Raw genomic sequence first — 118,101 nt, 5'->3', positions numbered from 1 at the left:
CAAATGTATTTTATCGTGATTAAGCCATATAAATTGTAAAGCATTGACGTTCCAAAATTTAAACGGAAGTATAACTGATACAGGAGGTACCAAATAAATGATATATGGTTAATTTTAAAGACAAACTCATAATATATGTTATTTTGGTTTTGGAGTGATATATGTGGATATATTACCTGTTAAGATTTTATATCACCTGAGCCATTAGGCGAGGGTGATATTTTATCTTGGCAGGTAATATATCCACATATATCACTCCAAAACCAAAATAATAATTTTATTACCCTTCCCCTGCCGAGTTTAGACGATTTTTAAAAAATCATTGCTGTTTCAAATGAAACGTCGACATAAGACCTCTTCGTCACAACATGACGTCACATAAATACATGACGTATTTTTCCCGTACCTTCTTACGAAAGTAAACAAGAGAAAAGGAGTAGTCTATTGAACGCACTTTTTTTGTTATTAATATCAAGCTTTCACAAGGTCATATTTGTTTTCGATACTGATGGTAATGTATCATTACTCTACTTTGGTAAATATTGATCATTTGACAGTTAAAAAAGTGCTTTTAAATCGGAATTTACACCGCGTAAAATCGAACCGTACGCGCATCACCTCAGCGCATGTTGTTTACAACGTTGGGTACCAAACGGGGAAATTTAGAGTGTATATTACCCGTCTGGCTCGGTTATATCAATTTCTTTCGGGTGATCAATAGCCAATCAAAAAAGCGGAAAAAATCTGGAAGGGTAATAATATCGTATATTTCGTTTCAAGTTGAAATATTGACAGCCCTATACATTTGTATGAAGTGTGAACTTATATAATTATAATATATAGTTTTAAAATACTTGTATACATTTTCGGGGTTTTGTCAAACTAATATACAAGTATCTTTTCACGTGTTTAATAACCTGGTAATGTAATAGGCGAACCTAGTTTGTAAATAAGTAGTTTCTTTTTCCTCGCCGTAGAAAACCTCTAATTCAAATTGTTCCAGCTGTATAATGTAAATTGATTTCAAAAACAGACGAGTTTGTTTTCAACCGATTGAATATAGGAAAAGAGTGTTTCTTCAAACAACACATTCTCATTTCCCTGTGTTCTAACTTTTCAAAGTTGTTTTACAGCTTTCGAACATGTTAAAATGCTCAGTCACACTCAATTTATTTTTCAATTACTCCGAAACAGCAGACAATATAACACTGATAAAATGTGAAAGCAATCATAACTTACTTCATTTGATTTTATTACTGCAAAAGTGTACATCATTTCATAATATAATACCCTAACATATTGCATTCATTTTCCTGTAGATGATGGGTGTTATTACATGCTATTTGTACTTACTCTTCACCTTTATCTGTCTCATTCAGTGCTTTCAACATAGTCTTTGAATGTACTTCGTGCTTGTGAAATATTGTTTGATGAATTACTCTTTTCTTACATTTGACAGGTCCTCAATACTTTTCGATATACCCTTATGGAACATCAAATAATGTTATTGGATTACGTCTGATTTATGGTATTTACTAAGATAGAAGTCAACAAAAGGCGACAATTTAGTCGTGTTAGTTATGTAATAGAACGAGACAACAATGACGAAAAGATATTACCAACACATTTCTCAGAAGATTGTCTGACAATTGAGGTGTATTTCGCTAGTCAATACATACCAAAAATGAAGGAAGTGTTAATGGGTAAGGTTACATTAAGATTAAGATTCGTTCCCAATTTGAACCATTTGATGAAGGTCTCAACCAATAAGCCGTATTAACATTTCAGATGATTCGCTCACTTCATTTTCAAGAGTAATAACTTGCTCTCTTTGTTTCTAAATTCAGGCTTACAATATAAAAAAAAAACGATTAAACAAAATATTTCTGAGTATATTTGTTTATCTATCATTCTGTTTAAAGTACTTCATATTATCATTGTAAGATTTTGAAATTTAATGTTCTTTGGCTTTTCGACCGTTTATATGTCATATTTACCAAGGTAAAAATCACGTCAGCATTTTGCTTTATATTCAAAATTTGCAATCAAATAAGTCCACTAACATTTATGCTTTTATCACTAAGATAATTGATTATTACTGTCATGGTTTGTCAGAAAACCTGGTTAAATGTTATCCTTATCATCGCTTGATCGTTTGATACTCACCGGTACAAATATTTTTAGAGGATATGATAAACATCTTCGAGGAAATGTATCCAAATTAATCTTTTCATTGTAAACATGGACACAAGCAAAACAAGGGGGCACACAAAATGACGCACTTTATCACTTAGCTTAAGAACAGACCCAAACAAATCGAGTTTGCAATATTCATATTATATTGTTGTATCATTTTTGCTTAGTGATCAACCTTTTTCTATATTTTAAGAAAGACAGTATTGAAAATTCGTGTTCAGATGTGTATTATCCCCTATCCAAACATTGACATGATCATTAGTTTCCAATGTAATTTTTGGTGTTGTTGTCTTTTATTTGTATTCTTTTAGTTCCTTATCAGTTACTAATTAGTTATAATTTTAGTGGTTAGCCTGCCCAATTATGGTTAGCCTCCCATGCTCTGCCTCGTGCCCTGTCCTGTTTTTGTTGGGGGTCCTTGCCTCTGGTTCCTGTTACTGGGTCGGGTGGGGGCTACGTTCATTGAACGCCGCCTTTCCTTGTTGATCTTGTTTATCATATTTTATTAGATTCGATCAATTTTTAAGCAGTTAAATTTATACCTCAACAATGACACATATTATAAAACGTTTACTTTTCTTTTACTGTATTAAGTTGATTCATTGAGAAAGGCATTTTAAAGTTCAATAAATGGCGGTATCCAAAAAAGAATACTAAGAAATGCCATTATTCCTTATCATGCCGTAGATTTGATGAAACCAGTGCTTTAAATTAAATAAAATCATATGCAAAACATTTTCAGTATTGAAAATAACGTATTTTTGGGCATGTATTGTATTTTTATATATCTGATAGAAATTAATAGTACTTAAAATAAATATTTTTATAATTGAGACATTAAAAAAGAACTGTTTACAAAACACATTAAGATGTATGCATATTTACATATAAAGTAATTTATATTAAAGATAAGAAGGCAAATCTATTTTTAGAAGTTGTTTCCTTTTACTTAAGTAATGTCTAATAAAAAAAATGTCTGTTGGTTACCCGCGGTATGTATTCTTCGAAGATACATTTATTAAATTACTCCACATTTATCATTTCAATTCACAGCTTACGGGTAGTATGGAGTGTCACGCTGTAGTTTTTTTTATAACGATGAAAAATCAACTCGAAATGTAATTCTGAAACATTTATAAAGAAATCTCCAGACTAACAAGTATAATTGAACACGCATTAAATTTGTTAAACGTGACATCTTATATTTCACGTTGAATAAGATAATGACACATTCTTAACTTGTTGGTGCGTGTGTACGTGCGCGTTACTAAATATTATCTTATTCAATTTAGATATATAAAATCACCATATCCCATTGGCGCTTTTATATAATCACAAATTTGAAAAATAATTCCAGAGGATCAAGTTGTGCTTTCGGTTGGTTATTCACAATTTGAATTTTGAATTCTAGTTGATTTGGAGGTGTTGAACGTCTATACTGCTGGACGAAATCAGTTTTGTATTTCTAGAAATTTGACTGTTATATTGGACTATCAGTGTAGGTTTGGGCAGACATGACAAAAATGCAGGAAAATTACAGAAATATTAAAACGTTCTTATATTTTGCACGATTAAATTATAACAGTGTTTGAATCTGAGCATAATGTGAATATTCACTTAATAATTAACGTAATTAAAGGGCTCTTAAAATAATCACATGAATCTTTGGTATCAGGGATGACATTTTGAACTGTTACACTCGGCTTTCGGCCTTTGACAGCAGTTCCAAATGTCATCTCTGATATCTCGGGTTAACAGTTTTGACAGTTCCACAAACACCCATGAAATAATTGTATAATAATTCATTCATGATTTGTTATCATGTTTGATTCTACTATCTTAATCAACATATCGAATGGTATTTTAGTCAAATGCACTTTAAATTGAGAGTCTAAATGTTAACTTTCCATTATAGACCAATGCACTTTAAAGAAGCCAAATGTTCCCTGTCAGGCATACTTGTCGTGTTATGTTACTCTAAAATTTATCCAACTTCTTACAATTTCAATGACTGAAATGTCTACATTTAGGTAAAGTGACGTATATGCATGTATTTTTAATGTTTTCTCTCTAATGCTATGCATATGCCTATGTTAACGATAAACTAATTAGCTCGAAAACATTTCCGGGACGCTGTTTATAAAATCCTTAACTAATCATTTAATCAGATATTTGTATTGGGGAGTATCAAACGATCATGTGATGATAAGGATAAGATATTAGCAGATTTACCAGATTTTCTGACTAACAAGCGCAGTAAAACACTCAATCATCTACAAGATAAAAGTATACAATTTAGTGGATTTCTCTTATTTGTAAATTCGTCAATTTGTCCAAATTTAAGTGAAAAAAAGCAACAAGAATTCATTGCACTGATAGAATGATTGATATAATGAAATAAATGATACACTGATATATTTTGAAGAAAATTATTTATGATCATTTTAGACATTTGACGTGATAAAAATAAAGATATTAATTATATAATTGATCAAAGACAGTGTTTGGAAAGTAACTTTACCTGCGAATTTACTTTACCAAATAGTTTGTGAACGGATATTTTACATTACAAATATAAACGGAATTTACAGCGTCAGGTACATATTTTTCAATAGTTTTAAAATGTTTCAATATGTATATAAAACAATAAGCAGTTTAAATCTAAAAGTAAATACATTTATTTAACATAATTATTTTGACACTATCCCCGTTACACTTAAAAATCATGATACAATTTTTCACTCAAATAACCTCACCACTTCCAGACAAATTTATTGAAAATTTCTTGATTACGAACGTCATATTTGTTTTTTCCTGAAATCAAATTATTTGGTATCATTTTATTTACTATTTTCTCTATTCTGCATTCGACTTATATTCTTAAGACTATACTAAAGCCTACCTAAATTAGCAGCAAATATTGTGTTCTAAAACATTCAATTATGTTTATGCAAATTGTTAATGTGTGTAAAATAACAGAAACATGCTATGTTACAAATCTTATGAGTTTTGACCATGGGGGTTGGTAACAACCTAATTAAACAGTTGTTAAATTTAGGATACTATTTTATTGGATAAGTTTTATGCCCTTTAAAATAATCTGCTTTTGTATAAAAGTGTATAGAATGACTATAGTAAATTGCATTGCTTAAGATCAAACAAAGCAAAAAGCACATAATATTATGTTATATCTGATTATGTTCATTAAAAACTTGTACAAAGATAAAATATATTGATTCTGACAATTCATTTCAACTTTTCCCCGGCTTCAAGAGTCGACATGGCGGATAAATCCCTAAAGAACAATGTCATTAAGTTATGTTCACTCCTGGCAATATACATATATATCTTTTACTGAAATCCAATAGACTCGGAAATATTGAACATCTAAAATACTTGAAGTAATCAAATAGTTGTATCTGCTTTACCAGACGAACAAAACAGATAACCACCAGAGATGTAAGCAGACGACAAAATTATTCTTCGATTAAATGTAGATAATCGCAGAAGAATAAATTATATTTTCTTCATATTCCATACAGCTGGACAGAATTTCGTCTTATACAAGGTCATAGTCCCGTTATTTGTGTAAACAGACACAAACAAACATAAATCACTTCAATCTCATGGCATCAGACAATGAAAGAAATATACGTGTTTTAAGCGAATTTGATTTATCGTAAGGTGGACATAAAAATTCGCCAGAACAAGTAATGGCATATCTGTAGCATACACATGCATATTTTTGGTTATACCATTAGTATTGAAAACAAACTATCGTGAATGAAAAAATCATTTTCATCTATATATTTTCTTTTCTTATCAATTCAATGGCTATTTGGTTTTCTGAACTCATATTTGTAACTCAAATCGGGCTAACAATCGATAAAAGAGCGATTCTCAATTTGATTCGGTGTATTTTTTTTTCTATTGCATTTTTTGTGCATTTGAAATGCCCCATTTGATCTATGTAATAACTTTTAGGCATTTGGACTTCAGTGGTGCTCATTTAACAGAGCAAACGTTTTTAAAGCATTTACATTTTCTTTCTTATTTCACGTGAACTGTCTTAGAATATAACATGACTATACAACTTACAATTTATAAGGATTAATCATTATCGGAAAAACAACATTATTGGCAAGCGAAAAGCAACCCAAGAGATTTATTTTATATCAACTTTGTCTGAAATCAAGATCTATTGTTTTGCATTTATATCGACCCAACGTCTTTTATATCAAATTTTCTCCTGTAAAAGAAGTAAAAACTGACTGTGAGCTAATTTAAAAAATAATGTTAAAAAGGAGCGTTATTTTTCCGATGAATATCATTTTCAAATAAATATGTTCTTTACTAGATTTATATTTTCTCCGATTTTATATTAATGCCAGTTATATACAACGAAATAAGGTAAATGGTACATATTTCATGGTTAGCAAAATGATTTGTTGGTCTGTCACCGTATATAAATAAATATTATGTTTCAACCCGTACAATGCTAAATTTCTTCAATAGTTTTGTCCGTCTATCAATCTGCACAAAATCATTAATCATTTTAGGGTAAATTTCAAAATATGTACTATCTGAATAGTGAAAAGTGAAGACTTGTGGATAGGTTAATCTTGTTCTGTACTGACATACACTAGTATTATTCAGTTGCCAACAGCAGGGTAAAAGTAAAGGAAAAAGTAACAGATCGTAACTTGATTTCAATCACGTGATTTTTGCAGAATGTCATTGTGAACTCCGAAGTTGAAAATAAGCTTATATAAGTGTTATAGAATTATTTATGTACGGTCTAAATCATATGCCTGTACATTATTGTTTTTATTTTATGCGAATATCCGTCGGTCTGTTTTTATGACAAACAAATCGTTTTTCTTTCCGATTTTGACAAGGAATTACCAACAGTTTAACAATTAACATCTATTTCGATGATTTCTCAGATATAAGAAATAACAATCAAACAAACAGAAAATTGGAACTGAAGAATAAAAAATATAGGTTATGATTCCATCTGTAACATGTTATTTATAATATAAACCTAAAAACGGCAAAGTCACCATTTAATGAAACATTTACACTTTAATCAGGAATAGGATAATAAATATCAAATAATTATAAAACATTTAAAACATAAGGCGTTATGTTATCAGTCATGTTATGCTAATTTTTATTAGTGATATAATATCTAACTGTAAAATACGGGCAAATAAATAAATATTGCTTTTACATTTTGCGTTTACATAGTACGAAAGTGATCATCACGACGTGTGAGATACATGATGTAACTACGATAACTAATTATTGAAAATCAAATAAAGCACAACATGTTTCCAACGAAATATTTATCACAGCAATAGTTGTATTTGGGTGAACGAAGACTGAGGTATATGTGTCTAATTATACATAGATTACCTGTGTAATATTAGTGTTAATTTCTTGACTAAAATATCTTAAAACTTAAGGAAAAACAAAATAGCAAAGAATATCTTGTAATTCTCAGATATGCAAATTATATTTAGCGCGACTTGTCACTATTAAAGTATTTTCCAATTTCTAAGCCAAGTATCTGACATTTTCTCTGAAAGAAAACAGGAACGTCTTTGACCTTTTAAAAATAGAAACAGTCTCAGACATGACATGGGTTCATGCCATTTCAATTTATATTAAATGTGTTGTGTAAAATCATTATCAGATTGTGTTTGTAATTTACTTTCTCCAACGTGAAAAGTTATATATTTAGGATGGTGAAGAAATGTTTGCACTGTTTCAATAAAAACTATCAAAATGTTGTCTTAAAAAAGATCAGAACAGCATGTATCGAAAATAAGACAACATATTATCTACAACAAAACAAAACTTATTACCAATACTACCACATATTGTGTCCGAGACAATACGGTTGGTAAAATTCACTATAATCTCTGCATAAATATGTCATGGCTTGGTAATAAAAGGATAGATAAAACATTTTCAAATCTTAAACTCTTGTGATGAAATAAAATTTATGTATCTTATTTTAACTTTGTTTATTAACTGCCAGTTTTTTAATGACACTATAATTATATTCATATTGTGACAACCTCAAGTGTGTAGAATTTTAAACATAACATAATTACTTTGTTTGATGTCAAAACATGTTTATTTTATATTTACAAAGAGACTATGAAGCAATTAACAATATTCTCTAATATCAAATTTCAACATAGTATATCTTTGAAACACCAAGTCAACTGCGTAAATGACTTAAGACGTTTAAACAACTGATGGGCGGCTGGCCAGTTAGATATATCTTAGCAAAATTATCGTGCTAAAAACAGAATACCACTCTAGTGTCTAATTTTACAAAATTTATCAGGCAAATCTGATGAAAAAAGATGGGCGAGGCTTTATCAACATAAATCAATGAAATGATATGATTCAGCAAACCTATGGACAGCAAAATGTTACTTAAATCTTGAATAAATATATGCAATGTCAAGAGATAATGAGATTACGTTACAAACATTATGTCAAACTTAGATCTTGTATGAATCATTATTGTTACAATAACCGTCTATAAAATGAAAGATATGTTTTGGTACGTGAGTTTTTTTATAAACCTTGTAGAAATCTCAAATTTTACAAATTTTATTTTAGGCCACTATTAAAAAGAAGGACATATATTCAAGCAATTCGTAACATAAATAATATCAAGATGTTTGAACTATTTCACACGGATAAAATATGCAATAATATATCTGAATAGTTAAGCTAATGAAATAAAACTACTTTCTGTACAATTGAGTTGTTTTATCTTTGTATATAGACAAACATTTTTTTTCTTTTTGCAAAAACCCCCATAGGAGGGGAACCAATTTCCAACATAGCGAAATTAATCTGCCACTTGTCTTTTCCCTTTTCTAACTGCCCTGACATTGAACGAAAAAAAATGTCTAAAACGTGCTTCTTTTCCAAAAATAATTCCCAAAATTTTTTTTTCCAAAAATCTTTTTTTGGAACCTATTTATAGGTTCAGTTTTGTTTCTACAAAAAAAAAATTTCACAAAGAACGTTCCCCGTGTAAAAGGCCCCAAAGAAAATTTAAATGTCAATTTTCAAAAAAACTTAAAACGGGTTCATTGTTACTTGGCATCTGGGAAACATGCCAGTATACTTAACTCTAAGAGAGACTTAAATTACTTATTTTAGTCACTGAATAACAAACATGTCAAAATGCACACGATGTTGAATACGCGAAAATTAAACTAAATAGTATAAAATACCTCTTAAAATGTATTTCTGATTGAGCGAAATATCTTTCATTAAATTACTCAGCTTTACAATATTTGTGGTTTATATAGGGGTCTGTATTACATTATTCAATAAACAAATATTAGTTTATATAATATATCGATCTTTAAGAAAATTTTAAAGGCAATTATTACCGCTGTTTAAAACATATCTTTGGAACATAACATTGACATGTATTTCTGATGACCCTTATACTGCTTAAGACTACAGAATCTATCATTGCGACCAGTGCATACCAAGTTAAAGTCCCATATAATCGTGTCTGCACTGTTATATACAATGTCTCCACTGTCAGTACATTTTCTATTAAATTTTACCATTAAATGGTGATGTTTTGTTTGTCCAGTTTGATAGATGTAAAGACTATTTAAGATATTTAGTAAGGTAATGAAAAACTAGAAAAAAACAATGATTTTCCAATAAATCAATATTATTATTTTTAAACATTATTGTTATTTTTCATTAAAATCTTATGTTAAACTCCCTACTGATTCCCTGTACGAATAATGTCTATCGTTAGGTGCAAAAAACATTAACAGCTGTAACAGACATTTGGTGTAAATGAGAATACTTCACACGAGTTATTGCAATGTCAAACCTTCAATTGTAGAAAACTAATATATTGTGTACAGGCATGACACTGTATGGCATTACAGACAGATACAAACAGACATTTAAATTTTCTTATGTCTCATTGCATTAAACTGTTACTCTCATAACGGCGTGCTGAGGTGCATTTGATGATGTGTTAGGTGTAAGTATATTATTGACAAATCACCTACACATGCGGCGTGTACAAATGTATTTTAGGTACCTAAAGTTAATATGAGATATGATGCAGTCTTAATAATGTTCGTTGTCGTTGGCTATGTACATGCCTGTTTTTGTAAATAAATCATTGTAATTATTAACATTATAGTGCTACTGTAGTAAAGTCGTTTGGGTCTTTATCAAAAAGGAATATATCCATCAAATTCTCAATACAGGGGTAAACAAGAATAATAATGAAATTTAGACATAGACCTATGTAGTTATATAAATGCACTGGTAGCTTAAGATATTGCTGTTTTTATATCTATTCTGAATATAATATGAAATATGTTCACTTGAACTAGGAGAACAAAAGAAATACATAGATCTATATGACTGAAGGTTGAGATTATCAGGTGAGGAAATAAGTACATAAGCGAAAATTAAGCAAAATGGTGACAAGTCAAGAACCGATGAGTAAGGAAAAGTATTGCCATGCAAGTGGCAATTTGGTACAGCGAATAATGTATGCAAATATGTTATATTGTAAGTTACAAAACAAATGAGGGTTAGAAGTTGATCAAAGCATCACCTTTCTATTATTTTACAAATTGACAATACAGTTTCTTCAATTAATTTAAAAGGAAAATAAAATCTAAGACATAGTATTAAAATAAATTGAAATGTATCAAAAAATAAAGAAAAAATGGCAAAAAGTGATTTTGCATATGCTGTTAAAGAGCAGGAATGTTTGAAATTTATAAATGTTTGATATCACAGTATACGAATTCGGTTATCTTGTTTTTGTTACTGCATTATTATCAATTTGTTTTACAGAAAGACCCTTTGGCGATATCATTTTTCATCTCAGCAAAAGTCATATCATAAATTAACGTAATTTAATCGATGATTTCAGAATAAAGCAATAAATTGACAGACACAGACAGATCCTGTAAAACATATTTTTCGACATGCCTTTTTGTATTCATTGGCATTATTGTTATGTCTTTATTTTATATTCTCTTTGTGTGGTTGCTTAATGACCATAATGCAACAGCTAATACAATTATTAAGTCAGACAGCTATTGTAATTTAACATACATTTCATGTAATTACGCGTTGTGTTTGATCTGTTTACATCCTTGTTTGGCTAATGAGACATTTTTCAAGCGTGTTGATTTATGACATTGTCGAAAGTATGATGGGTAAGTACCATTTCTTTAAGAAATCAATATTAATTCCACTGTAAAGAAACCCATTTCAGCCGTATTAATTTCTATCTTATCTAAATGTATTTCAAACTCACATAAGGATAAGGCATCCGGACTATTAACAAGTTTACTTGTGTTTAAATAAAAAAGTTTGAAAGATTTAAACTGCCATAATAAAAGTATTTTGGAACATTTAGAAAGTTATTAACCCGTCATTGTAATTAATGCCATTAATTTCAAGATACTTATGCTGTCAAATTAGGATCGTCTTTATTTCTAAATTTACTAGAAGCAGCATATTTTGTAAATTTATCACAATTTTTTACACATCTTTGATAGACTTTAAAGTTCTTCACCTGTTATGATATACATGATATATACACGTCCATGAAAGAGAAAACAATCCAGTACAAGGTATATGTTTCTTGACATTAAATACAAGAAGAAAATCTAAGTTACATTTAAGTTTACTTAACTTCTTACATTCAACACAATTCTTAAGATGTTCCTGAAATTGAGTTAAATGAGAAGACGTTTAAATTTTTGCCTGCAAGGAAATAACGTTTCTTAAGATATAACCCACAGACATTATTGTCTTAATTATGTGAGGAAGGACGCATGAAGAACATTTGTTTTATTTTCAAGTGTCATTTGCAGTAATATCAAAATAACTAAGGGTTTGTTTAATTTGCTTGAAACAATTGGCACGGTCAGACTTAACCCTGATTGGGATGGCTTTATCATCGTTTGATCGCAGTAAGAAAAAAGGGAATACAGAATAATGATACAACTGAGCACTCTGCTTTGGTTTAGAGGGAGCTTCAACTTGGTCGGTTTTTGTCGTTTTTACTCAGAATTTTTATTCAAATCAACGAATTGAATTTCAAAAGCCAAAGATTGTTATGTGTTTCAGTATCTTAAGTCTTCAATTTGAATGTCTTAGTCACTGACGAGAGACTCGTTGCAATTATCAACTAATATATCGTATATTTGTTTGTTAAAGACACGTAAAACTGGCAAAAAATATCACAATAATTAGAAGATAGGATTAAAAAAACAATGCGCAATCAAGAATTAACTAGAGAAAAAGTAGTACTTGAAACCCTTAATAATTAAATATTTACCATGTCTTGCGATAACAAGCACTTTCTCCTTGTGATAACTGTGTGATATATAACCAAAAATAACAAAAAAAATATAGACCTAGTCTGATGTTCTGCATAAGTCAGTGACATAGGGCGTAAACGGTAGCTTTTCATATCAATCAAATCGAGCCTGGAATAAATGGATTTTAAATTTTGCTGCGTTGGGCGCTTTTAAAGATTTCTATAATGAAACGTACAAAACAAAAACCTGTTGTTATCCTTTTATATAAACATGCTCAAAAATAAGTGTGGCATCAAATATACACATCAATGATATTTATTATATTCTATTTTAACACTTGTGTTTTACATACTTTTACCCTGTATAAACACAACCCATTGAACACTTTCTCATTTCCAAATTTTGCAACAGATAATTGTTATTCGGTGAAAATTGACAGTGACATTAAAACATCACAATATGTTAATGGTGATATTAGTTTAAACTTTATTTATTCAATAAATTGTACATAAATGACATTTACAAACATTGCACAACAATGTAATTCAGACTGGATTGGAAAACAAGTAAAACAATACTTATATCAATTCCTCTCCAGTAAAAGTAATTTTCAAGATAAAGATACAAAAATGTTGCGGTTAGATGTAAGCTCTTTGAATGTACAACAAAGAATAAGAGAATAATATATTGTTGAATTATCACTATAGAAAATCTAAAGTAAATTATGGTGAAATGCTAAAAGAAAGGAAGAATGTAAGGAAAGGTATGATTGAATATATATATCGGAGTTTAATAATTAAGATTAACATGTAAGGAAATATGAGCGTACGGAAAGACCAAGTTTATTCACACTGATAGTAATTCTTACAAAAAGCGCTTCGATTGTGTAATAAATTTTTGGACATTCTGAAAGAGGGTTTTGTTTTCATCAGAAGAGAGATGTTCGTTGCCGTAAAGAAGATTATTTACTGTAGCCGGACAATTTAAATTAGTGAGAAATCTTTCGCGTATATTTCTGTATTTGGTACATTGCAATAAGAAGTGAGATACAGTTTCTCTCATTCCACATGTGCATGTTGGACTTTCCACAATAGACCTTCTGAACAGATCCTCATTCAATGAACTACATCCTAATCTTAATCTTGTGTGAAGGATTTGATCTTTACGTGTGCCTGTATTATAGTAAGACGGTGGTCTTTTGATGTTCGGGGTTATTTTGGACTTGAATATGTTTAAAGTTGGACTAGATCGTAGAGTTTCAGGAAGAGAATTCCAGGTGCGAATAGTAGAAGGTAGAAAAGATTTTGAGTATAAAAGTGTTCTGGTTGGAACTGGAGTTAAATCGTCAATATGTCTAAGGTTATATGTACTTTGTTGGGTGGGAGTTAGAAGATTTGAAAGATAAGAAGGTGATATATGGTTTTTCATTTTATACAATAAGATTAATTTATGTTTATTTCTTCTATTTTCTAATGATTCCCACCCAAGTTCACTGATAAGCTTGTTAATATTACACATTTTGGTAGCGCCTGCGACTATTCTTGCTGCTTCATTTTGAACGGATTCTATTTCCTTATTTAGTTCGTCAGTTAAGTTATCCCAGACTACATCAGCATATTCAAGGAGTGGGCGGACGAATGAATAATACATGCGTTCTAAACTTATTCGTGATAAAAGAAATTTAAAACTTCTGAGTAGTCCGATTCTTTTCCAGGCCTTATCAAGTAATAGATGAATATGGGTTTTCCAACGGGCATCATGAGATAAAGTAACACCAAGATGTTTATGTGATGTGACCTGAGATATTGGAATAGAGTTATAACTAAGTGAAGGATGAGACGGTTTAGATAATTTCCTTGAAAAAGTAATTGTTTTTTGTTTTTTCTGGATTAAAAGAAACAAGCCAAGTATTGGCCAAGAATGTATCCGATCTAAGTCTGAGTTAAGACTGGTTGCTGCAGTAAGTGGGTTATCTACGACTATATACAAACTCGTGTCATCCGCAAAAAGTTTTATGTTAGAAGATATGTCATTTACGATATCATTGATGTAAACAAGAAACAAAAGGGGGCTAAGAATTGAACCTTGAGGGACACCTGCGGAGATAGAAACCCATGCTGAGGATACATTTCTGTACTGGACTCTTTGTCGCCTGCAAGACAAATAAGAGGAGAACCATTGGAGAAAGCGATCCATTTAAACCCAATGAAGATAGTTTGTAGAGAAGACCTTGATGCAATACTCGATCAAAGGCCTTGGAGATGTCACAAAATACAGCCCTAACCTCTTTACCCTGATCGAGAGCTTGACAAATATCATTGTAGAGATAAACTAATTGATTAACTGTTGAGTCACCTCTTATAAAACCTGATTGGTGAGGAGTAAGCAAATTATTAGTGACAAGATGATTATACAGATACTTATGAACACATCTTTCCATCAATTTTCCGATACAGCTTAACAATGAGATAGGGCGGTAATTTTCGGGACGTGTTGGATCAGATTTTTTAAAAATAGGAGTTAGCAAGTTTCCAGGGTGTAGGAAAGGAAGAAGGACGAATAAGCTTGTTAAAAAAGGCTGCGAGTGGACTGGCTAAAACAGGTGCGGCTTCTCTGGTGATATTGTGTTGATAACGATCGTTAAATACAAATTAAGCACATACAATTTGATGTTATAGTAATTATAAAGTCTGCAGTCAATACTCCCGTATCTAGCAGACACAGTTCAGATAAATTCGTTCTTTAACATGTATAGAGTAACATTTTGCTGTAGTAGTGATTTATTGATTCTTACAAAATGTGTTTGATCTACTTCGTTAACAGCACCAAACAAAATGGCTTAGAGTTCTGTTATGTAGGTGAGTTTAGTGTTGCTTGCAGAATGCTGTAATCATTCTGTGTATAGACAAATAGGTATCAAATATTAGGCACAGAAGAAACCAAGACTCGGCGATAAATAATGAACTGTTACAATGTAATCTTAATCTGATTTCTCATTCTGCTGCTGTAGGTGAATATTGAATAGCAGACAGTTAATATTAAATTAATACAATAAGTTAATAAGAAGAAAACGTTTTCTGTTTACCGCTGTTTGGACTGTTTTCTCTGTATTACATTTTATATGTCCAAAAAAGTAAGTTTTAAGATTGACTGATTTAAAAAAGTAGTAGTAAGAAGAGAGTAAATTAAAAAACCAAGAACACAACAAAAGCACACATAGAATAGAAATATAAAGAAAGAACTCATTGCTTACAAGAATAATCCATGACAAAACATTTTTAATCGATACGATGCTTCCTTTAAAAAGTTAACTTAAGTAGTAGATAAATTCATAAAGCTGATTGTTGTCTGACAGTTTCATAACATATAATTTGTGTAACTTTACTTAGGTCGTTCACCTAGGCGCCGTATCGTGACTGAAGTAATGTACAAATGGGCTTCTGATATCTCCAGTAAAGCTGGATAGTCTCTTCTGTATTAATGCGACGCAAAACGGCAAAATCTAATAAAAAGAATATTAATGCATTTTTATCATTTTGTCAAGAAGTTGTTGACTGTTTAGGGATAAAAATATCCATTTGCACGTACCTTAGAATTACGACAAGACAAATAAACATTGTAAGAGGAAGAACTTAGAAAATATATAAGGAAATGTTGTACATGTATTTGTACTTAGTAGACTTGATTATTCGCTTTAAAAGCAATTTCACTGCGACACTTTCATTGAATGAAATCAATTTACTTGCAAGTAAAGTCTTTAAGGCAATTACATTACCTAGATTAAACTCGCAGAACAAAGCTAGGGGCTCTTCGTGAAAAAGACTTTTTAAAAGAAAGACACATTATTTTTGGAACTACATTTGGTTCTTTCCTGAGGATAAATTAAAAGTTGCATGTAAGTCTGGGGATTAATATTCATTCAAATATTCTTATTTTTCTATTATTGCCAATTTCTTTTGTTATATGGTTCAAACGAGAGAGATATGTGGATATATTGAATTTCAATCAAGATACACACATTTTTTTGTTTCGCATTTCCGCACTGATATAACAGGATTTGTAAATAATTGGTCGAATATGCTAATAATTATGCTATGTTTCTAGGATTCGTTTTATTTCCTGTGATCTAGAAAAACGTTTAATTTGTCAAAAGAATAAAAAATACAAGCTAAAATGTTGTTCTGCGGCTTTTTGCATAATAATTTTATATCAACATTTACATTATAATTATTATCATCCATGTGACTTCATCATAATTATACATATGACATCAGTTCGATATCATAAGCTGCCTTCATATTGTTAAAAATGCCGTACATGTTAACGGTGGTGGTGGATTCTAATAAAAATTAACATTATTGTCATTTTTTAAAAAGAAGGAAAGTATTAATGTTGATTTGTATACGATGAAAATTATATTGATTTCTTATTTTCACCTTAGTAGATTATGCTCACTTTTTCAATAAATATGCTGTAATTTAAAATTACAAAATATTATACTTGTATATACTTATATATCAATAAGTAGAATTTTTAGGCGTATCATTTTGAACAGTATAAAATAGTATGCCCTAATAATGTGTATTTAAATACAATCATAGTTTAATTGTTTAACACGTAATGATGATTTAAGGGTTTCGTTTCATTTCAATAAGTATTAAACCTAAACACGAACCTGAAACCGAAAGAAGAATATAAACAAAATAAATAGCCCAGTTGGGGGCTTTATATCATGTGCCAAGATTCTTTGATTCCCAGCGGTTGTTTATACCAGGAAACAGACGCTATACGTCATTTACGTCTGTCATCAATTCAACAAGTTAAGTGATATTTATGTTTTTTGTTTTACAATTCGCAGATGAGTGATAACAAAATGTTGTATAAAAATATCATAATCAATACGTTATACAAGTGACATAAGGCCTTTGTTGAAATGAATTGGAATCTTTTACCTAAATTGCTTGCACAGTGGTCATAATATTTTCGAGTAAATTCGTTGCGGTGAATTTCACCCTTACCACTTACAACAATTTAATTTAATTGTATGGAATTGTTTATTTTAATAATACCTTCTTTCAATCCTTACTACGCGAAAACGTATGGACAAACCCTTGGAGAATAATTCTAAACGTATAATGGCTATACCGGTTGATCTTGGTCTGACTTTATGGCATGGGAAGATTCAGTCACTGTCAGTGGGTTAAGAGTAAATGTAATAAGACAAGAATGAATATGCAATCTAATGAATTGTTCATTTATTTTTACAGATTCAATGGAAATACCGTTTGTCATGTCACACTTTATCATTTTTATCTAATATCATCCTTTCTCCCTGTTCCAGACTCCGAATGTTGGTGCTGGTTTTAATTATCAGAGACCGGTTTAAAATGTTTAGATAATTGTTTTGATTTCAATAAATCATGCCAACTGTCCAGCGCAGTGTTATTTTAGTGCGCTCTGGTCCCTGCCAAGACTAAGCGTTCCCTAGTAATTAATGATCCCCATATTTAGAAAATCAAATTTTACTTTTATGTTCTTAGAGGGCGCTTCCTGCATTTTGGTTGGTCAAAACTGTCCCTAGAAATAATAATTATATGCAAATGCAAGATTTGCCGCCTTTCCAAGGCGCAGTTGAAAATAAGATTTCGGAATGTGAAGTACGAATCTTGTGTATTTTTATTTATTAAGTTTCGGGCACAGATACCATTGTTCAGTAAGTTTATTTTTGTTTTTTATTTGCCTTCGTTCGGGAAAATTATTGTTTACATAATTTTTGTTCTAAAATAATTACATTTATTATTGTTAAGGTAAATACATTAACAATTTTATGTTAAGATAGATAAGACTGTATCCTAGTTAAAATTTTGATGTAAAGTAAATAATCTGTAATTCTATCAATTAATAAATTATGTGACTTGTTTATTTGTAAGTATGTATGCATTCTTTGTATGTTGTTTTAATTGTTATTAATGGAAGTATAACTGTTTAACTTTCAGATAACCGCTGTATACGCTATCTACGCTATCTACGCTATATACGCTATATACGTTAGATACACTATATACTCCTTAGACTATGTGTTGTTTCTGGAATAAAAGTGGAAAATATAGCGCGTGAATTGCATCTTTTTGTTGCCCAAACTTAGTGAAGCTGCCCATTACGACTGTGTCGTAGTGTCTTTGTAATTTGGTGAACAGTTGAAGTGAACACCCGTATTAACGTGTTCTCTCTCAGCCTCCCACGTAATCTACACTGTGTTCTTACAGTTATTGAACAGTATAGTTCCTACAGTTGTTGAACACCGTGTTATCCTACAGTTATTGAACATAATCTATTAACGAAAAGGTGAAAGTTAATTGGATTAAACAGTATTTATTTGGATTATATTTGTAAACATATTTTCCGTATCATCAAAAGATGGCAAGTGACGTAACCAGTAACGAAGCTGAAGTCAATATGAAGAAGCATGTGTCAAGCTTCCAACGAGTATCAAAGGCAATTAAAATTAAGATGGCGGCAGGCGAGTCCGACTTCCAGCAGTTGCAGAAAGACCTATGTAACTGCTGGGGGGAAATTGTTTGTGTACGTGAGAGTCATGCGACGTCAATAAATGACAAACGGTACGAGGAAATGCACAAGCAGTACCGGGATATAATATCTCAAATCAGTGATTTGAATCAAGAATACACGAGTTGTGCAAATTCCGTTGTAACGTGTAGCTCTACAGCCTCACGCAAGCGGAGGGCAGAACTGCGCCTCCGCCAGCTGAAAGAAAAACAAGAAACAGAGCGCAGAAGCGAAGAGGCTCGCCGGGAGCTCGAACTGCAGTCGGCCGCGGCACGAGCTAGAACTTGCTGAGATTGAAGAAGAAGATTCCGATGACAGAGGAGTGCTATCCTTACCCGACGAGCCAGCAACCGATGTTCGAGTTGAAAATTACGTGAAGGACTTACCTGACAATGCAATTAATGAAAATCTTTGTGATAATATACCATCAAGACAAATTTATTCTCAAAACGTTTATGGTTTACCTAAACCGGAGTTGATTAAATTTAGTGGGAATCCTGCTGATTATTGTAAATTCATCAGCAATTTCGAAACCAATATCGAGGCAAGGGTAAGTGACAATAGATTAAAATTAAATTATTTAATTCAATTGTGTCAGGGTGAAGCAAAATATTGTATCGAAGATTGTGTAATTTTGTCTCCGGACGAAGGCTATTTAAGGGCTAAGGAAATCCTTAAATCTAGGTACGGTAAACCACATTTAGTGGCCCGGGTCCATGTAGATAGTTTAGTAAATGGCAGTGCCATAAAAAGTAATGACGTAAAGGACTAATGAACCTGTCACTCCATATGGAGAAATGTCATATGACCTTGACACAGCTAGGTTTTTATGTCCGATGTGAATAATACGGAAAACCTACGCAAAATAGTTAGGAGACTTCCACTTCACATTCGGTCCCAGTGGGTCGAACGTGCAAGTAGCCTGATAGAGCAGGGGCTCGAACCAAGTTTTAACCATCTTCTAACCTTTGTGAGGGAACGGTCAATTGTAGCCAATACAATGTATGGTTATGACCTTGCGAATGAGTCAAAAACAAACAGTGAATTCGCATAGAAATTCCCACATAAACCCTCCTCAGCGTAATAAAGTAGTTACACTGTCCACTGGCTCTGATAAGAGAAATTCAGGTAAATCTCCCTTAGAGAAATCCGCTAGGGGACGATTATCATGTATTTATTGTAAAAGGGCCCATAAATTAAGGGCATGCGCAGAGTTTCGCTCCACTGATATTGATTCAAAGCTGAGAGTTATCAGAGAGCATGAAATGTGTGAAAACTGTTTGTATTTCAAACATGTTGCCGAAAATTGTAGGCAAAATAGTTTTTGTGAGGTTTCAGGTTGTACCGGGAAACATAATACAATGTTTCACCGAGTTGCTAGTAAAATCAACAAATTTACAAATGTTGAGGATAAATATGTTGCGGCTTCCGAATCGAGGTGTAAACAAAACAAGGTAAGTTTACGCATAGTTCCTGTCGTCGTCGGAACGAAAACTATGCAAGTAGAAACGTATGCTCTCCTTGATGAAGGGAGCGATGTAACGCTTTGTAGCGAAAGCCTTGTAAAAAGGCTTGGGGTTGAAAGTAAACCATGTAAGTTCACATTAACTACAGTGAACAAGTCTGGTCAAAATATAAATGGCAAAGAAGTTAAACTACAGGTAAGTGCATTAAATGGGGGTCAGGTCATTGACCTTCAAAAGGTATGGACTGTAAAACCCCTGCCTATATCCTTGCAGTCGTTGCCAGACCAGTCAGTGACAGGTAAGTGGAAACACCTTAATGGTATCAATTTACCGAAAATTGATGTAAACAAAGTTGAGTTGCTTGTGGGAAGCGACACCCAGACGCATTCTGGGTAGAAGAGCAGCGAAGGGGGAATAAAGGTGAGCCCTATGCAATTAGGTCAATTTTAGGCTGGAGTATTATAGGACCCACATGTAATGGATCGTCAAATGATCAAGGTAGTATCAATTTTCAGTTTGCTTCTAGTACACAGTTGCAAATCGATAAGTTATGGGCAACCGACTTCCCAGATGTCAAGAGCTGTGGCACAGGGATGTCACAGGAAGACCGTCGTGCACTTTCAGTAATGAAAGGTACAGTCAGTAAAGGAAAACGGTCATTACATATTGGGACTCCCGTGGAGAAACCCAGACGTAAGTCTTCCAAATAACGTGAAGATGGCTACGGTAAGACTATCTCATTTGAAGCGAAAACTTCAAAGAGATAATAAGTTATTTGATATGTATAAAGAAACTAAAAAAAAGAAAAAAAAAAAAAAAAAAAAAAAAAAAAAAAAAAAAAAAGGTGAATGGGTATATTGATAAGGGTTATGCTTCCTTATTAGATACCAGAACGGGATTCGAACCCGGACGTATTTGGTATCTACCTCATCATCCAGTTGTGAACCCAAAGAAGCCGGGTAAAGGTAAGAGTTGTCTTTGACTGTGCTGCTAAGTATCGAGGCACATCATTGAATTGACAATCTGTTACAAGGTCCCGACCTAACTAACAGTATTACTGGCGTACTTATGCGATCCGGCAGGCCCCAGTAGCATTGGTTGCGGACATAGAAGCCATGTTCCACCAGGTAAGAGTATGTGAGCATGATAGGGATTCTTTAAGATTCCTTTGGTGGCCTCAAGGTAACTTGAACGAGGAACCAAAGGAGTATCGTATGAACGTCCACTTGTTTGGTGCAACTTCGTCACCAAAGTTGTGCGGCTTTCTGTTTAAAGCGCACGGCAAATGAAAATACTGATAAATTCAGTCAAGAAGCGGTAAGTACGGTTGAACGTAATTTCTACGTTGATGACCTTCTTAAGTCAGTATTAGACTCAAGTTCGGAATTAGACTTGCCGCAGAAATGAAAGAACTTCTTTCTTTAGGGGGCTTCAGACTGACAAAGTGGCTCTCTAATTGTGAACATGTCATGAATTCGATCCCGGAAGCGGATCGAGCTCAGTCAAAGGAAAAAATAGACCTTGACAACGAATCGTCATGTGAGCGAACACTTGGGTTACAGTGGCATGTTAAGTATGATCATTTTGTGTTTGATGTAAATCTCCGTGACAAAGGTACGACAAGACGTAATATCTTGTCGGTTGCCAGTTCACTGTAATGATCCGCTTGGGCTTGTTGCACCAGTGACATTTAACACCAAAATTGATTCTACAACGTGCTTGTAGAACAAACCTAGGCTGGGACGAACAAATTCCAGATGCGGATGCTGAAAAAATGGTTGCAGTGGCTAGCCAGCCTACCAGCACTATCGAAGGTAAGTATAGATAGATGTATAATACCAGGTGAGCTCGACAGGTCGACCTTGAAAGCTGAACTACATATGTTTAGTGATTCATCTGAGTATGCCTATGGATCGAGCGTGTACTTAAAAGTTGTATGACGCGAAGGGGCACAGTAAGTGCAGTCTAGTTATAGGTAAGTCTAGGTTAGCACCTATAAAGGCTATGTCGATACCAAGACTCGAACTTGCAGCAGCTGTAGTTGCTGTAAAACTGTATCAGATTGTCATAGAGGAGCTTGATGTCAAAATTACTGAAAGGTATTTTTGGACGGACTCTATGATTGTGTTAGGTTACATAAGAAATGAAACGAAAAGGTTTAAGACTTTCGTTGCAAATAGACTATCAATAATTCATGAGGTGACGTCACCGCATGACTGGAGGTATGTACCCTCAAAGAGTAACCCTGCTGACATTGCGTCAAGGGGAGTTTCATCCGCAGAAAAAACTGAAAAGCTTGACATATGGTTGAATGGCCCCGAATTCCTTTAAAAGGAATGAATCAGGGTGGCCAGCGCAGGTAAGTAATGCAACCGTAAATGAGGATGACATAGAGCTCAAACCTCAGGCTTAGTGTACTTAACACTCATGGTAAGTATAATTTGAGTATGAATACGTTACTTAGTAAGTTCTCCGACTGGCATAAATTCAAAATGCAGTCGCTTGGCTACTACGTTTTAAGTGTTTCTTAATTGAGAAATACTTACCCCAAAGACCGACGTCTTTACAGTAAGGTAAGTAGTAAACCCTTAGTGTGGGGGAAATTAAAATGCACAAACAGCCATCTTCAATTAGTTCAAACGGGGGCGTTTGAAAAATGAAATAAGTGAATTAAAGCTCAGAGGCAGTTCCGTGTTCGAGCCCTCTGAAAAGGCTATGTCCTATATTGAAGGATAATGTAATTTCGAGTCGGCGTTACGACTAGCAATGTCCGACCTACACGTAGATGCTAAGCATCAAATTATCTTTGCCGAGTAGCCATCACGTGACAAGAATCCTGATACAAAACTGTCATGAACAGAATGCGCACATGGGCCCAGTACATATTCTGGCCTGTTTGCGACAAAAGTATTGGATAATCCACGGTCTGCAAACAGTTAAGTCTGTTATCGGTTAGGTGCATACGTGCAAAACGACAGCTACAACGACCGCGAATTGCAACAGATTGTGCGATCTTCCAGAAGAAAGCTCACGCCGATAAGGCCGTTTACGTATGTCGGTGTCGATTATTTTGGCCCGATGACTGTGAGTCTGGAAGACGACATCTGAAAGATAGCCGCTGTATATTTACGTGCTTGACCACAGAGCAGTGCACATTGAAATTGCTCATAGCTTAGATACGGACTCTTTTCATCTGTGCCCTGCAAAGGTTTTGTAAGTCGTAGAGCCGTCCCGAAAAAATATTCAGTGCACAATGTAAAATTTTGTATCAGGAGATAGAGTTTTGCGTGATAGCATCGGCAATTTAATCAAAAAGTCGACTCGCAAAATTATGTCAACAGCAAGAAATAAAATGGCATTTTAATCCTCCATATGCAAGTCATATGGGCGGATTTGGAACGGTTTAGTACGGTCCACGAAAAGGGCTATAAGATCAGTTATTGGGAGAACAACTTCTCAACGATGAGGCTCTGTTAACTTTTAGTTACAGAGATAGAAAGATTCTCAATGATAGACCGATTACCCAGGTAAGTAGTGATCAAAGGGATCCAGAAAACCCCTTTTCCCCCAAAAAAACTTTTTATTATGAGACCCAAATGCTTCTTCCCCCCAGGTTTTTAAAAAACGGGGATTGTAAAACCTGTGGGGGGGAACAACCAAAAAGGGGCGAGAATATTTTGCCGACCAATAAACAAAAATGGAAACAAAAAATTTTCCCTAAAAATTTTTTACAGTTTTCGGGGGAAAAGGCCATTAGGGCCCCGTTTGGGAAATAAACAAAGTAGAGACGGGCTTTAAATTTAGTAAAGGGCAAGGAAATGGGTCCGGAAAATACGGCGATTACGATGTTATGTGTATTGGGGAAAAGGAAACCTTTTCAACTGATAAAAATAGTCAGCAAAGAAAACGTTTAATGAGGTTTTTTGCACGCTATTTAAACGTTACGATATTTAAAAATTAATATTGTAACATAATCTTTAGATTAGTGAAAAATTCTAAACTTGTGAATGTTTTTGATTATTACAAAACGAGTATTAAATTCTTCGTCTTCCCTTAATATATAGAATGAACTTATGTAAAAAAGTTCATTGAGGGCCGGTGTTCCAGACTCCGAATGTGGTGCTGGTTTTAATTATCAGAGACCGGTTTAAAAATGTTTAGATATTGTTTTGATTTCAATAAATCATGCCAACTGTCCAGCGCAGTGTTATTTTAGTGCGCTCTGGTCCCTGCCAAGACTAAGCGTTCCCTAGTAATTAATGATCCCCATATTTAGAAAATCAAATTTTACTTTTATGTTCTTAGAGGCGGCTTCCTGCATTTTGGTTGGTCAAAACTGTCCCTAGAAATAATAATTATTATATGCAAATGCAAGATTTGCCGCCTTTCCAAGGCGCAGTTGAAAATAAGATTTCGGAATGTGAAGTACGAATCTTGTGTATTTTTATTTATTAAGTTTCGGGCACAGATACCATTGTTCAGTAAGTTTATTTTGTTTTTTATTTGCCTTCGTTCGGAAAATTATTGTTTACAAATTTTTTGTTCTAAAAATAATTACATTTATTATTGTTAAGGTAAATACATTAACAATTTTTATGTTAAGGGATAGATAAGACTGTATCCTAGTTAAAATTTTGATGTAAAGTAAAATAATCTGTAATTCTTATCAATTAATAAAATTTGTTAACATTACTAGCAGCAGGATTCCCACAGTATTTGTTAAGGATGAATTATTAATAATTATGTTGACTTGGTTTATTTGTAAGTATGTATGCATTCTTTGTATGTTGTTTAATTGTTATTAATGGAAGTATAACTGTTTTAACTTTCAGATAACCGCTGTATACGCTATCTACGCTATCTACGCTATATACGTTAGATACACTATATACTCCTTAGACTATGTGTTGTTTCTGGAATAAAAGTAGAAAATATAGCGCGTGAATTGCATCTTTTTGTTGCCCAAACTTAGTGAAGCTGCCCATTACGACTGTGTCGTAGTGTCTTTGTAATTTGGTGAACAGTTGAAGTGAACACCCGTATTAACGTGTTCTCTCTCAGCCTCCCACGTAATCTACACTGTGTTCTTACAGTTATTGAACAGTATAGTTCCTACAGTTGTTGAACACCGTGTTATCCTACACTCCCTTTCTCCAAATCTACGAGCAGTCAATTCTTTATTGGCTTTTCTCTTATTACCAGTCTTGGCATGCTATTATAGAAATGATTTAACCCGGGCTACTCTGTTAATAACATCTTTATCTTATACCAAATACGTGTTATTGGTGGCGATATCGACAGAAATAATCCCAGGACATAATATACGACCTGCTGGTTGAAGATTAATATTTATATCTTTTACCATAATATCCTGATAGTTGCCAAAACAAACACTTTTGGCCGTATTTATGATTGTTATCAATGTTTCTAGTAATAATAAAACACAATACACTTATTTATATGATTCCCTCAAAACAATAACCTATAATCTAAATTAACTCGTGTTATAATTCACCATATATCTTCCCTTTTACTTACAGAGTATCCCATAGTCCCATATAGCAAACTCTGATTCATTCACGGTAAATTATATTGGTTGAAAACATCTTTTACAAACTTGATTCATTTTTAAATTATATGCATCATGAATACCTATCGTTTTACAAGTGTCAACAGTGTCTCAATATTTCACGAAGTATGTGCTATTTAAAATGCTTTATTATGTTATTATCTAAAAGAATGCAAACTAAAATTGTTGAAAAATCTCTTTTTCCTTAACTGTTCTTCTTCTGGCATCAAGTAAGGAAATACACATTCAGCATCAAGAAATCTCTTTGTTAAAAGTTAACATTAACTGAAACAGATAATGGAAATTAAAATAATTTTCCAGTTTCATATTTTTACACATTGTCTACTTTGATTGTGCTAATACATTTTTAAATTTTAATTTTTAATTTGATCATGATATGTAAGACTCTTAAAAACAAGAAGTCATGCTATATGCCGCCAATGATCAGGCGCAATCAAACAGAACTCGCAATGCAATGCCGTTTTGACCGACCCATATTGATTCACAGTTTGAACTCAATTTATCATAATCATGCTTTAGAATCATACATATCGTTTGATGCATGGTTGCGAGAAAGTATTATATATTAATCCTTGTCATTCCCCTTTTTTATTTGTTGAGAAGAGTTTTGAGTTATTCTGTATAACTCTATTGGTATCGTCATCTGACATGAAATTATTAGATTTTTTTAGATATGATTTCAATGATTTTTTTTTTCACATGGCAGCATTGATATTTTTCTCTTGTATTTTAACGGATTTTCTTGCCTTTTTCCCAAATATCAAGCTTTATATTTTCATTTTACTATTTTGAAATTTTCTTGCTAAAATAATTTAAAAAAAGTGTTATTTTCATATTTTATTTTACTAATTGCAAAACATTTTTTCAACCAAGTTATCAGTTTCACCTTCTAAAATATTTCTATTTAAGTGACATCTAATTAAAGTAGGATCATAAAAAAGTTTTGATTGATGTTATATAAAATATTAATTACATTATCAACATAAAAAAGTAATCAATATTAAGAAGCTTATATAAATGATTTGTTTTGTTTTTAATTTTGGTAGCTGCGATGACTGTTTATCAATTATTTTGACAACAAATGAACTGCACTATTGCGATGGAAATAAACAAGAAAATCACTCGGGACCTATTTGCTATACAGAGTAAGTAAACAGGCCAATTCATGGCTTAACAGCAGGTGTCAAGTGCTGTGTGGCAGCTGTAAAAAGTTGCCCCGTACTTCACTTCAGTGTTGTTATATTTTTCTGGTCCTTTGGGATCATTGATGCCAGCACTATTGAAGTTGTTGAGAATTGGAGTAGCCGCTCAAGCCGGTGCGCTAGGGGCGGGAGGGATGTTGCCAGGCTTTTCATTATTCCTAATTTACAGACTCAATTCAAACCGAGTCTGCAATTCTCTTGTAATTTTGTTGTGATTAATGCTTCCGAGGGATCACTTTGTTTCCAGATTTTTTTAACACGACCTTTCGTATTTTCTTTCGTATCGATGCATATTTGATAAACGTTTTAGCTAGCAAATACAATCACGAATGTAGAGGTTTTCTATAAAGTTAAAATTATTTTACATCAAATCCATTGTTTATACAAAGCATAGATATTGGGATTGGGAATTGGGTTTAGGGTTTTTTTTAAACTTTAAGGGGGAATTTTACGACCCCAAAATTTTAATTTTAAATGGGAAATGTATGAAACTGCAAGTTTTTACCAAAAAGATCACCATTTCCTTTTTTAATTTTTGCAGGGAAAAGATTTCCCCTTGGATGGAAAAAAGGAATGACGTATTGCTTTCCCCTGTTTTTTTAAAAATTTCCATTTCAGAGTTAATTAACCCGGGAAATTGGGCAAAAAATTCAAAAATAACCACTTCTTGTGGGCCTTTTAAAAACCCCTTTACAATTTTAAATCATTTCACATTTTACACCCCTGAGTTAACGAAACTTTTTTTCCTAAAAATTTAAAACATTGTTTTTTTTTCTTTCTTTTTTTTAGCCAGTCATTTAAAAAATAATGGTGTTCGCGAAACGGATAGCGTTTTCTCAAATTTTAAAATACTACTACATTTTTAATTTTTTAAAATTTTTTGTTTTTGAAAAATTTGATGGGGCCCATTTTTAACCCCATTTTCCCAAGGGGAAAAAAAAAAAAGGGTTTTTTTAAAAAATTTTTTCCTATATAATTCTTTAATTTAAAAAACCTATATTTAAGGTTTGAAAATTTATTTCGTTTTTTAATTTTTTTATATGTGGAAGCTTTTTTATTATATTGCTTTTTACGGTTGGGCCCAAAAATATCTGCATATTCAATTTTTTAAAGGTTTTAAGGGATCCCTTTTCAAAAAATCCCAAAGTATATGTATTTTACTTTCAATGATCTTTTGACACTTGGCAGTGTATCACTACCCCGCACAAACACTTGATTTAAGCGAAACTATTAAAAGCAAATGTATAAATATGACAATTTATGAAAGTGCTCCATGCTCAAATAGTTTTGCAATTTACTTGATTATTTTAATGTTCTGTCAAAAATTGATATCTTATAATGCCATTCATGTTAAAATGTATATCAAATCTTTAAAATACATATGATAGCTGGCTTTTTAGCGATACAATTAGGAATTTATCAATTCCTGTAGATCATTTATTTGTCTTATCCGAATAACATAGTTACATAACTACATAAAAGTGTTGAAGAAATAGCTAATTTGGCTTACTTTTTTGTGTATATTTTTACAATGAATGGCATAGTACTCTATTACAAGCTGTATTTGTCACTTGATATTTAGTAACGTATTCTATATGATAAAGATAAGTTCCCAATATTTGGGTTTTAAAAACATTTAAATTAGCCTGTTGGGCGGAAAGGAAATTTTGATTAAAGCGTAATATGAAAATTCAGCGTTAATGGGGACGCCATTTGATTTCCCGAATGGTCATCGGACGGCGAGTTATAATCCACTGGAAATGCCCCAAAAAAAAATAGCAATTGTAACCTGTAACCTAACATTAGTTTAAACCAAATTTATGGCTTACCAATTTCTCTATGTTATTAAATAGAGTTCAAGACGAATTTATATTATCAACCTATTTTCAGTGGCTTTTTAACAAAACAAACTATATCATAAAGCTGGCTCGCCAATTTAACAAGAAAATCGATCGTTGGTGGCCGGTTTTTGTATGGATTTAGCCACCATTAAAATTACAACCCCTTAAGTAAACGGACCCTTCATATGTAAATTACAGGACCATGTGCTCTTCCTGTTCAAAAAATAAAGGTATAATAGAAAGGCGGTTTTGCTGTGCTTTACATTATATTGCTTCAGAAAGGGATCGAATGGGGGAAAAACAACTCCGTTCTTTTCGTACTCTTTAAAGGAAAAAAGAAATCGGGCAAGTTTGTAAGATCATGAAACACAATTTTTTTATGGTTTTAAATCATAAATAGTGTGCTCAAATTAAGATTTATCCATATTGTAGGTTCCAAAAGCATTATTTATTAAGATATTACCGAGTTTAACATTTCATGTAAAAAAGGGATGTAATTAGAAATTTATTTTCTAGAAAGTTTAAGTCAAATTTTACAATAAGAAATGAATGCATGTATTTTAATGATTACATATAATATGTACAAATATTTGAAGTACATATTTTACATATTCTTTGATGTTTGAAAATTGTTTTATTTGCATAATTATTTACATATATATAATTTCGCTTAGTGTGGTTCCCAACAAACAGGATCTTTAAAGAATTTTATTCTAGTTATATAATATAAACAGTAACTATATGAAGACTTTGTTGAATGTCCACGATAACTATTTACCTGGATATTAACCTCACCAACATACAAAAATATATAATATATCATTCTTTCAATAGACATTACCTGATAAAGGTATCTATAAATGAATTTTATTCTCTTCCCTTAAGTAAGTTAAGGCATGTATAATCCAAGTCTAACAAAGATTCTGGTGTAATGCATGTAAGAGCAATTCAGAAAGTAAGCTATGCTGGATTAAGTATTACAACAGAGAGTTATACAATGCAAAAGAGAAGATTTTCTAGTGCATTATATTTTTTACAGAAATTATAATTAATTATTATACAAATCGGAAAAAACAGACTATAGTTAAACAAGGTTTTTAATGTAAGACACATGTATATGAATTAGTCCGTAAAAATCAAAGCACAAATATTTTATTTTGCAAAACATTGGTTTTCATTTTATCATTACATTTAGTAAAAAGGTTCCGTCGTTTTAGTAATGAAATGATTAATTTGGATCCAAATCTTCAAAAAAAAAAATAATGAAAAAAAGAAATATAAATATAGATAAGTAAATACATATTGTAAACAAATAGATAGATAGATAAATAAATAAATAAATAAATAAAAACGATCTGTAGGTATCTGTTAATCTGTTATTCTTTATCATCATGCTCGTATTCTCATTAAGCGAAACCAAGCATTCTAAAGTACCTGACTACTATGTTAAAACTATCCCGAGTTTATCATGTTTTAATGTATGTGTTTTCTTATCAAATTTACAGATCCCTATAGAGCGGCGGGCAGTACTGCAAGGTCATGACCCTATTAATCACTGGAACAGATACAAACAGACAATAAACCCGACGGCCTCGTGGCAGCAGATTGCTTCATAGATAAATTAACGCTTTAGTACATCCGCATAAATGTCAATATTATGATGTTGCAAATTACAAGACCTGACAAATCGCCTACTCATGCAGCAAAACATGTACCATGGGATACAAGGAAGAAGAAATAGAATATCTGACGTATCTATAGATATATACAAGAATTAATTATATATATATCTTTGGCTATGCACGTGCCCATGTTTATGGAAAACTAATTATATTTATTTTTCTGTGTTTTCAAGTCTAAGAGTTTTGTTTAGCAACGCAGTTCTTATCTGATATTGAAACTGGGAGTATCAACGATTCTGGATTTAGGAATTATTTCGTTGCAAGTGTGTTTACCGATCTGTCATTGAAAGATGTGATAACAGACGATCGAGTTAAGAAACGAATTGGATATGAAAGTAGAATTTGCGTTTTGTATTCTGAAAAAGGAAAACTTTATTTAAATTCAAACCGAGGTGTCGAACGAGGTTTTAAAAAATTACATTGTGTTTTATGTATTGTGCGAAACAAAAGAAATAATATATTAAGGAATTAGAAAAGCAGATTAAAAACGTTTCGGAGGAATGGGAAAGGCGAAACTTTTCGAAATAACACTCTCAAAGCAAGTGGCCATATATTTCACCAAAGAATGTGTTCAAGGAGTTCTCACGTTAGAAACAGAAAATGACATCAAACTATCAGGTATTTTCTCTTGCATTTTCTTGATGACCATTTTACAATTTTGATACTAGTAAATGAAGTATTTCTCCCTGTGTTTATTTTCACATAATAGAAATAATTTTGATACATAATGAAGTTAATTTAATTTAATTGTTGATGTAGTTACAATGATTTCAAATTATTGTTAAGAGATGTCTTTTTGAAACCGTGTTTTTATGAAAACATTTTTGGTTTATTCTTTCACATAAAGTAAATGATACATTAAACATGACATACGATTTAGCACTGTTTAAAGAAGAAATGTAACTCTACTCTGTCTTTTTCTTTATCAAAACTTGGTCTTAAAAACGAAAACATGACGAAATATTTTCGGCACTGGTTTATTAAAAACACCACTGTTATAGTTAAAGTTTTGGTTTACCTTTGATTGTAATGCCATTTCTTATTTCAAACAAACTCGTCGATTGTCGGGTTGTTTTGAAAATTAGAAATGTCTAAATGTATCAAGATGGAAATTAGCAACAAAGTAATAATAGCTTCCATTTCAAATCATGATTTACATTGAATTTAGAAATCATAGCACTGCTAACAAATTACAGTATACATTTTAAAGTAATAATAAGTAAACAGTAATTTCAAATGATATTTCAAAACAGAGACAAAATTAATGAAAAATATATGTATCAAAATGAAAAAAGAAGGAAAAACAAATCTCAACCAATTTGTTGAATAGTATAAAAGGACACTGTATTTCTTTCCACGTTCTTTACAAATTTATATTTTAATGAAAGGACATCATTTTATGCAATATCTTATCCGATAACTTAAAAAGGTATTAAACATGTAAAAAGACAAAGTTTTGGTCTTAATCAGTTATGATGGATATACGTTTTCGTGGATTTTTATTTCTTAAAAAGAGAAATTTTAAATGAAAAATATGCGTGTCAAATATAAAGAAAAAATCTCAACCCTCTGTGCAAAAGGACATTGTATTTCTTCCCACGTTCTTGCTTTACAAATTTATGGTTTATTGAAAGGACTTTCTTTTATGAAATGTCTTATCCGATGACTTAAGTAGCCATTAGAAGGCGATGTTTTGGTCTTTATCAGTAATAATGGAAATACATTTTCGTGACTTCGAAAGCCATCTTCCATTTTATGACTTAACAGAGACAAATTGTTATATTACTAGGTCGTTTCCTTTTACATCAGAAGAAATTGTTTTATCACAAGACCTTTTTATAGTACACCAACTCTTTTCTATTTGTGACATGAAAAGAAATAGCAAATTATTTTCCGGCCCAGTCTCATAAAATTCATATTCTCAATATTAATTTATATAATTTGTCTACAGGCACAGTTTGAGAACCATGTGTGAAAAAAATGCTGTCTTAGACACTTCTTAAACCTCTTTAATTAGCACAATATGAAAATTAAAGTTTGTCTGTGCAGCAACAGCTAAAATATATACATGTATTTCAATTGTTGAGAAATATATATGAATCTATTATCATTAACATTTTAGTAAACAACTGGAATACGAGTATCACTGCCTTTATTGATATATCTTACTGAGTTACTAATTAAAATATTAATAGTATGCAATTATTTTAGAAATATCTGACTTAATCAGTTTTTTTTAACTTTATTCAAGTTCGAAATAATGACTGGTTAAATACTAGTAGGCTCCAGGTAAGATGATCGAAGATAGTGGATTTTGTTTTAGTATTGGGTCGTACCAGTAATTGTTTGTTCTATATGACGTAGAAAAAACTTCATTTATCATCATCATCATCATTATTATTATTGTTATATTTGTTTATTTAAAATACTACTTTTTCTTACAGAATCAGTATTTTAATCTTACTTTCCGGCGCGAACGACGTAACTATAATAGCACTATAATAAAAGCTACGCTGTTTACAAACATGACTTAAATTCCCGCAATAAAAATGTACGGCGTCCATTCTATTATATTCATATTGTTTCATGAATACATTATTTACTTTTTCCACAGGTGATAGATAGAGTGTTATGTGCTGTTTATTACATAAACGAGGCGGTCCTTTTTCAAGTTTCCCTTTTATTTATACACAGTTGAAATATCAAATCTTTCAAACATTAAGTGTCAGAATCATGCTAACGACTAAGTTAACAATGAACTGAATGATTCAATGTCAATATTTTCAAGTTTATGCACAATTCTAGACAACCAGGCTTGATTAGTGATATATAAAATGCTATTTTATATATGCATGCAATGGGAATAATAAATTTCTAGCTATTGCGTGAAATTTACTCACATTCAAATGCAAATCCGTAGAAATTTGCAATTCCTTTGCATCACTAAAACGAGTATTTAAAGCAGAATTTATATTTGCATATCAAAAAAGCCTTTTCAATCTGCCGTTATACAATTTTCAAGACAGCATTGTCATTCAGTTAAATCAACAGACTATGTATTGTAGTATTCTAAAGAGATGATTATATTGCTTATATCACATACTAGTTGATCTGAGTGCATCTTTTTCTACGAGAGTGATTTTTTCCTATCTGTCGCTAAACAATTTTCACGACATCACTGTCATTGAGTTAATCAGTAGACTATATACAGTCATTTGAATGTCGTCTGTATTTCTTGAATTACACTGTTGGTCTAAGTGTATCTTCTTCAATACGGTTGACTTTCTCTATTTACTTCCAAACAATATTTACGATGGCTGCTGTCATTGAGTTACAGCAGCAGACTATGCAATTGCAGTATCAAAGGAAGAAACTGTCATTTGATATAAAATGATGATATTAAATCGGTGGTCTGAAGTTATGTACTACTATGTAATACTAAGAGGTTGACGGGAAGATTTACTAGTTTCAATTGAAATATGTCCTTTTTATGTTAAAGTATTTGGGTTAAAACATTTTTCTAAGTTTTTTTATACTTAACCTTTCTACAATGTTCTAGATAAACCGGCGTATAAGCAAAATTAAAATAAAATATGTTTATTAAAACTTTTAAAAGCAGAACCCGAAATAACCTGCATGTTAAATCATTTACACGTACTTAAATTAGGTTACTTTATTCAACGTACGTTCATTCTCAACAACATCAAATGTGCGGGGTTTTTTTGTTTTGTTTTTGTTTTTAGGTTTTTTTTCTTGTGTGGCTTTTAGTTGTTATTTTTTTCTCAACACAATACTGGTGTACAGTGTATGTAACTTTCGATAATACACATTCAACACGCCACTGACAATACTCCTAAATGTATACAAAACATACTCCAAATGTTAACGAAGCGCTGCGGACTGACTGACTTAGAAACGTTAACGATGAATGACGGACATAATGCCGTAACCCTTCCTGTTGATCAATATTTCACAACCCTCAAAAACGCTAATTTGCGTGTTTTAGAAAGAAATTTTTCATGACAAGTGAAACGTTTTGAAAATCAGAAATCCGTGTATTAGGTATATCTCTTGGCCTGCAATAATTAACAATTTTTGTGTGATTTAATGTAATGCTTTAGAGAATAGATGAGACATCAAAAGACAACATAATTAAAGAATTCATCATACGCAATTTGTCATAGCAAGTGTTAATGCTGAAACTTTTATTATGCATACAACAAGTGTTAGAAATATCACCTTGACATAGTTAAAGCAAATGTAGAATATCACGGTTTTGTTGCATTTAACATTTTTATATGACTTATAATTGTCGAAGTAGTGATATGTTTGAATTGTACATAACAAATTACATTTGATTCTTTGAGAAATTATGCTCAAAATGAGATTACAAGAGCACCGCATTTTGGTGTTTTAATGCTCCTCTGTAACGGACAATGGCTACTAATAACCATTTTTAACAAAAATTCAAAGGTAAAAAGGGACATTACTAAAAATGAAGCTTGAATAATACCACTTGTTTCACTGCGCCTAGTCATGTTAAGCAAGTACTATGTTAAGTTTCGTGTTGATTCTTTTTAGAACACTTAAATAATGGGCTACTATAAAGATTTTTCTCGACAACGACGACAACGACGACACAGCAATCATAATAACTCAACATATTCTTCGAAACAGATGAGCTAAAATGATGTTGGTTTGACCGTTGATGTTCGTAGTTTATGTGAAGTTATGAAAAAAGGAAAGGAAAATGCAAATTAATTTTTTTTATCGCAACGTTGTACGAGCACCAGGCACAAACATTTTATTCAATATAAATATTTTGCAAGAAAGATAAAAAAAATGACTTAAACTCAAAAAAAGTTCTTCTACAGTCAGTAATGATGGTTAAAATTTGTTTTAATTCACAAATTAAAAATTTAACCTTTCACCATCTTTTCGAAACATTGTCATATTTCATCGTACCGTCATACTGTTACTGTTATATAGAAATGTAAATTATTGTTACAGACCTGTTTTTGTGATTTTTGACAAGAGACGTAACCTAAATTAAATTTAACCATAATATATTTCTGGTACTTTTAATAGTTCTGTCTGGAAAAATTTCTATATCGGGCCGAGTTCGACATTATTTAAATGTGCATTTTAAAAGTAATTGTCTGGGTATAGGAAAGCTGTAGGGAATGTTTCTTTTAACATATCGCCACGAATGACACATGAACACACCTACAAAACGTTGTTAATAAGTCGGGCAAAAAAAGCAAACATATAAGAGAAACTGTGAATGTGGTTTACAGTACGTTTTTCGTCTAAATCACGATTGGCTAATTTTCATTTCATTGTGGACCAAGAGCAAATCATTTAAATACTTTGGCTCAAGGCATATAAGCATATTATATAGCATGTAAACTGATATACATTTTGATCAAAAGTAAATTCAACTACATGTACAGACAACATTAACTTTGTTTTCATAGGTATCGTTTGGTCTAATGACACAAATGCCAGTAGAGAATCTGATGACACTCTTATAAAATTACATGCATCTGACATGGACGTCAGTATTGTTAGTTATTGATTTTTTTTACAAATATACTGTTCAGTTCTTATACGGGTACCAATATAAAATGAAAAAGTTTAACCTATGTACAGTAAGATTAATATACATAAACTGTCGATAATTAATTGTTATCATACTAAACGAAAAAGAAATAAATAATAATTTCTGTATCGAGGTATCGATATTCAGTTTCCTTGTTCTTGATGAAATAATGACTGCATATCTTTTTGCTTGTTTGTGTTAAAAGGAACTGGTCCTTATTGAAAGGGCGCAATACCAAACATAAATATGTTAATAGTATTATTGTATCAAACGCCACAGCAACCCATATTAGAATTAAAACGGATGCTGTCTGTGTAGCGAACGAAAAGAAGATGAAGAAAAGGCAGTATGTAAATGTAAAATGATCTGATATTACGTATCTAAATAAAGCAAACCATAACATATTCTGGAACAAATAGAGTTATTCATCATATTAATGCTCATACTGGGTCACTTGGACGACTGGACTGCGTTTCTTAGAAAGTCCTAAGTGTATCCTAAATTCTTCAACATAAGACTAACTTAAGGAATAACTTTGCACGCAACCCATATAAACATTCTATTCCAAAACAAATTATAAAAATATCCAAATGATACATAACTATTGTTCTATCAATATTTGGAATCCTTATGGAAAACTTTGCCAATCCACCTTAAAACCTGAAGAATAAAATGGTAAATTGTGAAAAATCGTAGACAAATATATCTATTTTTGTTTCAGTGGCTTTAAATCTTTATTGAAAAAAACTTTACATAAGGCTTGCCTGTATGTACTTTACATACATGCAAACCTTATGTAAATCGGAATCCTATTAATTCAATTTACTTATCTATTTACTTCCAAAGAACAGTGGCGAAGACACCGTTATTGAATTTGCTAAATTGTCAGCCGACTTTAGAATAATTGTCTAAAAGAAAATTAAATTACTCAAATATCCCGTAGGTTAATCATAGGGGTTCTTTAATATCAGATTCAGTGAACGGCAATATAACAATAAGACATACAAACAAATACAATGCAGACAATGGCATCTGCCGGGAATTTCTTCCTATTTCTCAGTGTTTTATCAAACACAATATTAGATTTTAAATATAAAATAGATTAGGTACGTTTCATTTACATTCAAAGGCTGGGTTGAAATCAATATAAAACTAAAGAATACCAATTCACATAAAATTGAAACAAATAAATCTCATTAATGAACATAAATACTTTACAATCATTTTTGATGATGGTTTCGTTGCGTAAATTCAAAACTTAATAAATAGTTTATTTTTCGGAGAAGTAAACTTGCATTTGATAATGAATGACGTAAACTTTATCGTAAACTTATCTTTTGCTACAGATAAAATTAAGAAATGGAATCCAATAAGAAAGTCCAAAACGGTAAAATTATAAGTTTTGCAGACTTGGCTGAAATGTGCCTGTTCGTGGACGGTAGTTGTAACTGCAAGTTAATATCTGCTCCCTTTAGCATCGGCTTAAGCAATCACAAAACAGAAAAGTAATATAGCTTTAAAAAGAAAAAATATAGAGACAGGGTAAAAAGGTCTTTGTAAAATACTTTTGATCCATGTGAATATCTTGCGTAATAAATACACAAATGAATAACATTCCTGATAATGACAAATTGTGGGAAACATATAAAGTTGTCAAATGTCGAAAATACTCAAACATGTAAAAGTTAGATGATTTGATATGAAACTATACTTAAACTTACAAGCGTTACAATCACATTTTAGACGGCGTAAAATATACTAATATGAAAGGCAGTCAGATATGGTTCTCTTAAAGGGGCAACATTCGCTGCCGCGGCAGCGAGTATTTGTGGGTGTGACTAATAAGTGATGTAAAACTGTCTGTTATAAACCCTGAGCTAAAAATAGCATGCAGTGTTAACCTGCAGAGAGAATGTAAACAAAAACAGCTGATTTTACACAGGAGAGGTTTAATGGATGTTTTATATAACTCACAGATTAATCAGATTAATTAAAAGACATTATCAAGCCATCTTGTCCAGATATTATTTTTGAAGTCAGTTGTTTTTTCTTTTTTTTCACTGGAATGCTGTATGTTCTTGAAGGATCTCTTTTATATGGAATCTGCCTTTCTGATGTTTGAGGGCGATTCACATTTTCATTCCAGTCAAGGACAGCCAAGTTAATCCTGATTTTGTAGGCATCTAATCCAAAACATATTCTTTTGTCTCCATACTGTAATAATGCATTATTAAATGATTCTACGTAGTGAGTGTCCATACAGTATCTATATTTTTCTGCATCTTTGTATACTGGCATTGATCTTAAAAAAATTTGTAAGAATAGAAACAGCTTTTTCATCTTTGATGGTGTATTTGGAAACATTCATAATGTGGATCTGTTTTGCATCGAGAAGTTGGTAGACAATTGTCGTGACTGCCCTTGTAGTGGTCAACAAAGTTAAGTATGTTTTTTCGTAGAATTTCAGGATTATTTTGGCAGTTTTTCATTGAATGGAATGTGTGAGTTTTTAATGCAGCAGCTTTGTCAGACAGTTCCTCATGCCACACAACTCCATGTGTTGATTTGAAGCCTGTTGTTATTTTTTCTTGCAGCTTTAGCTATGCCCTTGGTCATATGCCAAGTATCACTTGCATTCGTTGTTGGGCTTCTTTCTTCTCTGACATATTTAGTTATTTGGTTGTTGTTGTCATGTGCATGGATGTTTACTGGGCAGTCCTTCTGGTCAAGATAATCATATAAGCGTCGTACTCCTACAAGTTCATGCCGTTGAGAGCTGGGATCATCAGACTTGGTGACTGTCTCAACTTGAATGCACTTGTTTGTTGCTTTACCAAGACAGACAACATCAGTGAACTTTGCATTCTTGCGCCAACAATGGCGGGCATCAGTTACAATATTTATTCCTGTCAGTATTTCATCATCAGGCAAAAGTGCAGCGGTCATGGCAATTTCATCTTGAAGAGCATTGTTTTTAGATTCTAAGACTTCATTCTCTACAGCTCCTTTGTGAGTCTCCATCATTTCAGAAATATATTTTTCCCCAAAATCTGCAATATCTGAAGCTTCACACAGTTTTTGAAATTGGTTAGGTAGTATGCCGCTGGAAAAATAACCATGACAAAATTTGTAACTTGCTAAAAACTTTCCGTTTCCCATGTGTGGCGAGGACGTCCAGCTCAAGGCATGGGACTCCTTACATTTGATATTGGCAGTCATTACCCCATGCATTTTTTTGTTGTTTGATTTATCAAGACTTAATCTTTCCTTGCATTTTATATCATGGGCTTGTACTTGTGTTATAAGTTTTTGAACTGATGATAAACATCCTATAAAAATGTCTTCCGTTTTTGCATCTTCCAAGGTGCAATATTGATATTCTGGCTCAAAGTCTAAACTTTCGTTTGTCACATTATCTTCAACGGGTAGATTCAGAGAAGTAGAAAAATCACAAAGCCTGTGGAGTAGCTCAAACGTCGATATTTTATTAAACTGTCCTCCACCAAGAAACAATTTTATTTTGTCAATTTTATTAAACAATTCAGTTTTTTCTGACTCATCATTGTAATAGTACTCCAATTTGCCTCTTGATTTTCTATTTATTTGTCTATTTTCTTTATTTCTTGCACGTCTTTTTTCACCAGAATTTGATGGATAGGCTTTTGGCTCCTTACGTAATTCCAAGCGTATTCTTTTTATTCCATTATTATGATCTTCAATTTGTTGATTGTGGTTATCATCCATGTTTATCACTATATTGTATACCTGACTTTACTAATGAATTCACACAAATGAAAATGATATCAGCTTCACATTGTTTTAACTGTAAACTCTGCTGGGAAACATTTTAATCTGCCAACACCTAATTAAGATGCTGTCACAATGAAGTATAATTGTTCATTGTATGGCCTGCCATGTAGAATTAAAATTCACATAGGATGCTTGTTTTGGAGGGAAATAGTGCAAATCTTTAAGCTGTTATAATCTGATTTTATATATTTCGTAAAAATTTGAATTCTAAAAAATGGCACAGGATAATAAGAAAAAGAGATATGTGATTTATATGACAGAAGAACAGAAAGAAATTACTTGTGGAATATTCAATTTTCATGGGTGGGATATTGAAATATCAAGTGATGACGATACTGAAGCAACAAGTACCCAGTATCAAAATTTGAGCAGAACATCCACTGAGACTAAGTCAGTAAACTCAGATGTTTGCGAAAAAGAAATTTCTGAAGAGAATGCAAACATGTCAACAGATCAACAAAATAGATCATCTGAACTTGCTACCGGTAATACAGATGTTTGTCACCACTGTCTTAGTTCCCCCTGTGTGACTGCAAGTCCTCAGGCCTGGTTAGGAGATGGTCGCTTAGCAAGACCAGGAAATAACTTAATAAGAAAAAACTTTATAGAAAATACTGGACTATGCTCGACAGAAGGGGACTTTGGAGCAATAGTGTATATTTAGAAAGAAAGGAGAGACTTATGCTTGCAGCCATGTTGAACTGACTGTAAGGGAAATTATGCCTGACTGTGTCCTGCATCAAGTCAGACAACTATATCCAAATCCAAAGGATGTGCCTTACATGGGACATTTCTTTTAAGAAAACCTGCTAAAAATGATCTTGACAGGAATTTAAAATATTTTTAAACTATTGATATATAAAAATTTTATACAAATGCAACATTTAGTTTGATAAACATTTGTGAAATGTAATTTTGACTTCAAGATATTTACAACAAAATATAGTGTAAATGAAATATACCTGGAAGTTACTTTTACTGTTTTCATGAAGTTTAAACCATTTAAATACAAGTTGAATCAGTACTTTGAAATTAAAAAAAAATCATAGATTAATGGATTATTGTAAATTTGTTGGAGATAAATACTTTTTGATAAAGTAACATCAGTAAAAGGTATTGTGTTTTTTCTTATCATGTATTCAGCATTCCAATGTGTCGTCTGCTGAAAATCTCCCTCCCTGAAATATATATCGTCTGCTACAACTCTCTCTCACTGAAATAAACACTGCCACGTGTTTCTGTTTACTACTGAAGGTTCATGACCTGTAATGATCAGTTGGCTCCTCCCAGGGAAATTCAAATTTCAAATTTGACAGCCAGTATTTTTTTTACAGAAACACACTTAAAGTTTTATTTTGAATAATTTTGGTCAATCTATATCAAGAATATCTATGCCTACATACATGCCAAGTGTTGTTTAAATGCATTTGGTAATTAATCTTAAATCTTTGAAAAAGGGTCCCTGAAGTGAAGCATGCATAAAATTAATAAGAAACCTGCCCTAGCGCCATCTGCTGGCTTTTATAGTGCAGTTGGGCCTTTAAAGTGAATTTGTCTTTAATGGAAGGTCTGTTATACAATAAATAAGTATGTTGATAGTGCTGAGCCTCATGTTTGACAACAAACAACGACACCATTATAAATGTATGTTGTTGGCAAGTGTGAGATACATGATCTGATGTAGCAAATATTCATAGAATAGACAATATTTTTTTTTTTCATCGTTCTTGTTCACGCTTAAATACATAGAACTTTAGCAACATGTTTTGCAAGCAATGTGTTAAAAGAATATCCAAATGGATGACTTTTCCATTTTTTTTTTAATCAATATTTCAAATACTTATGGAAAATGTGACCATTGTAGACCAATCCACTTTTAAATAGAAAACAATTCTGACAGAACAGGGACGCGAAACCACAAAAATAGGTCTTCTTTGTCGGCAGCTATTTGTTAGAATTCTCTTTATTTATTTCTTTCATACCATTTTACTTTACGTACAAGTGTCGTGGAAAATAACTCTCCTTTAATGAAACCCACAGACGTTAGTATCGATTGAAGTTAAAGACGTTGACAATGAATGTTCTTGAAGCATTCGTCTATTATTAATCTGTTGGTGTTTTCTGCTGAACAACTTTTAAGAAATATGAAAAGTTGCGTTAAGTAACTGAAGACAAATGAAATCAGCGAGAGACTTTTTACCAATGCCAAGAAAAACAGGTATATCACAGAATGTTTATTTATTCAAAAAAGAAAAAGAAAACTTTTACAGCTTGTAAAAGCGTTTCAAAACCGCTGAACATTTCAGACGAAGCAATATCTAACCAAGTGAATTTATGACATAGTCATAATTGTTATTAGCAAACCAATATGATTTCCTGTATTTTTCCATAGGAAGCAATATACTGTTTGACTGAATTAGGAAAACCACCACGTTCACACACGCGTAAAAGATCGTGAAAGAGTTGCAAGCGAATTTTAATGTCTTAGGCCGTTTTCGCACTGAAGTTTTAACACTTGCTAACTTAAATGGTATCACATGGTTTTCAGTTCATTTATTAGCAGTTCATACGATATTCAATAAGTAAAAATAGGAAAGAATAAGTTGATTCGGCATTTAGTTTTTACACTGCCTTCTTCGTGTTTAGAAAATGACAATCATGTTTTCAAATACTTATTTAGAGATTATCATAAAAATCAGAATGCATGAAGTAATAATAATAATAATAACAACAAAATAATAATAATAATAAGAAGAAGAAAACAACAACTAAAAACAAAACACATTGCTGTCAGTTGTATTCAATTTGCCAGAATGTTTTTGTCACTGTCGTATCACTACGGCTAGTTATTGACTTATTCAAGAAATAAAACACAGGGCGTTACACTCATGTGTTCTCTGAAAATAACTGAACATTCATTAAATAAATTATTTGTCTTATTTACTTGAATGGTCAGTAGCCTGTTTTAAATAAATAAAAAAGGGTTGATTAGCATTGAATATCTTCTCATTTCTGAGAGCATTATCAGATGTTTTAAAGTAAAAATAGAGTATAAAAAGAGAGAAAACTCCATTTAAAACGTAGATTTCCGAGACGAAATAAAAGAACTGTTATTATGTATCAGACTTTATTAGAAAATTTTACTGTAAAGATTTTGTTCACAACTTTGCAAAAAAAAATTGTCATGAACAGACTCATTTAAACCAAGACTGCAATACCCATGTTATTTGTTGTTTTTAATGCTTCCGAGGACTGACACTTTTGCTTATATCCATCCTGAGATAACAAATCATCAAACTAAGTTACCTCCCAAACAAAGATAAAAAAACAGATACTATTGAACAAAACAACAATATATTGCATTATTCGTTACTTTCTTTTATAATGTTAATTGCGTTTACCCTAGCCATACAGCCTTGACAAGTTATAAAGTCCTGCTGAACTTTTGACTCATCTCGTAAATTTCGAAATAAATCATTGTTATTCTGCGATATTGACAACAATATACTGACGTCACGGCTGTATAATAGTAAGATTCTGTCTGGAATGATCACTAAATACAAATTAAGCAGACAATAAATGCTACAATAATTATAAAGTTAGCGTTCTCTTCCCCCTATCTCCAGCAGAAGCATTTCCGATAAAGCCTTGTTGTATGTAAGGTGAGAATCTGCCGATGTTATAATTTATTGATTCTGACAAATTTGCTCGACCTACCGCGCTAAGTGCACCAAATTGGTGGATTATCCGAAACTTGTACAGATATGCCTAAATGAATTTGAAAATGTGTTTCATTAATATTTTTTAACGAATAGATACTGTAGTAGATGGTACGGGAAATTAACTAATGTGTAAAACAATTAGCGAAATATTTGGAATGGTTTATGCAGACGTGTAACAGACAGATTGTTGTTGGGATAATATGTTTTGTTTCATTGCGGCTGTGTAATGCATTTATGTGTGATTAACGGTTTGATGTTATTTAAAGAACTACTGATATTAATTCAATGACATTTCATACATGGTTTGCAACGGAATGTTTTATAAAATCTCGCACACATAGAGGTGTATATAATACAAGTTTATAACATATTTTTTTAAATATTTTTAACAAGACTGCTATATCATAAATAACATAACGTAGCAAGAAAGAAATCAATTTAAACTTAAACTCAAAATAAAGACCTTTATAAACAAACATTAATACACAAGAAACTATGGGAAAAATAACTCTATGTGAAATATCATTGTCAAAGAAAGTTGACCTTTATTTCACAAAGGAACAAATGATTGGCGTTCTTAATGTGGAAACAGATAAGGATCTTAAGTTGTCAGGTAAGTTTTCTACTCTAAGAGTTGTATTTGGGTTTGACTAACTAGCATTATCATTCTTTGAGCTTGTCAAGTAACGCAAAACAAACAGTTGCAGACCATAATAGGTACAACATTTCATCAGTTATGTTTTTACATGTTAAGACTTTTATTTCATGATTTATATTAATAAATATATTTTGATAAAGTTTTAGTTTCATGGTCAAATTAGAAATATGATTCTCCAAATAAAAATCACAGACACGTTCAACTTGATTGATTTCATTTCAAATGCATTAGGCTAGTTTTTTGGATTATCAAAAAACTTCGTAGCTATCCGTAAAATAAATGTGTAATTCATAAGAATGTGACACTTATTATAATATGTCTTAGTATAACAAGTCAAAATGTAAAGTTTTAATATAATATTCATATTTGTGCTTGTCATAACTTTTCTTATGTCGATAATATAAAGTCACATGTAGCATTTGTTTGATATCAAAATAGTTTTTTTCCTGAACAAAATTTCAGAAGCTTTAGTTTTTACCAAAGATACAATTCAATATTAAAAAAGAAAACATTTGTGTTTGGAGTAATCTCTTTAAATAATCAAGGCACAACGAGAGTAGGAGACAAATGATTTGTATCATTTTTGTTGATCCAAATCTTGAAAGAAACAAGTTTCAGGAGCTTTTTTATATGATTTCTCTGTGTAATCCCCAGTCGAGACAGATTAGATAGAAAACGTTTGTTTGAACATTTTAGCTAGGAATTCATTTGGGAATAATGCAATGTGTAAAAGATTGAATCCAAAACGGAAACCTGTGCCGGAATATTTTTTGTCTTTGAAATGATGATTACACTGTCGGATGCTATGTAAAACATATGAAATTAATTGTTGTAACTTGGTAAAGAAATAAAAGTATCAGTACATTGTATATCAAACTAGACAAAGTATACGTTCAAAGGTTTTCTACAATTATCATGAGTGAAGTGTTATTTTGCTTTTATTATTTTATGATTTAGGAACGTTTTGTACTTTCAAATTGATCTGTCGAACAATGTTGTAACCATGATCGTTTGATTTCATCAGCATCTGGACACTTCAAAAAAAAATATTTGGCTTTACATTTATTTTCAATATCTATACATCCAAATTAGACGATTTTCATGTCAAATAGACCAAATAACTATACAAATTAGACAATTTTCTTGACCCGTTTGGATCCAAAATCTAAACAAAGAACTTTCTTGTCCCTATTTTGACACAATATCTGAACGTGTCAGTTTTGACCCTATATATGTACCAGGTACTCAATTTTCTTGTTCACGTTTCGGCCTAATATTTAAATCATAAATGTACAAATTCAGTAAAGGACTTTTGAACCATATTTATACAGATACATTAAAGTGTTCGCTTCTTAAGAAAAGAATATTAACAGAGGAAAGAATGTATGAAAAAAATTCAACAATACAATTTCACAATTTGAAATAACACAAGATAAAACAATTATGATAATTTCTGTAAAGGATGTTATGATTTCAATTTCCAAACTGCATTGCTTCAGAAAAGTCATTTTTATTGACAGAAAGCTAACTGTTTGTTTGTTTGTTTATTTCATTTTACGCCTTTTCCAAACAGTATTTCAGTCATAAAGGCGGGTAGTTTCCTAACCATCGTTCCTGGAGAGTTACACCAGTACTAGACTACCTTCCTCCGCGCTAAACTACCAAAGCATCTCCCGGGGATCGAACCCACGCCAGAGAGGTAACTGGATTAGAAGTCATCGACTCTAACCCCTCGACCATGGAGGCGGTTTGAAAGCTAACTGTTTTAATATACCGGTAAAGAGTAATTTGTCCATGATGCGTTTCCTTGTGAAACATTGATCGGAGGTATTCGTCCCTTGTCGTAATTCATAAGTTTTTTAATGTAAAATTGCTTGTTATTAAAACTTTTGCCAAGTATGTGTACTTATGTATCGTGGTTGGCATTGTTTTTTAATTGATGATGAAACTTAAGCCTTAAGAAACAAACGTGAACATTGTCTTTATTGTATGCGATCAATATCATCATAAATTGCTTTTGGAGATATAGAAAAAATATTGATTCCCAATGCAATGTAATTTAAAGATCTATATGAGAAAAGAAAAAAAAGGAACATGTTTTATTGCCTTCTTCTTATCAACAATCTTGGCATGTTATTATAGAGAAAATTTAACCCCTGATATTCAGTTAATAACATATTTCTCTTCGATAAAGTACGAGATATTTGTAAAGATATTGACATAAATGATACACCTTTCCTAGACATAAAATATGACCGGTTTGTTGAACAACTTACTTTATTACCAACACCTAATGAAAGTAATGGAAGTAATACAGAAAATGGGTGCTAGTATTTGGTATATAACAAAGCCATTTAATGTAAGCTTGAACTTTAAGATCTGATTAACTGTAAATATTATTATTATTTATTATTAATTTGCATTTTTTAAAAATCATATCAACTAATGAAGCTTATGAAAGCGAAAAATGTTGTGATAAATTGTGTTGGTTTTCTTTCTATTTATCCATTCTTATTACAGACATACAAGAAATTTAGTAATAAATATGTTGTTAATTCTTTGATAAAGCCACAAAACATGTTCTCTTTCATACCACAGTAAACGTTTAATCATTAACATAAACACATGATTTATCATTTAACTAATTTTCGATTTCAAAAGAGATTTCTAGAAGCTTGACAGTATCACAACGCAAACATATCATTTATCAAAGTAAATCGATGACAGAGTCAATGTCCTCTGGTAGTTAACAAAGATATTAAGTTTATCCATCTTAATTTTGTCTAAAAAATATCTAGAAATTGTCAAGGGACGTGCCAGTATTTCATGATAAAATATTTCCAAGAAAAATGGAAAAGAAATCGTTCTTGTTTAAAGGAACTTAACTGATGAACTTGAAATGTGAATTTGAAATTGAAAAACTTGCGAAGGAAATGAAACAGAATACTTGAAATCATACCAAAAATCGGGATTTGTTTCTTAAATGTTCTTAGCCAGATTTGAATTACTGGAAAGAGTTTTTGTAAATTAGGTCATTTTACACATTAAAATTCAATATCCTCGGAAAACAAAGTGAGCGAATAGTCCGAAATTTTGAGAACAAGATATTAATCCATGCCCCGTGTTCACATAACATTTCAGGATCAGGATTAAGATCAGGATCATATTTAAAATCTCAGATATTCTCCATTGTTTATCTTCAGAGAATAAATATTTTATACATGTATTCACTTGATAACACTTGACTTGAAATAGCATGTTTATGAAATTTTAGAATTAACTGCTTGTTGTTTTAAAAGATATAGAGGATATTTGTTTAGTTCAGTGTAAGATCGGAATATAATTCACCGAGTGAGCACCAAAAGGTATATTTCATGAGTTGGCGCAGCCACGAGTGAAATATGAACTTTTGGTGTTCACAAGGTGAAATATATAGAGAATAATAGGTTGGTGCCGTGGATGGAGAAAGTTTATCTGGCGAGGCGGAGGAATTTATTGGGTGAGCCGAGTACGCATGTTCTATTTATCCTGTCACCGTTTTTTTTTTAAAGAATTTTATTAGGCAAACTACCTTTAATCACACTATCAAAAATGTTTCTATTTAAACAAAGAAGGCCCGAAGCGTGCATTATTCTACAACAATGCACTCGCCGTTCTTATTATCTCCCTGTGTATTTTCACATTGAAGGCGCCATTTTGTTTGAAAAATGTGATAAATAAAAACAATTTTTTGTCGAATTTTGTTGTGAAAACTTTCTAGAATGAAAGAAAATGGTCTAACTAAGAAAATGAATTCGAACACCAATATCTTTTATTCAGTCGTTAACGCTGTACAGACGTTTAAAGTATTGTTTACGTGACGTCACAATGTAGCGCCAAACAGCACGTGCAAAACAATCAAATCAAGTACGCTATTTTAATGTCGCAAACGAGTTAAGTTATAGAGGATATTCAAGTTTTTTCTATAAAAACATGATTTATTTTCACCGAGTGGTATGAAAATAAATATTTCATGAGTGGCGGTAGCCACGAGTGAAATATGGTAATTTTCATGCCACAAGATGAAAATAAATCATGTATTTATAGAAAAACTTGAATTTTCTGTTTATTTTATACATTTTTCTTTTTTTGGCGATAAAATTTAAAAGACTTTCCCTTGAATTTTGTGTACTGGCAGAATTTAATAGAAAGTAGTCCGGCAAGACACCAGTGAAAATACGGAAAATATGTTTCACTGCAGTGAAAAATAAATTTTTACAGTGAAAATACGGAAAATGAAAATACGCATTTTATTTCATCAATATTTATCAATATTTCATTTTTATGTATATAATAAATACATTTATTTCACTTTTTATAATTTTTATTTCGCTTGAAAATTATAGAGTGAAATAAAATAAACAAACCAAGTTTTATCAACGTTTCCAAAATTCGTTATTCTACACACAGAAGATTTAACGACAGTTTTTTCATACCACTGGAACGGCCTGTAAAGAAGTCCGGCAAACCACGTGATCAAGAGCCGTAGATCAGTAAAAATATACGGCACCTTGTTATCGGGCCGAAATTGATACAAGTGACAGGATAAATTTCGATCTTACACTAAACTAAACAAATTTTCTTTTTATTACATGCAAAGAAACGTTCTAAAAAGACATTAAACCTAATATTGAATGAAAAGCGCGCCAAATGATAATACAACGTGACGTCATTTACGACGTCACGTCATTGAGTTGGTACCCAGTACTGTGCACGCTGGTATTTCACTGAAACAACGTGAGGGGCTTAAATTCAAAACAGTGAAATTATCAAAGTGGTAATTTCACTCTTTCAAACAGTGAAATTACCAGTTTTATATCACTGATATATTTCTATAAACCACCGAAAAGCATGTAATAAATAGGCATTTTACAGTTGATCCTAATATTATTCATGGTTCTAAAATTTATCTTTATTTTAATCCAGTTATTTAGAAGTTTTTCATGTTTTTTCTCAATTTTATCTCAAATTAGGGTTGTTTCCTTGCAAATCAGCAATGTCTCACATTTTATTTATGTCAAATATAATTTAAGTAAAAATACGATCAATTTTTGTTTTATAGGACAGTTAAAAGAAGGTCCGGCTTATTTTGTGTATTTGTTCCTGTAGTAGTGTATGATGTGTGTTGTCTGTAGTGTGTTTGAAGAATCTTCTCTTCTTTTTGAATTATTTTTACAATTCTAACTTAGTACGAAATCAAATAAATTAATGTTTTCTTTTCACATACTACTGGTAACAGTAATGATATATATATTCAATTTGCCCAAAAATACATACAACCAGGATTATTTGCTTTTAAATTGACGGTAGCAGCATTTACACTTTCATATCAATCAAGTAAAATTGCTGACCCGAAGTAAAAACAAATTGATTTTTTCATACTATAAAATCTCGACAAATGTTTTATATCAGTTTTCTTTACAAGACCTTGTTACAACTGTATCACTTGAAAGATGATAGATATAACTGATATTTCATATTTCTTTAGCAAAGAAACTATCCGTTGTGAACATCTTTCAATGGCACCCTCATATCAGTTCAATATTGAGATAATATTTGTGCGATGAAAACGAACACGATAGCTCTTGGGACTTGTACTTGATACATAAGTAAGTAAACAGACCAATTAGTAGAACAAACATGACCTCAATAGCAAAACATTTGAATAACGGTTTATTTCCTAAACATTTACAATATCCCAAATGAATATGTCAGTTAATGAATATGTATTCACTATATTCTTTATTCAATGAATACCGTCAACAATTTACTAGAAATGATCTTAATGGAATTTTAGACATTGCAACGGAATATTTTATTAAGTTAATAGTTCGCTTTTTTCTCATGTACACACACAGTAGGTACGTAACATAACATTTAAGCTGCAGTGTAATTAGAATTTCAGTAACTCTATTTCCTGAACAGTAACAGTGCCTCCTCCTCAACAAAAAAGGGGATAACTTATTTATTTAACATATTTCTTTTTTACTTTTTTTAAAGCATACTGTTTTTATTAGTTTGAGCGCTTCTGTAACTCTTTTTGCTTTCACATTATTCGGCTGTAGCAATTTCAAGAATTCAGGATATTATAGCATTTTATTGTGGTGTATTGTCTAGTACTGTTTAAATCTTTATATAGAGGATATTTGTTTGTTTGTTCACGAGATGAAATAAAATTACATCTTACACAACAAACAGACAAATTTTCTTTTTATTTTATGCTTAAAAACAAGTTAAAACGAAATTTCCATAATTTTAACGTTAATATTAAAATCTGTTTCCCCCATTGAGAGCCCCATTTAGACGGAATTTCTCATTAAAAACAAGAAGTCTTGAGCTGAGAAATAAGTCCGCCAATCAACGTTAAATGACGGTGATATTTATTCATTTTATTAAAAAAAACATGAATGTTCGCTTGTTTTAATAATAAATGCAAACAATTCTTGTAGGAGAAAAAGTCCAACCATCCATCCATATTTCTGTTACTTACTGCAAATTTATATTAGACCTGGCTTTGTAAAATGTAAGCGGCAGCCATTTTTTAAAGTTGTGTATTTCATGGGAGGAAAATAATTGTGTAAGATTCAGAGGGATATAATTTGGATTTGTTAGTCATACACCTTTTTAAAAGAAAGAAAACTTATTTGAGGATTGTAACAGACAAAAAATAAGTGTTGACAGATGTGAAAACATTCAGAAAAGGAGCTAGGAAAATGGAAAACTTGGAAGCTTGCTCAGGAACGCTGGGTTGTTTTACTTATTCTTCGAGTGATGGCTGTCAATGCTTTTCAATTTTTCATAAAGCATACGGCAGTTATTGCTCGTAGGATACTTTAATATGCCCAAATGTCATCAAGAGCAGTTTTGCATGGGGAAGGAATGTATTTTTCAGACTGTAAAAACGAAACAAAAAAATTTAGAGACGAAATTTGGTGATTTGAATTTGAATGAATAGAAGTAAGTTTTCTTGTTTTTATTACTTTTGACATTTAAGTTATTTATCTATTTCAGCTTTGCTTTTTCTTTTAACAGCCTGACATTGTCAGAATTGTCAGCAAAAATAAAATTGAGGTACCACATGGGGAAAATCTTAAAAAAGTAGTTTCGTCATTGAAAAGAGTGAAATTATATTTTGATAATTTTCACTGTGAAATTATCAAATATAATTTTCACGGATAAATCAGTAATCCACTGAAAAGCATAAAAAAGATAATTATTTCTGACTTTGGCCAGCTATTTATATTATATGATTGATATGCAGGACGCGTATTTTAGATATTATTGTTCCAGACTCCGAATGTTGGTGCTGGTTTTAATTATCAGAGACCGGTTTAAAATGTTTAGATAATTGTTTTGATTTCAATAAATCATGCCAACTGTCCAGCGCAGTGTTATTTTAGTGCGCTCTGGTCCCTGCCAAGACTAAGCGTTCCCTAGTAATTAATGATCCCCATATTTAGAAAATCAAATTTTACTTTTATTTTCTTAGAGGGTGCTTCCTGCATTTTGGTTGGTCAAAACTGTCCCTAGAAATAATAATTATATGCAAATGCAAGATTTGCCGCCTTTCCAAGGCGCAGTTGAAAATAAGATTTCGGAATGTGAAGTACAAATCTTGTGAATTTCTATTTATTAAGTTTCGGGCACAGATACCATTGTTCAGTAAGTTTGTTTTTGTTTTTTATTTGCCTTCGTTCGGGAAAATTATTGTTTACATAATTTTTGTTCTAAAATAATTACATTTATTATTGTTAAGGTAAAATACATTAACAATTTATATGTTAAGATAGATAAAACTGTATCCTAGTTAAAGTTTTGATGTAAAAGTAAATAATCTGTAATTCTATCAATTAATAAATTTGTTAACATTACTAGCAGCAGGATTCCCACAGTATTTGTTAAGGATGAATTATATATGTGACTTGTTTATTTGTAAGTATGTATGCATTCTTTGTATGTTGTTTAATTGTTATTAATGGAAGTATAACTGTTTAACTTTCAGATAACCGCTATCAACGCTATATACGCTATATACGCTATCTACGCTATATACGCTAAATACGTTAGATACACTATATACTCCTTAGACTATGTGTTGTTTCTGGAATAAAAGTGGAAAATATAGCGCGTGAATTGCATCTTTTTGTTGCCCAAACTTAGTGAAGCTGCCCATTACGACTGTGTCGTAGTGTCTTTGTAATTTGGTGAACAGTTGAAGTGAACACCCGTATTAACGTGTTCTCTCTCAGCCACCCACGTAATCTACACTGTGTTCTTACAGTTATAGAACAGTATAGTTCCTACAGTTGTTGAACACCGTGTTATCCTACAGTTATTGAACACCGTGTTCTCCTACAGTTATTGAACATAATCTATTAACGAAAAGGTGAAAGTTAATTGGATTAAACAGTATTTATTTGGATTATATTTGTAAACATATATTCCGTATCATCAAAAGATGGCAAGTGACGTAACCAGTAACGAAGCTGAAGTCAATATGAAGAAGCATGTGTCAAGCTTCCAACGAGTATCAAAGGCAATTAAAATTAAGATGGCGGCAGGCGATTCCGACTTCCAGCAGTTGCAGAAAGACCTATGTAACTGCTGGGAGGAAATTGTTAGTGTACATGAGAGTCTTGCGACGTCAATAAATGACAAACGGTACGAGGAAATACACAAGCAGTACCGGGATATAATATCTCAAATCAGTGATTTGAATCAAGAATACACGAGTTGTGCAAATTCCGTTGTAACGTGTAGCTCTACAGCCTCACGCAAGCGGAGGGCAGAACTGCGCCTCCGCCAGCTGAAAGAAAAACAAGAAACAGAGCGCAGAAGCGAAGAGGCTCGCCGGGAGCTCGAACTGCAGTCGGCCCGGCACGAGCTAGAACTTGCTGAGATTGAAGAAGAAGATTCCGATGACAGAGGAGTGCTATCCTTACCCGACGAGCCAGCAACCGATGTTCGAGTTGAAAATTGCGTGAAGGACTTACCTGACAATGCAACTAGTGAAAATCTTTGTGATAATATACCATCAAGACAAATTTATTCTCAAAACGTTTATGGTTTACCTAAACCGGAGTTGATTAAATTTAGTGGGAATCCTGCTGATTATTGTAAATTCATCAGCAATTTTGAAACCAATATCGAGGCTAGGGTAAGTGACAATAGATTAAAATTAAATTATTTAATTCAATTGTGTCAGGGTGAAGCAAAATATTGTATCGAAGATTGTGTAATTTTGTCTCCGGACGAAGGCTATTTAAGGGCTAAAGAAATCCTTAAATCTAGGTACGGTAAACCACATTTAGTGGCCCGGTCCCATGTAGATAGTTTAGTAAATGGAGGTGCCATAAAAAATAATGACGTTAAGGGACTAATGAACCTGTCACTCCATATGGAGAAATGTCATATGACCTTGACACAGCTAGGTTTTATGTCCGATGTGAATAATACGGAAAACCTACGCAAAATAGTTAGGAGACTTCCACTTCACATTCGGTCCCAGTGGGTCGAACGTGCAAGTAGCCTGATAGAGCAGGGACTCGAACCAAGTTTTAACCATCTTCTAACCTTTGTGAGGGAACGGTCAATTGTAGCCAATACAATGTATGGTCATGACCTTGCGAATGAGTCAAAACAAACAGTGAATTCGCAAAGAAATTCCCACATAAACCCTCCTCAGCGTAATAAAGTAGTTACACTGTCCACTGGCTCTGATAAGAGAAATTCAGGTAAATCTCCCTTAGAGAAATCCGCTAGGGACGATTATCATGTATTTATTGTAAAAAGGCCCATAAATTAAGGGCATGCGCAGAGTTTCGCTCCATTGATATTGATTCAAAGCTGAAGGTTATCAGAGAGCATGAAATGTGTGAAAACTGTTTGTATTTCAAACATGTTGCCGAAAATTGTAGGCAAAATAGTTTTTGTGAGGTTTCAGGTTGTTGACGGGAAACATAATACAATGTTTCACCGAGATTCTAGTAAAATCAACAAATTTACAAATGTTGAGGATAAATATGTTGCGGCTTCCGAATCGAGGTGTAATCAAAACAAGGTAAGTTTACGCATAGTTCCTGTCGTCGTCGGAACGAAAACTATGCAAGTAGAAACGTACGCTCTCCTTGATGAAGGGAGCGATGTAACGCTTTGTAGCGAAAGCCTTGTAAAAAGGCTTGGGGTTGAAAGTAAACCATGTAAGTTCACGTTAACTACAGTGAACAAGTCTGGTCAAAATATAAATGGCAAAGAAGTTAAACTACAGGTAAGTGCATTAAATGGCGGTCAGGTCATTGACCTTCAAAAGGTATGGTCTGTAAAAACCCTGCCTATATCCTTGCAGTCGTTGCCAGACCAGTCTGTGACAGGTAAGTGGAAACACCTTAATGGTATCAATTTACCGAAAATTGATGTAAACAAAGTTGAGTTGCTTGTGGGAAGCGACACCCCAGACGCATTCTGGGTAGAAGAGCAGCAAAGAGGGAATAAAGGTGAGCCCTATGCAATTAGGTCAATATTAGGCTGGAGTATTATAGGACCCACATGTAATGGATCGTCAAATGATCAAGGTAGTATCAATTTTCAGTTTGCTTCTAGTACACATTTGCAAATCGATAAGTTATGGGCAACCGACTTCCCAGATGTCGAGAGCTGTGGCACAGGGATGTCACAGAAAGACCGTCGTGCAATTTCAGTAATGAATGGTACAGTAGTAAAGGAAAACGGTCATTACAAATTGGGACTCCCGTGGAGAAACCCAGACGTATGTCTTCAAAATAATGTGAAGATGGCTACGGTAAGATTATCTCACTTGAAGCGAAAACTTCAAAGAGATAATAAGTTATTTGATATGTATAAAGAAACGGTGAATGGGTATATTGATAAGGGTTATGCTTCCTTATTAGAAACCAGAACGGGATTCGAACCCGGACGTATTTGGTATCTACCTCATCATCCAGTTGTTAACCCAAAGAAGCCGGGTAAGGTAAGAGTTGTCTTTGACTGTGCTGCTAAGTATCAAGGCACATCATTGAATGACAATCTGTTACAAGGTCCCGACCTAACTAACAGTATTACTGGCGTACTTATGCGATTCCGGCAGGCTCCAGTAGCATTGGTTGCGGACATAGAAGCCATGTTCCACCAGGTAAGAGTATGTGAGCATGATCGGGATTCTTTAAGATTCCTTTGGTGGTCTCAGGGTAACTTGAATGAGGAACCAAAGGAGTATCGTATGAACGTCCACTTGTTTGGTGCAACTTCGTCACCAAGTTGTGCGGCTTTCTGTTTAAAGCGCACGGCAATTGAAAATACTGATAAATTCAGTCAAGAAGCGGTAAGTACGGTCGAACGTAATTTTTACGTTGATGACATTCTTAAGTCAGTATTAGACTCAAGTTCGGGAATTAGACTTGCCGCAGAAATGAAAGAACTTCTTTCTTCAGGGGGCTTCAGACTGACAAAGTGGCTCTCTAATTGTGAACATGTCATGAATTCGATCCCGGAAGCGGATCGAGCTCAGTCAAAAGAAAAAATAGACCTTGACAACGAATCGTCATGTGAGCGAACACTTGGATTACAGTGGCATGTTAAGTATGACAATTTTGTGTTTGATGTAAATCTCCGTGACAAAGGTACGACAAGACGTAATATCTTGTCGGTTGCCAGTTCATTGTATTATCCGCTTGGGCTTGTTGCACCAGTGACGTTAACACCAAAATTGATTCTACAACGTGCTTGTAGAACAAACCTAGGCTGGGACGAACAAATTCCAGATGCGGATGCTGAAAAATGGTTGCAGTGGCTAGCCAGCCTACCAGCACTATCGAAGGTAAGTATAGATAGATGTATAATACCAGGTGAGCTCGACAGGTCAACCTTGACAGCTGAACTGCATATGTTTAGTGATTCATCTGAGTATGCCTATGGATCGAGCGTGTACTTAAAAGTGTATGACGCGAAGGGGCACAGTAAATGCAGTCTAGTTATAGGTAAGTCTAGGTTAGCACCTATAAAGGCTATTTCGATACCAAGACTCGAACTTGCAGCAGCTGTAGTTGCTGTAAAACTGTATCAGATTGTCATAGAGGAGCTTGATGTAAAAATTACTGAAAGGTACTTTTGGACGGACTCTATGATTGTGTTAGGTTACATAAGAAATGAAACGAAAAGGTTTAAGACATTCGTTGCAAATAGACTATCAATAATTCATGAGGTGACGTCACCACATGACTGGAGGCATGTACCCTCAAAGAGTAACCCTGCTGACATTGCGTCAAGGGGAGTTAATCCGCAAGAAACTGAAAAGCTTGACATATGGTTGAATGGCCCCGAATTCCTTAAAAGGAATGAATCAGGGTGGCCAGCGCAGGTAAGTAATGCAACCGTTAATGAGGATGACATAGAGCTCAAACCCTCAGGCTAGTGTACTAAACACTCATGGTAAGTATAATTTGAGTATGAATACGTTACTTAGTAAGTTTCTCCGACTGCATAAACTTCAAAATGCAGTCGCTTGGCTACTACGTTTTAAGTGTTTCTTAATTGAGAAATACTTACCCAAAAGACGAAGTCTTTTACAGTAAGGTAAGTAGTAAACCCCTTAGTGTGGGGGAAATTAAAATGGCACAAACAGCCATCTTTAAATTAGTTCAAACGGAGGCGTTTGAAAACGAAATAAGTGAATTAAAGGCTCAGAGGCCAGTTCCGAGTTCGAGCCCTCTGAAAAGGCTATGTCCTATATTGAAGGATAATGTACTGCGAGTCGGCGGACGACTAGCATTGTCCGACCTACACGTAGTTGCTAAGCATCAAATTATCTTGCCGAGTAGCCATCACGTGACAAGAATCCTGATACAAAACTGTCATGAACAGAATGCGCACATGGGCCCAGTACATATTCTGGCCATGTTGCGACAAAAGTATTGGATAATACACGGTCTGCAAACAGTTAAGTCTGTTGTCGGTAGGTGCATAACGTGCAAACGACAGTTACAACGACCGGAATTGCAACAGATGTGCGATCTTCCAGAAGAAAGGCTCACAACCGATAAGGCACCGTTTACGTATGTCGGTGTCGATTATTTTGGCCCGATGACTGTGAAGTCTGGAAGACGACATCTGAAAAAGATACGGCTGTATATTTACGTGCTTGACCACCGAGCAGTGCACATTGAAATTGCTCATAGCTTAGATACGGACTCTTTCATCTGTGCACTGCAAAGGTTTGTAAGTCGTAGAGGCCGTCCCGAAAAAAATATTCAGTGATAATGGGAATAATTTTGTATCAGGAGATAGAGTTTTGCGTGATAGCATTCGGCAATTTTAATCAAAGTCGACTCGCAAAATTATGTCAACAGCAAGAAATAAAATGGCATTTTAATCCTCCATATGCAAGTCATATGGGCGGTATTTGGGAACGTTAGTATGGTCCACGAAAAGGGCTATAAAATCAGTCATTGGAGAACAACTTCTCAACGATGAGGCTCTGTTAACTTTAGTTACAGAGATAGAAAAGATTCTCAATGATAGACCGATTACCCAGGTAAGTAGTGATCAAAGGGATCCAGAACCCTTATCCCCAAATAAACTTTTGATTATGAGACCAAATGCTTCATTCCCACCAGGTTTATTTGATAAGCGAGATGTTTATTGTAAACGCTGGTGGCGACAGGTACAGTATCTAGCGAATGTTTTCTGGAAAAGGTGGGTTCGAGAATATCTGCCGACCTTACAGGTAAGACAAAAATGGCATAACATTCAAAGGAATGTGTCCGTAAATGACCTCGTTCTCGTCTGCGACGAGTAATTATCTCGGGGCAAATGGCCATTAGGCCTCGTTCTGGAAGTAAACAAAGGTAGAGACGGACTTGTGAGGTCATGTAAGGTCAAGGTAAATGGGTCCATGAAAGTACGGCCGATTACGATGTTATGTGTATTGGAACAGGAAATCGTTTCATGCTAACTGATATCAATAGTTAGCAATGAATTAACGTTTAATGAGCGACTTTGTTTGCCTCGCTATTATAAGACGTTACGATATTTTAAAGAAGTGTATATATGTGTAACATATAATCTAGATTAGTAAAAAAATTCTAGAACTTGTGAATTGTTTTGATTATTACAAAACGAGTATTAAATTACATCGTCTTCCTTAATATATAAGAATGAACTTATGTAAAAAGTTCATTGAGGGCCGGTGTTCCAGACTCCGAATGTTGGTGCTGGTTTTAATTATCAGAGACCGGTTTAAAAATGTTTAGATAATTGTTTTGATTTCAATAATCATTGCACAACTGTCCAGCGCAGTGTTATTTTTAGTGCGCTCTGGGTCCCTGCCAAGACTAAGCGTTCCCTAGTAATTAATGAATCCCCATATTTAGAAAATCAAATTTTACTTTTATATTTTCTTAGAGGGTGCTTCCTGCATTTTGGTTGGTCAAAACTGTCCCTAGAAATAATAAATTATATGCAAATGCCAAGATTTGCCGCCTTTCCCAAGGCGCAGTTGAAAATAAGATTTCGAGAATGTGAAGTACAAATCTTGTGAATTTCTATTTATAAGTTTTCGGGCACAGATACCACTTGTTCAGTAAGTTTGTTTTTGTTTTTTATTTGCCTTCGTTCGGGAAAATTATTGTTTACATAATTTTTGTTCTAAAATAATTACATTTATTATGTTAAGGTAAATACATTAACAATTTTATGTTAAGATAGATAAAAAACTGTATCCTAGTTAAAGTTTTGATGTAAAAGTAAATAATCTGTTAATTCTATCAATTAATAAATTTGTTAACATTACTAGCAGCAGGATTCCCACAGTATTTGTTAAGGATGAATTATATATGTGACTTGTTTATTTGTAAGTATGTATGCATTCTTTGTATGTTGTTTAAATTTTATTTAATGGAAGTATAAAATGTTTAACTTTCAGATAAACCCCTATCAACCATTTAAACGCTATATACCCGGGGTATTACGCTATATACGTAAATAAAGTTAATACATATATATCCTTAAAGGGGGGCTTTTGTTGTTTTCTGGAATAAAAAGTGGGAAAAAAAATAGCGCGGAATTTGCATTTTTTTGTTGCCCAAACTTAGTGAAGCTTTTTCCCATTTTCGCTGTTGGGGTGTGGGTTTTTTTGTAATTTGGTGAACAGTTGAAGTTTTTAAAACACCCCGTATTAACGTTCTCTTTTTAGCCCACCCCCCGTAATCTACATTTTCTTCCCCGTTTTAAAAAGGGATAGTTCCTTTTAAGTTGTTGAACAAAACCTGTTATCCTTTCAGTTTTGAACCCCTTTCTCCCAAATTATAAATGACTAAACATTTGAATTCCTCGGCAATATTAGCAAGTTCTACTAAAGTTACATACATGCGTAAAAGATACAAACACTTGCAATGTTAGAATTTAGGAGAAACATAAAACTCGTATTGTAAAACAATATTTATGTACCCCGAATGTCGTAAATGATTTACCGTATTCCCTTGATTAAAAGAAACGAAATGTATTTTCTAAATGCATTTCTCGATGGCGTAGTACAAACTGAAGAGAATTTTTTTTGGACAAAATCTAGTCATAATTTATACCATTCTATTTCAGAAATTTTCCAATGGTTCATTGAAGTAGAAAAGCGCCATAATGTACTGCTCTTACTGTTTCTGAAATAAGCATTCTGAGTTAATTGTAGAAGGTGTCAGACTTCAATTATAGCCTCTCCTTTTAGCGTTAAGCACATTAGCAATTTCAATATACTTTGAATATTTGCCCTAAATATTGAACTGTTTTCGCTAAGTATGGCATTACGTTTTCTCTGCACAAAGGTCATATATCAAAATGTTTGAATCAGCATTGTTTTATCTCAAGTTATGAGAAGAAATTCGTATCTCGGAATATTGTTCGGATAATTTTCTTTATGTTTCTTTATGTTCTACTCACTAAATATCGCTTGATGATATACCAATTTTTCAAAATATTCTCTTTTTTTGTATCTATTATAGGGAAAATGTACTCTTGCATTTTTATAGTATTGTAAAAGAGTGATACTAAAAACAGTGTTGAAGCACCACATTAAATACCGTATTCCGGTATATACCGGACAAGGCGCTTTAAAGGTTAAAGCTGTATGTTATGGAATATTTTTATAAATTTTTTATAAAATTTATCAACATTTAAATTATATTGGTTCCATAATCTTATGGTCAATTCTGGAAAAAGTTGTAACACACAATGTCTATATTACTAAACACACATGACTTGTGTACCATACAGAATAAAATATTTCGGAACAAAATATTATTCTGCTATTTTAAGTAGAGTTTTATCAATTTAGCAATAAATTTGTGCATGCGCAATTCACTTTAAATTTACGTCATACAAGCATTTTGGAAGTAATTTTTAATTCAAACAATGATTTTTGCAGCATTATTATAGCTTTATACACTTTAAATAATGAAATACTTAAATCCATCGAAATGTACTTTAAGATGTGCAATTCATCTCCTTAAATCGATTTAGAACTTTAACAAGTGATATTTTTCCATTTTGTGATCCTGATATGATGTTTGCAAGCGTCTAGAGGTATCCATTGTAAATTGATAATACAATTGAAACAAAAATCCTGGTTACTCTTTTTAATTTCTGTTTGGTTAGAGGGATAAATATCGTAAAAATTAATCTTATTATTGTGTTGCAAAAATACGTACATTGTTATAAATATAACTTTGAATTATTGTTATATAATCATAATAGAGGACTGTCCGATTTATTTTGAATAAAAACTAGATAACTGGTTACAACTTGTAACAACTGCCATATCCAAATGAGTGAGAAAATATGTTTAAAATTTGCAAGTAAAATTAGTTTCTAAATTGAGAAAATTGGCATAGTCAAGAAAATAACTGTTGGTAATTGGTCGAATAAACAACTGCCTAAAAAAGCATAAACGATTTTGTTACGTTTACATTCATCTTAAAAACTTAAGTAACTTTATTAGATGCTTCAAAAATTACAAAACAAACTGATTGTTTAGGATCCATTTTCTATGAATATTCGAAAACAGACATCAAACCTATGTTAGATAACCTTGTTCATATCAAGCTTAAGATAATTTAAACAGTAAATTATGGACAAACAATTATTAGAATTATATGAATTATAAGTTAATATCTAAAGCTGAAGCCTACTTTTGTGCCTCTTCATAAATTGAAAAGCTATAATTAAGATAAAGCTGTACAGTAGATAAAAAAATAGCTAAATTTCATTTATATAGACACATTTATCGATAAAACATCATAATATATAAGTGTGTTTAGAAATGCTTGATTTAACAGTGAAATATCGTTTATTCTCCTATCGTTAACAACATAAAAAGGCGCATCTCAATTCAACATAACGGGAATATTTTTCGTATATAACATTACCTGAAATGTTAGAACTGATTAACCATATAAACATGGTTTGTAAAATCCAATTAATTTTTGTTTATATGTTTATGCTTAATTTCTGTTCTTCTGGAACGTCGCTGATTCAAAAGGCATCTGTGTAAATAATCAACACATACTTTATACTGATTGTTTAGAGTAATACTTGAAACTCAATTTCAAGGTCAATGTTTCAAGCTTTTCCTTTCTTGCCAATTTATTCAAAATTAATTAATTCAAAATTCTAGCAATTACTTATAATAGATTTAATTAAGTTAAAGGCATATTATGCCTAAGAAACAAACAAATTTAATCATCCTTGGAAAGGGCAGATATGGTTTTATAACATTTTTATAATGGTCTTAGAAATTTTTTTTATAAAGGTCTTAGAAAATGTTAGATGCTTGTCGTTTGAAGAAAATAGTGCTGAATGTGAAATTATTTGTCATAAAATGGAAGCAAAAATGAAAACATATGTAGTATTTTGACTCCACACAAAAGTCTTAATCACTACAATTGTTCTAATGGCCAAAATGCAACTGAAGCAAGAGGTGGTTCTTGTACTTGGCCAAGGAAGCAAAAGATGTCCAGGTATTTGGCCAAGGAAGCAAAAGATGGTCCAGGTATTTGGCCAAGGAAGCAAAAGACGGTCCAGGTACTTGGCAAAGGAAGCAAAAGATGGTCCAGGTACTTGGCCAAGGAAGCAAAATATGTCTAGGTACATGGCCGAGGAAGCAAAAGATGGTTCGAGTACTTGGCCAAGGAAGCAAAAGATGGTTCAGGTACTTGGCCAAGGAAGCAGAAGATGGTTCTTGTACTCGGCCAAGGAAGCAAAAGATGTCCAGGTACTTGGCCAAGGAAGCATAAAATAGTCCAGGTACTTGGCCAAGGAAGCAAAAGATGGTTCTGCTACTTGGCCAAGGAAGCAAAAAATGGTTCTGGTACTTGGCCAAGGAAGCAAAAGATGGTTCTTGCACTTGGCCAAGGAAGCAAAATATGTCCAGGTACTTGGCCAAGGAAGCAAAAGATGGTTCTTGTACTTGGCCAAGGAAGCAAAATATGTCCAGGTTCTTGGCCAAGGAAGCAAAAGATGGTCCAGGTTCTTGGCCAAGGAAGCAAAAGTTGGTCCGGGTACTTGGTCAAGGAAGCAAAAGATGTCCAGGTACTTGGCCAAGGAAGCAAAAGATGGTCCAGGTACTTGGCCAAGGAAGCAAAAGATGGTTCTGGTACTTGGCCAAGGAAGCAAAAGATGGTTCTGGTACTTGGCCAAGGAAGCAAAAGATGGTTCAGGTACTTGGCCAGGCAAGGAAGCAAACGATGGTTATGGTACTTGGCCAAGGAAGCAAAAGATGTCCAGGTTCTTAGCCAAGGAAGCAAAAGATGGTTCAGGTACTTGGCCAAGGAGTAACGTTTTGAAAATATAACAGGACACCAACAATATCTACTCAGTAGTAGAATTATTATCAAAATATTGCAAACAATACACATGTCAACCTAACGGTTAGAACCCCACAAGAATTATGAAATGTCCATAAGAAATAGGTCAAATATTTCGCCATTTTGCAATATTTTAAGACTAAATGTTGTCAGAGCAACCAATGTTTTCAACAAAGGTAGGCAAAAACAAAACCATCGCATGAAGTGGTAACGCTGGTCTGTAAAGGGCAATCACTGTCAATAACCAATTTAAAAAAACTATATTTTAACTTTAAAAGGGACATTATTTCTAAAAGTACTGGTTTTAAGATAATGTCCCTTGTCTTACAACTCTACCTTGTCATGATTCCATGTTGATATATTTTATAGTTATGTACCACGTTATAGGCAATTTTGACAAAAATTCTGATTTTTTTTTTGGGGGGGGGGGGGGGGGAGGGTTATAATATTTAATTTCAATCGTTGCTTTTTACTTCAGTATCCATTCTTGACACGCTATTTTTAACGATAATTTATCACGTGACATTAAGTAGATAAATATTTGTCTTGGAACAAATCCGTGTTATCGCACATAAATCGGCAAAGATAACTTATTGCTAGACATTGAAAAAAGATAGGAATAATATTTATATCTGCTACGGTATAACCCTGATAGCTATAATGCCAAAATAAACACGGGAACACGTTTCTATTTCCTAAAACCTAATGTTCAAATCTTTTTTATGTAGAGGTAATACATAATGGAAATAATTTGTAAATAACTATCCAACAATTCCAATAAAATGTGACAAAGAAATAATTGTTGTTCTTTTTTTTAAAATTTACCAGAAAACAATATTTCAAATCTTAAAAGTTGTTCAACTTTTAATGTTATTTATCCATTAGTTGTTTCATAAAACAAATCAGATTTTTCCGTGAATTTGCATTTTCACTAAAGACAACATACACCACATCATATACAAAACTCAAAGGGACTCCACTGATGTTTTATATAAATGGACTGTAACTGTATTTGCATTTTTAATAAATCAGGTAGTAAATATATGCAAATGATGACAGTAGAAAGCAAATAAGAAATAAATCAACAAATTGCAAAGATTGGGCAAAGAATTAAAAGAATTAAAAAGGATGTTACACAATACATATTACTCAATTCAAGGCATACGACATGGTGATAAATAAAATAAAAACTGATAAATTCTCGAATCATCTCAACCATTGTTGACCTTTGGTTGTCAGCACTTGACCGCTTTTAAAAATTCTAAAAAGCAGTAAAATTACATGGTTTAAAGAAATTGCACATTAAATTGAACACACAAGCAATTTAAGTGCATTTAACTTGATAAATAATGATTGCTTCGATTGTTTGTTTAATGTTTTTGTTTGAAAGATATCATACCCATCAATTATTCTTTAACACCAGCAATGCATGCAAAAGAACAATCCGAGGCTATTCATTTTCGCATGTTTTGCATAAATCATTCCCAAATTATTCTAAAGTTTTTGTTATGATTTTCACTTTATCAATAAGATAATGCCACGATTGCATAAAAACATCCATGATTTCCATTGCATGATTTCGTAAATGCATATAATTATGTAAATGAGCTCTGCCAAAATTTAAAATCGATGAAGATCGTTTTTGCGAAATTGATTCTAGTATTAATAAATTAATATTCATAACATGAAACTGTATGGAATGATAAAAAAATGATGCCTGATGATATTATTAGCAATATTTTCCATACATTATACTGTTTTTTTACTATGTAATAGTCGTCTGATTAATCAATAAAGGGTCTGTCACCTGTAGATTTTAAAGTCAATGATGAAAATCAACAATCTCAAAATAAGTCTATTTATAGTGTTTATCAATTGATTGTTCCATTTGAAACACAATCATTATTTCAATATAATGGTAGCAACAAAGTGTTTTTCTTTACTTCTTTCAGTTACAAAAAATGTCGATTCTGAAATAGCTATTTAAGTATTAAATTGGAAGTTCTGTACGTTACATAGTATAGTACAGAACATATGTCTTAACATGGCGGGATTCACAAATGCGCGAGTCATTTGTGCATAACGGTCACGTGGTATTAGGCTGTATTTGGCGGTAAAACAGAGCGGGTTTTCATTCTAGGCTTGACTTCTGTCCTTTCAAGGCGTAAATTTTATTCAAATTCGAGAACAATTCATTCAGCAATTTTGATAAGTTGTTTTGTATTTAAATGATGACATGTATATAAATACATAGAGTCTAGTTTAAGCTGTAATATTTTGTTTTATGATACATAATTGTAATTAAGTACGTGCATCATCGTATGTAAGAAAAGTAGCTTTTTAAACTAAATTTGCATGCTAGGACGTAGTCCGTAGATCCTATATTCGGAGGAATGGACGATTCAAATCGCTCAGCCAGGCGTTCTTTATATCTGGCGGTGCTGGGGTTGTGCGCATGAACTCATGCCTTAATGCCAGCGTTGACAGGTCGAAAGTTCTCCGTGTTACGGACACACGTTTTTTTCCTCAAAAAAGAGGTTTCGGTTCGTGGACGGCTGCCATTCCGTAGATGAATATCCATCAGATTCTGTGGTTTATGTTGTAAATGTTGTAAAAGTAACCGCAGAGTGATTTGGAGCATGTAATATTAAATATCAAAATTTATTGAAGTATTAAGTTTAATGCAAGTGCATTTATTGAGATATTTAATTCAATATGTATGTATATTCTTAAATGTATAATGTATTCCTCCAGCAATAAACTTGAATAAAGCCTATCGAAGTCTTGCCCACTGCAACATTGTGTTATGTTATTTGTGAGTAGGCATGTTAAGACCGTTCATTTAATTGATCAAACATTTTGAAAACCGGTCATTGTAGTGAGTTTAACAAATTAATTGCCAAATCATATAAAAAAAATTTAAGAACAGTAAAAAGATTCAAGATTCAAGCAATGACATTCATCTTGTGTGTGATTAATGACTGATTTTGCAGTATCTATCACCCTATTTCTACTGCGTGACTAACGCAGTATGAGCTGCTTTTTTAATATTTTTACCACTTTTGTACATTACACAGATTGTAAGCGCCATTTCCATATGTGTAATTTTTTTTTCTTTGTTCACATCTCAATATTTTACTTTTAAATACATTTTCAAAAAGAATCAGGAAAATAAGCATGAATCTGAAGACATGCTGCTTTAAAATGAATGTAATGAAGTATATACGTGTAGATTGTCTTCGGAGGATTTTAATTCCAGAAGACACAAAACCAAATTCTAAAGCGCCTATGTTCCTATTATTGACCAGATTGAATAAATTAAATTAAATAAATTTGAATAACATTTTGGTAGAAAGCTACTTGAAGAGCAAGACTACTGATATAGTTCAAATATTAGCATATTGTCTCTTCTTCTTTCTTTGACTTAACTATAAAATTACATGTAAAGCAATTACAACAGCACATTTCAAAAATATCTGTTATTATTTTTATGAAACAAAGTGTTTAAATGAGTTCACTTAGTCTAAACACTTGCTATCCCCAAAAATTACCTAAAACAGAAATTTACTTTACCCAGTATATAACGTAGATTTTGTTAATTTTTGCCTAATAGAATTGCAGTTTCACCTGCATTCTTAATATCAAGACATTTCTTCTTTAACAGGTATATTTGACTCATCTAAATGTGTGCCACTTTAAATCCGATTCGCATGGTTTCCAAGCATTTATTGCCCATCTATATTCTTGTAATCATTTTGAATACTGCATTATTTTCTGTAACTATGTATCTTTCATCAGAGACTTCACTAATATATACACTTTCTAATAAATCAATATTTATCTTTTCATGTCTGTATACTGGTCAGGCGGGAGATTGCTTGATATCAGCAAAGCATTTGTGCAAAGAATCAACTTCTTAAACTCTTTTGCATAGATGCTTTTCACAAAGCAATCATTACCTCCCCTGGTCGCCAATATATCATATACTTAGGCTAAAATAAAATCTCCTATAATCTCCATAAAAATCTCAAGCATATTGGTGCTAAAGTAAAACATGTATATTCCTTCAATTGTATTCCTTTAATTGTAAGGACAATTCACCTTAATCAGCCGGTTTTATTGATTTACATACTTTTTTCAATTATATTATATGAAATACTGATCCCAAAATGGTTGCCACTTTTGGCTATGGAGGCAGATATTTTAACAATCGGAACTGTCAATAAAGATGGTAACTTCTTATCATTAAATGTATTATTGATGGCAATATTTCCTTTTAAAGTTATTTTGTTTTTTTAAGTGACAATTGATTGCAATGATTAACTTAACATGAACGTGTTTTTTAAATGTCATGTAACTTAAAACAAATAAATTATAATGTATGTTTAAATAATGGCCTTAAGTAACTATACATTTTTAAATTATCTAATTATAGACGGAAATATTTTTATTGTGTCTGACCGAAAAAAAAGTTTTTTCCCATATCATTATAAAAATGGTCAAGATCTTTAAAGCTTTTGGTTTGGTTTTTCCTCGCACTCACACGCATCTATATAGAGGTCAATAGGCGACTTTTCAGCTTTACTGAATGAGAGGGACCTCATGTGCCCTTCCGTGTATTATTTCAGGCACGAACGAGCACCTGAGTTGTATCACCGACGTCCAGTAAGCTAGCTGGATAGCTATTTCTCACGAAAGTCCCTGCCGGTATTCGAACCCTGAGCAGTGAGGGGCAAGAGGTTTGAAGTCAACGACCTTAACCTCTAGGCCACAGACGTCTTACAAGTACCTCAAATATTAAGAAATTGAATGGTGAAGGTGTCTTTTTTATCATTTTTTTTTATTCAAGAACTGACGCATTTCCTTGCCAGAATCGTACTCTGTAACTAATTGAGTATATATTTTACTGAGCTATTCATCAAAGCTTGTGATAATCAAATAATGATTGAACAGAAGTATCCATGGCATCCAGACAACAACTAAACAGATGTTCGTTTTCGCAAATTTAACGCAGTCATTGCATCATTAACTGGTTTAACGATTTTAAGAAATGTGTGTTGATTCATAAACTTTAAATTTGAGAAATAATAAGAAAACACAGACATTTTTTTAACATCACATTCCGTCATAGACACAATTTTTATGTGCAATAAGCACAAAACATTAGTTTTTGACTAATAATAAAGCGTATGGTGTGTATATCCTTGAAACTTTAGTTCGGATTTATTTTTTGCAAGTCACAAACAAATAAGTGATAAGTATACTCATCTTTCATTCAATCCATTCAAAATATATGCATATAAATCTATCTCTGACAATATAATTGCCCAATTAGCCACAGTAAATGAGCTGATAAGATATGCCAAACGAATTCCGCCGATCAACAGACATCCCATATCGTTTTTAACGATAACATATGCAATGTCAGATTCTTTTGGAATTACAATAAGCATCGAAAAGCAAATCTACGAAGAAAAATAAAGTTTATAAATGAGAAAATGTAAAAAAATATTTTCCACAATAATTCAGTTGAAATCAAAACAAAATTCAACCAGTTAGATAGTTTTAGATATGCTATCCAGATATATAGTGTTAGTAATGAACGGATATAAGATAAACATTTTTTTACTCGTTCGTGAAACCAAAAGTTATCATGGAAAAAAGCAACAACAACAAAAAAGAACAAAGAAACGAACAATAAAACCCGGTTAACTTTATCTCCGACTTTGCTCCTATGAAAATTAATTTGTTTGTTTGAAAGGCGTTTAGTTAATATTATGATTGATCTATATATGGTGGCCGGTTGCGGCGATTTCAAATCCGCGAGTCAAACCATGGATGCTACCAGTCACCGAAGTCAAAATGTTTCTTCCTGTTTCCAACAACTGTTATAAAATATCGAGGTTAACACGTTCCCCACGACATTTTGTACGATTTCGACAATAAATCCCGCGGAATTGTAAGATGCCCGCGACATTTTATGATAAAACGATAAAATTTCTCGTGGGCTTAAACGGCCGCCATACTATGAATAAAGAGTACAATTCGGTTATTTAAGATTAAACTGTTGAAGAAATAAAAGACTGCTATGATATTGACAGGATATTTATAACGCTACATGTATAAACCTTTTTATATACTTTGCAATCTTTTTGCTTTTTAACTCGCTTATTTATATATTATATTATTACCCCTCACTAATTTTGTAGGCCAATGGGAGTACTTCTTATTGTTAGTTCAAGTAAATATTTTGTACTGCAACATAGGTAACAGTACTTTACGCAGTAAAAATAACAAACAACTTCTAAGGCAAAGGGTCACACTTTAAGTAACATTTTATTTTGATATTACTTCACGGCACCCTCTTGTGCTTTGCAAGAGTCTTCTTAGAGAGATTTTATAATTTTGTAATAATTTCATTTCTGTATTTCGTAGCTTCTATTTAAACTGCAGTAAACTGTAAGCAACGCAGTGGAGGACAAATGTACACATAACTACTATCGTGTTGATGGCGAGCTTCGTAGATACAGACGCTGTCCGTGTTACGAACTCAGTATCATCTATACAGACTCGCACCTTTTGCTGGCCGTTCAGGTTAAAGATGAAATTTGCCTCAAATATATATCTGTTTTGAGCTTTAAGATAAATTAATTTTCTGTTATCCTTAAATTCGTAGGCATCTAGTACCGGGTCAAGATTAATCTGCTGGCAGAACAACATGTGTGTGACTTCAATGAAATTTCGATTTCTGTTAAGAAAACTTGCGTCATGAACATATATTGACATCCAGTCTGGCAAGTTGTCGAACTCCTTACTGTGTAATAGACTTCCAGGTATAAGTCTTTGTTTCCTGTGGTCAAATATTACCCTCGTGTATTCGAGAATCTCGGAGCGAAGTTTAACTGAAATCATGTCTACTTTAACTATCCACTTCTTTTTCAAAGCATTGTTTACTTTACCAAGTATATGGGTCTGTTTTTTACCGGGGTGATTAAGGTCCATTCTGACAATAAAAGCTGTTTTATTCTTAAGAATTCCTGATGACAATAGTCTGGTATTTTCTAAAATAATCAAGCTAATAATCCAATTAGATGACCAAGGGGACGTAAAGTTTTCAAAACGAACAGTTTTCTTTGCAGAAACCGGTAATAAATCCAATACATCATCTTCAGCCATAAGACGTAAACAAATTGAATACCCATAAATGTACGTATGTGCCATTGGATATGAACAAATGCCTCTGTCATTTCTTATTTGACCTATAGGACATAAGACCTCTCGACAATCTGATGGTATCTGTTATGGTAAAAGAAAACAAAAATTACGTGTTACGTGCATACAAAGTAGAATTTAATTCATTATTGAACGAAATACTTTGAAGATTTAGATAGGCAGACAATCCCGATTGTTTCCTTTGCCTTAAATGCTAATTTATGATTTTTAAATTTAGGTAAAAAACTAACGTGATTTTCTGAATATTTGCTATTTTAAAAACAAGAAATATTTACCTTTGGTGAGCAAGCTATTTCAACTTGTTTCGGCACGGGATTTGCTGGATTAGTTGTTTTCATCATCAAAAAGTCTAATGTCATTAGAAATGTTATTTTGTCCGGATAAGCTCTTATGTCGCTCATGCCGTAACATATGTCATTTGGTCCAGTATAAACGCCATGGGAAACTGCACAGAAGACATTTTCTTTTTTATAATCATATATAGAATTAAAGTTTGACTCACATGCGTCGATTATCTGTTCTGCACTCATATTTAGTCCATTTGGTATTGGAAAACGTACATTCTTAAAGAAGACATCTTTCTTTGCACAATGTGGAAGAAATGACACGTCAATGATGTTCGGTATCACAAAATTCATCATGCAGTCTTGAGAGTTTTCTGGTCCAAAGGACATACCCCTAAATGTACTCATGAAGTCTAAGCATTGAATTAAAGGAATCCATACTATACCATCACTCACCCCGTCACATGCTGCGCAAACAGGATTCTTATAAAGTAATTGTTTTCTTCTTGAGTAAACAGGCAACATAGAACCCCATGGAGCAACTTTAATATCTCCACAAGGACAATTTGTTTCTTTACCTATCGGTTTATCACATACACATTTCTCTACAACTAATATCTCAATACCGTTTTCTTGTTGTTTAAGCATGTTACAGTAACACTCGCCGCATTTAGTGTCATTTAGCGTACAAGTGTCACAATTAGCATTCTTATCGCCGTCACAGATGCATGTATCATTTGATGAATTCTTTGTTTTAGATGTAAATGAATCTGCTTTTGTTTGGTTGATCACAATAAAACTGGATTCGCAATTCTTTACATCAATGACTGTCTTGAAAATGCCAATATCCCCCCTCACAAGTTCAGCAAGACGCTGTGAGACTGCAGGGTAAAGGCATTCACGTTTGACATCAAGCGCCTCTAGATTTGGAAAACAGCAAGTGTTAGATTTTTCACACCCTGGTTCACACGAACAAACTGAATGAAATGCAAAATTTCGTCATTATATAAATAAACACATCATAAGCGAGCATATGAGATAGTTCTAAAGATTACAAATCCATTAAAACAATTATGAAAGTAGCTAGTGAGATTTACAGGCTGATCAATTTTAAGTTCTTATCACTTAAAAATATTACACACACACGCACGCACGCACGCAAGCACGCACGAATATGTTGAAATACTCAAATTAATATATTTAACGGATAAATTACCAGAACACAACGCATTTTTATCAACATAAGCTATACATGTTTACACCAAATGTACCAATGATTGAATATACTGTTGGCATTGTTGCAAAAGAAAGTACACGCATTGTCTTATGTTTATATGATGAATATTGCTTTAAAATCCCATTGAACCATTGCTCTAAATATGATACAAAAATAGTTATTTAAATTTTTTACAACAATCGTAAGCTAAAGCTTTTTATAACGGTTCTTTGTTGTTATGAAATTTATTGGTTTCAAATTGAAAGAAGGAATCGTTATTTCAAAAACATTATTGAAACCGTTCTTTTAAAATTGTTAAAACCGTTGCAATTGTTTATCATAAAAGTCTCTCTTTGTAAAAATGCAGTTAAAGTCAATGATTTAATTTGATACAAAAACATTGTTTTTAAAGTATAAAAAACTGAAAGTTGTTAATTAAAACGTTACTTTAAAATGATAATTGAAATAAAACTGTTTTTTTTTTAAGTATTAGTACTAGACATAGTTTAATAATAGTAACAAAATCGATGTTTAATAGATGACATAAAAACCTTTGGTAAAAGGTGTTTTAAAAACATTGCTTTAAAATCGATTTAAAAACTTTTGTTTGGTACTTATTAAAATCCTTATTATAGAGCATTTTTAATCGTTATTCATAAAATCAATTCCTTGAAGTAAGACACAATAAAGAGCCATACGAAAAACATGTTAAGGCTAAATCATACCCTTACTCACTTTTGCAACATGAAACTTTTCCTTCCGGGAGTTGCGTTTGTATCAGTGGTGGCGCGTCGCAAAAACTTGTATATGGACAAAGAAATTGAGCTTTTGACAATAGATTTTTTTCAAATGTAGCGTCTTTACCTATAGAACCCGGTAAGATTGAAAGCAACAAAAGAATTAAATTTTTTAAATAATCCATGATTTCACCAAAGAAAATTACTGTCTTTTGCAAATAAATAAACCAGAATGATAAAACTCAAATCAGAATCTCTCTATATATACATATTTGTCAATGTACATATTATGTTTCTACCATCAACATAACCATGTGCTGGACATACAATATTAAAAGTAATATGAGGGAAATATAACTGAAAAGTGGGTAAAAAACAGAATAAAGAGATAAAAAGAATGGAGAATATTTGATATCGGCGGCTTCTGAAAAATAAAATGGGTACAGGTGTCCTCACGATTGATAAAATCTGTTTTTAAAAGGAGAAAGACATCGAAGAGATAAATTTTTATAACTTACAAGATTATTTTTTTATCTTTAAGAGTTTTTTACGACTATATACATGTATAAGACAGAATTTGGAAATAAGAAAATAAATTCAAATTGTTATACGAGGTATGATAAAAAAGTTCTCGGCCCGATACATTTCTAGCCACTACACTGGCATTTACACAATGATACTTCGATACCTATATCTTATTGAAAATTACTGACCGAGTAACTAGAGGTTTTACACATATTAAGTAACATAAACCCTCTTTGATCAGTAGAGGGATGTGTCAGTTAGACCAAATGGAGAAAGTTGAAATAAGTACCTCTGTAAGAGAGGGATGTCCCCCAAGGAAATCCATGAAGACTTTATAGATACACTTGGGAAGGAGTCCCCTCCCTATAGCACTGAGAAAAATGTGCTGCTGAAATTAAGGCAGGGAAAGCATTGGGGATGATGAGCTGCCTAGGCGGCCAAAAGAGGCCACCAACGATGAAACTGCTAAAGCTGTGCACGATCTAGTCACGTGCAAAAGAAGGCAATATCTGCGAAGCATTGCTAGGGGAGTGGGTATAGCTTTGGTTCAGTTCAGGCAATTTTGATGTCTATGGCATGCCAAAGGTTTCCGCTTTAAGGGTCCCCATACAGTTGACTGACGGCCAGAAACGGACCAGGCTGACATTTCAAGATGTCTCACTACGTTTCGTTGTCTCGCTACGAGGATGAACCTGATTTTATCTACCGGATCGTAACTCAGAATAAAACATGGGTCCATCACTTTGATCCAGAGGGGCAAACGGACTCATAGCGTTCTGTTCTGCACGACAATGCGCCAGCTCACACATCCCAAGCGATGACTGCTGCAACTGACCGCGGCTTTGAAATTCTTCCCCATCCCCCATATTCTCCGGACTTGGCCCCCTCTGACTTCTACCTGTTTCCGAAACTGAAACCAAGCTTCGTGGTAGACGATTTGGAAGCAATGAAGGTGTCATGAAGGCGGTCAATGAGTTCATTAAGGACCAAAATAGAGAGTTCTATTTTGGATTTGGAGGGTTAAAAAAGTTGGAGCACAGGTGGGCAAAGTGCACTGCGGGCGGTTATATTGAAAGGTAAGACCATTAGTTGGTTTCTCTGACTACCAAAAGTACATCGGGCCAAACAATCTTTTATCAATCCTCGTATTACGACTAATTTCGGCAATATGAAGTATTTATCATGACTTACTTCGTTAATTCAACATTTTTTCCATCTGGAGACAAAGATTAATCCAGCACAAAAACTGTCTCAAGACAAAAAATCGTTACGAATCTGGAAATGTGAAACCATTTCAGGTGTTTACACGATGCAAGTGGTCTTTTTTTTTTCAAAGTCAAATAAAAAGTATCATTATCATCAAAATAAGATACGATTTTTTTCGAGCAGCTTTTATATCATATTTACAATCGTCATGATTCTGTTTCGAATTTCCTTATTTCTGCTAGCAAGGGACGAATCTCATGTGTCTAATAGAATAGTCAAGGGCTTTGCTAGCTTTTTTCTTGAGTGGCAATATTTTTGCGGCGGGACTATATTGCCTATCAGCAATTTGAATCAGCCAGTCACATAAATGTAATTTATAAAATATTGTAGTTTTCAAAAGTGCAAATAAATGTACTTTACTTAAAATACCAATACCATTTTATAAAGCTATCTGGTTATTTGGTGCGTTTAATGGGTGTTCCTTTATGACGTAGCATCCGATTATTTTTGCACTGATGAAAGCATCTAGCCGAAATGTTTGCATTAAAGAGGATATTGAATGAATGAGTGTAAACTCAAAACTGAATTTCAGTAACGAATCTACACGTACATATTTATCTATTTATCACCTATCCAAAATAAAGACTGTTTAAAGTAAAACAGAATCACTTCAATGCTGTGCTGAAAGTGTGACGATAATATTTAGCGCGGGTTTACACTGAGTTTCAAAATATGAAAAGTGATAAGAAGTCATTAATGCATATTTCATTTTTATTTATTAGAGGACGGAATGGACAATAACAACATATTGAATTTGGTTTATTACGATGCTTTATGATTAGAGTTCACCTCCCCTTCATATATATGATTACTTGTGTAAACCATACAATAGCGCTTTACGTGCAGGAATCGGCAAACATTTAAAGGTAATCAAATTTATTGCATTTGCAATATAAAAGGCGTGAAAAACATAATTAACCAGATGGGAATTATGGCAGGTTTAAAACAGTCAATATGCCATTAAATAATTGGGACTTTAGAAGGCGATTTTGAGTTGACTTGAATTTTAGAAATAAGTCATGAGATTTTTATTAAAGATTTGTAAAAAAGTCGATTGTTTAAGAAACAATATCGGTCTCAACGGTGTGTATCGGCTATTTAACACCGATTTTGAGTTGTGATGCGTGAAGGTCATAGAAAGGTCTGAGTGAATAATTTTCTCGCATCGGAACGATATTCTTATAACCGTGCCATTTTTGTTTTGTTTCGTCACAATTTCTATCATGAAACGTGTAATGCAAGAAGCACAAATCTTTGCAATCATGTTAAGCAACGTGGGAAATCGATTAAAATGTAATTAATCATCGTATATCTTTGCATACCTGTTTGTTTATTTAACGGGACGCTGCTTATCGGTAAATACACCATGTAAATGATTACTACAAAATGAAAAAAAAAATAAATAAAGAGCTCGTGTATTTTGAGGATAAACTGTATCTAAAGTATTTTGTAATTAGGTTGAGCTTTTGTCTGTAAACTTTGTAAAAAAGGTAAACAATTTGATTAAAATCTAGTTGATATTTTAAGCTTTCTTTCTAAACTTTTTAGATAAAATGTGAAACATTAAATAAGAACCTGGAAATAACTTAAGCACACCGGGTAGTTTGCCTCAATTTTGAAATGACAACAACTGAAAATTTTTAATTTTATTTGGGCAATGGTATGAACCAACTGTATTCAACAAAGATCGAAAAATAACCTCAAATCGCATTTGATGCCTTACTGGTAGTATGAGGGGCAAGGTTGAGGCTATCATCCGGGCACGTGGTGGTTACAAACGTTATTAAAATTTGACACAATGTCATTTTAGGTAACGTTATCGTCAACATTTTCCAAAAATATCCACCAGTAAATATTTTCAAACGCTCAAACACCATACTTATAAACACTTAATTTTTTGGTAAAAAAACCAACACATTTGCTTATGTTTCAATAATTTGGTTAAGAATAAACTAAACTAAATAAATTGACTAGTTTATGATTACTAAACTGGTATCTCTTCTTATTAAATTATAATTCCCTAGCTCAATTAAGTCGTCATCACATGACAGTGCTTTCATTCACAACCAATTTTAAGTTACGGGGTGTGCTTAACTTATTTCTAGATGTAAAGATAAATTTCCTATAAATTAGCGTCATGGAGAACGGCTATTATATAATGTTAAATAATTTACTTGAACTGAAAAATGTGCGAAACTGAAACTTTTTAAGCTGCATTCTTGTCTTATTTTTTTTTGTTCAATTATTTTGAACATAAGCTTATAAAAGTAACTACCGATATTACAGGTTACTAAATGCAATATTTAATGGAAATTTGCATCATGTGACTTTTGATCATTAATTTGATGTGTTTTGATTTTATATTTAAATTCACCTTAATCAGCTGTTTTTTATGTTGTCATACTTTGTCAATTATACATGTATAATATATAATATTGCCCCTAAATAGCTGCCACTTTTGGCAAGGGAGATAGATATTGTAAAAATCAGGAACTATCTATAAATCTGGTAACTTCTTATCTTTGAATGAATTTTAAATGGTAATGTTTTCTTTTTTAGTTATTTCGTTTTTCTAAGTGACAATCGATTGCAATGATAAAATTAAAATTAACGTATTCTTTAAATGATTAAAACTTTAAATTTAAAATAAATTATAAAATATGCCTACATAACGGCCTTTAGTAAAAGTACCTTTTATCTATTTATGGAAATATTTTTATCGTGTCTTAAAGAAAAAAAAAGTTTTGTCCCATATCATTTTTTCTGGTTTAGTTTTACCTCGCACCAAAACAGTATAGATCACATGGCGACTTTTCAGCTTACTGAATGAGAGAGACCTCATGCGCCCTTCAGTGCCTTTATTCAGGCACGAACTAGCACCTGTGTAGCACAACCGACGTTCCGTAAGCTATAGCTAACTGGATAGCTTTCTCATATGAATGAATCCAAAGTACCTGTCGGGATTCGAACCCACAGCAGTGATGTGCAAGTCAACGACCTTAAACACTCGGCCACGGACAAGTACATCAATAAAAATAAATGTTGCAGGTGTAATTTTGATCATTTTTCATTCAAGAACTCGCGCAATTTTCGTGCGTAACTAACTGAGTATTCATCAAAGCTTGTGATAATCAAATAATAATTGAACAAAAGTATCAAAGACATCCTGGGCAACAATTAAACAGATGTTAGTTTTGGCAAATTTAACGCAGTCATTGTATGATAATTTACTGGTTTAACGATTGCAAGAAATGTGTGTGGATTCATTAAATGTGAATTTGAGAAAAAGTAGGAAACACACAGACATTGTTTTTACCAACACACACTGCCATAGACACAATTGAAACTTCAGGTCAGATTTATTGTTTTACAAGTCACAATAAAAAAAATGATAGGTATACTCATCTTTCATTCATTTCATTCAATATATGCATATAAATATATCTCTGACAATATAATTGCCCAATTAGGCACAGTAAATGAGCTGATAAGATATGCCAAACGAATTCCGTCGATAACATAGGCAATGTCAGATTCTTTTGGAATTACAATAAACATCGAACAGCAAATCTTCGAAGAAACATAAAAGTTTAAATTTATATAAAAAAAAGTGAAAACAATATTCTGCAACGATTCAATTAGAATCAAAACAAAACTCAACCAGTAAACAGTTAGATGGTGTTAGATATGCTTTAAAGAGATGAATGGATAAAACCAGACCAATCTAAGATAAACCATTTATATACTCGATCATAAAACCAAAATTAATTAAGACCCCCACCCCCGCAAAAAACAAACAAAACAAAACACACAAACACCCCCCCCCTAATAAAAACCCACACAAAACAACAACAACAACAACAAAACAAAAAAACTAGAACTGCCACTGTCATGGCGTGAATACCGCGCATACCACTTTGCCAGAATCAATTGTGGTCATTTAGAGCTAAAGGACAACCATCCTGCCAAATCTGAAGGTACTAAGCCAGTGTTTTGCTAAGTTATGTATTCTAAATATTTTAGTGGCAAAGATAAAAGTGCCCCTTACCTTTGACCTAACGACCTCAAAACTTTAAATGCTTCAAATGAGAAAATGTCAAAATCAATACACTGTTGACAGGCATTCTTAAGCATTTGAACAGACAAGTTCATTGTAGTAAAAACCTTGTGACCTTGACCTTTCACACAGTCACCTCAAAATCAATAGGGGTCATCGACAAGTCATAACCAACCTCAATACCAAACATAAAGACTGTGGGTCAAAGGATGCTTAAGTTATTGGGCGGACAAACTTTTTTAAGTCAATGCCCTTCTGTCCTTGACCTTTGGCCTAGTGACCTCAAAATCAATAGGGGAAATCTACTAGTCATAACCAAACCTTAAAGGGATACTCAGGCAAATTAATGACAAAAAATAAAAAATGATCTTATATACTCAAATCACGCTAAAATGACATTTTGTAAAGTCCCAGCATAAATTCTGTATAAATATTTTGGGTTTGAAGCTTAAATATACATGTATCTATAATTGTTGAACGAAATTTAGACACGGACAGAATTACCGAGTAGTTTTAAAACAAGCCATTTGTCTTGAACACACCCTGGAAGTTACAATAACAGATATTGTGGATATTGTATTTTTGAAACAGTCTAAGTAATTCATTTGACATGTTCTTTAACGTTTCCAGAGTTCACTGTGACAACTATTGATAAATTTTAACGCTCTAACCTGACACACGTGGGTCAAGTTAGTAAACAACCATTTTATTCTTTATAAGGAGAAAAGTTTTGTTTCTTTGACTGCCTAGTGTACTAGTGTATTCATTTTGAGGACATTTACAGAATTATGAATGAAAAATTCAAAAAGAAGAAATTAAAATTTTGCCTGTGTCTCCCTTTAAAACCGAATATGAAGACTGTTGAACAAAGCATTCGAAAGCAATTGAGTGCGTAAGTGTTTTGACCTAAAGGCCCATGTGACTTTGACCTTTAACCCAGTGACTTCAAAATCAATAAGGGGTCATTTTATATTAAATGAATATTTAATTATTGGGCGGACAAGCTTTTTAAAGTCAAAGCCCCTGTGAATTTGACCTTTGATCCAATGACCTCAAAATGAATAGGGGTCATTTAATAATCATGGCTAACCTCCATAACCAAATATGAAGACTGTGGGTCAAAGGCATCTGAAGTTATTGGGAGGACAAGCTTTGTGAAGTCAAGGCCCCTGTGACCTTGACCTTTTACCTAGTGACCTCAAAATCAATAGGGTCCATTTAATAATCATGACTAATCTCCATGCCAAATATGAAATATGATAAACAAGGTGAAGATAAACAAGGTGAAGAAGGAAAGGCGGCGTTCAAAGAACGCAACCCCCACACGACCAAGCAACAAGAACCAGCGGTAAGGAGCCCAGGCGGACACCAAACAAAAACAGGACAGGAATTCAAAGAAAACAAATAAATGATTGAATAATAGGGAATAATTTGTAACTGATAAGGAATTCAAAGAAAACAAATAAATGATTGAATAATAGGCCCACAGGGGAAGGGGATAGGAGACCGGGGGAAGGGGAAGAATTGAAGACTGTCAATGGATTCTTTAGTTATTGGGCGGACAAGTTGAAAACTGTCAATGGATACTTTAGTTATTGGGCGGACAAGTTTATTTTAGTCAAGGCCCCTGTGGCCTTGACATTTGCCCTGGTGACCTCAACAAAAATGGGAGTCATTAACTTATCATAATCAATCTACATGTATATACCAAATATTAAGACTGTGGGTTAAAGGAATAATAAGTAATTGGGCGGACAATCTTTTTATAGTCAAGGCCCCTTTAACCTTGACCTTTGACATAGTGACCTTTAATCCAATGACCTCAAAATCAATAGGGGTCATTTAATAATCATGTCTAACCTTTATACTAATTATTGGGCAGACAAGGTTTTTTTTAGTCAAGGTCCTTGTGACCTTGACCTTCGATCTGGTGACCTTAAAATCAATAGGAATCGTCTACTAATTATGACCAATCTATATACCAAATATAAAGACTGTGGGTGAGAGGAATCCTAAGTTTTTGGGCGGACAACGAAAAACCGACGGACGGCCGGACGTCCAGACGAGCAAGCTGATTCCAGTATAACTACCTTACAACTTGTTCGGGGGTATATTATTAAACCAGGTTAACTTTATCTCTGAAAATTAATTTGTTTGTTTGAGAGGCATTTAGTTGTATCATGATTGATCTTTGAGTATAGAGGAGAACTCGGTCATTTTAGATTTAACTATTGTATCCGACATTACCCGTACTTTTCCATATATATATATATATATAATATAAATGAGATATGTAAATCCTAAATATAAGATCAGCAAGGAACTGTCTTTAAAAAGCTAATTTGCCCGATGCAAACTGCTGATATATCCTATGAATCTTCGATATAATTGTAGAATCTTTCCATTGAACACTTTATTTTCATGCTTATATTGTTGATAAGTCTGCAAAACAACGTTTAACAAAGAAAAACAACAACATTTCTTTCATGAATGTGCACAAGCAGCCATCGTTTAGAAACATTCATCAGAAACAACATAGATTGCAGTTCAAAATTTAATGAATCAATGTTGGTTTACTGTTCCAATGGAATCTTATCGACAAGGCGCGGCACGGGTCCCGTCTGGGAAAACTAGCTGCAATTGGCTTTTTGTGAAGTGGCGGAACAATAGTCTAAGAAATAAAAGACTGCTATGATATTGATCGGATATTTATAACGCTGCATGTTAGCCGTATGAATATTTTTATATACTTTTGCAATCTTTTTGTTTTCTAACATGCTTATGTATATATTATATTATTACCCTTACTATTTTTGTAGGCCAATGGGGGTAATTCTTATTGTTCATTCAAGTAAAAAAAATTGTACTGTAACATATGTAACAGTACTTCTGCCATAAAAAATAACAAACAACTTCTTAGGCAAAGGTTCACACTTATATCAACATTCTAATTTGCTATTACTTCACGGCACCCTCTTGTGCTTTGCATCAAGACTTGTAATAACTTTGTAATTTTGTTATAATTTCATTTCTGTATTTCGCAGCTTCTTTCTAAACTGCAGTTAAATATTAAGCAACGCAGTGGAGGACAAATGTACAGATAGCTACTATCGTGTTGATGGCGAGCATCGTCGATACAGACTCTGTCCGTGTTACGAAGTCAGTATCTTCTACACAGATTCGAACCTTTTGCTGGCCGTTCAGGTTAAAGATGAAATTTGCTTCAAATAAATATCTGTTTTGAGCTTTAAGATAAATTAGTTTTCTGTTATCCTTCAATTCGTAGGCATCTAGTACCGGGTCAAGAATAATCTGCTGGCAGAACAACATTTGTGTGACCTCAATGAAATTTCTTTTAAGAAAAGTTTGGTCATGAACATATATTGACATCCAGTCTGGCAAGTTGTCGAACTCCTTACTGTGTGATAGACTTCGAGGTATAAATCTTTGTTTCCTGTGGTCAAATATTACCCTCGTGTATTCGAGAATCTCGGAGCGAAATTTAACTGACTTCATGTCTACTTTAATTATCCACTTCTTTTTCAAGACATTGTTTACATTTCCAAGTATAAGTGTTTGTTTTTTACCGGGGTGATTAAGGTCCATTCTCACAATAAAAGCAGTTTTATTTTTAAGAACTCCTGATGACAATAGTCGGGTATTTTCTAAAATGATCACGCCAATAATCCAATTTGATGACCAAGGGGACGTAAAGTGTTCAAGACGGACATTTTTCTTCACAGAAACCGGTAATATATCGAATACATCATCTTCAGCCATAAGACGTAAACAAACTGAATACCCACTAATGTACGTATGTGTCATTGGATATGTACAAATGCCTCTGTCATTTCTTATCTGACCTATAGGACATAAGACCTCTCGACAATCTGATGGTATCTGTTATGGCAAAAGAAACCAAAAACAATGTGTTACATGGAAATAAAGTAGAATTTAATTCATTATTAAACGAAATATTTGGAAGATTCAAATAGGCAGACAATCCGGATTGTTTCCTTTGCCTAAAATGCTGATTTATGATTTTACATTTTGGTAAAAACTAACGTGATTTTCTGAGTATTTGCTATTTTAAAAACAAGAAATATTTACCTTTGGTGAGCAAGCCATTTCAACTTGTTTCGGCACAGGATTTGTCTGATTAGTTGTTTCCATCATTAAAAAATCTAATGTCATTAGAAATGTTATTCTGTCCGGATAAGCTCTAATGTCGCTCATGCCGTAACATATGTCATTTGTTCCAGTATAAACGCCATGGGAAACTGCACAGAAGACATTTTCTTTTTTATAATCATATACAGAATTGAAGTTTGACTCACATGCGTCGATAATCTGTTCTGCACTCATATTTAGTCCGTTTGGTATTGGAAAAGGTACATTCTCAAAAAAGATATCTTTCTTTGCACATTGTGGAAGAATTGACACGTCAATGATGTCCGGTATTACAAAATGTATTATACAATCTTGAGAGTTTTCTGGTCCAAAGGACATACCCCTAAATGTATTCATGAAGTCTAAGCAATGAATTAAAGGAATCCATACTATACCATCACTCACCCCGTCACATGCTGCACAAACAGGATTCTTATAAAGTAATTGTGTTCTTCTTGAGTAAACAGGCAACATTGAGCCCCATGGAGCAACTTTAATATCTCCACAAGGACAATTTGTTTCTTTACCTATCGGTTTATCACATACACATTTCTCTACAACTAATATCTCAACACCGTTTTCTTGTTGTTTTAAGCATATTACAGTAACACTCGCCACATTCAGTGTCATTTAATGTACAAGTGTCACAATTATCGTAATTACCGTCGTCACAGATGCATGTATCATTTGATGAATTCTTTGTTTTCGATGTAAATGAATCTGCTTTAGTTTGGTTTATCACAATAAAACCGGATTTACAATTCTTAACGTCAATGACTGTCTTGAAAATGCCAATATTCCCCCTCAAAATTTCAGCAAAACGTTGAGAGACTGCAGGGTAGAGGCATTCACGTTTGATGTCAAGCGCCTCTAGATTTGGAAAACAGCAAGTGTTCGATTTTTCACAGCCTGGTTGACACGAACAATCTGAAAAAATACAAACTTTTGTCATTATATAAACATACACATTATAAGCGAGCATATGAGATAATTTTAAAGATTGAGAATCCGTTAAAAGCAATTATGATAGTAACTAGTGAAATGTACAGGCTGTTCAATGCTAAGATTTTATCACTAAAAATGTAGCACACACACGCGCATGCACACATATGTGGAAATACTCAAAGCCAATATATTCAATGCAATAAATTACCAGAACATAACGCGTTTCTATTAAAATTAACTATACATGTTTACACCAAATGTACCACTGATTGAATATACTTTTGGCATTGTCGCAAAAGAAAACACACGCATTGTCTAATATTTATATGATGAATATTGCTTTTAAATCCCATTGAATCATTGCTCTAAATATGATACAAAAATAGTTATTCATAATTTTTAATACAAAAGTTAGCTAAAGTTTTTTATAACCTTTCTTTTTATATAAAATAAAATCGATAGAAAAAAAATCGATAGAAAAATCGTTATTTCAAAAATATTGTTAAAACCGTTTTTTATTTTTTATTTTAAATTGTTAAAACCGTTGCTTTGATTTACTACAAAACTCGTTCATAAAAGATGTTCTTTGAGAAACTGCTATAAAAAGTCAATGATTAAATTTGATACAAAACGTTGTTTTTTTAAATTGTTTATAAAACCGTTATTTAAAAATTGAAATAATAACGAGTTTTTTTTTAAGAACCGTAGATATAGATTGATAAAAAAATCGATGTTTATCTTTCAACAAAAACTTTTGTTTAAAGTTGTTTTAAACCCCATTACCTTTACATTCGATATAAAAAAATGCTTTGATAGTTATTAAAATACTTGTTGAATGTTATTATATAGAACATTCATTTAAAGTTGTTTTTAATCGCTATTTATTAAATCAATTTCTTGAAGTAAGACACACTAAAGAGCAATACGAAAACACGTAAAGGCTAAATCATATCTCTACTCACTGTTGCAACATGAAACTTTTCCTTCCGGGAGTTGCGTTTGTATCAGTGGTGGCTCGTCGCAAAAACTTGTATATGGACAAAGGAATTGAGCTTTTGACAATAGATTTTTTTCAAATGTAGCGTCTTTACCTATAGAACCCGGTAAGATTGAAAGCAACAAAAGAATTAAACGTTTTAAATAATCCATGATTTCTCAAAAAAAAAAATACTATCTTTTGCAAATAAAAAAAACCTGAATGATAAAACTCAAATCTGACTTTCTATATATATATATACATATTTGTAAATGTACATCTCATATATCTACCATCAACATAACCATTTGCTGGACATTAAATATTAAAAGTAATATGAAGGAAATATTTCTGAAAAGTGGGTAAAAAACTGAATAAAAAGATTGAAAAAAAAATAGGAATATTTGATATCGGGGGCTTCTGAGAATCCGACACAGGTGTCATCACGATTGATAAAATCTGTTTTTACAAGGAGTGAGATACCGAAAAGATAAATTTTTCTAACTAACACACACGTATTTTTTTCATTTTTATGGGTTTTGTACGACCATATAGATGTATATTACAGGATTTGGAAAAAGAAAAAAAAGTCAAATGTCAGTATCCGACTAAATACGGTAATATGAAGTATTTAGCATGACTTACTTATATAATTCAACATTTTCCCATCTGGACTCAAGACAAAAAATCGTTACGAACACTGGATATCTTCTAGAAATGTGAAATCATTGCAGGTGTTTATACGATGTAAGCGGTATATATATATTTTTTTTTTCAAGGAAAAAATACCTTTCAACAAAATAAGATTTTTTTCGAGCGGTTGTTATATCATATTTAGAATCGTCATGATTCTGTTTCGCATTTGTTAAATTCTGCCAGCAAGGGACGAACCCCAGGTGTCTAATAGTATAATCAAGGGCTTTGCTAGCTTTTTTTTCTAGAGAGACAATATGTTTCCGGCGGTATTTTATTGCCTATCAGCAATTTGAATCACCCAGTCACATAAATGTAATAAATAATCACTATATTAAGTACATTTTGCAAGAGTACATGTATAATGTATGAAGGCTTGCAAAAGAGTCAGTAATTATGGTACAAATAAATACTAATCCTGCCCCACCCTATATAAGTACACCCCATGAGGCTACATGTATGTTGGTCAATCTTTTATTTGAATGTTTTTTCAACAGTGCACATTTTATAATGTGAAAATAAAGGTACTTTACTTGAAATTCCAACATTTTAATAAAATTTTCTGGTTATTTCGTGCGTTTAATGCGTGTTCCTTTATGGCAAAGCTTACCATAATTTTTACACTGATGAAAGAAACTAGCCGGAATGTCTGCAATAAAGAGGATGTTGAATGAGTTTAAGTTCAATACTGAATTTCAGTAACGAATCTACACGAACATGATATTCTATTTTTCACATAACCAAAATGAGGACTGTTCAAGGAGAAAAATAATCACTTTTTCTTTGATACGCTTAAAGTGTGACGATAACATTTAGCGCGTGTTTACACTGTCTTTCAAAATATATGCACGGCCGTGCAATACTTTTTTACGGAGTAGCAAAAGCGGTATTGGTATTTGATAAGTTATCTTAACTACAAGTAGCCTGGTTTTATGATTTTGTTTTTAAAATTATATGAATTGAAATCGAATCAATTTAATACGTGCATTTATAAAGCAATGCAAATTATCGGGAAAATATTCGAAAGCACTGATGTAAGAGAAGTGATTACAAGACGTCAGAATTGTTTATTTTATTTTAAGCCAGAGGACGGAATGGGGTAATAACACAACATATTGAATATGGTAAATTGCGATGCTATATGATTAGAATGAAAAAATAAGTAAGTTTACCTCCTTTGCTATGTGTGATTACTTATGTTTCTTTTTATGAGCTAAATATACAATAACACGTGCTTTACGTGCAGGAACCGCCAATTTTCAAAAAGATACTCATGAAAGATTCAGATAATCAAATGTATAACATTTGCAGTATAATAGGCGTCAAAAACGCAATTAACCAGATAAGAATTCTCAGTCAAAATGGCATTAAATAGATAGGACTTTAGAAGGAGATATTTGAATTTTAGAATTTTTCTCACATCAAAAAGACATTTTGTTTGTTCTGTTCTTATAACCGTTTCATTTTGTTATGTTTCGTCACAATTTCTATCATGAAACGTGTAATGCAAGAAGCATAAATCTTTGCAATCATGTTAAGCAACGTGGGAAATCGATTAAAATGTAATTAATCATCGTATATCTTTGCATACCTGTTTGCTGATCTAACGGGACGCTGCTTATCAGTAAATACACCGTGTAAATGATTACTACAAAATGAAAAAAAAACACAACAACCTGTGTATTTTGAAGTTAAGTCACTGGTAATTAGGTTGAGCTTTTGTCCGTATATAAGCTATGTAAGAAGGTAAAAATCTGAATAAATACTTTGTTGATATATCTTAATTTTTTTTCTCTAAACTTTTTGATAAAATGTAAAACACTTAATATTTTTTACATGGATACTTTTGCCTGTATATCAGCGTCTGGAGATGCTGATACATAATACAAATAATTAACTTGAACTGAAAAATGTGCGAAACTGAAACTTTTTAAGCTGCATTCCTGTCTTAATTTATTCTATTATTTTGAATATAAGCTTACAGAAGTAACTACCGATATTACAGGTTACTAAATGCACTATTTAATAGAAATATGTAATATGATGTAATATGTGACTTTAGATCATTAAACAGTATGTTGATTATATACACACATTTCTGAAATCCTAATAGTTTCAATTTTTAAATCAATAAGAATAGTTTAATACCAATTCATTAAAAACATTAACTGAAAGATAAATGTAATGTCATTTCATTTATTTCTAAACAGCTTTTAAGACAAAAGTACAATGGTAACATTTAGAAATTCAAACAGAGATATGCATACACAAAGGAATAATCATTTTAGAATTATCTGCGGCCGACGATAAGTAAGAAGTACTAAAAATGTTATTCGTGTTATATATTTATTGGCATTTAGTTAGAGTGGAGTAAAGCAATATTTGCAAAACATTCATTTATTTCTTATTTAGCTTTATAATAGAATTTGTATATTCACCTAGGGAGCGCAATTGTAATTACCATTTATCGTGCATATTTGATAGAGAACACACTCATTTATTATCATTAGTACTAACATTTGTAATATGTTATCTTCCTATTATAAGAACTGGCAGCAGGAACACTTCACCGAGCAATTTACGGCCTATTAACATAGTAAACACTCTACTAATCCTTTGATAAATAATTAGGAATTATTGTCTTTATTTTGGTAATTAATTAGATATCCTGTTAAATTACTGCGCTAATCCTACAAACAGTTGTTGGGATGTTTTGTCGCCCTATCAAATCTGCACCTAAACTCATTGTAGTTTATCTTATTATATTTGCTTCTCTCCGCTGATTGAGCCCATAAAGAATATATCTATCTGGTAGAAAGTAACACTGAACATTGGCTACAACATCTTCAATTAAAGCTCAAAACAAATTGCAACATTTTGCTGCTGAAAGAAACAATTAAACATGTGTGTTTTCCATTTGAAAACCATGTAACATAAAGTAGAAAATAATGTGATTTCAACACGCTTTTTAAATTAACATGTATCACTTTGACATCTTTAGATAGCTTTTCTCGAAAAGAAATAAAACACACACGCATGTTGAAAACATGAAACATGCATTTGCCTTATGTTTGAATTTTGTTAGGAAAGATTTTCCAGAAAATCTTTCTGGCTAGGGTAAGTGGCAAAGTGATAAAGACTTTTATCTACATGAAAATGTAGTATGTATTGAAAAACGGTACACCGGGGATATTCACTCGAATATAAAAAAATTAAAACAAATTGTGATGTTTGTTGTTCAGAAAAAGGCAACATATTATTATGTCAAAGTACGTGTATGTGTTATTTTGTTTGTTTTTTAGATGTCTTATTCTTCGTTAAAAGAAAGACCTTGCGGTTCAAGATGGCACATTTTTTCAAAATTTTCAACGGTTTTTAATGAAATATTTCAACTATTTACTGTATATCGTTTATATGTAATAATTACTTCACATAATGGATGAATTTCTTAAATTAAAAATCAGACGTTTCTATACATAAATAATTTTATATTATTATCTAAAAGGGAAAATGAGATATAAATGTGAAATAATGGTATGAAATATGAACACTATAGGGCGTGTTTAAAAAAGGTCTACATAACTTACAAACACTCCCTAACACAATCAGATATAAAACAAACTTCTAGACAGTCTAATATTACTATAGTAATTTTTTCTTAGACAGAAAATAATACTTAGCAAAAGAAATATCTCTTTTTTTCATAATTATCTTTTATCAAAGACTGATGTCAATCATTGTTCGACTAGTATCTTTGATTTGTTATTTCTATCTCATTTTTTATGTAGCTAAATAGGAGGAAGGAAACACATAATCTTCCGTCAAATCAACGTAAACAATTTCTACTGGGATCATAATTGGCCAAATTAGCTGTAACCAGTAAGCTGATAAGCCATAACGGCTTCCGTTGATCAAGAGAAAAAAGAGATCAGTTTTAACGATAATTTTGAAGCATAGTTTTTGAAGAATAAAAGCGCCACAAAACAAATAAAACGCCGACAACTCGACAACGTTATGTTGTTTATCTGACGTATGCTATAATAGATCATGAAAATAAAAAATTTTGTCATAATTTATCAAAGACTTAAACATACATCACTTAAAAAGCAGCATTTTGTTTCAGAAAAAAAATGATTTCTATAATTTAATTATTTCCAGCCCCGTCATGTCAAAAATCCTCAGTTGACTCCCTTTAACATTGTTAACTGTACTTTCAATATGGATATTGTTTGTCAGTAAATAAGATCGAACTTTGAGCAGTAATCAATTTATGCAGGTAAAATTAGATATCAAACCTCGTTAGTGTAATGTTTATGCACGTGTTTGTATTTTATTAACAGTGTCTATACAGGTGCACGTGTTCTCTGTGCAATAATCGGAACAGTTCAAAAAGATGTTAATCAAGGATTAAGATTATTAAATAATTATTAGAGATTAAATGGCCAGGAAACAATTAAACAAATGTTCAATTTTGGCAGTAATATTTTTTATTAATCTGATAGATACGATTTTAGGGGGAAAAAGGGAAGTGCAAACGTATTTCTTTGAAGTTAAACTATGAACCTCTATCTGATACAGTTTAGATATTTTGTCATTTTGGCATTCAAAACAATAACTTTCGACTCTGAAAAGGAAAACTATTTATATTGCTTTTAATTATTGAGTAAGATTTTTCTTTTATTTATTACGTTTACGCCGAGCGTTATTCCGATCACTATTATATTTGACTTAATGAGTATTTCATTGATCGTTTCTTAATAAACTGTTAGTTAGATATAAATTCTAATAATATCAAACTTTTTTACTCTTAGTGGTTTGACGCATGCTGCTAAATGAGTGCAACATATACGCATCAATTCGAACAAAAATACTCATAATGTAGATAGCCAGATAAGGCCTAACCTTCATATTCAAAACAAATATTCACAACTAACTGTATCATTAAAGACATATCATGCCTTAGAATTCCATGTTGTTTCAATTCTTTAGAAATGTCAAACATGCGTTTAAAGATTATACTATGCTCATCTTTGAATTCCTTCTATAGTGGGTAGACTTTAAAACATTATATATCTACATTATATATCATGTGTGAAGTCAAAACATGTTAATTTTGTATTTACAAAGAGATACTTTAGTGTAGCAATTTTCAATATTTTCAGATATCAATTTTGAACATAATAGAATCTATATCTTTAATAATGTTTCAATAATGGATAAAAACATGACAGATGTTTAACAACTGAACAAAAATATAGCGCTGAACATGCAGTTGTGTGTCGTTAACATTAATTTTAAAGATAGCAAAATGTAAACAAAGTAGTACATGTTCTTTGACTTCCATTAAAAAATACTTATTTACTATTATATAAAAGTTATGCAGTTATGCCAATTGATAACAGAGCAAAGGAAGCAAAAAGTAGTTCATGTATGTTGCAAATGAGTATTTTTTGAAACTGTAACAAGATACCAAGAATTAAAAAAAAGAAATGGTTGACTTACCTCTTTTATAGTGACGTCATCGGCAGTAATCGGCAATCTCAGGTGTCTATTCAAGATATAGCCACATCATTACCGGCTCCCGGATACACGTATGTCATCTATTTTTTATGTATTTTTTTTTATTGCAATACCACTAAAGTCACTCGTGAATGTCACTAAATCCATTGAACCACACAATTTGTCAATAAAACACTTCTTCATTCCAGTCACATAAAATACATTTTCTGCAGCTATCTAAAAACTCACGTTGGTGTAATAAACATTTTAACACGCAACTCCAAAAACCCGTGAATTTATTGAATCCCGAAAAAGTTGCTTTTCGTCAATCAATTGCGTATACATGTACTTAATTTAATTTCAATATTGTCTCTTATAAAAACAATGACAGTGACAGGTGAGGTGAAATTTACATCATAAGATGTAAATTTCAGTCTATAAATAGCTCGATGTCATCAATCAGTTCTGCTAGCAAATTTATTGTTCTCCAAACGCAACATTTAAAGTAAATTAGTTGTAAAAAAGACACCATTGTACCAATAACTAACCTAAGTAAGTATTGTTCTTTTTAACTATGGTATTGTATATACATGTACTGATGTTTACTAGTTATAACTGTATAAAATTATACAGGGCCTTCGTGGCCGAGTTGTTAAGGTCGTTGACTTCAAACCACTTGCCCATCACCGCTGTGGGTTCAAATCCCGACAGGGACTTTGGATTCTTTCATATGAGGAAGCTATCCAGCTAGCTTGCGGAACGTCGATGTTTCTACTCAGGTGCCCGTTCGTGCCTGAGATAATGCACGGAAGGGCACCTGAGATTCCTCCACAAGTAAAGCTGGAACGTTGCGATATGACCTATACTGTGTCGATGTGACGTAACCCCCCCCCCTCAAAAAAAATAAACTGTATATATATTATATATATGTACATGTACAGGTCATTTTTCATTTTAGTATCATGTATACAAAAAAGGATAAATTTGATTATGCTTACTTTTTGCTAACAAAGGGTTATGTCTCAACAGTAACTGGGATTCCATCCTATTAGTTGTACATTTTGAATAATATTGAAAGTTAATTTCACTTATTCAAAAAGGTATAACAATCATTCCCTTCTATATCTATAGGGAAAGATTGATTTTCAGAATTTTTTAATCTTCAAATTAGAGGAAGATATATAACGCATGATTGTCTTTTTATGAACGCTTTTATACTTACTCTTTCCACATGCTTTCAAAATAACTTGCACTCAAAGTGTTGCAAGCTTTTTTAATTACAAGCAGTAACTCCCTTTCTCCTCTGTGCAAATTAATCAGACATGTGTGTTTACTTTTAAAAAGAGAGTAATTTCTGAAAATTCCTGCCAGGCTATGTGAAATGTTTAATCTGGGAGTATTTTCCCAGCTCTTTTGTTGATAGAACAGTTAGTGTTCTGCGAGCGGTGGAGTGATTTGATTTATAACATAAACTGCCCCCGTGCAATGTTCGAACGATGATGGATATATGTAATGTACTAAATTTGTTCAGAAAACTTACCCGAGAGGATCTTTTGCGGAGTTAACTTTAAGCTAGCATTTGTTCTGATCGAATTAAAGTATTAACTGAATATATGAATAGCGTGCATTTAGCGTGCAGTTCAGATAATTTAATTATTTACCGGGTGTGGCAATATATTGTGTGTTAACGGATATTTCGCGGATTATTTCATTATATACATGATTTAAGATACAAATAAAACACCATTACATTGTTTTAGTGTTTCTGGAAATGCGATTAACGTCATTTCAATGTTATTGTATTATACGCTCAAGGCGTTAGTGATAAAATGTTTTCATAACTCAAAATCTTTACAATAGAGATGAAAGCGAGCTTGATGTACCAGTATATCTGGTGATATTACAGTTCTACTTCGTTCACAATGCGCTATTCCTGAGGAAACAATTTTAAAGCAAATTAACTGAAATTGGATTGATTTTAAAAACCGTGTACTAAATTAATTGAATTAAGTTATATTTAGTTCATAAAGCTTTTTGTTTAATTAGAAATTAACACTTTGAGTAATCATTGATGGAGTTATCTCGAATTCAGGACATTTAATTAACATAACAGTGACATACATTAATACATTTTTGTGTTGATCATGTACAATAAAATCTGCAGAAAAATGCCAAGTTCTTTGCCTTAAGTGATCTGGATTTAAAAAGAACTAAAACATAAATGGGCGCTAAGAAGGTGATAGAGGAGTTTTCGGTAACTTTACAAAGTCGTCCGAGTGTTCATGGTCCGATATATTTGACAGAGGACATAGTTAGGGGACATATTAGACTAGAAATCGTTCAACATTTATCTCTGACATGTAAGTGTTAACAAATTATTACAATCATTATTCAAGCTCTGTGGTGTGCGTTTTATCAAAATTCAACTTTTATAAGATATTCTAAAATGATAAAATTCTCCTTTTCAAAACACATACTGTATGCCGACCCTCTTCCGGACAGGACCATATACCGGACATTAATAGATTAGTGTTCGATTTTCGTCCGACAGCTGGTCGGAATCTGGTAACTATGTTCAGGGAACACATGTGATTTTTTTTACAAAATACAGTTGGATATTGTAGTACTTTGAAAGTAACACTCATAACACATATATTATAAGTTTAGTGACAGTTAACTCATTGGTTGAGTCAGATATATTATTACTATTATATTATTAAGTAGGGCTTGTACTCATGATAACTGGATTGGGAGTCAGACAGTCATACCGTGACAACTTTACCTGTAGGTCACTGCTACATGTACCATATCTTACGTGTACATGTGAATTCGAAAAAAACATGTCTAACACTATTACAATTGCATTCCATCAGGAAAATGCATAGAAATACTTTTAAAATGAGTCTACTCTTTAGATAAAATTCATTCTGTCAATAAGGAAGACGAAAATTTCGAACATTTTATATCATTAATACATCAGTTAGTTTATCTTTATTACTGACATTCCTAGGGTCATAATTTAAAAGCAAATTTTAATGCATCGATAAAAGATATCTCCAAAATTGAATAAGAGATATGAAGTGAAATTCACAATTACTCTAATACTTAATGCCAAACTATGGGGAATGGTTTTGCTTTATTTTTATAAAATGACAGAAAAAAAATGAATTGAAAATGGAGTAACCATGACGTCTCAAATTTATCAATTTGTTTTAAGTCAAAATACGACTTATATGATACGAGTATTAAACTTTCGATATTGCGTGCAAAAGAATATTGTAAACTGATATTTTTTTGCAACTCGATCTTGATTAGAGATTAGCATGTAAAAAGCGATTATCATGCAATGACAATTCATGATTAGCAATTAACATGTAAAAAAAACTATGATCATGTAAATAAATGGCAATTCTCGATTAGCGAATAGCATGCACAAAGCGATATCATGAAATGGCAATTCTAGATTGATGAATAGCATGTAAAAAGTGCGATTATCATGTTTTCACAGTTCTTGATTAGGAATTGACATGTTAAAAGCGATTATCATGTTATTACAATTCTCGATTAGCATGTAAAAATGTAACAAGCGATTATCATGATGATAATCGCTACTTACCTTTTTACATGCTAATCGAGAATTGTAATAACATGATAATCATTTTAATCATGTAATGACAATTTTTTACTAGCAATTAGCATGTACATGTAAATAACGATAATCTCGTTATTAGCGATCATCATGGACAGATAGATTGATTTATTTTCAAATATGTATGGATTGACATGTTATCATGTTATAAATACACAAATAACAAAATCAATATACATGTTAAATCAAAGCCATGTCAATCAATATTTAGATATTACGGATTAATAAAAAACAAAGAGTTTTAAAGTATCCATTATGTTCGAAATTTTAGAAACCACTTGTTCGCAAACTTCAGTATGTGAATAGCGATTATCATGTACATGTTTTAAAAATGACAATCTGAAAACACTTAAAGAATGCATGCCCATTTCTGAATATACTAGTTATAAACGTGGATACTATTCCGGGAAAAGGTGTCAAATTCATTCTCATCCCATACGTTTAGTGCTAGTACATGTAACAGACGTTCTAAAGGTGTAGGGCGATATGGGGAATCAATTAAAATGTGATTAATCATTGTTTATCTTTACACGCATGCCTGCTGCTAGAACGGGACGTCGCTTATCAGTGAATACCCCTTGTAAATACAACGAAATGTTTTTGCGTCTGAAAAAAATGCCGTATTTAAGGTGTCTGCTGAAAAGGCTGAGAGTTGATCCAATCACAGTATATAACAATGGTATTACTGTATTTTATAACTCGAAATGAAATGTTTATATTTAAATGAATAATGAGAAAAAAGGTATTCGAGAATTTTCAGAATTATTTAGGTGATGATTATGTTTAGCCCGTTCGTTATCTGTTGCAAATTAGTAACTTTAAAAAATCACTCGTTCTCCAGTAACTTAAATGTTTCAACAGTTTTCTACTCTAATAGAAAACTGTGGTATCATTCAATTTCGGCTTGACTGTGCCTTGGCTGGACGGCAGAGGTTAATGCAAGCTATTATCAAGGCTCACTAGCACCGTCTTAAGCGTAATGTAAATTTAGATATGAAAATTGTGAAAGATAGAATCAGCCACAAATGTATTCATACACGGTTGTATACAATCTATATTAAAAAACGTAGGAGAAACGTACAGCTTGAAGTGTTAATACGCTAATGTCGCAGATATTTTTAATAGAAAAAGTACATATTTCATTAAATTTCCTCTTCCATTTTAATAGAAGTACTTATTTTTGTAGGGGCTGTCAAAACCAACACTTGATTACGCAATAATTAAGCCATAATCTTAGAAAGCATATTGTTGTAAACGTTTTGCAAAGTAACAAACCATTGCTTACATCACTATAGTTTTTAAGTTAAAACCATCCCGTATAGCTTAAGTTAAATAAGAGAATTTATGAGAATTTTACGACTTGAAAACTTCTACTAATCACATGCACATGTTTCTTAACACATTTTGTGTAGTTGTTTAATCATTGCTACACAACTGTAATATACGATGGTGTTATTATGATATATATTGTTAAGTACAATACTGAATTCTATATATAGGACGAGTAAACAGCAGTCAATCCAATATTGGACAACGCGATGAATAGCGATTAAATATGACTAAATTGATAAAATTGGATGCAAAAATGATTAATATTTTGAGATTTCATGTTGCAAACGCTAAAGTAAATTGACTACATTACAAAATTTAAATATTAGTGTGAAATGAAAAAAAAAATGCTTTCAAATTTTCAAATGTAGACGTTCAAAACCAAATGTTTTTTTCCTCTCACATTTGAAAACTATCAAAGCAGATAGAATGGCAATTTTCTCTCTATAATCCAATGAAAGTGCCAATCATTGTTGAGTTATTTTCCCTCTTACTTTTTCAGATAGCAATAACAAGAAGAAATTTTTTACCCAATATTTTAAGGTATAATTGGTGCTATTAACTGTACCAAAAAGTTGATAAGCATACGGGCTTTAGTTAATCAGCAGATGCATTTTCAGATTTTCTTGCAATTTAAATTGCTAGCAAGTAGCGAATAATGCCAATATAATATCAGAAGGAAATATATATTTCCTGAAAAACTGTAAAATATGATTGGGATAAGATCTTTAATCAGAAAATAGAGAAAAAAGAAAAAGAAAAAAAAACTGAATCAATTAACTTTAATATGAAATGTTGCAGCCTCGGTTTGATTTTGGCATGTTCGTGAACGGTAGTGGTGAATGCAGTCTATCTACACGCACCCTAGCACCGGTTTAAGCAGAGTTCAACATTTAAATATGAAATTGTGACACATTGAAGCATCTGAGAAAAATAGTAGAAAGTTTGAGATCAGGAATTTATATTGTTGTATAAGTGTAAAAGAGTTTTAAGACATTGTTCCTAGGATATTGTAAATAGGTAGAGCAGATGTTTTATAACATCGTCAAAGATAAGTTAAACAAATTTATTGCAATTAAATATGGAAACATTGAAATCGATCTTGATAAAGGTGTCTTATTTACAGTATATATGTATACTTACAGATATATTTTCACTTTTTATGACCGTATAAATCTAAAAATAATCTCATCAACGAGAAACAAATAAAGAAAAACAAATGCTGTGTTAAGTTACTGTAATATATTTTTCATCAAAACTTTAATTTTATAATTTTTCTTTCACAAAATTTAATAATAATAATAATAATAAAAAATAATAATAATAATCATAATCATAATTATTATTATTATTATATGGATAATGATGATGACGACGACAACGAAGACGATGACGACGATGACGACGATGATAATGATGATGATGATTGATAATGATGATGATAATAACGATGGTAATAATGATGATAAAGGTAAAAAAAAACAAATATTAAAAACGGATTTGCGTTTCATAGTTTGATTTATTTTCTGTAAAAGTAAGAACACTAATATTTTGATGAGCCAACCTTTCTTATGCATATTTTCCGCAGCGGATGATCGAAGGAAAGTAAGGTTCGTAAATAGAATGTATATTTATCTTTTCCGAGCCTGTGTACAGGTCTTACGGGACATTGCTTATCAACAAGACATTTGTATATTCAATCAGATTATACAAACTACAGACCCTCAATGCCTGGAAATATCTGCCAGTTTTTGTACGTGACTTAATTTCACTAGTTAGAATTTTCGTAAAAATATTGTTTTCCCGTGAAAGAGATTGCATTTCAAATTATTACAGAAAGTTGCCATGTTCTACCTTACACGTATATTACATATGATTGTTCTTGTTTATGTGATCAAGATTAATTGCAAGTCCCAATCAGGTTATGTCACTGCTACATGATTGAAATAAATTATCAGTCACAATCATGTCATGTTACTGCTACGTGAATGAAATAGATTGCAAGTTCCGATCATGTAAAGAATGCGTGTGTTTGAGATTTAGTTTATGAAATTTAAAAATAATATATGACGATTTAACGTATACGCCACCTCCCTTGTGGCTGAGGGATTGGCTTTAAAATTGTTGCAATAGAATTGCAGCCGCCATTTATCCCTGTGTGATCACAAGAGGCGACAAAAAGGGTTCGAATTACTGGAGTCTATGCGTCTCTTTACGCCAGCAGGTGAGGTTGGTTTGACGCCTGGGATTGCTATAATTTTGTAACACCCGAAGTTAGCTAAAGCATCTTTCCTGTTAACTAAACTAAATTATGTTCGTGCGCCGTAAAACCAAATACTTAGAAAAATGAAAATTGGAACGTATATTTACACCAACACCATTTATTTCATTATTTTTAAACGGAAAGTCAGTTTTGTTTGATGTTGAAATGAGGAGTCGACGTTTATTACTTTGTATAATCAAAGAGAACATGCAAGGCATACTATTAAATCATTTTACTTTTTAACATGCATTCTAGCAGAATAGTGCTACAAAGAAAGCACTTATAAAGGGTCTACTTTTTACACGTGCAAGAGGTAAACTGTCATCTTACAAAGCACCCTGTCACCGTATAAATGCGATTGAAGTATCATACATTTGAATGTAATAATTTAATCCAAACATTCAGCATTTCTTAATGCTCAACCAACCCCTATTGCATGCTGGGCAAATTGTCATCTGCTATAAATGTCGGGCTCATGGTTTTATTTTTTTCTAACACAATGTTCTCGGAAAAACTGTTGGCTACCAATCAAATTGGTACCTGACAAGATCCGATGTTCTATTGTGATCGCTCCCAGAAGGCCCAGGTTTAGATGAGTTCGAAACCTTACTAAAACATACATTTTCATGCCTGATGATGTGTATCCTGTCATTGCATTCTGTAAACATCAAGTATACTGCACACTTTGAATATAAAGATAGGAATAAACAATAAATCAATTTTTAATCTATGAATAAAGTCTGAACATTAAGATTTGTATATAGTTTAAGAATAACATTAAATTAAATGTCGTTGAAAACACTTGCAATTTAAATTCATAACACAATCATACACATGATCTTAATAAAAGATTCATGTATATCGAATTTCAAAACTTAACAAACTATTTTTCATATATATACATATATATTATTTCAGAAATATAAATATGTTATTTGTTAAGAAATGAAACATCCTTATAATTAGCCGATATTTGTTCATTGGTTTGCAAAGAAAAGGGAAATCAAAAGATGTTAGTTTTTTCCGGTGAAATCATTTTCTTTTTTTTTCATAGAATTTTTATTACAATAATTGTCTCACTTTTATATATTACACGATAAAAACAGGTTTAATTTCAAATTCTCTGATCGAGCTTTTCTGACATATATTAAAGATAGAGAAATCAAGTAGACTTACCGTTTTTCAACTAAGTATCTTGAATGGTTCTTAGTTTAATCATATCTTATTGCTTTTCATTTTATACAAATAGAGATACAGTGTCACATGCAAACAAGCGACAAAACAGTAACGAATAAATTTACAGTTATTACATGGATGTTACAGTTATTCATAAAAAACAAAACGGTTGGGCCACAAGTTTTAACAACATTAGAGAGTTGGCCCTTCCATCTAAGTAGCTTGAGTGGTTCTTAACATGACAATACATTAGACTACATCGTAATTTTCTAAGTATTTGTACTTCATAAGAAGGTATAAAATAGTTTTTATTTCATTTAGAGACCGATATGTGAAACAAATCGGCGTCTGTGAAATCATAAAACTTAAGTTATTAGGGATGAGTAAAATGTTTTGTTTTTTTTTATTTCAAGTCTGATTATCCCGTATGGGAAGCGTTGGCCAAGTTAGTAAGGTGTTGCCGATCATTGCTTAAAGCATATCTATGGTTACGTCCATATTTTCAAATAGAACACTAAATATTAAGATAATTCCTTACAAAAATATAGTGAAGTTCGGCGGTCCGACAAAAAGGTATACATGTAGTGACCGCCTGAGCGGATACCTTTACGTTTTTATCGATCGGCTAAAATTTAGCGTCCTGTATATTACAAAATGCGCAACAATAACAGATTACGCGACATTGTACTAGAAAGTTTGTTATTTAAACAATATTTTTTTATGATTTACCTCTTTGTTGAACTTTTACCATGCTGTAAAATATACGAAAAAGCACACAGTTCTTCGGCACTCATAGCATTATAGTGATCCAAACTAGAAATCGCTCTATTCTTTGGTAAACAATACAAATTACTTACTCTTATTTCGTACTTATCAATATATATATAGGAAATAATTTACAATTTCAATCGTAATGAAAGTTGCATATCAAGATAAAAGTTGCATATGAAGATACTGTTGTATAACTTATACGTTAACTTCTATGGCATTATGTTTACACGTGGTTATATTTTTATCCATCATGTTCATACAGGTGTTCTTACTTCCCGTGAAACAAACTTATGGAACAGAATTAATGCATTTATTCCATCTTGCTTTATGATATCGGAACTTACATTATGCTTGCTTCTACTATACTTCTTTATGACAATGAAAACCTGCGTTTTGCTGAATTCAATCATGCCTTATGATTACTGAATGCACTTTCGTGTAATTGCAACCTTGTGTGTTCCCTACTAAACCATCAAACTCACATATTTTAATATGCTATATGTTTAACTGCATCTTTTTTTTAAGGACAACGTATTATGTTTGGTGTTTAAGATAAAATTCTTTATAACTTTATGTAACATGGTAGTTGTATCTTTAATTTGCTATAAATCTGCCACTTATATTGTCGACATTATGTCAAATTAAACTATTCATTTTGATCAATTTTTGGCTGATTTGATGTGTCTTAGCATACATTTGCTTCAATATATTCAATGATTACAAATATAATGCAATACATGATCACTGCGCATCGACAACGAAGATGACAACGATAGCGATATTATAGTCGCATATGACAGTACGCACTAAGCAGTTGGCAGTAAGCATAATGCGAGTTGCAATAATTTGTGTTCATATTATGACAGCAGGTGTCGCTTTGTCGGTACATCTCGTTATTTTCCGGATGATCCCGTATTTTGGCACGTGGAGTAAACAAAGTTACGTCCAGTTTATATAGGGGCGTATACAGAACAGTGTTAGTTGGGGACTGACATGTAAATTTACTAAAAAACAAGAGAACACGATGCGACAGACGAAAAGTGCGTGGTTTTGAAGATTCCGCCAACATGTGGAAAAAAAAGTTATATATGTCTCTAATAACTCATCCAACAAGTGGCAACTCACCTCTTATACAATTGTTTACACTTCTTTTTGAGCGTGTGTGATAAGTGAAATTGAATTTTATCAAACTTAAGGTGGCACGAAGGTGACATGTGTGTGTTTTTATTTATCTCGTGCGCACGAGATATTGTGTCGTGGCCACGGGTTACTAAATCGTGGCCACGAGATAGTTAAGTCGTGGGAACGAGATACATTTGTACTATGTTGTGGCCACGAGTTACTAAATCGTGGCCACGAGGTAATTAAGTCGTGGGAACGAGATACAAAATGTAACTTAGTCGTGGCCACGAGTTACTAAGTCGTGGCCACGAGATAAATAAGTCATTGGAACAAGTTACTATGTCGTGGCCACGAGAAAGTTTAGTCGTGGCCACGAAAAAGTTAAGTCGTGCGAACGAGATAAATAACCAATCAAATTACACTATTTATATGAATTTTCCCTACTTCACTTGTCCGTAAAAGTGCCATTTATACAAGTTATTGATTGGTCAAAGATTTAGCGTCATTGTGACCCCGATTTCTGACCAAATTGCCTAAAAATTATTAGGTGTCATCTACTGATCTTTTTAGGTTATATTAACTACGGCTTATTCTTTCTAAATCATTCATCAGACAAGGATTTTGCATGGAGTGTCATGTACAGTATCTGACCTGTGACCTCAAACATCCTTATAGGATATCTACTGCCCATGGGCAATGTCCCTTCCCAAAAAAATAAACCAGGACTAAGTCCCTCTCAAGCTATGGTATAAACAATGTTAACAGGCCTTTGTACGTACAAAATGACCAATTCTATCATAGAATTGTCCCAACAAAGGGCTATAACTAAAGAGATAAATAAAAACACACACATGTCACTTATTAATTCGTGGCCACGACTTAGTACAGTACAAACTTGATTTTTTTGTAAAATAAAATAAATATAATTTGGCTTCACACAAACATTGTGCTTTAAATACTTTACACTGTAATTGGGCAGTGTGAATATTCATGTATAGTGTTAGTACAAAAATATATATGGAAGTTTCTTTTAAAGACAGGCACAATTTTACTTGACCCGTAATAAGGAAAGCAGATTCCTATACATTATGTGTATGTGTTTTTATTTAAAAAGAACATATTTAGTAAGAATTTTATAGATTTCAATAAATTTCTTTGATAAAAATATATTACTGAAAGATGTGCATAGTATATCTTTAAGCACAAATGTATGTGAATGTGGTGGTGTGTACGGGATGTATGATCTATAATCAGACACACGTATGCCCAACATTTGTAATTGACTATGCACATGTCACAAAAATGAACAACTTCCTTCTTTCCTTATTATACATGTATATTTTAATGTGTTACATACCTATTCGCCACTATTAGTGACTGAGACATTTATTAAGTTAAAAGGCCAATAATTAGTTTTGCTTTTCAATGTCCAAGTCATTAGATAAAGACATTTCGCAATCGTAGGCAGGTGCTTAACAACTGGATGACAGCATTATATGTTTTGATAAGGGAGTACACTATGACCACTATTGCATTAAACTTACACGTATATATTCCATCCCAGCTCATCAACGTATCTTTGGGGGTAGGTACAGCCCTTAAGCCAAAGGCCTGAATCCGCCACTGTACGTATAACTACCCCATTGAATAACTGTTTACGAGCATATTTTTTCTATTAGACTGTATACATATACATGTATAAAATTATATATTGAATAATCCTAACTACTTGTATTTATATTCTTTCCACTGCAATTTATGTATTAAAGCGCTTTGTACGTATTTATAGCATTGTCGCCCTCTGTATTTTAACGTATATTTCACGATGGCCCCTAACGGTATTCCGTAATATAAACATGTACGGAAAATTCCGATGATAGGCGAATCATGGAAAAAATCTGTTGATATCGATAACAGAGTTCTCGCCCCTTAACAGTTCACAAATCGCTAGACATAGTTTAAATTGTTTATCATAATGTAAGATGATCAAACATAATCCACAAAGACTCAGACACCGAGCTTTATTAAGCATAAACACTGAATAATGGATATAAGCGAAAGCTAATAGTAATCACGCCATGCGAGCTGTAAATCAAATAAGTCCCATTTTTAACAAAATCCATCAGGGAACAAAAAATAACCAATTTTAAATGACTTCTACATAAAAGTAATACAAAAAAACTAAACAGTAAATGGTTTGTATAGAGCATGAAGAAAGGTAGCTTATACATAAAGATATATGACGTTAACATTTTAGTATTCCAAATGGCTTGTTCCAGTTTAATAGTTATCACCCAATGAAAGGATTGGTCACTACGAAATGTTTGAATGAAATAATGAAAAATGGAATCCAGAATAATGCAACGTTTAAATATCATAAAGCAAGATGGAATCAATCATAATGCAAGTTCTAATGTCATGTAGCAAGATGGAATTAGGCATAATGCAAGTTCCAATGTCATCAAGCAAGATCGAATCAAGCATAATGCAAGTTCCAATGTCATCAAGCAAGATGGAATTAAGCATAATGCAATTCCTAATGTCATCAAGCAAGATAGAATAAATGCATTAATTCTGTTCCATACAAACTGTACAGTTCACAGAGTTGTTCATCAAAGCTTTCGATAATCCAATTATCATTAAAGAAGTATCAAAGGTATCAAAGGCGTCGAGGAAACAATTAAGAGGATGTTGTTTCAGGCAAATTTAACATAGTCAATATGTCATTTAATAGGGAGAATATGATGAACGAGTTTTTGGTTTAAGAGTTATGAAAATGATTATAATCATTGTCTATATGAATATTTATATTTCTGTAAAAGAAATTGAAAAAAAACAACAACAACAGCATTGGTATGGCTTTGCAAGTTTAAAACAATATGACACCTTTGTTAGTTGTTCTAATCATAGAGGAATTTTAAAGCTTATATTTATTCTTTAAGCATTTTCTTTGGAATATATATTGCAATGAATATTATAACATGATAATATTTGTACATACCGGTACATTCCGTATGGCTTTATCATGGAGTTGTTTATATATCTGTGGCTTTATTAGAAATAAATATTTTATATTTTTTACAGTATTATACTTATATACCTGGATAAAAATGTAAACAAATACGTTGTTTTATGTTATATGTTTACACTATCAAGTAATCTCAGTATAATTCTTATCAGTAGATATATAACAAAATTGTACCGTTATATTATAATTATCGATGAATACATAACAATATGACACTGTATTACATTTATTATTATTATTCTCGATGAATAAATAACAATATTACACCGTTAAATTATTATTCTCAATGAATACATAACAATATGGCACAGTTATATCATTATTCTCAATTAATACATAAAATATTGTACCGTTTTATTATTATTATTCTTTATTCTTAATTAATACAAAACAAAATTGCACCGTTATATTACTATTTTCAATGAAAACATAACAGTATGACACAGCCATATTATTATTCTCAATGTATACATAACAATATTGCAAAGTTATATAATTCATTATTCTCGATGAATACATAGAAATACGTCACAGTTATATTATTATTCTCAATGAATACATAACGATATTGCACAGATATATAATTATTATCGATGAATACATGACAATATTGCACAGATATATTATTATTATTATTCTCAATGGATACATAACAATATTGCACTGTTATATTATTACTCTCGATGAATACATAACAATATTGCACAGTTATATCATTATTCTCGATGAATACATAACAATATTGCACAGATGCATCATTATTATCGGTGAATACATAACAATATTACACAGATAAATTATTATTATTCTCAATGAATACATAACAATATTGCACCGTTATATTATTATTCTTAATATATGCATAACAATATTGCACAGTTGTATCATTTTCCTCGATGATAACATAGCAATATTGCACCGTAATACAATATTTTATCATTCTTAATTAATGCATAATAATATGGCACAGTTATATCATTATTCTCGATGAATACATACAATACTGCACCGTTATATTATTATTCTCAATGAATACATAACAATACGACATATGATTATGTTAGAGAATATTAACATCTTGTAGCGATAATTACATACTCTGCACCCAGTGACGGTTCAGATTTAGTACAAGAATTTAAATTACAAAACGTAAACTTCCTTTCCACTCCACACAAATTAATACGACATGTGTGTTTACTTTTTCAAGAGTGTACTTACAGGCAATGTGAAATGTTTATTCTTGGAGAATATTCCCAGCTCTTTTTGGTTAGAACAGTAGTGTTCTGCAAAAAATGAAAGTGATTAAGTGCGTAAAATAATCTAAATGTTTTAATGGTGAAAGATTTATACCCTACGTATATTTACGCAACTTACAGAGAATGAAAGCATAGTAAGACTGGTGATTGTTTTATATTGTTGCATTATTTTATCCTTACCACGCTTAGTATCTCAAATGGACTCGGTTAAATATAATAATATTTCTTGCATTCAGAAAAAAACATCTGCTCTTCACACCGGTGCTTTACACCCCTACCATGTCAGAAAAGTCGTGTGCTTTAAATGAAGTCATTCCCGCGCGCCTTTTATGAATGAATTGCGTTCTTAGAATCAGCCATTAAGCCGTTATGAATGAAGTTGTTTATTCATACGCTTAATATAAGAAAAAAGTGCCAAACAAAGATAAGTTTTCACAATTTCTTTCTGAAAAATAATTAAAATGTAATATGCAAGCAAAAAAATGTAATGCGGTCTTCTTTTGTAAAAAAATAAAATTGCCGAGGCATTTCAAAAGCAATAGTCATCGTCGTATACTTGTTCCTTCTTATCATTAGAAATATACCTTATTGTGCATGGACTTTTAGGTGATGCAAATGAAGTATCTTCAACGTTAGGAAAGTGTTCGATTTGATACAATATGAGTGGTAATTTCTGAGGTTTATTACTATCTTGAGGACTATGTTATTATCTTGAGAACTATGCAATTACCTTTTGTATAATGAAGAACAACACTTGTGTCAATTGTTTCCTTTCCTATAAAAGCATTGGGTATAATGGCATCACTCTCGAGAAACAAATAAAACTTTGTCGTATGGTATCACAGTTTCTTGCAAATTCATTTATGTAACAACAATGTAATTGTGTTTCTTGTCTTCAGGCGTTTATGCTCAAACATTTTCATAACTGTAATCTTTAACAATATAGATTAAAGCATGCGTGATATTCCGGTGTAATTTGTGAAATTACAGATGTGGTTCCTCTATAATATGTTGTTACATACATTGGACAGTTTTATAAACAATTTCTAACAGACTTAAGCGATAGTTGAATTTAATGGTTTTAATCTTGTTATAATGAGCACAAGGCAGACATCATTCTTTCTATTGAGAATTGTTGTATATAAAAGTATTGTTGCTCTGGAAATTGTCTTGTGCGAGCTCGGATTGAGGATCTTAACGTAAATGGGTGCTAAGAAAGTTATAGAAGATTTTTCGGTGACATTACAAAGTCGTCCGAGTGTGAATGGTGTCATTTATCTTACTGGGGATAAAGTTAAAGGATTTATTAGATTAGAAATTACTCAACGTTTAATTTTGACATGTAAGTATTAATGAATAAAATATAATAGTAAGGAAGAAAATGTATACAAGAAATGTTATTAAAATTTATTTGAAGAATTTGCAATGTGTATTTTTGTACGGAAATTTGCATGTATTGGCGTTCATCTTCATGTAAATTAAAGGATCGCCATGACAATATGGTTAAGGTTTAACATACGCCCCTGATAACCGTTGGTTCGAATCCCGCAAAAGGCTATTGACTATTTCATGTGAGGAAGATACCTAGCTAGCTTTTATGTACAGGACAGTGCGCAAAATAATTTTTTCTGCAGTATCTCTTCTTCATCATATAAGTAGTGGTTGTGTAACTTAAAACCTTACATAAATACAATTTTCAAAAATATTAAAGTAAGGCTTGATATCTGGAATGTTTATATATTTATTGGCTGAAATTCGTTTTTATATCGAAAATAAAAGTAATAGAATATCTGTTATTTATGAAAACTATGGACATGAATATCGAACCACATCATACTTATCAAATCATTTTTATAGCATGTATAATAAAGTAACAATATATTTTCATCTTATTCATTATTCTCCTAAATCATTTTAATAAACAGTAACACGACAATAAACTACGTACCAGTCTTGAAAAGTTTACATAGAAAGAATGTAAAACAGTTAATGTTAAGATAAAACATTGAAAGGTTTCTGTTTTATCAGATTGATGTTACGATAAGTTTATCTTAGTTGATAAGATAGCTTGGGTCATAAGTTTAAAGACAATTTTATTTTTTTTAGATTACAGCTATCTCTGTAATTGATTTAGTAATGCCATGGATTTAACGACCAAATTGCTAGTTCGTTTTTTTTTCTTATTTTTTATGTATAGTAAATTCCTCCAGCTCTTGTAATTAATTGCTATTCCAAGCTCAGTTTTTATTTGTGAAACCAAGTAAGTTTTGAAGACTCGGTGCTGGAGGGCATGACAATTGTTGCTTTTTCCCCATTAACAGACTCAATCAAACCGGTTCTGCAAGTTTAATTTTTTAAACATTGTTGACATTTCTATGGACGGATCTTCGCGTTTCAAAGTTGAGATCAATGCAATAATAAAATAAAAGAAACAACGATTGTCAACACTTTGATAAAGAGTATGGCTATAGTAAAATACTAGTTATTTTGTAATAAACTATTTATATATCTATAGCTTGTTACTGTAAGTCATGTTTTTTTTTTAATTTTCTGAAAATAAAACCTAATTATCTTTTGTTTAGTCATTTAAAATGTTGTTTTTAAATCCAGTGGTAAAGGATTTAAACCTTGTCTAGATATTCAGACTAGTGTAAATACTGAACCGATAAATCTTATATTTGTAAATGGAAAATAAAAAAAAATACTGAATTATATCTATTTTTCTTAAGGCACAAAAGATTTACTAACAGAACGGAAATTGCAGCAGGTGTTTTATCGTATTGATAAAAATGAATCGAGAAATTAAAACGAACAAACGAACGAATCAACCAACCAACCTACGAACGAACCCAACCAACCATCTAATGCATATGATGCTGAAGGCACTTTGTTGGTTAATGCAAACTCTTTTCGGGAAAATGTTTGCCTTCTCTTTACTTATTTTTCTACTATTATTGTTATTATGATGTGTTATCTCCTTATTATTAGAAATGCCAGAAACAACACTTCACTAGGCAGTTAACAGACCGTTATCTAAGAAAACACTCCACTAATCTTTTCGTCGAATGAACATGTTTTATTGTTTTTATTCGACTCTAAAAGAGCTAACTAATTAAGTATCCCATTTAAGTATCCCATTTAATTATTGTTCTAGCCCCAGAGGAGATGATTTTATTTCATGAAGTCTCAGCTTAATTCCTGCTTTATGATACAATTATTAAATTTTCTCTCCTAGAGAATATAACACCCAAGTAACGGCCCGAAGACTTTCAATTACAAATCGCAAGGAAACTTTGCAACTGTTGCAAATTTCTTCTTCAAGGATTGACGAGATTTATGTTTTCACCAGTCGAAAAAAAGCACAAAACTTAAAAGAAAAATTAATTTCATTTCAACACGCTGTTTAAATGAGCATGCATCATTTTGACATTTTGAAAATAGCATTTTTTCAGGGAAAAAGGAGAGAAAATCTAACAATCTGATGACAAGAAAAATGTTTTTTTCTTCTTGTTTACCGCGTTCCGGTTCTCAGAATATTTTCATTACTGTTTTATCATTCATCATTTCTTATACAAGTAACATTTATCATAGCACTAAAAACTGTGTTACAACTTGCAATAGTATACTTGATTAGGTCAGCACGTCTTAAATATCAAACATGGACGTAGACTGAAATCAAATCTTGAGGGAAAAGGGGGAAAAATTATAATATATTTTTATTACCGGAATTCAGATTGTTTTCAGTCGGACCTGAAAAAAAAATGTGCAGCAGTGCAAGTTAAAAAGCTAGCAATAGAAGGAACACTTTGTGAATTTCAATCTCATCGTGCTTCATATTCCTACCTGAATGTTGTATAAATAACATTAAATATAATATGTAATTTGACAGTTCTATGTAATAAACAGGCTGTATAATCTTTGAGTCCCTCTTAAGATTTCTATCGTGCAAACTTCAATTTATATTTATTTCCAAGCGTGTACCAATATTACTATTTGAATATTTGTATAAATCAACGCTAAGACATGCTGTCTGCTATAATAGAAAATTTATTATTTGACAACATCCTGTGTTGCTGATTCTGCATATTTTAAACATTTTATTATTCCCTCTTCAAATTCCATGTCCACTATCTAACTTTGTCCATTGTTTCTCGTTCCTCTTTCTTGGGAACCTAACGTCGTAGAAGGTAGCTGGAATTCGTCACCAAGGTCCATGAACAAGCGCTTCAACAGTTTTGATTTGGCGTATACGGCGAACGTTAAAGTTCTCGTGTTGCTTATTTCCACACACATATAAAACAATTAAAATATTCAAGAAAGAAAATGTGTCTCACGTATCAATGATCCTATTTATACTGACAATTGTCACTTTATCTATTTTTCTAACTTTGTTTTAAAGAGCTAAATACTTAACATTTTTGTATAATTTATAAACAATTTCCCAAACGGTGAGGGCATAATTGGTCCAATTAGCTCAAACAAGTAAGCTGATAAGCCTGACGGCTTCCGTCAACTAACAGACAGGAAAGATAACTTTAAGTGATAACATATGCATTTTAGATTCTTTGGAATAAATATCACCGCTTTATACATTTAAGATTTTTAGAAATAAATATCAGCGCTTAACAACGTGAACATATGTAAGTTTTCAACGTTTGGATAACCTGCATGAGAAGTAATAGTATTAATAACGAATTTTTAAAACCGAAAGAAAGAGTGGGCGTCAGATATTTTGTAACATCAAAACCTCACCCCTCCTTATAAGTTTAATTGTTTTCATGTATGTACTGTAAGACAAATGTATTAAATAAACTTACATAAACAAAAAATACTTTGTAAATATTGTCTAATGCAATTAACATTGTATTTAGATAAGAAATGTCAAAACAAATGCAAAAGAAGCAGAGGTTTAAAAATATTTAATAATATGCTTAATCGCATCACACATATATATATATATGTTATATATACATATTTGTACACTACATAGAGAAGGGTTTGGCCAAAACGTTTTTGAGGACCAACCCAAAAATTTAATGATCAATGCCACTTAATTTTATTATTAAATTTAGAAAAGAAACTAGACTAGCCAAAAGAAAACTTGAAATTTGACTGCATAGAAAATGGTAAAACATCATTCTTACATGTACTTGTACAATCCGACTTATTTTCTTTAACGGATTCCATTGAATTTTCAGGCGTCAAAATTCTTTCCTTTACAAATTAAGTTGAACTAAAGTTTTCGGAACATTTCGCGTATTTTGTTATCTTTAAACTATATAGAAAGATAAGATGATTTTATTGTGATAAAGATCAAAGTTCTTGAAATTAAAGAAGATACTGGCTTATTTATTGCTAAAAATCCCAAAATCATTATCTCTTGGTTCACTTAGAGCAAATATAACTTAAATACCAACGACCGTATCGAGCGCAGATATTGCTTAAAAATCCCAATCACTATCAGTTAGTTAGCGATACGTATCAGATAAAAGATTATTGTTCTAAGTTATTGCTCCTATAAAACAAATGTGCATTTTTTGAATGAAAATTGATATTGTGTGCGAAATTATTATATAAAAAACAAACATTGAGCTAAATTCAATAATTTTGACAACATCAGATACAGTGAATTCTTTAAATTTATAACAGTCTGTCAATTAGACTTTAGTTATAATTAGTATACATGTTCATAATAGCAATCATGCTTATATACGTCTCGTCTTCGTGTCTAATCGCAAATGAAATGGACTTCACTGCGCTGCGTTTTTTTACATGACTGGACTGGAAATGATTTTTCGAAATTAATGGTAAAACAAGAACCTGTGTGCAAAATATTGGATCATTCGTTCACTCGTTTTTTCCAGAATGATTATTCTAATTTTGAAAAATGATCAATAGTTGAAAAGCATTGCAACTCAACTCAAATCGGGCAATATTACAAGAAAATACGGTTTTCAATTTATTTTGACCGACAAAAACATGCGATAAATTGGCAACTATGAAATATGCACAAGTCCACTTGCGAATTTGTCAAGTAGATGGAAGTTTATCGTGTAAGGAAATTCAACAACTTACAAAGTCAGTTTATTTTAATTGAATTAATTTCTATTAAAATTTTCTTTATTTTCAGCAATATCAATTACAATAAAAGGTCAAGGTTATGTTCACTGGACGGAGCAGAAGTTACGCGGACCAGGCGAGCCAAGATTTAAAGACACGCATCATCACTCCGCCTCAGAAGACTACTTTGAACATACATTAGTGTTGTTTGGCCAAGGTAAATGTTTTGAAGCGTACAATTTCTAATTATTAAATAACAGAAAAGGAAGCAGAAATTATTTTACAAAAGTATCTTACTCAACAGATGCATTTTTACTTATCAAAAGATTTTTAACTACCATGACACTAATAAGGGGGATTAGGCTATAACTGCCAATCTCTTAGATAATGTTAACAATTGCAAAAAGAAAGAATCTATATATTTTTATCTAAACTCTGTCAATTAAAAGCGGTCATTAACAGGTATACCATATAAAAACTATCCAATGCATAAGGTATTGAAAATAAGATACTTGTTCAAAAGGTCATTTCCATCTTTTTCTCATGCCAACGAAACTAAACGATTTAATATTGGCTGCCTATTTTCATATTTTGATATTGAATTCTTTTTTATTTAGAGTAGTGCGTTACATCAATGAAGAAATCTGGCAGATGTATGACGAAGTATGTTCTTTGTGGCGGTATGACAAAAGTGGTGTTATCGCGTCGGACTATTAATCTAATGATCGCTAGCCGAATGGATTCAACCCCGTAAGGAGCAAGTCGTTATTTAATTGAGCAAGAAATTTTATACTCATTGCTCAGTACTGGTTGGTTACAGGAACGGATTCGAACGTGTGCCTATAAGCTTTTAGCTTTATACACAAACAAACTAAAATAAATTCTGTATAAACCAAGTATATTGTTTTTACAGGTAGTGGGGAACGCCTAGACAAATGTTACCTCCCGGCAGGACGATATACGTACCCATTCCAGTGCCAACTTCCGGCAAATATACCGTGCTCATTCGAGGGAGATCTTGGCTACGTCAGATACTGGGTAAAAGCGACAATAGAAAAAGGGAGAGAACTCATACATAAAACAAAACTTCCGTTCACAGTTATCTGTCCATTAGAATTGAATTCTGTTCCAGATTCCGATGTAAGTGTTAAATTTGAAAGACAAGTTTAGAATGTTAAAAAATGCTTTTATGAATGTTCCTGATGTTACCAAAAATACAAGAGTATCTATTCACACAATGTCATGATATGAATGTTTAAACCAAACTTAACACTATATATTAATTGATAATACAAACATAAAATAAAATACCGTAGAGCAAAATAAAAAAGATGCGTTGGAACCGAAAATTTAATAACAGTACAATATAAATATATTTAAATAATTTGGAATGGTGTCGTACGAGCTTATTTCAGTTCTTATTACATACATGTGCATATAAAATTTAAAGAGTATTTAGTTACATATAGGTCATTTTAAAATTACCTACATGTCGGACATCATGTTCGGCTCCCGGTTATTTTGTCAGGACGGAAAATGCTTATCGTTCCCCGCGCCTCCTTAAATCCTATCTTTGCAAAACTCGTGCTGAATGCTGACACGAAATGCCATAGCTAACCCCCGCTTAATCAATAGAGTTTATATCGTGCTTTCCATGTATTTAAGATCGATATACAACGCGCGGGAAAAATAATTTAATTTTATGGCGTAATACGTTTGTCTGACGAATGTAATCTATACGATATGTCTAAAACGTTCGTGACTGAGCATATAGAAAAGATCTTTCTTTATCCTTCTTGCATGCCTCCGGATAAGACACACATTTCAAGAAAATTAACTTTGAAAAGAAAGTACTTTTACTTTAAGACAAGAAAAAAAACAATCTCACAGTTCAAGTAATGATCTTGATTCTACATGTTATATGCACTGAATGATTTCGCAAAATTAATCACCATATTACTGCTGCTTTTCTTACACAATAAGGAACACCGCCTCCGTGGTCGAGGGATTAGAGTCGATGTCTTCTAATCTTCTCTGGCGTGGGTTCGATCCCCGGGAGATGCTTTGGTAGTTTAGCACGGAGGAAGGTAGTCTAGTATTGGTGTAACTCTCCTGTAGGAACGATGGTTAGGAAACTACCCGCCTATATGACTGAAATACTGTTGGGAAACGGCGTAAAATGAAACAAACAAAAACAATAAGGGCTATTTACATATTTTGGCCTTAATTGGTAATTTACTGGAAAAGTGCCGTTTGCTAGTTTGAGTAAATGACTTTCTTTGTTTACTTCACAGTGGTTTTCCTTTCAATACATTTCAAATTTTTCATAACAATAAGCATATATCTGGTGGCATTTTTCTTTAATAACGATTAATAATGATGCTTACATTACCATAAATCGTCTGTCTTAAAGGTTTTCAATAGTATAATAATAATAATAATAATAATAATAATAAAATCTTTATTTATAGAAGGTAACATACAAAGTTTAAAACAGTAAGAAGTATTACTTATTTCAGTTATGGGCCTTCTGATTAAACAATAACAAGAATAAAAAAGGTAGATCTATACAAAATTTAAAATCTTTTTGTATAAACAAAAACACAAAAAAAACAAATGATATATATATATTATATTATTCTTGAATGTAAAGGTTAGATATTTTTATTTATTCATCCGACTGACACTCATATTAATTATAGTAATTGTAGATAAACTCGTAGTGATTTATTAAAAAAGGAGAAAAAAGAATCATATCAGCATTTACAACAATTAAAATATAAATTGGTCAATTTTCAACATGTATCTAACTGTAGACTTAGAAAATAAATTTTACAGGTGTTTTTGAAGGATTTTAAAGTCGAACAAATTTTATTGTTTTAAAAGTCCATTTAAAATCGCTCGGGAGGTACTTTTTACATCGATATAATTACATAAAAATCAGTAACGAGACAAATTTGTGATATGCACAAAAAAATGAGTAATCGAGACAAAAAATAGCAATATGTCTTCAAGGCAATTCCAAAATTTTAATCTATACGTTTTAACGCTTTTAAAAACAAAATCGAAAATTGATTACCTTCCTGTGGTTGTTTTCTATAATCGAACAAGTTTTGTCGCTAATATATTTTTGTTTGTTCTTGAACGTTATCACGCGGATTAAAGGGACTCCACTGAGGTTTTTTTACATGACGGGACTGGAAATATTTTTTTGAGATTATTACTCCATCTGATGTAGGTCTATACCAACAACTTATGTGCAAAATTTCGATCTTAGTCGCTTGTTTTTTCCTAAAAATTTTTTTTAATTTCAAAAAACCCAAAAAGAAAAAAGCTTTAGTAAAGACTTTCTTTGTTACTTCACAGTTTAATACATTTCAAATTTTCATAACAAAAACATATATTGGGGTTTTTCTTAATCGATTAATAATGATGACATACCATAATTCTCTTTTTAAAAATTTTAAAGTAAATAAATTAAAATTAATTTTTAAAAATCTTTATTTATAAATAACAACAAATTGTGAATTAACATTACCAAATCATAATTTAAAAAAAAAATTCCAGGAAATTTTTAAGGTTTTTCTTTAAATTACCTTTGTATAATTCCTTTTGGTGCATAGGAAAAAATGTTTTAAAAATTTTGTTTGCTTTTTAACCTCAGGCCCCTTTTTAAAATTTTAACCTTTTGAAAATAAACAACAAATCCCGCGTTGAACAATGCAAAATAAAAAAATTTTATTTCATTTACATAACTTTTAAAACCCTTTAAAAAATTTTACAGAAAAAAAATTTTCTGCTTTGTTTTAAACCCAAACCAATAAACCCGTGGGTTTTCCCAAAACGAGATTTTTTTCCCGGGCGCCAATAAATTTGGTGTTAATTTCAAACCATCCTCAAAACAAAGGGGGTGCTGCTCGGGTAAAACTTAAGATGGGGTATATTTTAAATTTGATTTTTAATTTTATATCTTCCCTCAAAATAATTAAATTTTACAAAAATATTTCTTTCTTTTCCTTTTTTCTTTTAAAAAATTTTTTTTTTTCCCCAACATTTTTCTTGCATTTTTTAAAGGGTTGAATTTTTTTATACTCAAATAAAAAAATTTAAACTGTGCAAATTTTCAAAAATCAGAATGAAAATGTGAACAAATGTCTTTTGGCTTAAGGTAAAAAAATAGATTCGGTTTTATTGATACTGTTCATATAGAAAACCGAAATTGCAATATTTATCTCCTCCTCCATTGCACCACCGTTAAAACGGTATTCAAGTCTGATAGGTACATTAATCTTTTTTGCACTTAAGGGCTTACATTTTAACTTTTGATGAAAGCATCAATAATACTAAAGAAAGCAATTAAGTAACATCATAATTGAAATTTAAAAGTACTCGTGCAAACGTGTTGCTCTACAGGCAACCAAAAAAAAATGCCAAAAACAAGTAATATTTTTATATATTAGTTTATTAAATTTTTTTTTTTTCTTAAAGCATACTTTTTTCCAAAGCTTGTCAAACATGTTATAAAAATTTTTCTTTCAACCCAACATTTATTTAAAAACTTAAACATTCTTCCGGTCATACAACAAACAAATAGTAAAGGGAAAACTTGACCGGGAAGTTCGCCAGAGGAAAGAAATCAATCACGTGGTTTTGAATCAACTTGTTTACCCCATTCCTCCAAGTTGTCTTTTTGGGTTAATTAAGACATTATCATATTAAATACACGCTTTGAGTAAGTATTTATATTAATATATACAACAACAAACAACAAAAAAAAAAAAAAAAACATGATTCTTATAACCAAATTTTGATAAATAATTTGGAATTTTTTTTTTTTTTTTTTTTTTTTGTTGACGAGCGCGTTCCACTTACTGATTGCAAATAAGATCGTGGTTTTGATTGTTTCATGCATAGAAATAAAGTAATCCTTTTCACATTAAATCATGCTAAAACTATCCTTTCAAAAATTGTTCAAATTCAATGTGAGTAAAAAAGAAATAAACGACAGTATTTTAACCCCATTTCACATCTTAACCCTGATTTTGTTTTTATTTAAATTATATTTGTTTTGAAATGCAATCATAGTTTGCAGTAGGTTTTCATAATATTCAAACGTAATTAAACCATTATATTTTTTTCCCATTACGGAGATCCTTGGACCAGGCATTTGATTTAACTCTGCCTATAAAGCTTAAATAGGGAAACTTTACCACATCAGCCCAAAAACTACCTCCATCATTACGCTAATAATCATATACCATCGTGGCAATCAACACAGTAGTTCACGAAAAAGATCAAATTCAAACTATCAGTCAACACATAATCGCCATTAAACAAAATCGTCTAAAAATAATTTAGACAAAACAATTCCTCAAATAGCGATTCTAATACGAAAACAGGCACAAGCCAGCGAAAAACAGACTCTTCCTACCATTCAATTTCACCAATCAGAGTGCCTGAAATTACCAACCAAGGCCAAACTAATGGTAGCCCGCCCAACAAATTCAACCCAGTCCAAATTTAAAAAATTCATCAGAAAACAAGCTCCTTTCCCAAGTAAATCACGTAAATACCAGTTCGGCCTTCCCATCCCCTGCCTCGTTCCTCCCCGTCCACACATTCAGCATCATCGGTCATTCAATAAAAGTAAGTAACTAATTACTTTTCTTTTACACTTTTGTTTTGTTCTTTTAAGTAACATTTTAGACTTTTAAACAAATTGTTTACGTTTTATTTAATACCCTCCCCGGTCCAAAGGGCCCCGTCTTTTCATTTTGGACTTACCTTAAAATTTACACTAATATAAGAAAAGTTTCCACATTGGTCATTTTAAAAATACAAAAATTTAAACTTGGGATCTCATTGGGGCCATTCTAAAATAAAATGAAAATTTAAAAATTTTAAAATTATTTTCAAAATTTTCCTGCTGAAATTTAATCAGCAAAAATAAAATTCCTTAAGATTAAAATTTTAATTTTGATTTTTTTTAAAATATGCACTTGTAAAAGTTTTTTGGACCATTTTAAATTTTCAAAAATTTTTTTTTAAAAGGGACATTTTTCAAAAATTTTATAAACCTTTGGGGAAACAATAATCGCTCGGATCGTACATGAAAACACTCAATTTAATACATTTAAATTCTTTTGGTAATTTGAAAAAAAAACGGCCCCCATTTTTAAAAAGGGAAATCCAACTGTTCAGTTTTTAAACCCAAATTTTTGCGTTTTTTTCAGCTTTTTGGCGG

At 32.1% G+C, this 118,101-nt stretch overlaps 1 protein-coding gene across 1 annotated transcript; it reads left to right on the top strand.

The window, feature by feature from the left end:
• Positions 1 to 44,459: 44,459 nt before the first annotated feature.
• Positions 44,460 to 113,027, top strand: LOC132736148 (arrestin domain-containing protein 1-like). The gene is made up of 3 exons (XM_060723230.1): positions 44,460 to 44,655; positions 111,928 to 112,074; positions 112,771 to 113,027. Exons 1-3 carry the CDS (start codon positions 44,538 to 44,540, stop codon positions 113,025 to 113,027), a joined length of 522 nt encoding a protein of 173 aa, XP_060579213.1. The 5' UTR covers positions 44,460 to 44,537.
• The last annotated feature ends 5,074 nt before the right edge of the window (positions 113,028 to 118,101 follow it).

This window comes from Ruditapes philippinarum, unplaced genomic scaffold (genome assembly GCF_026571515.1).
Source record: "Ruditapes philippinarum isolate M1 unplaced genomic scaffold, ASM2657151v2 ctg192_1_1_1_1, whole genome shotgun sequence".
In the NCBI taxonomy this organism is placed as follows: domain Eukaryota; kingdom Metazoa; phylum Mollusca; class Bivalvia; order Venerida; family Veneridae; genus Ruditapes; species Ruditapes philippinarum.
Note: the sequence above shows the minus strand (reverse complement) of the source record. Positions and strands in the feature narration are given on the sequence as shown.

What these genes read in the sequence shown, in the direction of transcription:
- LOC132736148 (XM_060723230.1), top strand. Translation starts at nt 44,538, where the DNA reads ATGGGAAAAATAACTCTATGTGAAATATCATTGTCAAAGAAAGTTGAC. An exon ending in TAAGGATCTTAAGTTGTCAG is followed by an intron (nt 44,656 to 111,927) that starts GTAAGTTTTCTA and finishes CTTTATTTTCAG; the next exon opens with CAATATCAATTACAATAAAA. An exon ending in ATTAGTGTTGTTTGGCCAAG is followed by an intron (nt 112,075 to 112,770) that starts GTAAATGTTTTG and finishes TTGTTTTTACAG; the next exon opens with GTAGTGGGGAACGCCTAGAC.